This window comes from Cyprinodon tularosa, unplaced genomic scaffold, assembly GCF_016077235.1.
Source record: "Cyprinodon tularosa strain WSP-4 unplaced genomic scaffold, ASM1607723v1 ctg1223, whole genome shotgun sequence".
Taxonomy (NCBI): domain Eukaryota; kingdom Metazoa; phylum Chordata; class Actinopteri; order Cyprinodontiformes; family Cyprinodontidae; genus Cyprinodon; species Cyprinodon tularosa.
In genome coordinates, this window is record NW_024038030.1 from 1 (window position 1) to 102,785 (window position 102,785).

The window sequence follows — 102,785 nt, forward strand, 5'->3', positions numbered from 1 at the left end:
AGAACCATAGCAATGCTAAGCTAGCTCTAGCCTAGGCTAGCTACTTCTTGCTATCAGAAATAAAACCGTGTGAAACTGACAAGTGCTCAGTAGAAAAGTGCAGCAGAAGGTGCTATGTTTTAAAGTAGTCAGTTAGAGTTACTTAGATACAGAGATATCACAGAGAAAATAACTTAACTTCAGATGGAGATCCTCTGAACAGCTGCACACTCAGTTAATCCAAACAGGAAGTGAACAGGTCCAAACAGGAAGCAGCAGGCTATTTTAATTATTGTGATCAATTTGCGCCGTCAATCCCGGGGGAAGCGCGCTTCATTTGCAGTCTGGACGCTGAGGCTCTGACTGCAGCTGAGAGGGACTTCTGCGGGGAAACGCGGTTGGGATGGGGGAGGCGCCCCACGGCAGAGTAGGAACGATACATGCTTTCACGTAAGAGTCTCCAAAAGCCGCCAGTGACACCGAAAAAAGTCGCCAGATTTGTCGGTAGTCGCCTTTTTGAAAAATAGTCGCTGGAGGGGTCTGAAAAGTCGCTGAGTAGGCAACACCGCACCTGCGGCGCTGACTCGCTCTGCCATATTTTTTTTTCTTCCTCTTTCAGTCAAGAGGCAGTGATGAAGGCGCGGCGGATGACGCAATAATCGCGCGACACAACTAATCGATGAGGAAATTCGTTGCCAACGCTTTTAAAAGTCGATTTTTATCGATTTTATCGATTCGTTGTTGCAGCCCTAGTTTCATTTATAAACGATGGCTTCTAATCAAATGTTTCCGTTCATTGCAGAAGTAGTAAAAATAAGAAGCAGTAGTTTTAAATACTGTAGTATCTCCATATTTTCTTACAGTATAAAACCTCAATGTGTCCTCTGTTTTGTGTGTCCAATGCTTTAAACAGAGAAAGTACAAAAGACACATTTAAGTTATTTCTACAGTAGCAGCACTACTGTTAGAAAGAGTAGCAGCTGTAACTAACAGTGTAGAATCAGCTCCATTTATAATAATTATTGTAAGTAATAGTTGTATTAGAAGTATTCGTAGCAGTAGCATTAACAGTTATTATCATATATGTTATATCTGCATCTGCTATTATGATAATAGCAGATGCAGAGGTAGAAAAGCTAATTAGACATAGAAAAGCATTTGCCATGACTTGACTGAAGAGCTTGTAAAATATTCTTTGTTAACAGTTACTGACCTCTGTAGGGAGATATGAGAGGAAAGGGATATCCATCTTCTCACACTGGATTGTAAAATCCTGGTGCAAACTGTGAGCGGAGCGTTTTGGGTGATAGATGGTGGGCTCATAATCCTGCATCACATAAGAAAAACATCAAGTTAGAGAAAGTGTTGCCTAGAGAGAAAATTATTCTGGGTTCAGCAAACGCAGACCAGATTGATTCTGGAAGATGCTTCGCTGCACGTCTGACCAGCAGCTCACTGTTTGTGAAAATACCATTGATCAGAAGCTGTGCTCCCTACAGTTTCTTGTATGAAAATTGCAGGAATAGAAGCTAAGAGGAGTAGAAATCCAGACGGATTCTGTCTGAGAGGTGTGATGCTCAGCAGGAAGCACCTGTGATCCAGGGAGTTTTCTGTCACCAACATAAATCTTAAGCAGACAGCAGTCTGAGTGGGAGTTAAATAGCATGGTTCATGTTTAAATTGATGTTTTTCGAGCCCGATCGGGGTCACTCGCCAACATCTCACTTTCACTTACCAATGAAGAGAAGAAATGCTTTAATTTCTCTGATAAGGACCTAACAGTGTGCATCTACTGAAGCTTTTAAGGTGAATAGTGCAGGCATGTGCCTAGTCTGTCCTCGAGGGCATCTGTCCTGCAGGTTTCCCTGCTTCAGCACAGCTGATTCTTTTGATTGCAGTTCAGCAAAAGCCTGTTAATCAGCTATAAATAAAAATCAGCTGTGCTGGAGCAGGAAAAGCTCTTAAACTTGAAGGACAGCGGCCCTCGAGGACCAACTTTTTGCATGTCTGTTAAAGCAATTCATAAATATCTGTTTTTAAAAGTAGGTCAGATTGTGTCTAATGCTTTTTTTTTTATCGGATCCTATGTTTGATGAGAAAGCATGTCTCAAACCCCTGATACTTAACTCAGCCCAACTCAACTTTATTTATAAAGCTCTTTAAAACAACCCCAGCTGCTACAAATTGCTGTACATAACAAGCAAATAAAAAAAATGTAAATAAAATAAAAAAAAACAAAATAGAAGATTAAATGAACAAAACAAATACAATAAAATGTATAAAACCAAATAAAAAACAATACAAGAGGTTCATGCTGTGTTAAAAGCCGAAGAATAAAAATAGGTTTTAAAATGTGTTTTAGAAATAGACAGTGAAGAGGATTGTCTAATGAGGAGGACGAGTTCCACAATTTTGGAGCAGCAACTGAAAAAGCTCCGTCTCATCTCAGCTTCCCTTTGGATGTTAGTAACTCCAGGGCCAGCAGGTCAGCTGACCTGAGGTACGGAGTGGTAGCATAGGGGTGGAGAAGCTAAGACAGGAAGGGAGGAGCTGAGCCATTTAAAGACTTAAAAATCAAATTCAAGAATCTCAAAATGAACTCTAAAATGCACAGGCAGCCAATGGAGGGAGGCCAGGATGGGAGCTATGTACTCCAGTTAAAAAGAGTACGGCTGCATTTTGCACCAACTGGAGAGTTGCGATGGAGGACTGGCTTACCTCAAAAATACGAAGGAAATATATATACACCCATCCATCCATCCATCCATCCATCCATCTTCCTCCGCTTATCCGGGGTCGGGTCGCGGGGGCAGCAGCTTAAGAAGGGAGGCCCAGACTTCCCTCTCCCCAGCCACTTCTTCTAGCTCTTCAGGTGGAACCCCAAGGTGTTCCCAGGCCAGCCGAGAAACATAGTCTCTCCAGTGTGTCCTGGGTCTTCCCCGGGGCCTCCCCCCGGTGGGACGTGCCCGGAACACCTCACCAGGGAGGCGTCCAGGAGGCATCCTAAACAGATGCCCAAGCCACCTCAACTGGCTCCTCTCGACATGGAGGAGCAGCGGCTCTACTCCGAGTCCCTCCCGGATGACCGAGCTTCTCACCCTATCTCTAAGGGACAGCCCAGCCACCCTACGGAGGAAACCCATTTCGGCCGCTTGTATCCGCGATCTCGTTCTTTCGGTCATGACCCAGAGTTCGTGACCATAGATGAGGGTAGGAACATAGATCGACCGGTAAATCGAGAGCTTCGCTTTTTAACTCAGCTCTCTCTTCACCACGACGGACCGGTACAGCGCCCGCTTCACGGCAGACGCTGCACCAATCCGCCTGTCGATCTCCCGCTCCTTTCTTCCCTCATTCGTGAACAAGATCCCAAGATACTTAAACTCCTCCACTTGGGGCAGGACACCCCCCCTGACCCGGAGAAGGCACTCTACCCTTTTCCTGCTCAAGACCATGGCCTCGGATTTGGAGGCACTGATCACCATCCCGGCCGCTTCACACTCAGCTGCGAACCGATCCAGCGAGAGCTGCAGATCACGACCTGATGAAGCCAATAGGACCACATCATCTGCAAAAAGCAGAGACGCAATCCTAAGGCCTCCAAAACGGATCCCCTCAACACCTTGGCTGCGCCTAGAAATTCTGTCCATGAAGGTAATGAACAGAATCGGTGACAAAGGGCAGCCCTGGCGGAGTCCAACTCTCACCGGAAATGAGCCCGACTTACTGCCGGCAATGCGGACCAGACTCTGACACCGGTCATACAGGGACCTGACAGCCCGTATCAAAGGGCCTGGCACCCCGTATTCCCGGAGAACCTCCCACAGGGCCCCCCGAGGGACACGGTCGAACGCCTTCTCTAAGTCCACAAAGCACATGTAGACTGGTTGGGCGAACTCCCAGGACCCTGCTGAGGGTGTAGAGCTGGTCCAGCGTTCCACGACCAGGACGGAAACCACACTGCTCTTCCTGAATCCGAGGTTCGACTATCCGACGGACCCTCCTCTCCAGCACCCCCGAATAGACCTTGCCGGGGAGGCTTAAGAGTGTGACTCCCCTGTAATTGGAGCACACCCTCCGGTCCCCCTTTTTGGACAGGGGGACCACCACCCCAGTCTGCCAATCCAGGGGGACTGCCCCAGATGTCCATGCAATGTTGAAGAGTCGTGTCAACCAACACAACCCTACAACATCCAGGACCTTGAGGAACTCCGGGCAGATCTCATCCACCCCCGGGGCCCTGCCACCGAGGAGCTTTTTAACCACCTCGGCGACCTCGCCCACAGAGATTGGAGAGCCCAGTCCAGAGTCCCCAGGCCCAGCTTCCTCAATGGAAGACATGTGGGTGGGATTGAGGAGGTCTTCGAAGTATTCCGCCCACCGACCCACAACGTTCCGAGTCGAGGTCAGCAGCACACCATCCCCACTATAAACAGTGTTGGTGCTGCACTGCTTCCCCCTCCTGAGACGCCGGATGGCGGACCAGAATCGCTTCGGAGCCGTACGGAAGTCTTTCTCCATGGCCTCTCCAAACTCCTCCCACACCCGAGTTTTTGCCTCAGCAACCATCCGAGCCGCATGCCGCTTCGCCCACCGGTACCCATCAGCTGATTCCGGAGTCCCACAGGCCAAAAAGGCCCGATAGGCCTCCTTCTTCAACCTGACAGCATCCCTCACCGGAGGTGTCCACCAACGGGTTCGAGGGTTGCCGCCACGACAGGCACCGACAACCTTGCGGCCGCAGCTCAGATAAGCTGCCTCGACAATGAAGGAACGGAACATGGTCCACTCTGACTCAATGTCCCCCACCTCCCCCGGGATGTGTTCGAAGTTCTGCCGGAGATGGGAGTTAAAGCTCCGCCTAACAGGGGACTCCGCCAGACGTTCCCAGCAGACCCTCACAACACGTTTGGGCCTGCCAGGTCTGACCGGCATCCTCCCCCACCACAGGAGCCAACTCACCACCAGGTAGTGGTCAGTGGAAAGCTAAGCACCTCTCTTCACCCGAGTGTCCAAGACATACGGCCGCAAGTCCGATGAAACGATGACAAAGTCGATCATCGAACTGCGGCCTAGGGTGTCCTGGTGCCATGTGTGCACATATGGACACCCTTATGCTTGAACATGGTGTTCGTTATGGACAATCCATGAAGAGCACAGAAGTCCAACAACAGAACACCACTCGAGTTCAGATCAGGGCGGCCATTCCTCCCAACCACGCCCCTCCAGGTCTCACTGTCATTGCCCACGTGAGCGTTGAAGTCTCCCAGCAGAACAAGGGAATCCCCAGGAGGGGCACCCTCCAGTACCCCCTCTAAGGACTCCAAGAAGGGTGGGTAATCTGAACTGTTGTTCGGCCCGTCCCCCCACCCGTAGGCAGAGGGAGGCTACCCTCTCGTTCACCGGGGTAAACCCCAACGTACAGGCACCGAGATGGGGGGCAACAAGTATGCCCACTCCTGCCCGGCGCCTCTCACCGTGGGCAACTCCAGAGTGGAAGTATGTCCAGCCCCTCTCAAGGAGACTGGTTCCAGAACCAGAACCATGCGTTGAGGTGAGACCGACTATTTCTAGCCGGAACCTCTCAGCCTCACACACTAGCTCCGGCTCTTTCCCCACCAGCGAGGTGACATTCCACGTCCCAAGAGCCAGCTTCTGCAGGCCAGGGTCCCCTCCCCCGGCCGCCACCAAACACACATTGCACCCGACCCCTATGGCCCCTCTCACGGGTGGTGGGCCCATGTAAGGGGGGACCCATGTTTCCTCTTCGGGCTGAGCCCGGCCGGGCCCCATGGGTAAAAGCCCGGCCACCAGGCGCTCGCCATCGTGTCCCCCCTCCAGGGGGGGCACGATATATATATATAAATACACACACACATATATATATATATATATATATATATATATATATATATATATATATATATATATAGACGTAAAAAAGATTCCAAAGATTAGATTTTCCTGTCTAAAAAAGCTATATATATATATCTTTTTTAGACATTATGTGACAGAGGAAAATCAAATCTTTGGATTCATATATTTACAGAATATAGAAATTACAGAATATAGAAATTTAATTTGTAGATAAGAGCACTTTATCGAGAACTTTGTCAAATTTGCTCAGTTAAAACTGGTTTACAAATGCTTGCACGATCAGAACCCTGAGGTTTTGAGTGACTGTGTAGTTCCTCTCAGAGCTGTGGGCTCAGTCACAAGAGGAGCTCACAGTAGAAACTGTCAAGTACCCAGATGCAAAACCTCCTTCGGACAATCAGCTTTCACTGTACAAGGCACCAAAGCATGGAATACATTTCCTGCAGAACTGAAGGGAGAGTCAAACTGGGTCCTTTTTAAACATAAAATTAAAGACTTTTTATTGAGAGGTCAGTCATGTGAACATTAATAATCTAGCTGACCTGATCTTGTTTCTGTGATGTTTTAGTGTGTAATTTGTTCTGTTGTTTCTTGTGTACAGTCACTGTGTTTTGTGTAAAAGCCTAACTGGGGACAGGCATTGAGAATTAGCGTTAGCTAAAATGTTGTAGTGTGTGACATGATTCATGAAACATACTTGTCCCTATAAAATAAACGAATAAAATAAAATAAATATATATATACCTATAACCAATACTCATAAACAGGTTAGCATTGTGCAAATGTTGATATTTTTTATTTCATAGCATTATTTTTATCTGCTGGTTTATGTTTATCTGTTTTACTGTTGATCGATAGGTCCGTGGATCTGGCATTTCTACGTCTGGAAATTTGGAGAAAAATGAATAACTCTGACTTTGAAATTAGAAGATAAATGAGCCAATAGCCAGAAAAAAAGGTGCAGAAAAGCAATCTTTCCAGTAAATGTTTATGTCTAAAAGGATCTAAAAGGACTAAGGGACAACCTGACAGGGATGGTAGCATCTTGTAGATTTCAGCTTTACTAAAAGTTTGTACAGCCTAAAAACTAATTTTCCTTGCAGAATCAATTAAAATTTCCACATGTAGAAATGTTTCTTTAGTTTTCAATTTTTTTGTTCGATCTACTACAAATCTAAATCCCAATTTATTAATTGAACAGTGGTTTAATCAATATATTATATGACTAATATAAACTTAGTATGTAGTGCTACAGTGAGCCAAACGCAATAACATCTGCTTCCCTTTTTATACAGTATTAACTTTGATGAAGATGTGTCGGTGCTGTATTTTACTGTATTGTGTTTAGAATACAATAGAATAGAATAGAATAGCATAGAATAGAACTGAAAATCCCTTTATTGGGGAAATTGTTTTTGCTCATATCTGGCAGTTAAGAGGTCAGACGGTGCAGCAGAAAGTCTCGGTGATGGTACACATCTAGCTAGGATGTGAACCACATTTGAAGGTTGACCTTCAGCCAGCTGCTCCTTTCTATGCTCTGTCTAATCACATGTACGGCTCTGAATCATTAGGCTGCATGTGAGTGTGCGCTGTACGCCTTGCTTGATCTGGTACTTGTGCATCATCTTGTTGACGGGGATCTCATCACACCTTAAATATATGTGCTCTTCTACACAGAGAGTGATCTGGACCATTTCTCAAGTCAGACAGCTGTAATTCCTGTTGGGCCGCTGTAGGTTTCATTTTCTTTTAGAAATCACACTAATGAAAATGTATCCACGTAGTAAATGGTAAAATAAAACTGATGAATTATACTGTGAACTGCCAAATAACTCAGGCATTTAAACCGTTTCACAGTTTTTCAGGTATAATCACATTCCTCACTCTGATTTATTGAGGTTTGATGTTATAGACACAAATTAGATCCTGATTGGGAAGTGGAAGAAAATAAGAAACGGTTTATGCAGTGAAAAAAAATCTGAAAGGTGCGTCATGCATTTGTTTTTTCAGCCGCGCTATGTCAGTACTTTAAATGTCTACATTTGGTGCAGACATGAAGGGGCCGTTCTAGCAGATGAAACATTTTGAACCAAACTTCGCTTCCATTTCAATTAATATTCCTCCTAGAAAATCATCACCATGGAGATTTCTGTAGCATTTTAGGTTCCTTCATTGAGTGCCTGTATGTAGGTCCGTCCATTGTCAAATCAACCAAACGCTGAATCTGCATTTGGCTCCCTTCCCACTTGCATAGAAAGCTGGTCTAACCCATCGCTGGCAGCAGCTGCGTGTGTTGTGATGCCATCATGCTGGGTTAGCGTTGATGATGTCACCAGTGCGACAGAAATCAAGGAAGTAAACAATGGACGGCAACATGTAAGGAAGCCAGGGTGTAGTTAGTGTGCTTTATTGTTTCGCTGTATTATTTGTATGAATCCCTCTCATCAGACCTGATCCATGTTTATCGAGTGGTTTTGGCTTGTTAGATTCAGAAGCTACTGGCACGGTGTGCTTGCGTCTGTAAGTTGTGTTCAATGGTGTCACTAAGCGGGTAAACCCAGCTCTGGTGTTCCCACAACATGCCGATCAGAGCCGAGGCGATGTTAACGCGGGCCGCTTGCTGAGTCCTTAGACAAACGTGAGTTGTTCCCACTTCCACTAAAAGCCAATACTTCCCAGGTTTAAACAGGTTTCTCAGGCACTGGGACAGGGGTATTATTGTTGTTTTCTTAGAGGAATTGTTTTCTTCTTGGCAATCTTCCATTCAGTGACAAAGTATAAATCCACGTCCTGCTCTTCAGGGTTTGTTGGAAAAAAAACTTTTATTATTTGTCTTTGCAATCATGTGTAACTTTTGTTTAGGTATAAAACAAAACTATCAATAGAATACATCTAAATATTTGGTGACAAAATGCAAAAAGATTCCGGCTGCAAGATTAAGAGCATCAATTACAAAGAGAAAAAAACATGGAGACGAAGAAGAACGTCCTGGAAGTGGATGATACCACATTTGCTCCCAAACATACATAGACTGTAAAACTGAAATATTTGGCTCTTATTTAGTTTTTTTATGTAGATTTCAAACTAAGCCAAAGACCTTGGAAACCTGAAACCAGTATTTTATGTTTCTCTTCTGATAAAGCCAAGGACTAAAACAGGATAACCACAATGTCAATCGGAAAGATCCCCTAATCATCAGCAATGTTTGGAAGTGATTAATCAGTACTCTTAAAATAAATGTGTCGACATGTCAGTCAGTGTGAGGCTTAAAATACCTCAAACATTCCACTGAGGTGGTGAGGCAGAGTTTTAACAAGAGTAACAATGGCATGATATCATCAGGACTGTCTGAGGGCGCCTCCAGAGAGGCTAATGGGAAAACAGCTCCAAGCCGTTTACAGGAGCTGAAATGAAATTCTGTAAAGCACTCAGGGATTGTATAACCATCCTTGTTAGTCAGGATGCAAGGAAAACATTCAGGTTGTTTTTCATTAGTCTGAATAACTCAGCCGACAATTTTACAGATTGTTTTAACACATGATTTCTCAGACTCAAAAGATTTATTCTGATATTCGTACTTTATATTTTACTTACAAATATTCTGAGGTGTCGGGCACAGACGAGGCCAACGGAGCCGTTTTGATCGGGACCACAGATCACCAGCACTGTAGGCTGCTTTTTGGACAGAGAACTCAGTGGATAGGCCTGAAGAGGAGAAAAAAAATGTAGATCAATAAAAGTGTGTGGGAACCAAAATAAAAAATATACACATTCATCAATATAAAAAAGCAAAACTAAGACGACTGAGTGCTTTTTAAATTATAACCTTTTGGGCATGTATTTGGAAATATGTGGAAAAGCCTGGTGGCAGCATTTTTTACCACCATTCGATGGCGCTTTAACCTTTTCATGTATGACCTGAATGAACTGCTGAACAAGAGACACCCTGGTTACTATTTATGAATGAGTGTAAAAAAAAAAAAAAGGATTTTAAAATATAAGACTGTAAAAATAAAAACAAAATAAAAAGCAGGAGACTGAGCTTTATAGCATATGAGGATGGGTGGTCAGGAATGCAAAAGATAAGCCTCTACAGGCAGCCGGAAGATCAGATATATGAATGTCTGGATGGATCCAAAGAACTGAATAGATTCTTCATTCTCACTAACACAGACATCTTATCCCCCCTTATCAAAAAGCTTCAATACTGAAAAAAATAAGAATGCAGCTGTTTTTGGCATTTACTTAATCATATTTAGTTGCTTTAACACAATTGTTTAATGTTAGCAGGGTAGGACATGAAACAATTGTGTTAAAGTAGCTAAATATGATTAAGTAAATGTCAAAATCGGTCATGGTTGACGAAATTAACACTGCTCCGGTCGAGGCCTAACCAGTTACCTGGTTGACTGACTACTTGACGCAAGGCACAGATTGGAAGACTGAAGCGACCTACTCCTGGATCTACTCCTTTCCATTTTCTTAAAATAATAATCTTGTCTTGAATATAAACAAAACAAAGGAGATGATTCTATATTTCAGTTTGTCAGCAGCCTTGTTAAAAACTCACTAAGATATCTGTACTTTATTGCCATCCTCTTGGGACAGGAACTGTGCTGATGAAGGTTATAAAATCTAAAGCCAGCGTGGAGTGCAGGTTATCTGATCTCTGCTGGGTCATGCTGCAACCAGAGAAGGCTGAAAATGGCACGAGGTACGCCGTGTCTGTGAGAGACAGTCTATTATCATTAGAATAACCGTGGCAACAGTGGAAAAAATACCGCTGCACTCTTCATAGGATGTCTCTGTATATTTAACACTCTTTCCGTCTGGACTGGTGTGGGCTGCTGCCATCTGTCTCGTTTAATGGACTTATTTTCCCTTGTAAATCAGCTAGCAGCTTCTTAAAGTAGACAGGTATTCACCTGTGGGGCTTTCTTCCTGAGTGACTAACCTTCCATCGCTTCAAATAAACCAAGGGTCCGTTTAAGTCGGACTGAGTTTGAATATATATATCTCTATTCCTTTGACTCTTTTCCATGGATTCGTGGTACCACCGGGGAAATATGTGTTGATGATATGAATGAAAATAAGGTCGTCTGTAAAGGGATTAATAGAACAAACTAAATATGCGTTCTTTGAATTTCCTTTCATTTGAAGTAAAATTATGTTATTTTCATTTTTGTTTAATCAAAAACTGTGACAAATGTTTGCATTGAAACCAGTGGTGGAAAGTAACGAAGTACATTTACTTGATTACTGTACTTAAAGGAAAAGTCCTTTTAGCAAGGAATAATTAGTGGATCATTATATATACCGAAAAATAATAAGTTCATGGTGATTTGATGAATTTAGCGTTTATCAGTAAAAAAACATTATATTAATTTTCATTGCGATCAGTGAGTCTGGGAGCGGCCATTTTTACCAAAATATAGTAACAGCTCACTCCTCACATCTTCCGGCAGTGACGTCACGGTGCGGTAAGCCTAGCGCCATTCTCCCCGCTTTACAAGCAAAATCACTGGGAACTACTAGACACATCTGCAACCAACAACAGTTATTGAAGATTTCCAGAGGACTTCACCATTGAAATTCACCAGAGCTATAGTTAATCTGCCCACATGCATGGCAGGTGGATGCTGGAATACATCGGTTAAAAGTGAACAAAAACATTATTATTTCACTATTCTGATTCATGAACCACAACGGGTTCGTCGTTGGATCGCCAACTTGAATAGGGAGGATTTGCCATCGAATTTCTGGCCAGAGAAAAAACATGTAGTATTTTGAACATTTTGAAGTATGTTTTCAACATGACTTGGATAATAGCGCGTTGTGACAAACATCAGATACAGCACTGGGACTTGCTCAACAGCTGATACCGCACCTTGACGTCACAAATCAGTAGGTGGCCGTCGTGTTTTTTGACAAACATGGATGCCTCCAGTAAAGCACATTGAAATGAAATTACTCTTAATTAAAAACATAATTTATTGAACAGTATGTAATAATTTCATATTTAAGGTACTTTCAGAAGTTTGAATATGACTGGACTTTAATTACTTTTTTAGTATCTTTACTTTTGTAGTTTTGGGGGAGGGCACTTATAACTGGAGTTGCAGCGTTTTTTGGTCCCGATACCAGGCTGTGCAGTATCGGCCGATACCGATACCATTCGGTTGAAATTAATGTGTGTGTGTATATGAAGAACTACATACTACTTGGATGTAAAATAATTGCCATCATGGCTTTGTCAATCTGCTGCCTACCTTTGTGTAGCAGGAACAAGACTAATACAAAGTGAATCCAGTAGAACTTTTTATTGCCTAACTGGAACAGGTGACATTAGTTGAATAAACTTATGGCTCTCAAAATTGTATCAGTGCCCTATTTGTCGGTACTCGCCGACACCCATACCACCATTTTAGTGCAGTATCGGGGCCCTGCCCAATACTGCTATCAGTATCGGTGCAACACTACTTATAACTTTCACTCCACAACATTTCTAGGAAGCTGTTAGTTCATTGTTTCTTTTGGCTCAGCTTAGCTTTATAATCAGCTATTGTTCTTCTTCTTTCTTGTAATACAATTTTATCATGGAAGATAGCAGCCCTTAGAACTGAATCTGGACACCATTGTTTTAGAGATTTGATAACATTCCACACATGTAAAGAACTCAGGGCAGATATTATTAGTAGTTTATACATTTTTGTTATTTGCACCCATGTGACCAAATGGTTCAGAAGGATGAGTTCTCAAAGAAGAGTTGTTGTTTGTGGTAATAGATTCAACTTTGAACTCTATTCCATAACAAAAGTGTGAGGAGAATCAAGATTCTCCTGCTTCCTTTTAGTTTGTTTTTTAACAATAGATTAAGATCAGAAGGGGGTTTAGAATCTGTAGCAGGTGGTTCTACGCATCAATACATCAGGTGGTTTCGAAAAGTTACAGGATTCTTTAAAATTTCAACAGCTAGCGGCTGGCTAGCTCAAGTGGAAAGTCACCCATCCTGCAAACAGGAAGCCTGGGTTCTTATCTCAACTGGGGGGGAACCAGCTGCCAGTGTGGGTCCCTTCACTCTAAAGGGCTGCTTATCCTTACCGCAGCAGCGTGTCGCAGTGAGCTTGTTGCAGATATTTTTGATTTATGCCCAATATTGACGTGTGGTCTTTTCTATGTTATTCCATGCCACAACGCAAGAGGGACAATCAGGAACTAGCTGTGGGCAAGGGGCAAGTTTGTGTGACGACGGAGGGACATGAGGGCGAAAAAGAGCGTGGATCCAGGTGGAAAAAGTGTCCCAGCGTTCTCGTGCACCTCACTCTTCTAGCTGGTCCAATTTCACGAGTCATTTTTTCACAATGGTGGTCACTCAAACAAACCAAGCCGGTAAGGTGCCAAACAGTGACTGCGGCACTGTCTGAGGTCACCTGCACTGTCTGCAGAAGAGGTGGAGGCAAATTTGCATTCACTGCGACACACATGCAGACGACCAGGTTTTTGTGTTTAAATCAGCATTAATGCCTGCTTAGGGAGTGGCAGCCTAGTAGTTGAGACATTACGCTTGGAATCCTGAGTTCAAGCCCCACTCCCACGGCCTGGGGTAGAGTGAAGGAGCCAGAAGAGACGGGTAGAGTGACCGAACACAGACAGGCTGTGGTCTCCATACAGAACCCGATCAAAAACGGGACTTTTTTATCTTCACCACCAAAGTTTCACCTCTTTAATGGCGTCCATAGCTGTGTTGCAGCAGACTGGAATTGAGAACAACAAAGCACATTCTGAATCCCTTCACTGTATAAAACTCATTTACCTCCACGTTCGATGTGGTTTTCCCTACGGAAGCCTGTCGGATAATTAGATGGATAACAAGACTCCGAGCGCATTAACTAGAGCGATGAATCCAGAATTAGGGGGAGCAGCTGTTATCTCCATCATAACAGCTCGGCTGAGAAATAATCTCAGAAACTAAACGAGATGACAGGGAGATCATTTTGGCTGCTGTCAGTGATGCAGGATGGATAATAGGGTTTAGATGGGTCTTTGGGGTTATGATACGATTAGAAGACAATAAAACAAAAAGGTCTGCTTCATGTAAGTGCAGAAACAAAGAGCTATGATTGATTTATTTTGTTCTTCAGTAAGATATGAGGTACTGTTTAAATATTGAATCAAACTTGGACAAAAGATCTAGTTTGGGTACTTTTTCTATCATTGTTGTGCAAGTAGGTTGACGGAATAGTGAATAAACATTCTGGCTGTCTTACTCTCAGATAAAATGAGGTAATAGCAAAAATGATCTAAAAATGATTTGAAAATGTCACTGAGGGTTTAAACACTGATATAACATTAGTGTTCATCTGTTCCTCATATGGTCATTCCAAATACCAAGTATGACCAAGAGTCATGGAACGGAATCCTCATGTCTATTCGCTGCTAGCGATTTCAAAGAGGGTAAAGTATCATTTGACTAAATGTTATTGGTTCTTGATTAAGCAAATCATTTAATAAAACATTATTTGGCCAAATAATGTTTTATTCACCTCATGGATTTGAATTGTTAATTGTTCTGAAAGCATTCCTACAGTATTTCTCTAAATTAGTTAAAAGCTAATTTGATCATATCCCAAATTCTTCCAGATAAACTTTGGTTTTCAAACTCAAAATCCATCTTAATATGTAATATGGTTTTTGAACCGTGTTCCCCTTCCTCTATGTACGTAGTAGTTTAGTTTAGTTGAGTTTCACTAGTTTTAGTTGAGAGAATTAAACTGAAATATGTTTGACTTGGAGCTGAAAGATTTTGTTAATAAACTCTTATATTCTGAACAGAAATTTTGGTGAATTTTTTCCATGTATGTGCAGAATTAACTGTTTGACCATGATTAGTGGTCGAATCACTCTTTATTGTTTTGACACATAGCTAGTAGGACGTGTGTTCAAAAACAATGGTGGTTGCCGACCCATGGCCTAGTCCAACGGAAACAAGTAAAAGCTTCACCTTTAAAAGGGGAAAGAAAAAGGAAAGATTCTGGGGAAATATGATAGAAAATGGCTCTGAATGTTGTTTGTTTGCTTTAGTGCTCCATGTTTTAATGTTCTATAACAAAGCAGAAAGTCTAATGATATAAGGCACTAATGAATAATGAACAACATGAGAAATCGACACCAGTTTGTCTGTTTAAAGCGTTTACAGCTAATAACTCAGAATGCATGAAAATTAGGAATGGCAAAATGTTTACCATTATAGACATGTTAGACGTTGGAAAGCTTAGATTCTCCACAATTCAACCACCAAGTTAATTTTATGGACCCAGTGAGCACCAAAGCTAAATTAACACAGATATAGCAGCATGTCAAAATGTAAACATGAAAAAGCAGCCACAACAAGCAATCATGTCTTTATTACTGCTTTTCAAAAAAGGCCTATTATTTTCGAAAATACAACTTCAAAAACAACTTTGAGTCATGTTTGAACTGATGAAGCGTGGTCTGTGTTCTACTCACCCAATTTGCATGTCACATTAAGAAACTGGAATGTGTTTGCTTTCAAATAATGTATCACGCATGCATGGGCTTACAGTTCTTAAGTTATTTGCTTTCCCATTTGGGTATGCAATATAGGCGTGGAATTCCCAAAATGAAGTGGAGGTTCAGAGAATAAATAAGCATTTTTATCTACTTATGTACGCACCCACCGCAGTTTCTGTTATAAAAAGATGGATTAATGGGGGTTTCTGCGAATGTTGAAAGCCATCATGACAATCACCGCTGGAGTCCTTTCTGCTGCCACAGGAGACTTTATGGTGCAGCACAGTCAGAAATCGTTGCTCACTCCAGGCTGCTTTGTAATGCATCATGAAGCATCTGTGTAATTCTGTCTGCCAGTGAAAGCATGATTATTCTGATATGAATCTGCTCAAATTCTAATTCAGGACTTTCAAACTATGAATAAATGAGAGAATTTACCAAAAGGAGAATTAATTGGCATGTTTAATAGTTTCTTGAGGCCAAAGGCTTTGTTGATGTGCCTCTTTTTGTTCCTTTTAATGAGAAAGGAGGGACTTCCAGGGTTCACATAAATATTGAATTTCCCAGCTTTCAGATCTTCAGATGAAATACAGTTGGAAAGTATGACCCAGTTTTTCTGCTCTTCGGTGTATTCTTCATAGATTTATATCAAGGAGTAATGAAAGCTTGCTTCCTGAATTGGATGAAATAACGTCTGCAGACATTTCTATTATATTTCTTTGATGTCTTAGGTTTCTGCATGTTTCGAAGGATGTATCTGTTCATCTTAACTGTATTACCCTGACATTTGAGTTACAGTAGACTCAAACTAAAAGTAGTGCAAAACTGAGCAGTGGAAGAAAACAGATACCTGGTGCTCTAAAATACTTCCCCAATCGGCCTGAAAATGGGGACATGCCTTTCTAATACGCCCCTTCAAATACTTTGTAAAACTACCTTTAATTGAAATGACAGCAGTAACTCCTCTGAGGGAATTCCTCTATGAACTTTGAATAACTGCAGTTTAGGCCAAAGGTTTTTTCCTATTCTTCTTGAGAAAATAGGTCATGCTCATTGTTTGTGGATGGAGTGCGTTTCCGAATCCAAGTTTTCCCACAGATTTTAGGATTTAGGCCTGAGCTTTACCTGGAACAGCCTCTACCAGTTTGATGCTATGAATGCAGCTCTATAAATCCTGCCAGTCTTCCTGTTTCTGGGCGTTCCACTGGAAGCCAAACCTTTACTAAAATGTCAGATGGCAGCTTTTCCACCTGAATTGTTCTATTTTGAACTTAGTTTATCTTTGTATCTTCCTGACCAGGTTTTGCAGCTGTGCTGAAGATAAACATCTTCACAGCGTGGAGCTGCTAGAACGATGAGTCATTGTGTAACTTATGCCTAGGAGGAGTGGCGGCCTTGTGGTTGTGGCATAGAGCTTGGAATCCAGAGGTTCTGAGTTAAAGCCCCACTCCTACAGACTGTCCCTCTGGGTCCCTGACCCCCACACTGCTCCCTAGACAACGCACAATGGCAGCCCACTGCTCCCCAAGGGGATGGGTTAACTGCAGAGATTTCTTTGCTCTGTACTTCTGACAGTGCAATGATAATAAAAGCTGGGGAAAAATTGCATCTGCGTTTCTTCAGAAATGGTAAATCCATTTTGAATATAGATGGATTTAATAAGAACCCCATCTCCTACAGCACATGTTTGCTTTGTCCTTGCAAAGCGATGTGCAAAACATTAAACAGAATTTCTTAAAGTGTTGCTTAAACAAAGGCTTTTAACTTCGTCCAATGGTGGTTTTGTTAATAGGTCCTCCAACCTTAACTGTGGATATCTGTAGCCCAGTGATGGTAGGTTTGCAGTTTCACCCAACCTTCATTTTACCTTTTTTTTGTAATGGGCAGATTTCCATTAAAAAGTTTCATATATTGTTTTTGTTCGTAAAGTACGAATACTTCGTAATCTTACTTAAGTAGAGATTTTGTCTATCTGTACTTTACTGGAGTAATTATTTTTAGACAACTTTTTACTTCTACCCCTTACAATAAAAAAAATGACTAATTAGTTTGTTTCATTTATGTTCATTTTCATTATGGCCTGTTGGTATAAAAAATAAAAAAACATCTAAATATTTTGTTTTATCCAGACAATTAATTTCTTTGTAGTTGGACTCGATGCTGACCCAACTTGGTGTTCGCCACATACACATAGATAGTTTTTCAAGATGATGCAAAGTTAAGTTTGATATTTTTACCATGGTTTATAAAACTAATAAAAATAAGTTCAAGGAAGATATCATCCAGAATTGTAGAAACATTTTCCTTTCATAGGGTAGTGCACAGAAGCTTCTGTCCTTAACCTTTTTTTCTGCATTACTTTTACTTTTATACTTTAAGTAGTTTTTAAAATGTTCCTATTACAATTTTACTTGAGTAAAAAGCATAACTTCCACAAAAGTGTTTTTAAACAGTAGGATTTATACTTCTTCACCAGGAGAGCAGTGTGGGGGGTTAAGGGTCTTGCACAGTGACCCAGACTGGCAGTCTGTTTGACTGGGTGTTGAACTCAGAACTTCTGGATTCCAAGCTCTATGCCCTAACCACTAGGCCACCAGTATATTATACATATTTTTGGTTTTCATAATATGTCCAAGGCAAATGTGGGGAATTGTTTTAATTTGTATATAGCACAGAGAACGTGGTGAAACTAAATCTGTGCAGATCTGCCAACCCTGCCTAGTCTGAGCCTCTCTATACGCAGTGAATGGGACATGGAAAAAATCGGATTGGAGATTTAAAATGTGTATGCAACTGTAGTGTTCAGGGCTTAAGCAAACCAGGGCATAGTCAGTGTGCTTTATTGTTTCACTCTATTATCTTTCCGAATTCCTCTCACCAGCGCTGCACCATGTTCAAAGAATACACAGAGTTGTTTGTTGACGTCCTCACGTTGTGTTCGATGGTATCAAGTAAATTAGCAGGTCTGGTGTTTCCACAACATGCAGACCAGAGCCGAGGAGATCTGGGTAGAAATGTGTTAAATGAGCTGTTCCCACTGTCACTAAAAGCTGATTGTTCCCGGGTTTAAATGGGGTTTTTTGTCCAGTGGGAAAGGGGTATTGGAATTTTACACTTAGGGATAGTCATGGCTGTGATGTCTTAAACCAAACACCTATGAAGGACAAGAAAACTTCTATATCCACCTTCCCACTTACCTGGAAAAATCATGAAACCTAAAAAAGGTTTGATCCCCTAAAGCAGGACCTCTGATGTTTGCACTGACCGACCAACCCGCTGTCTGGTTCTTTGAATTCAAATGGATTCATTGCTGCAAACATCTCCCGTCTGACTTTAGGTGTTGAAAACCATCAGACTAATCCAGAGTCTGCAGCTGATGGTTGTGGCCGCTGCTGTTAGAACACTAAAGGGATTACTTACAGAAAACCTAAAATCTATCTGCCAACCAGTGTGTGTGTGAAACATATGAATGTTGGTGTGGTATCCAGCAGCGGGAGCAGCTAGCAATGAAATCAGTGAAATCAGACCGTCTGCTGCTCCTTCTACTGTAATTTCCTTTAAATAGAAATGATGTCATGTTCAGCAGCGGTGCTCTGCTGGCGGCTGTGGGCAGCCGTGATCTGCCGCATCCAGTCCGTGTTTGTCTAGTAACACGAAGCTGCAGGGTGTCTGGTGGAGGGCCAGACATGAGGCCAACGGCGGCTGATGATAATAGAGGGGAAGTGGATGCGGTTGGTTAAATCACACAGAAAGCCTGAGCTCTGCTCTGACTGATGTCCCACAGGACCCGGGTTCACTCTCATCTGGAAGGTGGCTGAGGTGCTCTCCTGACGGTTTTTGACTTAACTTGTCCTTTTTCTCTCCTCCTAACGAAGCAGGATTTCATGTAACTCGGACCTTCGCTTTGAAAGCCCACAGTGGAAACCATAAAGGCGTTGGACCAAGCCAGCGGTCTGCTCAAAGACACCCACATATGTTCCTACCAGCTCTGCCTGACACACTCACCTCATCCTGAAAAAGTCCAGATCACAGCGCAATGAAAAAGCAACCGCAGCAGAAAAGAGGCCCAGTGTTTCAGCAGCGCTGTGGTTCAGTTTTGCCAAAGAGTTAGCTCAGGTGTTCTGTCCCCAGGTGAACCGCACAAATGTTTGGCAGTAAATGGCAATGAAACTTCAGAGCTCTCTCCCTACATCATATTTAGAAATTTGTGGAAGCAAATGCCAATTAGAGTGTAAGCAGCAGCTGTGTCGTTTTCCCCTCTTATATAATCGAATGTCCTGAGAATAGAGGAGGACATTTAAACTGTGAGGCTGAGGAGGGAATGCCGGACACTGAGGACCTTAAGGAAGATTTTCTTTCTTATTTCAGACATTTTGGGATTTTTATTGTTATTTTTTTTTTGTTTTGCTAAATGAGGTTTTCCTCTATTTAAATAAATATAAATAGTTTCCTATTAGGCCAGGCATACAATGTACAATATTTTCAATCATTGTACTCAGCTAAAGGTCAAACTGTACAGAGAAATCACAGAGTTTAAAACTTTACAGCTAACAATGTTTATTCCTAAACTGTACGGCCCGACGCTCTGATGTGATCCACCTAATCACACTGCACATACAAAAAACACATGTGGGACTCACCGCCAAGACATGGCGCTGGTCGGACTCATCAATCTGGAAGAAGAAGAACTCCCTTGTTTGCACACAGGCAGTGCACGACTTTCTGGTAGATCAACTCGTAGCTCTGCATCAATAGCAGGATTTGCCCACTAACGCCTCACAAGGGCAGACTGAATTTCTAATATGTCTGATTTCTTCCCGACCTTACGATTCCCGATCGTGAGGCGGTCGTGAAAGGCTAATCTCCCCTCTTTACCCCCCTGTATACTCCACGACACAGGACGCACCATGAGGCTGAAACTCGCCCCGATCCGTACAGGACAGAACTCTGACATCTTTTAAAAAGTCTAACTGAAAGTTGTTAAACTTGAGATATAAGATTTTAAGACTTTAATTGCAGAAACATGATCACTTATTGAAAATTAAATTTTAACCCTTTCATGCATGAATTATAATATGAGTCTTTTTGTATTTCCTTAGAGATGTAAAACAAGGTTTTAAAAAAAAAAAAAAAAATCTATCTTTATTCTATAAAGAAATAATTATCTGTCCACTCAAGTGTCTAAAAATCAATATACCATCAAAGTACTTGCATAGATATAGTTGTAATTTAGTTTTACAGCTGTAATATGGTATTCTGTTGGAATGGTGGTTCCTCTGCTCCCCTGTAGAAACCGAAATGTTTTTTTTTCCCTGTGTGTCAACCATCTTGATTTCACAGGGTTTTTTGTTTGGTTTTTTTTCATTGCAATGATCAATATATGGTTTTTTTCTGTATGGGATGATGCAACAGCTTCCACTAGAGTGGATTTAAGTGCCCAATAACATTTTTAAACAGATATACACTGTAGTGATCACTATGCATGAAATCAAATTTCTATAGTTGAAGAACAAAGATCCTGGACTTGAGAATCATTTTTTAAACCAAGTTGTCTTCAACATTTAACAATCCAATCAATGATGGATGGATGGAAAGACAGACCGATGGATGGATGGATGGATGGATGGATGGATGGATGGATGGATTTTCCCTTTTTTGTCCTGCTGTCTTATACATAATTTTAAGCTAGCTTCCTATGACACTAAAAAGAAAGAAAAGAAAAACTGAGTTATGAAATAAAAACTTTGTCCATACCTTTGTGATGGCAAGAGCGCAGGCTTGTCCCCAAAGTTCAATCAGCTGCTGTTGTCCAAACCTGTAGTCCCTCAGTAGTTCTGTCTCGATAGCTACTGCGTCCCCTTTGCTGAAAAAAAAAAAAGACCTGCAGTTTATAACCTTCCTTATATTTATACAAAATATCCACTATAACTGGGATTTCTGTGTGCAAAGCTGATATTTTCTGTTAGTATGCTAATAAAAAATGAATGTTTTTTCTTTTTTTTATTATTTTTTATTTTGCTTTTATTTATTTTTTTAATTGTCTTTTAAGATGATGCAAAGTTAAACTTGACACTGTTGCAATTAGGTATAAAACAAAGAAAAATAATTGTAAGGAAATGATCAGAAGAAAAATGTCCCTTTAATAGAGTAGTGCAATAAAGCTTGTCCCCTCAACACTTTTTCCTGCACTACTTTACTTTTATGCTTTAAGTAGTTTCAAACATGGTACTTTTACACTTTTACTTGAATGAAAATGTTAAGCTGATACTCTAAGTTCTACAAAAGTGTTTTAAAAAAAGTAGGATTTATACTTCTAATTGAGTAATAAACATTACTACTTTTGACACCTCTGATCAGGTCTGTATATTTACATGTTATGTAAAGAAATTACTAAACAAAGTGTTGAGGAAAGTCCTCTGCAGGAGCTTCCAAAGACGTCTGTAACTGCTTTGAAAGCAAAGAGGGTCTTTATGCATGAATGTCAGATTTATTCTACTGTTCATTATCTTTCTGATCATACTTCTCATTTTGTCTTATCGCTGATCTTCTCATGAAAAAAAGCGTTGCAGTTTCTGATGGTAGGTGGGATTTCCTGCTGAGAGAAACAGGTCAAACCACAATGAAGTGGTGCAGCAAACCATCTGATATTCATAGTGTGCAGAAAAGGATTGAGGAGGAACCTTTTAACAAGAGATATCCCCTCTACACTACAGACACCTGGTGGCCATTCTAAGTACTGCACATTCTAAACCAACTAATGAAGAAATCCCTCTTAGGACACAGAAATAAATCTCAATATTTTACCGCTTTGCTTCAGATCACTCCTCAGGGAAATAAAAGAAAAGCTTAGATTGGGAGCAGCTGTACATGTCATTACTGAAACCATTCATTTTGCTCCAAATGAATATGAACAGACAGGATGGGAGTCAATGCACAAAATCAATAATCTACATCTAATCAGCGCCTACTCAGCAGGTTTCAAACCTTTAGCTGTCAGCGGGAGCTAAAAGGAGATCAAGAGCTCTTGGAGTGAGAACTTCTGGATGTAAAGCATGAGTGTCATGTTGCTTGATGTTACATCATTTATGTTGTTTTTGTGACATCATATTTTCATCACAGAAAGAAAAAAAGGAGCTTCCAGAAGCAGTCACAGTCCACCAGACGTTAAAGCTAAGTTAGATACAAGTGGCTCAAATTGTTTGGCATTTAATCCTGAAATCCAGTTAAACGAATAAACCCCAGGAATGCAGACAAATATAATGAAAGAAAATGACAAAATCCAAAAGGTATTTGCTATTTTCAAATAAAATTGCTTCTTTTACAGTAGGAAACATGTATGCTCCATGATGCAGCATTAATACTTTATTATTATCATTTCACAATTTTGATTATCTTATTCTTTGGAGAGAGACAATCTAGATCACATAGAGGAGTTTTTGTTGTACTGAACAAAACATCTGCTTTTGTTAAAATATTCCTTTATTTTCTTGTTAAACAAGAGGATTTCATGATGATTTTTCCCTGGGTCTTTATGGGAAAGGTGTTTTTAGGCTGACTTTCACACCAAACATTTAAAATAAAGAACAACTGTTTAGTTTTTGTTCTCCTTAAATCTTTTTTTAATATTCCCAATATCCTTATCCCTTTAGTTTTTATTTGATTTATTTTTGCCAGTCCCCAATAAAGCCAAATTCAAGGAATTATTACCTTTAGTTTCGATCATCTGTGTGTCTCTTGCTTACCTGTTCTGGTTTACTGTGACGCCATTTCTGAATGATGGATTGAAAAGCTCTGTGAGATTTGGATTCTTTGATATATTTTTTATATATATAATAATAATATATATATATATATATATATACACTATATTGCCAAAAGTATTTGCTCACCCATCCAAATTATTGGAATCAGGTGTTCCAATCACTTCCATGGCCACAGGTGTATAAATTCAAGCACCTAGGCATGCAGACTGTTTTTACAAACATTTGTGAAAGAATGGGTCGCTCTCAGGAGCTCAGTGAATTCCAGCGTGGAACTGTGATAGGATGCCACCTGTGCAACAAATCCAGTCGTGAAATTTCCTCGCTCCTAAATATTCCACAGTCAACTGTCAGCTGTATTATAAGAAAATGGAAGTGTTTGGGAACGACAGCAACTCAGCCACGAAGAGGTAGGCCACGTAAACTGACGGAGCGGGGTCAGCGGATGCTGACGCGCATAGTGCGAAGAGGTCGCCAACTTTCTGCAGAGTCAATCACTACAGACCTCCAAACTTCATGTGGCCTTCAGATTAGCTCAAGAACAGTGCGCAGAGAGCTTCATGGAATGGGTTTCCATGGTCGAGCAGCTGCATCCAAGCCATACATCACCAAGTGCAATGCAAAGCGTCGGATGCGGTGGTGTAAAGCACGCCGCCACTGGACTCTAGAGCAGTGGAGACGCGTTCTCTGGAGTGACGAATCGCGCTTCTCCATCTGGCAATCTGATGGACGGGTCTGGGTTTGGCGGTTGCCAGGAGAACGGTACTTGTCTGACTGCATTGTGCCAAGTGTAAAGTTTGGTGGAGGGGGGATTATGGTGTGGGGTTGTTTTTCAGGAGCTGGGCTTGGCCCCTTAGTTCCAGTGAAAGGAACTCTGAATGCTTCAGCATACCAAGACATTTTGGACAATTCCATGCTCCCAACTTTTTGGGAACAGTTTGGAGCTGGCCCCTTCCTCTTCCAACATGACTGTGCACCAGTGCACAAAGCAAGGTCCATAAAGACATGGATGACAGAGTCTGGTGTGGATGAACTTGACTGGCCTGCACAGAGTCCTGACCTCAACCCGATAGAACACCTTTGGGATGAATTAGAGCGGAGACTGAGAGCCAGGCCTTCTCGTCCAACATCAGTGTGCGACCTCACAAATGCGCTTCTGGAAGAATGGTCAAAAATTCCCATAAACACACTCCTAAACCTTGTGGACAGCCTTCCCAGAAGAGTTGAAGCTGTTCTAGCTGCAAAGGGTGGACCGACGTCATATTGAACCCTATGGATTAGGAACGGGATGTCACTTAAGCTCATATGTGAGTCAAGGCAGGTGAGCAAATACTTTTGGCAATATAGTGTATATATATATATATATATATATATATATATATATATATAACCTGCTGTGTTCCTTCATCTTAACTATGATTTTTTTTCTTTTCTTAGATATTAAATAATAATAATAATTCACTCGGCCTTTGCAGATCGGCGCAAAATCAGACCAAACTACAGAGAGTTAGACTTGGTTTAGAACCTTTTTTGGGCTGCATTGTTTTTATTTAGGACGTAGGTCTTCAACAGGGGGACGGTGACCCCTAGGGGGTCCACAGAGGTACTGCATGGGGGTCGCGAAGTTTTGGTTGATAACATTTTTTTTTTTATATTCCCCCCTGCAATTTTTCCATTAATTGAAAAGTCTTTAAATACACATTAACATGAATAAAACACACTGTAATAAACAGATAAATTGAGGCAGAAGATGTCTTTCAGTCATCAATGCACACATTCAGCGACACACAGGAGCTCTTTCAAGCTGGGCACCGTTTCATTCACAACACCTGTCCCATCAACCAGGAATCAGAATCAGAAATACTTTAATAATCCCAGGGAGGAATTACTTTCATTACATGATTCCATCTGTAATAGAGGGACTATAGGACCAGTTTGATATAAAACAATTTCATTCAACATATATAATTAGGGGGTCCCCGCTCCATCTCGCCATCAATTTGGAGGTCCTTGGCCTAGAAAACGTTGAAGACCCCTGATTTAGGAACATCAGAGTAAAGGAGAATAAATACATGTGCAGGACAGATTTCATTATATGAAAAATAAAAAATATTCAACAATAAGTTAAATACCTTTGTGGGTCTCTACACATGCATGATCTCTATAAGCTGACAGTGGCATAAATCTAACCCTGCTTGGACTCCTTAAAGCAGTATGTCTGTGTTTGGTTCTGTGCACTTTGTGTGTCTGCACGCCATGCATCCAAGTGGGGCTCCTGGCATTTACCTGTGCCAGTGGAGTGGCAGCAGCTGTCACCCACGGCTCACTTCAGGGATGTTTCCTGAACCACTGTGACAAGCTGAACTTTGGAAAGTTCACCGTAGTCCACAGGCTTTGCTCCGTTTTGCTGTACTCAATGCCCCCAGCTTGCCTTGCTGTTTTCGTAAGGTTACACCATTCTTTACTAAATCTGAAAAAGTCTAATAACCCGTTCAGCTTTTCGTGATGAGAGATTCTCAGCTTGTTGTTACTGGATTGTAGAACCCACAGTACCGTCAACCAGTCAATCTGGAAACCTGACTATCCTCATCAATCTATTGATCATCTAGATTATTGACAGAACAAAGTGTGATGTGTTTGCTGCTCAGTGGCTGCCAGTTTCAGTAGGCCCCACCGCAGGGGAGCAGCTTGCGGTGTTCAGGACAGATGGCTGCCTCATGCCATACAGTGCATGTCTTTTCAATTAGCAGCTTAGAGGCTGCTAATCATAACTGGAAATAATAGATTTCCCAGCAGTTATGATAAAAAGTGGACCGTACCTTTAAAAGATCGGGCACCAAACTTGCTTTCAAAGAAACATTGTTGTTGAAACAGAAAGCATAACATCATCCTGTGCAAGTAAGAAAACTGTAGCTGATTCAATCCTCAGGAGTTTCTGCTTCTGTTGCACCTGCAGCCAAACTGCTCCCTCTCCAGAGGGACAGTTAATTTCCCCATGCTGCGCATGAAGTGCTCCTGCTTTGTGTCAGCTCTGGTCATCCCACCCATTTATGATTACCACCTGCCTAATGACTCTGTTTCCCTCACACTTGAGATGTGGTAAAATGAAACTTTAATGATCACATTGGGGAATTTAGGCCTGCAGTGCAGCAAAGAAAATAAAAAACAGAGATGATCATAAAAACATAGAGATAACAAAGCACACGTAATAAAAAGTAACACATTTGAAATGTTTCTACGGTGAAAAACAGCACATGCTGCAGAATCACTGAAACCGTTTTACAACAAAGGAAATACTGTAAATCAAGGTAAGACTAAGAAGCGTCCTTTCCTTCTGCTCACGGTTTCCACCTGTGAAGCGTTCGAATCTGATTAGAAATGTTTCCCCTCTGAATGTCAGAGGGGCCTCTGTGTTTCTAGGCCTTATTACTGGAAGACCGAAATAGCCTTGTTTTACCACCCCCACTCTCACTCTGACTGATTTCCACTTTCCCAGAGAGACGGAAATTTTCAGCCGCCTTTTCTCTCCTGGCAGCGTTCTGTTATTTATCACACGGGCAGATTGTTTGCAGTAGAATTACAAAAACTGACATCAGCTGTTTAAAGACTCAGAAGATTGTGTTTGCTTATGAAAAGCTAATACTGAGGTAATATGCATTTACTAGTTACGCCAGATCATTACGGCTGCTGGATGTGTTGTCTTTTTACTAGACTTTAATGTTTTCAGGTGATGTAAGCTACTAACTTCACATAAGTCTGTAATAAGGCAACAATCAATCAAGCAAACAATACCAGACGGAAATTAAAGTGCAATATTTGACGCGTGGGATTGTTTCAGACTCTTAAGTTGCGAGAAGACAGAAATAATCAGTCAGTCAGAGGAGGAAAATATTTTTTTACTTTTAGAGGGCGTACGAATTCAGAAAATCACAAAAGCATCAGTTTTCAATTCTTCCTGCTGTACTTCATGCATGGAAAGTTATAAAATGAATTATGATTCTCCTTACATCTCCTCAGCAGGCTTTACAGATCTTACAAAAGCCTTGGTCCTCCAATATGTACTGTTTGTAATTAACTGAAGCGTACCCAGACGGGTAAATCCTAGACTGTAAAGGGAATCCTGTGGTGCTTTAAAGGGCAGGCAGTAATTAGTGAAAGAGAAGCGAGGGGATAGAAAGGCACCGTTCATCACTTCCATGGCTTGTTTTCTTAGTTCCTATCTGTTTCCTCAGTAATCATCCTGTCCACCTCCTGCCCTGTTCAATACGCCACCCATAACTTACTTCAGGCCTTAGAAAAAACTGAACGCTACCATAAAAAACATGTTAGTGAGAGAGAAGAACATTGTTTATCTGTAGTGATGTCTACAGCTGAATAAAAATCATGATATTCAGGTAGCACTGTTTATTTGTTCTAAGTATAAACCCAGTGGAGATTAAACAGACTTCTTCCCCCCACACACACCAGACGTCATTTAGAGGTTTGTTTTTAGGCTACATCTCGCCAGTCTTAGCCAAGATTTAGGCCCCGTCCACACGAAGCCGAACCCTGGCCTAAACGCTCAAATTTTTCACCAAACCAGCCTCTCATCCATACGAAGCCAGCGTTTCGGGGTCTGTAAACTATCTTTTTTTTATTCAGCCTTCAGAGTGGGAAGATTTTGAAATGCCGTTTTCGCGTTTCCATCTTTAAGCTCTAACCGCATTTTTTTTTTTTTACACGCATGCGTCATAGCGTCGCCTCTAAACACGCATGCGCGACACAGTATCACAACAACAATGGCGCCGTACTGTATTGAATGGTTGCTGCTCATGCTACTCACCCTGCTGTCGGGCTTACAACAGAATCTTCTTCTTCTGGAATATCTCCAGGAAGAACAGAGCAATATCGACGACATAGTTAAGCACCTGAATTTGACTGAACCACGAAAATGGACCCGCAGGGCAAACATGTATAAATATTAGTGCGCATGCCCAACATTTCGTCGCCTATTTTTGCTTTGGCACGACAGCGCCACTTACAGGCCTGGCATACATTTTGCAGCGCTTTCATGCATTCGTGTGGACGATCACATTTATTTTACGTCTCCGTCTTTACGACAGACGTTCTGGAAAATATTAGCGTTTCGTGTTCGTTTTGACTTCGTGTGGACGGGGCCTGATCAGTCGTTGAAAATTGGGCTGTTTAGGTTGGTCCGATTTTTGTTCCACTTTAGTCCAATAAAAGACGTTGCAAACCCAGTTTTTTAAAGTCTTTTCAAAGATCTGAAAAATCCGGCTTTTCACCTATAAGTTCTCAACCAAGCATAGACGTCGTTTGGATGTAAATCATGTTAACTTAATGTCCTTTTAACAAATATGTGCTCGGTGGGGTTCTTTTAAAAAAACTTTTATCTGTACTGTGCAAAGAGAAAACCGATTTACAAAAAGATTAGGTTTTATCTTAGACCCCATCTCGATGGGGTTTGAACTTCTCTGTACCTCCATTTCACCCACTGAACCATTTTTATTCATCTATGACCATGTAAACTCGGTTTTGCATTGTAGGACCCTTTTAATGATTTTTAGAAGCACTGTGTGCCTTTCCACCTCGTAGTTTTGCTGCTACAGGCTTGGAATGCTGGAGGACATAGGGACCCCTTATTCATCATTCTGCTTCATTTTATCTCTATTCTCTAAGTCCATTAATTAATTACATGCAGGTTGACCAAACTAAAAAAAACATTACTTGTCATAGATGTGATGAAGGCTGCATGTTTACGCTATGAGTAAAATGTTCGATAAATCAGAAACAGCCTAATTTAACTATTGATCATTAAAACTGTACCTGTTCATTTGTTAAAGTTATTTAGATCCTTATTTTCAAACAACTAGAAACCAAATATGAGCAAAACACAACATTCCAATAAAACAAAAGCAGAAACAAAGTATAACTAACTTTATTATGACTTTATCAGTGGTGTAACGCATATAAGGGCCATTTGATGAAGACTGTCTCTACAAGTTGTCAAATAAAGGGTTTACCAGCATAGCAACAGATGTTCAACAATTTATTAAATACACCAGGATGAAGTTAAAGACATCCTACTTTTTTCTAATCTTTCAGCTTTTTTTATTTCTGCTTTTTTCACGCTGAGAACAGAGCTACTGACTTCATTAAAAACAAAAAAAACCCCATAAAGGTGTTTATTAGCGATGATTGTCAGGGGAACCCATTAAACGTGTTTGGATGAATTTTTCAATAAAACATTATCTTTGTTATAAAAAGTATCCATAGCAGTGAATGATCTTAAAGTATTGAATAAATATCAAAAGGTATGATTCTGTATTGGGGAATTTTAAATACATGGATGAATTTAGAAACTGGCAGTATTATTTTTCTTTCTCATTTTGATCATAAAATAGAAATCAATTAAAACAGAGTTTAATCGACATTGAACCAAATAGTTAAGTTATTTACGTAATTTGAATATGTTGGGCAAAATCAAACCATAAAAATCATAAATTCTGATTTTGTAAAAGCCTATTTTGTTAAGCACATTTATAAAATTGGCTGACACATAATTATTTTGTTTCTATCATTTTTTGTTTTATATAAATTACTGAAAATACCATTTGAAATATACCCAAATAAAACTAATAAAAAACTTTGCATCCATATTATGAAGCTTAAAGTTGCTGGTCCTCATCCTGCTGTTATAATGACACTGGTGCTTATCCTGAAGCATGTTGGTAAGTTTGCATCAAATGTGACATCTGTCAGATAAGGACACCTTTCATCTCTTTATGCATCCCCTGGTGTGTGTTTCCAGGAAGTCCTGCAGGATCCAGCTAGGAGATGATGTCAGTTGGTTAAACACAGGAGAGGGAGAGCAGCAAAAGGGAAGCATGTTTCAAATTCAAGTGATCAAAAGAATATGATCATAGATATATAATGCTAATAATATAAATGCAAACTAAACTGAGACTGCTTGTGAAATGAAATATCAGTAGCAATTAATTTATCAGTAAACCAATGTAAACATGCCGCTGTAAAGGTATATTTTGCAAATAATAATATAATCTGTATTTGTATAGGTTTTTGTAGCTGTGTGCCTACAGGCTCAGATCAATACTCTCTGACGACTCGTTACATGTGTAATTTATTTACACTTAAATCCAGCTTCCTTGAAGCGTACAAGCTCATAAAATGTTTCCAATTTGAGGAATGTTCTAGATTGTGGACATGGATGGATCCGGTGCTAAGCTGTGCGGTTGGTTCATAAAAGGCCTGAGCTGAAAGAAAGGGGGCTGAACTCATTCTGACCACCCTGTATGAGAGCCATCTTCTCTGTTTCAGTTATATGAGCTGACAGTAGTTCCTGCGATCATCAGGTTGGCATTCACAGTACAGTGTCTTTGAACCTTGAAGTTTCAGAGGAAGACTTTCAAAAAATTTTATAGGATTTTATGCAATAGATCAACAAAAATGGTAAATAAAAGAATTATAAATGTGTTATGTGTATTAATATTTATCACTGAAACGTTTTATTCTTATTTTTAATACAACCACGTTTTGCAGAGCTTTAAGATTAAGCTTGTTAAACTTTGGACCATCAGCCCAGGGGTGTCGATCATGGAGTAAAGGGGTGTTGTCCTGTCTCCTTGTTCTTTCTTTCTTGCTTTAAATAAAGTTTGCATTACTTCCTTTTAAAACCAGTCCAAAATGTAATACTATCTTCCCACATTCCTGTGTTCTGCTTCCTCTCTTCCTGTACTCATGCAAGAATCCTTTATAGAGCACTGCTCTTCATGTCTTCAGTGCTAAGTGAAACTAGCCACTCTCACCCGTTATCTACTTACCATGCTCTATGTCTCATCTTGTCCAATCTATACGTTTTAACCTACACCTCCCTTTGAAAAGAGGAAAACAGAAAACTGCATTACAAAGCCAGCAAACAAAACACCTTTTGTATGCTCAACTTCTATAGACCCCCTAATTCACCTAAAAGAGTGAACTCCTGTTTTAACTGATTGTCCCTAATGTCCCACAAACCCTATTTTCCTCAGTGTCACATCCAGACTTCAACTGAAACCCGGACAAGTTTAAATGTTTAAGATTATTTTTCAAGAAATTTGTTGAGTTACAACAAGCATAACAGAACTATGGGTTGCTGTTTGTAAAGTTAAGAAGTCAAAAATTAGGAGCAATATTTATGTGTTTTAAGAGAAAAATAATCAGGTTATTTTTTCCAAGTCATATTTTTTTACTATTCAACTAGTCATTTATTCATAAAAAAAAAAATCAAAGTTCCAAAATAAATATTTAGATTGTCAGTAATATTTAGTTCCAAACCAGGTCCAAACTTTAAATCTATTTAACAAACTAGATATTTGATTTCCAAAATAGATATTAAGCTAGCATCAAGGTAGCAACATATTTAGTTTACTAAACCCCAGTCGGCCTCGGCAGATGGCCGCTCACACTGAGCCTGGTTCTGCTGGAGGTTTCTTCCTGTTAAAAGGGAGTTTTTCCTCTCCACTGTCGCTACAAGCATGCTTAGTGTGGGGGATTGTATTTGAGTCAATGAGTCAATGCAATCAACTGGTTTTCCTTAGATAGAAAACTTTGTATCAATTTGACTGTATGATCTGGTTGAACTGTAAAGTGCCTTGAGATGACATGTGTTGTGAATTTGGCGCTATATAAATAAACTGAATTGAATTGAATATTTATTTAACAAATTAAATATTTAATTTGCTAAATAAATATTGAGTTTGGAGCTAAATATTTATTTATGTATATTACAAACTGTCAGAGTATTCTAATCAAAAGAGCATAAAACAATTTTTGTTAAATGTGTGTTCATTGGATTTATTGAGCCACTTTTTTATTAAATCCTTTGATGGTTGTAAAACTTTTTTGATATGTGGTTCATTGTATCTTAGGAGGTCTTTAAAGGTTGCATAAAGCAAGCTTGGAGACACCCTAGAAGCCAAATCATGTTGTTCAAATTAACAAGAGCCATTGTATGTGGAGAGAATCCACCCTTAACCCATTTAGGCCTAAAACGCCTGGAAAAAACACCTTAAAAACCTATGGCCGATTTTAAAAAATACCCCTAAAACCTGAAGTTTTTCTGTAAATTCAAACTGTGTCAACGCCTAGTAAATTATTGATATCTCAGCTTCTGTAGCAGATAGAACTCAAAATATATTTTATCTTTGAAATTCTTCCCAAAAAAAAAAAGTGAAAAGCAGTAATAAAAAAAAAAAAAAAAAAATTCAACCTTTTATTTTTTCCATATGTGATCATGTCTTCATTGAGAATGTGCAATATAAAACGTTTTTAAAATAAAGAACAAACATTACATAAATAACTATCTGATGATTACTTATTAACAGTATTATTATGCATAATAATGCATATGTCTGTGTTATAAATTGCATACAATTTACCTCCAGATGGCCACAAATCTGTCCCGGGACATACTTTGGGGGAACTGCGTCCTGAAGAGAGGTTTACTCTGCCGCCAATAATCTCTTCGTACTGGCAACACAAGAAGTCTCATGCCCATACACAGCCCAATAAATGTCTTCATCTCCGTCACAGTCACGGGTGACCACTTTGCCATCTTTGCTCTTGTTGGAGTTTGGTTTGTTTGGTCACTGTACCTACTCTTCTCGGTAACAAGATGCATCCAAAGTTCTTCATTAAAAAAATGCTCAAATGCCTGCAGCGGTGTGGCGTCTGCAGGCAAATCAACTTTCACTCCAGGTGTGCGGTTGAAAACACTCCGTGCATTGCGGTGGTAGTTCGATTGGTTCAGCGCGTTCAAAGTCATCATTTTCATCTATACCGTCATCAAAGCCGACACACTCCTCAAAAACACTGCCTTCCGACAACTCTTCTCTGTCAAACTCCTCCATGTTTGCTTGAAAAAAACTTCTTTCTCCTTGCTTGACTTATATGCTCTCCCGGCGTCAATGGTAGAATTACGCAACAGCGCCCCCGGCTTCAATGGTAGAAATGCATTAATGCTTTCCCGGCCTAAATGGGTTAACTAGGAGTGGTAACCAATGGTCACAAACTACTTGAGTAACTACTACTGAAAGGATGTGACCCTATGATGCAGGTGGTGAGGTCAGTGAAATTTTATCATCTGGAAAAAAATCGATTCATGGGAACTCTTAGCAGGGTAAAACCTGTTAGGTTTGAAAATCTTGTCTGAAAATCTTGTCTGAGCTATAAACCTCATGCTTATAAGTTACCTTAAATTCTACGTTTTTTGCATGATCATGGCCCTGAGAGCTAAGAGACCTAAGAGGCCTAATTGCCCATTTCATTCTCCTGCCTAACTGCCCGATTTCCAATTACCACTCATCTAACCCACCTGTTTTGTTGTGTTCCTGTTGTCCTGATCATGTTCTACCTCTTATCCACTAATTGTGTCCTGTTCCTGTCTGGGTTCAGTGGAGGGAGCGGTTTTTGCGTTTCATAGTGTTCCCGTTATACTGACCTGTTCGGCCTTTCAACCACTGAGCTTGCCTGTTCCCACCTAAATGTTCTGCCTGAGCTTTCTGTTAAACTCCTGGAACCCTGAACCAGCCTGTTCCTGTTCTGATAGGTATCCCAGATCGGGCTTCGGACTCCTGGACCTCTTAGCTTCCCTGTTCTGATCTGTTTTCCTGACCTGGCTCAGACTCCTCCTTGCCCTCCTGGACTACAGCATGTGGTTCACTCTGGGCGGCGCCCGCTGCATGTAGTTAGCAGCCCTCCGGTTGGAACCTACCTCATTCTTTGGAGGTGAACTGAACAATTCCGGTAAGTGACTCACATGGATAATTATCCTTCGTCAGATTATCATGATCACTTACCGGCTTTTTTCTTCTTCCAGAGTTACCTACCTCCACTGCAGCTGCTGATACAATCTTGTTTTTAAAATAAACGCTTTGAATTATCTCACTGTTTGTCTAGCCTTTAATGCTGGGTCCTTCTGTCCTTAATGCGACAATTTTTTCACCAACACGTACTTCTCGCTGATGATCACCAGGGGGTTGATAGGCACCACAGATTGTTACATAGATTTTGGCAAGGCATGAGGCAATCACAGTGATTGCTGTAAACATACAATTACCATTATGACCATCTGGCATAATGTTCCATTAGTATTGCAGCATTATGCCTGAGTCCTGGGTGGCATTGGTAATTTGAGCAGTCCATAGTTCAGGGATCATTTTACCAACCACAAAACTTTTATTTTTCATGCTACTACTTTGGCTACCAAAGATAATAATTTGTTGACTCCACCTCACTCAAGAACACATCCAATTCTGCCTCAATAAAATTGCATTTCTTTTCTGTACAATTGTTAACCATGAAAAATCACTAATCAGCTGATTCATTTAGATACACTTTTACATTCATTAGGACCCTTGCATTCACCAGTAAAGCCTGAATATGGATTTGTAAAGGGAAAAGCATTATTGGAAACCTTGAGGTGCCACTGTGAGGATTAAAGTGCTTGTGAGTATTTGCATGATTTCAAAATATTTTTTTTAGGAATGTGGGGTTTGGGGCTTTTAGGGATATGTACACTTTTAACCTTATTCTTTGACAATATTTTACAAGTTAGACCCAAGAACACTCGTCAGATTTGTTAGGACTTGCTCTTTCAGTTCCCCTTGGTGTTATGGAATCTCCTCTCTCTGTCCATTAAAATTTAAGATCTGCCATTGGGTTCTCACAAGAACCCAATGGCATAATTGGGTTCTCACAAGGCATAACAATTTTTCAATCGTTGAACTCAGTTACAGCTTAAACTGTATGAAGAAACCACAGGGTATAAAAGTTCACAGCTCACAATGTGTGTCCTCAAACTGTGCGGCCCTGATGCTCTGATACAAAGAAGAAGAACTCCCTTGTTTCCACATGTGCAGTGCTTGAGGTTCTACGAGCGGCTCTGCTTCAACAGCAGGATTTGTCCAAGAACACCTTAAGACGGCCAACTGAATTTCTGATCGGGAGAGTCTAATCACCCCTCGTTACCCCCTGTATACTACACATGGACGCACAAGGAGGCTGAACCTCGGCTTGATCGAAAAATTTTCACAAGACTGGAGAATCGGCCCAAAAGCGCCAAACAATTGTACAGTGTATGCCCGGCTTTAGTCATCTGGTTTGATACTGGTTCCCCATTATATGATGACAGAAGAGATCACTTTCTCAACAACAGACTTATAGGAGATATGCAGCATCATGGTGCAAACATTGAAGTACCTTAGCTTCCTTGAGAAGTACAGTTTGAACTATTGTTCTTGTAGACAGTTTAGCAGCTGTGTCTTCAGGGCAGTGATTTGTTCAAAGGAAGTATTTATTCTCTACCACCAGCCCTGATTACTCCCACATGATACTAATTGCATTCATTTAGGATCAGATGAATGTGTCCAAACCATGCTACAAAGCGGTTCACCAGCTCCCTATACTCAACTTGTTGTTAATCTTTGATACACCCAAAGACTGCAGAGTCATCACAGTATTTCTGCAGATGACAGGACTCTGTCTTGTACTAGAAAGTATATAGAGAGTAAAAAGGAATGGTTAGAGTACTTTCCCCTGAGGTGCTGCTGACTACCTGATTAGAAAGGTGCTTTGTCTTATTTTCCTCTGTATAACTATGGTGAACTCTCTGACTAAATAATATGGACAAGCATTTATTGTGCCAATATTTCAATATGTAGGCTTCAGAAATTAAACCTTAGCTTGAGCGTTTTCAGGAGCTAAAAATTTAAATATGACTGCAAAACACATACCCTGTACCTTCTAACAAACGCACACATTGGGCAGAAGCAGCAAAGCATAATCTGACATTAAGCACGAGGGACATACATAAACTAGCCCCACCACACACCCCCAGGTCACATCATGCTGTATTACTGCAGCAGAAGTTAATCCTCTCCCTTGTTTATGCATTATGTATCCATTTAAAGCTTTTGCCTTAAATTTAAACCCAGCTTATCACAGTTTGAGCCTGGAGGCCAGCAGCAACATAAGCTGCATCTGTTGTCACATTCCATTTGTTTCAGAAAGGGAAACGGGTCGTTTTGTCCTCCAGGAGGAACAAACAAAGCAGAATTACTAAGATGTTATATTAGGCCAATGTTGTGATAGGAGAGATCGATGACCAAGCTCTGTTATTCAGTGACCCAAAGTTTAATGACTACAAAGTATTGGGCTTGTGCTCTTTTGTTTGCTCTCAGCCAGATGATCGTACATGTTCTCATAGCATTTACAAAAGACTATTTCTCATATAATCTTTTCTGCATCATCCAGCAGACATTTTCATTAAGACAGAAAGCACAGAAAAGATTTAATATATTTTCCTTCTGCGTGACAAAGTCCTGGTGCCATAGCAACAGAACCTACCAGAATCATGCGACATATGAACTGCACACTAATAAAAAAGAAGAGGAGGCTGCATACCAGAGGGAATACAGTTGCATATATTTTTAGTTATTAGTCTCAAAAGCTTTACAAATAAAAAAACAACAATATTCATATGATGGTTGCTTTTTGACCAATGAGAAAACCAATCAGGATTTAAACAAACAAAAAATATAATCATCCTGTAATTAGAAACAGAAGTTTATATGAACTACATGATAAAAAATAATATTGTTGGATCTTTTGAAAACATTTTTTAAAAACCATTTAGGTTTAGAAAATGGACTAGAAATTTGTACAAATTGGTGGTTTCAAACAATGTCCAAGTAAACTAACGTATTTGTTAAATTTTAAAGGAACCAGGTACAGGAAGTGTGAAAGAATAAACATGCATGTCCAGTTTTTTTATGCTAATGGGGGATTAAACATTAAAAACCAAAGAGCCAACCCACATTTCACCCACATATCTCTGGAAACTGCTTCAATTTGTGGGACGGCGGGATAGAAGTGTGAAAAACGGGAATATCCCACAAAAATCAGGACATCTGGTCAACCTAATAACGTTTAAATTCCAATAATATTTACCAAGCTGTGTCTTGACTATCTGGTCTTATATTTCAGTTTCTCACAACCGTAAAAATCTTCTAACTGAGCATACAGGAATGAACAGCTTTAGTTTTTTTATATTGTTTTGTAGAAAGCGCTCATTATGGGGATAAAATCCTTCCGTCTGTTGGTTTATAAGGTATTTGAGAGGAACTTTGACTCCAAATGTTGTTTTCCTGTTTTTTCTTTGCCAAACAGGAATGAATATGTGTCTGAGAACAAAACTTTTGCCGATATTAGCAGAATTGTAACAGATGAACGCAGATCTACTGTAGATAACTGTTTAAAGCAGAATGTTTTCACACAAATGCAATATGCACAGCAAGCGCTGTAACGCATCTGATGTGTTTTCTACTTACAGTAATGTCTTTATCAAGTGGGAATGCTTATGCATTCCCACTTATTGTTGTTCACTTCAAATTTTTCTGACTCTAACTAGTCCCGCAGTTTTCAACCGATTTCAACAATTTTGGTATCAAAACGTTCAGCTTGTTCAGGAGAATTGTGCTATGTCTTTTGGTAAAGATATTTTTTGTAGTTTTCGCGATATTATGCTTTTTCTGCGTTTTTTTTTGTCCCATTGAAATGCATGTAGAATTCTTAGAATTCAGCAAAATTCAGATAAAACTTTATCATCTTCGACCTTTAACTACTTCAGCATACTTTCAGCATACTTTCAGCTAGAAACACCATTCAACTTTTAAAATGTTTCCGTATCTTTCCGCTATTACTGTTTAACTCAGCTTTTTGCTAACCTTTACAGTTTTGCTTCAGTGAAGCTTCAAACTTTAAAAGAAAATTTTAAGATTTTCAGATTTATAATGGAAGTCTATGGACGAAATTCTTCAACTGCTAGAATGCGTGCTCTAGCTTTTGAGCTGTTATGGTTTTTCCGAACAAATTGTTCTCAGTCCCTCATTTTTAACTCAATTGAAATAAATTATACATCAAAACGTAGGGATTTTTATCAGGATTCAGGAAATATAACCATAATTTATGTGGCATTTACGGTTTTCCGACTGTTTGGCCTAGTCAATGAAGAAGTCCATACTTCCCCAATAGAAATCCAATGAGAGATTTTCCAAAAATCACAGACAAAATCCAAAACGATACATATTTTCGTATCGCTCCCATTTATTAACTATTTGATGTACTAACATGAAACTTGGTATACAACATCTTCAGAACCTTCTAGCACTCACATTGAAGGAATTTCTTCAATATGATTTATGGTTTAGCTGTTTAGCTGACTTGTTCGGGCATAGGAAAACGCTGATTCTGAGAAAAATCGTCAAACTCAGAAAATGCAAATTTTTACATCCTCACCGTGGCCAAATCATTTTTAGTAGAAACATGAAAGTTGGCACAGTGGAAGCCGAAGGATGGCTGACACCAACGGTGAAATAATTTTTTGAATACCTTTTACGGTTTTGGCTCACAGTTTGTTATCCTTTCTCTGCCTCGTTTGTTCGCAGGGGAAGTTTTGCTTTTGAGAGCTCAGCTCTACCATGGAACTCCATGTTATTTAATGAGACCAGCAGGATTTCTCAAACCTTTATATTTCTCCTTCCCATTAAGGTTGTGAATGAGCTACAGCCATGAACATTATCCCAATTGGAGACAAAGGATAGCTGTCGCTTAGACTGAAATAATTTTTTAGATACCATTTACGGTTTGTCTTCAGCACTCGTTTGTTCTGAGCTGATATTCCCATTCAAAAAAGCCTGAGAGGAAAGGAACGAAAGTGAAGCGCTTTTCTCTCTTTCACTGACAGGCTCGTTAAGCGTTGTCAAGGTAACCGAGCTTCAAAGGAATTTTACCTCCGCCTCTTTAAACAGCACATTTTATTCTAATGGAGGGAGACAACACTGATTTAACATTTGGAAATGGATACAATATGACTACTGGCCATGACCCTTCCCTTCACACGCAACCCTGATAGACTTTCAAAATAAGACTCCGGGGACCCTTCAAAATAAAAGCCCCTACATTAAACTCATATTTTTTCCCAGCATGTGGCTAAACATTATGACCCAAACTCAACCACTTTTTTAAAAATGAGACTCTAGGGGGTTTTCAAAACACACCCCACCGAAAATTTCTAAATAAAAGCCTCCCATTGCCACTTTACCTACTGCCCTAATAACAAGGGAAAAGAGTGATTTAACAATTGGAAAGTCATCAAGTATCACTGCTGGGTCTGACCCTTTTCTCAACACACAACCCTGCCAGACTTTCAAAATAAGACTCCAGTGACCCTACACAATAAAAGCCTCTATATTATACTCGCATATTAATTGATGCAAATGGCTCAGCATTATGACCCAAACTCTACCAGCTTGTTTCTATTAGACTCTAGGGACCTTTTCAAAACATACCCCAGAGCAAATTTCACAATAAAAGTCTCCCATTACGCTCTAATACAGTATCTATTCACCCAATAACATGGAAAACCAGTGATTTCATATTTAGGAATGGATTCTATATCACTGCTGGGCATGACCCTTCCCTTGACACACATCCATGATAGACTTTCAAAATAAGACTAAAGGGACTCTACAAAATAAAAGCCTCTTCCTTACATACACTCATTCATTGTGCCATATGGCTCGTAGCTATGACCCAAACTCAACCAATTTCTTCAAATTACACTACCAAAGCCTGTTGACCACACACCTCAGTGCATATTTCTTAATCAGGTTCTAAGATTTACACTGTAATAAAGCATGTGCTAACCTCGTAACATGCAGCCTAAGCCTGCCAATGGTGCTGTCATCAACACAGCGGCTCGTAACATGCAGGTTAATTTTTTTTGATAAATTCAGCTCCTTAAGTGGTATTAGCTCTCTTTCTATAAGCTTCTCTCTCTGTCCTTCCTCTGCTTCTCATGGTCAGTCTTGCACATAGGTTTGTATATTTTCAATCCTCTAAGGATGACACTGTTTTCTTTATGCTGATCAACCAACACATTTTAAATCATTTCAAATTGTTGTGCCAAGTCTTGACATTTCCACAATTTCAAAATTTTGATACTTATTCAATACCATCTTCCTCAACATTTTACTTCCCATCCTTGAGCTACTCATATTTTCTTCAACCAGATAAGATTAAATTTTTTCTTTGTAATTTCTTTTCTGATTCAGCTAATTTAATATTTTTCAGCCTATGCTGTGAACCTTGGCTTAATTTTGCTCTTTTTCTGGACAGGAATTAAGCTTTTCTGTTTGCTGCTAATTCATAACATGCCTGACATGTTTCTGGGCAGTAGGTGGCCCCACTTCAAAATTTCTTTAGAAATTTTTCTAGAAATTTGATAGACATTATATTAAGACCCTTCTAGTGCACACATTAATGACATTTTTGATATTATGTATGGTTTGGCTGTGCAGCTTTTAAGATGAGTTTCTTTCTGCCATTTTAGTGCCAAATAATTCTACCCTAAAAAAATCTTCAGATGATTCAATTGTTTTCTGCAGTTTGAAGTTTCTGATGACTTCCTATCACATTTTCATATGTTCTGCAGTTAATTTCAGCTTTTTACATTCAGCAAAAAAAGCATTCCCACTTTGCTGTTTCTCCGAAACAGCTTTTTCTAGTTATTCATGTGTGTTGTCAAACAACAACAGTGTCCTCAATCAGAGGCTTCTGCAGAAACATTGGCAGAATAGATTTTACTTTTTTTATTTAAAAAAAATCCAGAGTTACAATAACATTGAATTTCCCTTTACGATTTATATTAAGTCGAAACGAATCGGGGCTGCTCAGTGGAACAGTGGGTAGCCCTGTCGCCTTTAAGCACAAAGGTTCCGGGTTCAATTCCTGGCCTGTCTGCATGTGGTTTTCATGTTCTCCCTGAACATGCAGGGGTTCACCCCAGGTACTCCAGCTTCCAGGTACTCCCACAGTCCAAAAACATTCTGACTGTTAGGTTAAATGACTTCTCTAAATTTTGCTTATGTGTACGTGAAAAGTTGTTTGTCCTTTTTGTCTCTGTGTTGCCCTGTGATTGACTGGCAACCTGTCCAGGGTGTACCCTGTCTCTCGCCGGTAGACAGCTGGAGATAGACACCGGCACCCCTTGCGACCCCACTTGGAATAAAGCATGTCAGAAAATGGATGGATGGATGGGAATAGTAATAAGTGGAATCCTAAAATGTCATCAGACTGCTGAACTGCTGAAAAAAAAACAAAATTAGGTCACAAATCGAGACTGCATCACACTGTTCACAGAAGCTTTCTGAGATTTAACAAAACAGATTTACCATTTTAATGATATATTTTAGGAAACTATTTTAGCATTGCTATTTCTTACCAATTTTCAAGATTTTTCATAAAATTTGACAACATTTTCCAGGCTATTAGTGGAAACAACCCACAGCTGTGAGCTCTCTGAGCAAAATCTCAGCCTGTGCCAGCTATTGGTTGTTTAATCTGTCACTGAAAACAATTGCTTAAGGCATATTTCAAAGTTTTTAATGATTTCTAGCACTTTTTATCTATATTTATGAACATATTCATTAAGTTAATTTTAACTTTAGTTTTTTTTCACTCTTATTTTAGAATAAGACATGAAATATATACCTTTTAAGTAGAACAGGTATAGTAGAAGAAGATATCAAATCAAGCTCTATACTTTTTTTTTTACTTGTGGTTTTAACACTGGATGCTAATGCTCACTGAGCCTGACTGAACAATCCATTCTGTGGGTTCCTCTCTGGTAATTTTCCATAATGAGGTCATAAAATTCAGTTAGAGAAGCCACGCCCACTTTAGAACTGTGATGTCATTGTGAATTCTAAAAGAACCCGCCCCTGTTCCAACATTACTTGAACACCCACAAACCCCACTCAGCTCACAGTTTCTCTGGAAGAGCAGCAAGCAACAAGGTAATTGCCACAGCCAAAAAGAATCATGTCTGAGAAGAATCCAGTTACAGATTCATCTTCCTGCTTTTCGGAGAGCAGTGAATTCATCACGACACAACACAGTTTAGAGTCCAGAACGGACAATGGATCAAAGGAAATATCCAACCATGAGAATTCAAGAACCAGGGTGTCTGAGGAAGTAGGACCCTCAACAAGCTGCCAGAGCCAGAAACGAAGGAGGGAAAGTGAAGATCTAGGAAGAGCAAGTAAAGATCTGGCACTGTCACCCAAGAAAAAGATAAAGACCAAACACCTTGATGAGAACCCAATTACAGATTCATCAGCCTCCTCACTGCAGTACAGCACAGACAGCTACAGCACCACGAGACAACAGATTTCAGAGTCCAGTACAGTCTGTCAACCAAAGGAAAGATCTGAATACGAGAACCAAAGTAAAACAAGCAGGGTTTCTGAGATAGCGGAACCCTCAACAAGCTGCCAGAGCCAGAAACGAAGGAGGGAAAGTGAAGATCTAGGAAGAGCAAGTAAAGATCTGGCACTGCCAGCCAAGAAAAACATGAAGACCAAACACCTTGATGAGGACCCAATTACAGATTCATCAGCCTCCTCACTGCAGTACAGCACAGACAGCTACAGCACCACGAGACAACAGATTTCAGAGTCCAGTACAGTCTGTCAACCAAAGGAAAGTTCTGAATATGAGAACCAAAGGAAAACAAGCAGGGTTTCTGAGATAGCGGAACCCTCAACAAGCTGCCAGAGCCAGAAAAGGAGGAGGGAAAGTGAAGAGCTAGGAATAGCAAGTGAAGATCTGGCACTGCCAGCCAAGAAAAACATGAAGACCAAACAGCTTGATGAGGACCCAATTACAGATTCGTCTTCCTCCTCATTTGATTACAGCACAGACAGCGGCAACAACACCAGTGGAGAACAGAGCTCTGAGTCCAGTACAGACAGTGGACCTGAATATAAGAAACAAAGGAAAAGGATAGCTGAGCCCTCAAAAGCGGACCGCGAAAAATACAAATTTCATGGAAAATATCTTCAGCTGAATAAACTGGTAGACAGAGGCTCTGTATCTCTCTTTGAAGGCTATCGCATAAAGGATAAGTCACCTGTGACCATCAAACGCATCAAAGATGTGGTATTGAAACATAGAGATGAGAATGGTAGAGAGCTCCCACTGGAGGTAGCCATCATGTTTAAACTGATGGATGAAACAGTGGAGCAGTCATTCGTGGTGTCATTGTTTGACTGGTATGACCTGGACAACGAGGTGATTTTGGTGATGGAGAGACCAATGCCTTGTAATGACCTCACAGGTTACCTCAAAGACCTCAGACGTCCCCTCGAGGACAAGGAGGCAAAGGTCATATTAAAACAGCTGGTGAAAGCAGCCATTCATCTAAAAAACAAAAATATCTTCCACAGAGACATTAAACTGGATAATATCCTAATTAAGACGGACTCAGAAGAGCCGCAAATCTACCTCAAAGACTTTGGGTTAAGCAGCTTTGGTGAAGGAAGACCACATTTAGATTATTGTGATGACTTCATTCAAGCCCCAATGGACTGGTTCCTTCTAGTTAACTATACATCTGGACCCATAACAGTGTGGCAGATAGGAGTGGTCCTGTTTGACTTGACACACATGAAGTCTTTTGAAACCAAGGAATTATATTTTAAGCGGCTACAGTTCAGCAAAAAGCTTTCAGAAGAAGCCCAAGATTTTTTGAATAAATGTCTGGAGCTTGACCCTCTGGAGCGACCCACCCTGGAAGAGCTGCTGGTTCACCCTTGGCTTTCATGAACTACACACAAAAACACAATCACACACACAATCACTCATAGATTTTTTTATTTAGTTAGATTAGTATATTTTAGGGTTTACTTAGGGATGGGGTAAAATGCCACAGTGGGTAAGTGGTTTTCTCCAGGTGCCCCAGTTTCCTTTTTTTTTATTTGAAACCACATCTATTGTCGGTTTAACTCGATTTTAGGCTTTTCTCCGGGTGCTCCGGTTTCCTCCTCTCTTAGAAAAAACATTTTAAGGTGATATTGATATGTTTGTGTTTTCTCAACACATCTTGCCCATATATCATGGAGTTCATCATTACTGGGGATCTTTTTTTTTTTAGTGGTGTAGTTCTCTTCTCTAATTCAATGCATTTGCCCGCCGGGCAAGTGCAATGATCGCAAAAAAAATTATTTATCACTCAAAATTACTTTTAAATCCCCGACATTCACTTAAAAAAGGACCCACAAGCGTTGCAGGCGCCATTTTTGTTGTTTTGCACACATTCCATAACTGAGGTTACCAATAGCTTTCCCCTATCAGGAAAGCTATCAAGACCCCTGTAGTTTGTTTATCATTGTAGAGATTGAGTTTAAGATGCTAAAAAATTAACTTAATAACAAACCCTCATTTCTGAGACTGAAGGGTTGAGGGTAATTACAGTCAGCAGGAAAAGAACACACTTCCAGCATTCTTTTTTACTCTGTACACAGCCTTCTAGTAAAAGAAAAGAAACAAGAGAATTAGGAATAAGTTGAATCTTAGTTCCAGGCTTAGTTCCTTCAGTGCTTTCAGAAAGATGCTGCATATGCCCTACACCTTTGTTGCTGACAGTGTGATCTATTATGCCATCATCTATCAGAGTAGATGCATTAGAGAAAAATACTTTATTAGTTTAAAAACTAATAGCTAAGGCCACTTCTGTTCTGGGAATTCCTCTTGAACCTTTTTGCATGATTTTATAGAAAATAATTCTTTACCCTGTTAGATTTATTCTTTATTTGTCATGTATTGTCAATCTTACTGTAAGCTTGACTAGTTTCTCCATCTCTAAAATGAAAAGAAATTCAGCCTCAAGTTGGCAGGATTAAAAAACAATTCACAAAAATCTGATTATTTTGATATTTCCTCACAATGGAAGAGGCACTGCTACAAAAGACAGTCGTACCTTTAACTCATGACTTAGAGGAAATACACACTAACCAAACTCAAACATACAGTTTTGTGTCAAGAGGGGAATTCGTAAAACCCTGAGCCTCATAAATCATTGGTCCTCCCCATGGATAGAGAAGGGATTGCAGTAATTTCCAACCAGAGGGACGGAGGGAGTTAGCAGAAGGCTGTTTTTTTATTTTTTATTTACTTCATTATAGCAGTGGGTGGTCCCAGTTGCATGGAAAGCTGCTGGCCATGGGCTGATAAGCAAAAGGCAGCTGCCTAGCAGCTGGTAGGCTAAGTCAACATCTCTGAGTGGTTCCCTCTGTAAACTCCTAAACTTGAGGAGAGATGGAGCACCAAACCAGGTTTACCATTTACTGTACCAATTGAGAACCATGGTTCTCACTCTGACACTGTGTAGCTCATGGTCTGGAGGGGCTGACTTAACCTCAGTAACCAGTTGTTGACATTCTATGAATGGCTTTTCGGAACATTATAAAGGGCATCATTAAATATTGACTGTTATGGTTACAGAAAATTGCTGTTGCATCATGAGCCTTAACAGCCTGAGTTGCACCTTGTGTAGCTCTGTCTGGCTTGCCAGGCTATTTATAGTCTCAAACTATTTTTCCAGTAATTATTTTGGGCCAACCAAATGTCTCCTTTCATAGCCAATCTGAATTATTCCATCATCGAAATTTCTGATCCTTTAACCACTGAGCTAAGCTAATTTTCATGAAATTTGATCATGACTTTGGATTAGGTTGTGTTGAAAATCTGGCTTAAACAAAAACAAGAAACCATATTTGCAAAAAAAAAAAATAGCTTGCCAAATTCAATTTTCCAATGTCAGCTCTCATTGTTCTCTTTTTATATTTGTGCTAACAGAACTAGGCTTGAAAGAAAAATAAAACATTTATGTCTACTTAAACATATTGATGCTGAAGGACGTGTGCTGTAAACAACTTTGACTCAATTCACACCTTCATCCCTTTTTACCCTAATTTCAAACCCTTATTCAACGTCCTACATCTTATTTCTTATGGCAGTTCATATTACATTTTTGTCAAATGATGGTGATTAAACATCCTTAAACTCTGAAGTCTCTTGTTAAATTGAGTTTAATGTTGAATTTTCTTCATATTCCTCAGATTCAATCATTCTGATCCCTATTTAGGCCTTTTTTGAAGTTTGATCCCTAATCAAACCAAAAGGACAAACTGTGGTTGAACGATTTTAGAAATATACATAAATATCTAAACCAATAATTTTTACTTCCATTTTATGCTTTATTTTAAACAATAACTAATAATAAATCTACACTCACCGGCCACTTTATTAGGTACCCCATGCTAGTAACGGGTTGGACCCCCTTTTGCCTTCAGAACTGCCTCAATTCTTCGTGGCATAGATTCAACAAGGTGCTGGAAGCATTCCTCAGGGAGTTTGGTCCATATTGACATGATGGCATCACACAGTTGCCGCAGATTTGTCGGCTGCACATCTATGATGCGAATCTCCCGTTCCACCACATCCCAAAGATGCTCTATTGGATTGAGATCTGGTGACTATGGAGGCCATTTGAGTACAGTGAACTCATTGTCATGTTCAAGAAACCAGTCTGAGATGATTCCAGCTTTATGACATGGCGCATTATCCTGCTGAAAGTAGCCATCAGAAGTTGGGTACATTGTGGTCATAAAGGGATGGACATGGTCAGCAACAATACTCAGGTAGGCTGTGGCGCTGCAACGATGCTCAATTGGTACCAAGGGGCCCAAAGAGTGCCAAGAAAATATTCCCCACACCATGACACCACCACCACCAGCCTGAACCGTTGATACAAGGCAGGATGGATCCATGCTTTCATGTTGTAGACGCCAAATTCTGACCCTACCATCCGTATGTCGCAGCAGAAATCAAGACTCATCAGACCAGGCAACGTTTTTCCAATCTTCTATTGTCCAATTTCGATGAGCTTGTGCAAATTGTAGCCTCAGTTTCCTGTTCTTAGCTGAAAGGAGTGGAACCCGGTGTGGTCTTCTGCTGCTGTAGCACATCTGCCTCAAAGTTCGACGTACTGTGCGTTCAGAGATGCTCTTCTGCCCACCTTGGTTGTAACGGGTGGTTATTTGAGTCACTGTTGCCCTTCTATCAGCTCGAACCAGTCTGGCCATTCTCCTCTGACCTCTGGCATCAACAAGGCATTTACGCCCACAGAACTGCCTCTCACTGGATGTTTTTTCTTTTTCGGACCATTCTCTGTAAACCCTAGAGATATTTGTGCGTGCAAATCCCAGTAGATCAGCAGTTTCTGAAATACTCAGACCAGCCCTTCTGGCACCAACAATCATGCCATGTTCAAAGTCACTCAAATCACCTTTCTTCCCCATACTGATGCTCGGTTTGAACTGCAGGAGATTGTCTTGACCATGTCTACATGCCTAAATGCACTGAGTTGCCGCCATGTGATTGGCTGCTTAGAAATTAAGTATTAACAAGCAGTTGGACAGGTGTACCTAATAAAGTGGCCGGTGAGTGTATGTTGATGAGGGAACCATTTTTACTGTAGTGATTATGAGCACAATAAAATGAATACATAGGTATGAAAGACTCAAACAAAAATATTTAAAGTTGTAAAAAAGAGAAACAAATAAAAAACTGAAGCACTAAAAAAACTGTGGGAAAAAAATTGCCCCATCATAATTAAAGCAGTTGCTGCAGCAGTTAGACACTGAAACGAGTCAGGCTAATGAGACCCTGCCATGAGGAGGACAATCTAACAACAGCACTTCCTGCTGTATGGGGCTTAATTAACACTTTTCCCCAAAGCTGCAAATTAAGAGTGTGGGAAAGGATGGAGTCAGTAACATCAGCTAAAAAGGGATAATATAATGTTTGCTGTATTCCATGCCATCCTTTGGTTCGATCAGGCCATTGGAATCAGAGGTGTCAAAAGTATTATTATTTATTACTCAAGTACAAATATAAATCCTGCTTTTTAAAAACATTTTTGAAGAAGTTAGAGAATCAAGTTAAGCTTTTTACTCAAGTAAAATTGTAAAAGTACCGCTACCAAGTATAAAAGTAAAAATAATGCTGGAAAAAAAAAAATGTTAAGGACAGCAGCTTTACTGCACTACCCTATTAAAGGAACATTTTCCTATAATTCTGGAACTTCTTTATAATTATTTTTCTTAGTTCTATAACTAATGGTAACTTTGCAACATCTTGAAAAATTATTAATTTTGGTATGTGGTGAACAACAAGTTGCAGCAGCACCAAGTCCAACCACAAAGGAATTAATTGTCTGGATGAAACAAATTATTCTGATGGTTTTTATTTTTCTATACCAACAGTCCATAATGAAAATGAACTTAAACAAAACTAACAAGTATTTTGATTAAATATAAGGAGTAGAGATAATTGCAAAGAAATGTAAGGAGTAGAAGTAAAAAGCTGTTTGAAAAGTATTTCAGTAAAGCATAGATAGACAATATTTCTACTTAAGTAAGTTTAGGAAGTATTTGCCATTTTTTACTTGACACCCCTGGTGAGAATTACATGTAAATAGGAACTAGTTACAATTACTGTTACATCTACTGTACTTCTGTAACTTATTGAAATAAATGTACTTTAAGGGGTAGTTTTGCTGCCGTGTACTTCTTACTTGTACTGTACTGATACTCTAGCATTAGACATTTAAGCAGACAATTAAATGTATTCAATGTTAAATTACTTTTCTTTTTCACCCCCAAGCTTTGACTTTTTACTATTATCTTCAATCTGCTGAGCTTAGCATGGCTAATGGAGGGTATGGGAATATCCCAAAAATAGTAGATATCTTTAAACTGTTCTAACATGTATACATAACCAACTGTAAGTACTTTATAATGATTAAATAGAATAAAATATCTGGAAGTGTTTCTGCTGCATACATTTCACTCTCCTTGTGTCTTTGGGCATGGCAATGGCTACTAATGGCTGCCTGTGTACAGCAGCTGTCAGCGAGACCCAGAGCAGCTGTGGCTACAATGTAGCTAACCACCATTAGTGTGGGCGTGAATGCAGGATTGACTGCATGTGTCATTAAGCGCTTGCCTTATTGAAGTATTTCTTTGGACTCATTCTGCATTTATAAGGCATCCTCAGTCGGTCCAATAGAAGACTGCCATGTTGAGCCTGGTTTTGCAAGAGATTTTTTTCTCTCCACTGTCGCTCGATGCTTGCTCCTCATCGAGGTACATGCAAACCTGTGCCTTGTTTTAACAGGCCTCCATGTTCATTCTATCTCTGTTGCATCACACTAGTTTTCAGGGGGCTTCATGAAGCCCATGCATATAATCAACGTGAATATCACTGTTAATGTTCCCGGCCTAGTTTCAATAAACTCTCCTATTTGGCTAGTTTTTCTCGTTGAAATTCACCTACTGAGTGAATCAGTGTTTATACAAAAAAGAATAAAAATCCATTTGGCAATTTGATATTTCCCAAAAACAATTTCCAAGCAACCTACTGGTGGAAAATAGTAAAAATAAATTAGCTTGTTTTCATAGTCCTGATGTGAGCAATAAATCAAGTCATTTAAAGCAGAAATTCAATATACTGCTGAAAAGGTCTAATTCCTGATCAAAGTTATCATTCTTATCTGTGGAGAAGGAGGCAATCTCAACTCATTAATAATATTAACAATAATAATTTAACTTTATTGATCTCTCACTGGAGAAATTTACCTCTGCATTTAACCTATCCCTGTGTGGACGACTGTGCGGCGCCCGGGGATCAGCATGGGATTAAGGGTCTTGCTCAGGGACCCAGAGTGCAGGCTATGGGGATGGAAGCGGGTACTTGCAACCTTCTCAGAGCACAAGCGCACTGCTCTAACCACTAAGCTAGCACTCCCAAAGGTGTTAGTATTACATACGTGCTTTATTTTGTTTTTTATTCAGTTTTATATCAGAGAGATTCAGTAAATTTACAGTTAGAGAAAAATCTTCCTTGCAGCACAGGGATTAAGAAAGCCTGCATAGCTAGGATGGCTGCATAAAATAATTCATCTTTTCTAAAGATTTATGGTTTTTGTGAAACTGAGTAATTAAACCAGGACATCTAGTAAACCCTGACTTAGCTTGGTTTTGTTTTGTTTTGTTTTGTTGCTCTGTGACCTTGTTTTTTTGGTATAAGTACATCATTTATAAAAACCAGGGCATTAAATATTTCCAGTCTTCTAAATCAGGAAAATAGAAATAATCACAAAGGTTTTATGATAAGCTGAAGTTTGTAAGCATTTGTCCTCTGCCGTTATATTGACACAACTTTTCTGTGGATAAAAAGAGTTTCCCAAAGACAAATATTCATAATTAAGTGAAATGTCACAATATCAAATTGTTTTTATAGAGCTTATATGAGCTTTGAAAAGCCACAAGCAGCTACTTATGATTTTATAGTTACTTCTCTGTTTATTGTGTAAGGGTTTGAAAATACATGACTAAACCTCATGAGATTTGTCTCATGAAGGGCTGAGTTTGACAGGTAGAAATGTTCTTCGAAAAGATTAGTATTAAGTCTTGTTTGTGTTAAAGTCCATGCACTTCATTTAAGTTGACATCTAGGGAAGAATTAGACATTTGGGAGCTGAAATGAGAGCAGCCTAAAGGCAGTAATTACTGTAGGTTCTCCGTCTCATTATTTGAGTGTCATGTTTCCCTGCTAGTTTCTCCCCTCAGCAGGGAAGATCAGCGTATTTGTGTGCAAATGACACAACAATTAAGGCCAGTTTTCTCCATATCAAGCAGTAAATGGAAGGTAATTAAGGGCTTAATACTTTCAGATTTAATTTTTATAAACAAAATATAAGGGGACTTATGGGGTTGGCAAACTTTAGTTATTAGTAAGGGAATCTTCCCTTTCTATAAAAGGTGGTGGTATTTCAGAGAGAGAGAAAAACATGCAAGTAATATATATATATATATATATATATATATATATATATATATATATATATATATATATATATATATATATATATATATATATATATATATATATATATATAGATGTATGTGTATCTGTGTGTATTTATGTATTTTAATCTATTGTGGAAAACAGAGTGAATGTCTTTAGCTTTACCTGTATCTGTGTTTCACGCAATTTAAAGTCACTTCACATAACTAAACTAATTCATTTGTGCTTATCAAGTTAGCACGTACTGATAGAATCTGGTCGGCTGACAGTATTCGTTATAGAAACAATGAAGAAGCCTTCCCTGCTTTTATGTTGTTTGTGAGCCAATAATCTGGATACTCTGTGATACAAGCCTGGGTGCTGTTGATATTTTTATGAATTGGCCATCTTAATGAGTCTGCCTATGGCCACTCATAAAAGCAGTTTTCTACTCTGACCAAACAACAATTTGTGCTAAGCTATCACCTTACGACGTATGAGGGCTTTATTTTAATACAAGAAAAAATCATACCATTATAAGAATAATGTAACATAAAGTCGTAATATCATGTGAATAGGGTCATTATATTACAAGAACAAAGTTGCAACATTATCAGAATAAAGTCAAAAAATTTCAAGAATAAAGTCACAATATTATCAGAATAAAATCATAAAATTACAAGAATAAAGTTACAACATTAGGAGAATAACGTCTTTATATTACAAGAAAGAAATCATATAATTATGAGATTGAAGTCTTAACAATATAAGAATAAAGTCGTAATATTACAAGAATAATGTCATATTTTTAACAGCTACTAGAAGCACTGTGTTTCCTGAAATGAAGAATTGGGATCACACCAGTATCAAATTACTTTCAGTATCAGAACTTTGAAACGATTGTGTAAACGACTTGATTATGACCGTATCGAAGAATTCGAGTATGTACAATAACTTTATTCTCGTTAATTTACAACTTTGCACTTGTAATGTTACAGTTTTATTCTTCTGATATTACAAATTTATTCTTATAATATTATGACTATTCTGGTAATGTTGCAACTTTATTCTCGTATTTTAAAAAAAGATTCTAGCCCCGGCTCTAATCACCTGTTCCCTAGTCTCATTTCAACTAAAAATCCTGTAGCAACAGTTTAGCACTGAAACCAGTTTTCTAAATAGAACTACTTATAAAATGTTAATCTTATGGTGTGTCCTTATATTGCTTCGACCAAAACACCCTAAAACCTGAAGAAGTGCTTAAAATACTTTATTCTTTTTCCTCCTAAACAAGTGTTGTCACATTTACACACTGAAAATCCAGCAGATAATGCGGTTGCCTCAAGCTCAGCTGTTTCAAACATGAATAAATCACTCTACTGTTTGTGCATTTGATGGTCCAGTTTGTAGCTCTGCCAGTAAAAGGCAATAAGGGAGGCCCCCAGGCAAACCATAGTAAGGACATAAAAGAGAAAGAGGCCTGTGCTGTGAAAACTCTCCAGCGCTTTCTTTGAACTCTCCTCACATCAATTCTTCTATTTTCTTCCCACCTGATCTTTAAGATTGAGAGAGCATTGCCACATGCAAATGCATCCTCTTGGTTTGGAGTCCTTCCCCATCATAGTGCCAACTATGGAGAAGAAAGGTTACTGAAGCAGCTGAATGGAACGTGAGCAAGCATAGGATGTGATATAGTGATAGGAGGCAATCCTAATCTGCACTGACACAAATGTTTTGTTTCAAACAAAGAACTGCTTTTTCACGCACACATACACACAATGTGGAGCATGTTCATAATTAATGAGGTCAGCAGCAGGGAGAAGCATAAGAGGGACCATGGAGCCATCGCACCGCAACTGGCATTCGGCCGACCTTTCACAGCTTCACCCGGCAAGTCTCTGTGAGCGCGTATACGTGAGTGTGAGCGTGGGTGTGTGTTTACAACGCTTCAGCGGCAGGTGGTGGATGGAAACGTGCAGAAGGAACAGCAGCCAATGGTAGAGACGATAAACAGAGGATTCTTCTGCAGAGTTTTCACAGATGATGAAGGGAGATTGGTAACACAGGTGAGTTTTATCTAAGAAAAAGCCGCGTTGATCGCCGCAGATAAACTGGCTGACAAAAATTAGGCAGATGGACGTGAGTTGTTCAAGTGTGAAGCACTTCCAAAAGCAAAGTCTGCTTTGAAGGCTTTTTATTAATATAATGTAACTTTGAGTTTTACTGATTCACTGAACTGTTGTTTTTGTTGTCTTTTTAATGACCTAATAATACACCATCCAAATATATCTAATATATTTAAAAATAGCACCAGGGCGCATACATTAGAATTATCTGTACTTTCCCAAAACTAATAAGCTCAGAAATATAGGTGTGGGCAAAAATCTATTCATAGTCCTAACTGATGTTTGGATAAATGTCCAGAAGAGTTTCCCAGAGATGCTCAGTCATCAACATAAACGGATTTTTCTTTTAGTTTTATCAGTAAATCGGCATTGCTTTAATGCATACAAGAAAATGTTTAAGAGGCCCATGAATTTACTTAGGGAATGAAGTTGAGGCCTTAATGTTCAATGTCGTCAGTATAGAGGTAACACACCTTTCAACATTATTATTTTCACTTTGCACATGTAACGCTGTTACCAAAACAGTTTTTTTTTTTTATACGAGAATAAAGCCACATTATCAGAATAGTCATAATAATATGAGAATACATTTTTAATATCAGAAGAATAAAATCGTAACATTACAAATACAAAGTTGTAAGTTCAGTAGATTGAACTTTTGCCGATGGACGCTGAAGCGTCAACCAATCAGAAAAGCTGATCCAGGAGTTTTTTGGGGAGAAACAGACACTACCTACAAGGTGTCATCGTTTCTGCAGACATTCTGCATATGAAAAATAAATTAACATCAAACTCCAAAGGTTAAGAATTAATTGTTAAGTAGACTACAAGAAACGGATTGTGTCACTAACACATGTTTACTAATTATGGCAAAACTGTTCATAAATACCCAAATGAACTAGAAATGTTCAAACCTGCCGACGACAAATATTCAAATATATATTCTGCTACTTGCTATTTTTTTTTACCACAAACCTTAAAAACTCTTTCTATTCACTACCAGCCACTACGAACGGCAGCAGGAAATCCCCCACAGGCTGGCCGTAGCAAAGAGCTTTCAGCTGGGATCTCCAGCGCTGCCTCCCGGCGGTATGCTGGAGGTCTGGCGCTCCAAACAAGAACTGCATATTTTAGTGGGATCATAATCTTGATGACCTGATTAACAGAGGCTGTTTAGAGGTGGACTTTCTTGCTTATGTGTCAAAACTATTTTTTTCCAATCATAAAGTAAACAAAGGCAAGCTGCTGTCTAACTTGAAGCCATAGAACAGAGCATATAAACAACCAGAGCGCCGAGCAGCCAGAGCGTCAAAGCATCCAAGCAACTTAACCACAGTTTGATCCAGCGTCTGACCTAGCATCCATATTTCTGCGTTTAATTGTCTTTTTATGCTCATAACGCCCTTGGTGTGGTCCATCAGTGTTAGTAGTTCCTGGGTTGTTTTTGAACATTTGAAACCCACTGTCACTCAACTCAGAGTGGCAGTTCAGCTAGACGACTAAAACTTTGAGTGAACTAGTTGCTTAAGCAGCACAATGACATCAAACAGATTTTAAATCCAGATTTTTAAATCGCCCCAAAGGAAAGACTGATAATTGCCATTTAAAAAGCCCTGACCTCAACCACATTAAAAATGAATGGACAATTCTTAAATGCAGTAAACCAGTGTTCTTATACAATGTCCAAGGTGTTTTCAAAAATCCAGCCAGGACAGTGCCAGCAATTCATTGGTCCCTTCCAGGTCTAAAGCTTGAGATGCTAAATTCTAATTCATTTCAAAGTATATACACATGTTTGAAGGTTTGTACACTGAAAGACTCAAGGTTGTGCACCTAGAGGAATCACTGTACGTAAACTTCTAACAAGCACACCTCATACATAGATAAAGGTCAAATTGATGATTTATCTCACTAAAAGTGTTGTATGTTAATGAATGTAACTGCAACCTTTGTCTGCTTACAGCCTTTGCATTGATATTCCTGTGCACATGCTGCATTTCTCCATACATTAGGAGCAGAATGTCACACAAGCTGTGCAGCCTAAGGAGCCCAGCGGGGTGGTGGCCCATTTCAAGAAGCAGCCTGAGCTCCCATTACGTTGGACATCTACACATAGAGTTTCTATTCCCCATTGAAAGGAGGTAAAATGGATACTTGAGCTGCAGGCTGGGAAAAAATGTGGAGGTGTGAAGGAGGAGCCATCTCTTTCACCGCTGCCTACACAAACATCATTGTCATCCCAATTTCTATTTCTCTCATTTGTAACAGTGCACCCTTTTAGCATAATTTCATTCATAGGTGCCAATCAAAAGCTTTAACTGATACACATGACTGATTATAAAACAGTTTGAAGATGCATTGCTTTGATTTAATGTCTTAATTAAAAGGAGCAGCGATATGCAGCATCAACAAAGCCTTTATCTGTCTTCCGGTGGCTCCTGCTGGTTGAGACATATATCAGCATCTCCACTTATAAGCAACATTTATTACAGTTGAGTGTGGGGGGGGGCTATTAGAAAAACATTATTCAATATGTTCAAGGTTGAATAATCTCATTACCTTGAAACAGAGTGGTGGGGAAAATTACTTGACAAGATATCAGCAGCCATGAGCTCCACACATTGTCACTATTAGGTATGGTCATACATTCACAAACCTTTAACTTCTTTTAATTGATCATTTCTTGTATTTATGTAAGATTTAGACTGTGATATTTTTTTTTTTTCTATTAGATTTTTTTCTTTAAAGAAAAAGCTAATTCGGAGTCATTCCCAAGCGATTTATTAATGCAATTAATAGATCTTATTCTGAAAAAGACATTTGAAAAAAAATCTAACATAATTACAAATCAGATTTTTTTCACATTTCCATTTACAAAGAAAATAGCTTGACACAATACTTGAGTAGCCATTTTCCAAGTTGTTTTTTTTTTTTATTAAATTTCTTGGAGGAAAAAATGCAAAAGTATTTTTATTCTATTTTTTCTCGACTTGATTTTTGAGTACTTTACCTCTGATTATTAATTTTGAAAGTCAAATACCCAATCAACAAAAACTAATTTCCTTTCTGTTCCCCCCGCTGGTTATATTTCTACCGACATGACAAACAGCCACAGTTCTTTATTTCTTCCACCAAGAAAAGTGTCTAACATTAAGTGTTGCCCTAAATTAGAAAAGTGATCATGCAACTGTTCTGATGAACTAGCTAACATGTTGGCAGGGATTCAAGGATTCAATTATTATAAATCAATCAAAATCATTCACATGATGTTTCCACCTAACAAAGAAACAAACTGAAATTTCTCCGTAAGGTTATTTATTAAGAAAGACATAGAGGCACAGATAAAAAGAGAAGAACAGAGAAGATGTGCAAAACCTGATAAATACTGCAAGACAAAAAAAAGATAAAAAAGAAAACATAATCAGTAAAGAATCATTTACTGAGATATCTGTGAAGATTCTCAGTCATCCAGGTCATAATCAAGCTTGAAACGTTTAGTTTAGGCAACCGGGTGTGATGTTTACTGAGGCACTTAAAGTCAATAAAACCACAGTCACTTTGAAAAAAAAAAAGGATATATTAGGATATATAAGACATTTATATCTTATATAATTCTCTTAAGTATATATATATATATATATATATATATATATATATATATATATATATATATATATATATATATATATATATATATATATATATATATATATATATATACATTTTAGTATAAGTGCAGATTTGGAATAAAATATTCTACTTTAATTTTAATAATGAAAATATCTTTGCGAAACCCACATAAAGGCTTGAACTATTTCTTTAAAAGTAGGGTACGTGTACCAAGTAGGACACAAACCCATTCCTTTTTATAACTCCAGGGTTTTATACACTATATTGCCAAAAGTATTTGCTCACCCATCCAAATTATTGGAATCAGGTGTTCCAATCACTTCCATGGCCACAGGTGTATAAATTCAAGCACCTAGGCATGCAGACTGTTTTTACAAACATTTGTGAAAGAATGGGTCGCTCTCAGGAGCTCAGTGAATTCCAGCGTGGAACTGTGATAGGATGCCACCTGTGCAACAAATCCAGTCGTGAAATTTCCTCGCTCCTAAATATTCCACAGTCAACTGTCAGCTGTATTATAAGAAAATGGAAGTGTTTGGGAACGACAGCAACTCAGCCACGAAGAGGTAGGCCACGTAAACTGACGGAGCGGGGTCAGCGGATGCTGACGCGCATAGTGCGAAGAGGTCGCCAACTTTCTGCAGAGTCAATCACTACAGACCTCCAAACTTCATGTGGCCTTCAGATTAGCTCAAGAACAGTGCGCAGAGAGCTTCATGGAATGGGTTTCCATGGTCGAGCAGCTGCATCCAAGCCATACATCACCAAGTGCAATGCAAAGCGTCGGATGCGGTGGTGTAAAGCACGCCGCCACTGGACTCTAGAGCAGTGGAGACGCGTTCTCTGGAGTGACGAATCGCGCTTCTCCATCTGGCAATCTGATGGACGGGTCTGGGTTTGGCGGTTGCCAGGAGAACGGTACTTGTCTGACTGCATTGTGCCAAGTGTAAAGTTTGGTGGAGGGGGGATTATGGTGTGAGGTTGTTTTTCAGGAGCTGGGCTTGGCCCCTTAGTTCCAGTGAAAGGAACTCTGAATGCTTCAGCATACCAAGACATTTTGGACAATTCCATGCTCCCAACTTTGTGGGAACAGTTTGGAGCTGGCCCCTTCCTCTTCCAACATGACTGTGCACCAGTGCACAAAGCAAGGTCCATAAAGACATGGATGACAGAGTCTGGTGTGGATGAACTTGACTGGCCTGCACAGAGTCCTGACCTCAACCCGATAGAACACCTTTGGGATGAATTAGAGCGGAGACTGAGAGCCAGGCCTTCTCGTCCAACATCAGTGTGCGACCTCACAAATGCGCTTCTGGAAGAATGGTCAAAAATTCCCATAAACACACTCCTAAACCTTGTGGACAGCCTTCCCAGAAGAGTTGAAGCTGTTCTAGCTGCAAAGGGTGGACCGACGTCATATTGAACCCTATGGATTAGGAACGGGATGTCACTTAAGCTCATATGTGAGTCAAGGCAGGTGAGCAAATACTTTTGGCAATATAGTGTATGTGCTGGTTCCATACAGATAGCAGATAAAAAAGATTTATAAAAGATCAAGTCCCTTCCCTTATGTGGGACTCTTGCTCATCCCTGCAATCATTGTAACTCATATAGTGCCATTGCAGAAATCTGATTTCTTTCTGCGTGCAAAAAAACGGGATACAGATCCGTGTAAGCTGATAAAAGCCAACAGACAGAGGAAATGATGAAACAAGCAGCTGCTCAGGTCTGTCTTTTTATGGGTTTTGTTTTTCTCATTTTCTCGTACCTCTCTGGGGTTTCAATCTCCCATTTCTGTGTGAGCATTTACATGATTGCTTATTTGTCGCTCTGTGTGGCTCTGCTTCTTTTCAGCACCACGTTGATATGTTGCTCTGTCCATCAAAATATTCAGGTGGAGTAAATGGCTCTGCACCTCAACTGCTTTCTATATAAAGGTACAAACCTGTTGCTAGGCAAAGAAGAAGGCAGATTCTCAACATGTGGAGGAATGAGGAGAGATCATTTCTGACAGTAGAAAAAATGTGAATTATTAACCTGAGAATAAACAGGATTAATATTGATGTGCCCTAATCAACAAACAAACAGGAGTAATGCTAATTATGTTCCTTCATTGTTATGCACTGTATTATCTGGACTAAGAAAACTCCAGTTTCCATGAACGCACATTTAGTAAACAATAACTGAGGGCAATCCATAAGACAAGTCATTTACATAATCAGAATGGAGTCCCGGCGCTCAGCAGACGAGAAATAAAACAAAGTCACAATCAGGATTTAGTAGAGCGAGTTGAATCTAATTATGGAAAATTGGAAAAGCCTTCAGCTGCAGGCCCCGGTGTTTGCTCTGAAACACTCACAGACATTCGGTTAAAAACACAATATGAACCCAAAGACTAAACAGGACAATAATATTTTACTAAACTCATTAAAGCCAAAAGGAGATGTGTTGAATATTAAGTTTATCCATTTGTTCTCCTTTTTATTGCTGAGTATGTTTTATTAAAATAAAATAACAGCTCATATTGAGGCAAGCAGATTAGTTTCCATCACAACAAGCAAAGCAAAAATAAACCACTGGTGAAAGATTAACAGCTAAATACAAATAGAAATAAAATAGAATAGAAAAAATTATATTTGTTGTAATTGAAATAGAATAGAAATGATTACAATAAAAGTAGAATAGAATAAAAATGATTACATTTGAAATAGAATATAAATGATTAGAATACAAATGTAATTGAAGAGAAATGATTGGAATAGAAATATAATAGAATAGAAATTATTGGAATAGAAATAGAATAGAATCAAAATGATTAGAATAGAAATGATTAGAATAGAAATTATTAGAAAAGACATTGTTAGAATGAAACAGAAATAGTTTGAACATAATAAAAATTATTAGAATAGAATAAAAATGATTAGAATAGAATTTAAATGATTAAATTAGAAATAGAATATAAATTAGAATAGAATTATAATAGAATAGAAATGATTAGAATATAATTATAATGGAATAGAAATGATTAGAATAGAAATAGAATAGAAAAAAATAGAAATAGCCTTTATTGTACCACAGTGAGAAAATGATTGTATCCTAACAGAAAATGAAACATCAGTTGAAGCATACAGATACAAACAAGGGTCAAGATATAGAAAACAAAACAAGAATAGAACACTGTGCACTAAGGGCAAATTTCTAGCATAAGAGGAAATCATAATTTGCTGTTTAAAATAGAATATTTGAGTTGGTGCGAAGACACAACCTCCCCCTGGAGCCTGTTACCAGTTCTCTAACCTACCTTAGTCACTTCTGTCCTACATCCAAATTCAACCCCTCCTTGTTTCCTGAATCTCTGCACCCTGACATTATTTCCCTATAGAGGTGACATATGGTGAGTTACTAGTGGGCATTGCTCCCGTTCTGTCACCATGAGAGCTTTTCTTTTCTTGCAGCATCTCAGTTGGAATATCCAACCTCTGTGTTTGAGGCAATTAAGCTTTGAAAGTAGTGCAGATATAAGGTTTCACTACTAGTAGTTTTATCCCCTATAAAGGTGATAAGTGTGTGTGTCTGATAATGAAGAAATAAAGTAAATTTTGTGCGACATTCTGTGTGTCATTACATAATGTGTGTTTGATGGTACGTATTAAGGTGTCGAATTTACATAGAGCTTCTACATGTAGATAGAGGAGGTTACCAAAAGGTTTCCGCTGGATTTATTTTCACTTTTCAAATGAAATCTTCCTTCTTTCATCCTGTCATAGCCTCTTCCATTATTGCAGCATACCTTAAACAGTGTAGACAGAGAGCCTGCATATCTCAGTATTTAACCAGGTTATTTCTGGATGGAGGACTTTATTTTATCACCTAGGTTAATTCAGCAGTACTTTCGGAAATGCTTTCCAAATACGTTTTTCTTAAGCTGCAACTTTTAATGCCACCAAATCTTTGAGAAAAGTAGTGGATAGATGTACAATGTTTAAAAACTTGAGGTGAAGGACATTTTTTGGGAAATCTTTCCTTTTTAGTGAATAAACATTTTTGGAACTTTTCTTTGGCAGATTGAAAGTGTTTCACAGCTTTTACATGTGGAAAAAGTAGGACTGTGAAAGTTGGAGAGAGGTGCATGTCAGATATTATATAATCATAGAAAAAGGAAGCACACACTTTCAAATCTTGGATATGGTTCCATCTTTGTTAAATAACTAATTAAATTGCAACATTTCAAGCGTGTGTGTTACATTACAAATTCACCCACTTTAGCCGTGGATCCCTACAGTTTAACCAGAGCAGAATAGCTAGAGACAGTTCTTAGAGGAAAAACTGTTTCTGCAGTGGCTGTTTTTATGCAAACACTTCTCTGTAGCACCAGCCTGAAGATAAACAAGGAGGTCAGCAGAGTTGTTAGCAGCTGAATATTTTCTGGATGGAGAGGAGGTCCTCCCTGATGAAACTGCAAACCTTAATTGCTCTTTGTAATCCTGACCTCTCCGGTTTTGGGGATGAGCCAAACAAGTCTACGGTGAACTATGTGCACAAGACAGAATGCATAATGGTGATGTAAAAATGAACAATGAAAGGTTTGCTTGTGTTAATGCAGAAAGTTCAGGCTCTGCATAATGACTGTCCTTTGGTTGGTGAGATTCCAGCCTCTGAGTACTCATTTTGCTTCATTCTTTCTCGGTTCTCTCACTCTGCAGCATCTGTTAGTTCAACCTTGTTCTGCTCTCTCTGCTTTTTCTCATCATAGTAGCTTCATCTGGTCTGTTCCTGTTTGGCTGTGACTCCATCCTGGAGAGAAATATCAGCTGTGCTGCTGCCATCAACACCTTTGTTTATAGATGTTGGAGCTTGGCCTGTTTTTAGTGTAGTCCTGTTTCTCTGATTGTGACTAACTGGATGTGCTCTCTTCATCCTCTGACACAGGAGCTGACTCGGAGCTCGTTTACCTGGCTGTGTGTTTCCTGCATGGGGCCGCCTGTGAAGTTTCTCCTTTGGAAAGGAAGTGTCTTTAGCCTTTCTCCATGAGATATTGCATTAACTGAAGAAGTTAGACCTAAGGCCAGGCATACACTGTACAAGTTTTTGCCCTTTTTTTGGTTGTTTCTCCAGTTGTGCAAGAATTTTTTGGACTACTAAACTTACATATTCTAATGTGAAAATCGAGGAGGAAATATGGCACCGAAACGCATTTCGGATTTGTCCGCTTATGATACACTTTATCTCCAAGACCTCAGAGCGCACCTGAACATTTGGACACCTGTACTGTAACCAGGGCACCCTGCCTGTAGCTCAGAGTAAGACCATGGTGCTGCCGTGCACTTTCATATCTATTTGTGCAGTTTAACGTGACCATAGTATTTTACTGTAGAGTGTAATTTAAATCTTGGGTTCTTTGTGTAATGGGGAACTGTTCGATAACATTTAAATACTATACTAATATAACTATTTCCTTGTGGTTTGCGTAGAAGAATTTTGGAGCTAATAGAGTCACATGTGACATAAACACAATGACTCAGATTCATTCTAGCTGACCAAATCTACATTGTTATAACGTTATTGTGAGGTTTAATTAACAGCTCATATATATTCACCTGAGAACTGATGATGACACCCTGGTTGCATGCACTGAATCTCAATCTATTTACTTTTTTATTTTTTATTGTATTTTAAATAGGCCTGTATGCTCAATAGGCCTTTTGTCCAAAAAAACAAAAAAAAATGTTCACAGCATCCCCTGTTCAAAACTACTTCCAGCCGCCCTGGGCCATACAATATAAGAGCAAACATTGTGAGCTGTAAACCTCTAAACTCAGTGGTTTCGTCGTACAGTTTGAGCTGCAGCTGAGTGAAAGGATTGAAAATATTGTACAGTTTATGCACGGCTTAAAATGTCGAGACAGGCAGTAGAAAAAACCCACTTCTGTTGAATATGACTCTGTTCACATAATGACCTTAAGTTATTATGTGCCCAGAAACCCCTTGTATTAAGTTAATAAAAACTTATCACTTCTATGTGTGTGTGTGTGTGTGTGTGTGTGTGTGTGTGTGTGTGTGTGTGTGTGTGTGTGTGTGTGTGTGTGTGTATACCTATCTCGCCCTCAGAGTGAGGACCATTTTTTCCAATTTCACCATCAGATAACATGATTCTCTGTTACATTTCTGCCTTTTTTTAAACATTGGCCTCCAAGCAATAAGTTGGTGTTATCTGACCAAAGTATTTCTCTTTCCTTCTTTAAATGTTTTCCAAACTTGTGTCTTGACCCATCTGCTGTGTTCTTTTGTCTTCATTATGCAGCTTCCTTACTGATGTTTTCTAACAAACTTATAGGGATTTAAATCTTGCCCGGTATAATGAAAATATGATACAAATATTGATCTTCATTTTTTTTACTCCTGCCCAAAAGATAACATTTTAAGAAAATATATCTAATCTTGTGAGCATATTGTCACAAGGCAGAAACCTTCTATGGGTGTTTATACTTAGAAATTCATTGTAGTTCTTTAAAAACTAAAAAAAGTGCAAAGATAGAGCATAAAATGAAGCTTCTGTAGATTATGACAAAGATCTCTTGTTTCTGTCAGCTCCCTCTGGCTCTGTAGGAGGCAGGAGATGAGGAGAACATCTTTTTTTAACCTCCAGTCAGCAGAGTACTGTTGGTACAAATAATCTGTTACCGTGGTAACTGACCCGGAGTTATCCTCATTTACCCCAGAAAAAATGTCCTTTATGTGATTAAAAACACATTTGTTGTTTGAGCTTGTTTCAGTTGTACTGAAGAAACATGCGCTGATCAAAGTAATTTTATATTGAAGGATAAACAAATCCATAACATGATGGGTAATAAAATACAGCATTAAACTAAACAAATGTGGGATATGAATGAATTTAAAGTTGTAGTTTTATTATTAACCAGAACTAGAGAGATCTTTCCTCTTCAGGTGACAAAAAACAAACACAGACCAGGAAGTGTTGCCAGGGAAACCAGACTGGAAATGACAGCACTCATCAGAATGAAGAAATGAAACTATGAAGGAACAGGAAACAACCAACTGGGGTTATGGTGACGGGCAGGCAGAAAGAATCTGATGCCATCAGGCAGAAGGATACAGCAATAGTTTAAAATAGTAACAAAATGGTTTGGTTGAGAAAGGAAGGTAAAAAGGTAAGCGCTTTTGGGGGGGTGAGGGCTTCTTATTAGCTCAGGACAGGTGAAACTTCAACCACTTGCCTCGTACTAAAATTAAAAGGTTTAGTTTTTATTTTATTTTTTATTTTGTGTGTATATCTTTTTCTCTAGTATGTTGGATCCTATTTAAATAAATAATTTAGTTCTAAGTTCCAAATCATGAAACAATCAAAAATCAATCGCTCACTGATAATTTGCTAGCTTTCAACTAATTTAATTTCTGCAATTAAACTCAATGTATCTGTCTAATACTGTATGATTTAACTATTATGCTAACTTTACAAAACTTCCTTCAAAATAATCCATATTATTTCAAACTATCCTTATAATATAGAATAACTTTTCGTTAATGTTCTCTGCAATTAATCTGTGACACAGTATCTCATATGTAGAGCTGTTATATGAAAGGTCAGTGTTCCTTAGCCACTCAAAATTAAAACACTCAGCGGTAGTTAATTTCACTTACACAACTTAGATCTGCGTTGATTTGATTTTGCTCTTAATTTGCATTCATTAGCAGGAACAAGTTAGCGTGCCAAAGAAGATGACCTGATTAGTCAGCCTTCCCAGTTTTTAGGATGGAAGAGGTGAGAGTTGTTTGTTTGCCTCTTATCATGTCTGGCTCTCTGACTGGAAACAGGTTACAATAATAAGCTTCACCAACAAATTCATAAAATAGTCCGAAGGATTGTAGAAATTGATCTTACACAAAAGCAAACGTTTATTGAAAATAAAAGGTTTACCTGTTTTTTTTAGAAATCTATTAGTAGCCTTTCTTTGAGCTCTTCTATGTGTCTGGTAGGTGCAACTATGAGAAGTATTTAGCAGCGAGATAGCAGCAAGCATCTAGGAGAGAGTTACCAGGCAGACGCTACAGTTGATTGCCGTCTACTGCCAGAGAGACCGAAGATCAGGTTAAATCAACCCTTCAAGCATTAATCTTTATGAATGAACTCACAGGAAGCTTTAACGCTTAGGTGGCACCATCTGTAGAAAAGAGAAGCTTTTCTGTAAGCCTGCTCCAGAGTACAGAGTTTGACATTTTTTAGGAGACAGTGATGGATACTAAAGCCTTAAAATGTCCTTAATTGGCCACACCCGCTCACAGCTCAAATTATCATAATTATCTGAGTCAGTTCCAGAGCAACTGATTCGATAACAGATGGCCAGGACGCCACAAACTAAAGCAGCTGCAGATACAAGTAAAGGCTATGTTTTAGATTTCACTGCCAATTAAATTCCATCTGCTAAGCAGTAGGATTATGGACAGTCAATGATCATGTCACAGCTTTTTGGAGTCAAATTATTAAAAAACATCAAACTTTTTAAGGAACTTGAATGAGAATCGGATTTGATAAAGGTGTCGACTTGATATGAACAAGCTCAGATTTCCAAATACAGCGCCTGAGATTTGATTGAATTTGCCTGATAAAATGACAGATTACAGGCAATCTCACTTTGAGATTGGTCAGCCTATTGAGGTCAATTGAATGATGGTTTGGGTCAAAGTTCAGCACTCAGCACATATCAAAGCTCCTCTCTAAAACTCTCCTATGTAACTTGATAAGGTCGCATCTCTCCCTGAGCGAGTCATGTTAACCCAGAAAGCCACTTTACTCAGTTCCCCTTAAAAATGGGAGCTAACTAAGCTAATAGTTGTTAAGTGACAAAAAAGCAGATACAATTATTTCCTGATCAGATGTATTCCAGTGTTACCAGCAGCTTTTAGGGGGCCAGACCTGGAAATTATATATGTAATTACACAGTGTAGCATTTATTACATTTCTGGGTTTCTGAATGTGCACGGGACATGGTTGTCTGCTATAATTAAACTCATACAGGTCCAGAATGAAAGAGACAGATTTGTAACAATGCCTCTTCCTCCACATGCAGTGACCTGGATGTTTCTCCTCTGCTCTACCTTTCTTATACCTCATCCAAAATACTTAGAGGGTCTTGAGCTATTTTCTGCATTTGTGCTGCTATAGACTTAGACTGCTGGAGGACATAGGGAGCCTTTTTCATCTTTCCATCTCTACCCTCCCATTCTACAGTATTTGTTAGTTCAATCTCTAACGTTATGCTCTCTCCATTTTCTCATGGTAGATTCATCTGGTCTGTTCCTGTTTGGCTGTGACTCCATCCTGGAGATTAATATCAGCTGTGGTGCTGCCATCAACACCTATGTTTATAGATGTTGGAGCTTGGCCTGTTTTTCAGTGTAGTTCTGTGTCACTGCCTGGGATAGCTGGATTTGCTCTCCTTCATCCTCTGACATGGGAGCTGGCTCAGGGCTCCTCTGCCTGGCTCTGTGTTTCCTGGACGGGGCCGCCTGTGGAGCTGATTTACAGATGCTTTTTGTATCTCTGCTTCTGTCTCCCTGAACCCCAGTCTGCCTCGCCAGATGGCTGCTCACACTGAGCCTGGTTCTGCTGGAGGTTTATTCTTGTTAAAAGGGAGTTTTCCTCTCCACTGTCACTACAATCATGCTTGGCGTGAGGGATTGCTTTCGAGTCAACGAGTCAATACAATCAGCTGTTTTTTCTTAAGGACATAAAGGATGCTGCCTCGATTATTAACCCAATATTTCCTTCTAATTTAGTTCAATCTGATCAGAATGGTCAGATTGGCGTCGTTATGTGGACATTTTATTCCAAAAACCTTTAACCATCTAAACATGTCCATCATGTTATTATGCTCATGACAGCCATCTGAAATGTTTCTCCTGCAGAAATTTGACTTGGAACCTTTAGATAGTCCTGGGGGTTTCAAGGGTTTTGGTCTACTTGTAGCTAGCACTTCCATTTCATGGCGATGTGAAGGTTCTCTGTAAACGATGACAGTTGTGTTCCAGCATCTCCTATATTTGAGCCAGATTGCGCCTCCGGGGTAGTTAAAAGCTATTTCATTGCAACTGAAGATACCAGCTTTGGCCAAATTTTAAGACTTGGACACTTTGAGGTTATTCAGTTAGGGGTAATATAGTCCATTGAGCATTTATTAAGTCTTGATCTCAGCTACACTGAAAATATGGTCTGTGACTGGAAACCAATTAACTGGTAAAAATGAAGCCACTTTTAGCTTCAATCTCACTGCAGGCTTCACTCAACATGTGGTTCCTCTGTAACTTTCTAATGGTTTAAATAGATGTAAGTGCATGAAAAATTAATAAAATAGATTACAATAAATTAAAAAATCTACAGCAAGTTCCTTTTTAATGAAATCTGCCGAAGTGGATTGTAAACAACAACATCAATCACAATTCTCAGCAGCTTAGTATAAAAGCAGAAAAGATCAAGTCTTGACAGACCAACCTTATAAGTGGCTATTCCTCCCACATAGAATAGTCATTTGAAGGACAGTGGATTATATTTGGTTTGTCAGGGCAAAGCTAGATTCAATAAAACCAAATTAAACTCACTTCATTTTTTTCACTCTGACCTTTTCTCTGTTCTCTCTCCTTCCAGCAGAAACTGATATACCATGCTAGCTTTTTTTCTGTTTTCCATAAATCTGTCACTGTGAGTGTTTCTTAATATAAATGAGTTTTCATCTGAGAACATATTGGTTTCTGTAAACCACCGAAACCCCTTAAATGATTCACAGTGTGGGCAAAAGGAGGGAGCAGAGTCCCACTCAGCCTCTTTCAGATGGTTCCCCTGTGAGCTTTGCTCACAAAGGCTGCTGCTTGGAGACCTATTCAAACCTGGATTTGGCAGATTAATACAAATTCTATCAAACCTCCACTAAAACAGAGCTCAACCTCAGGAGACGTGTGTTGTGTGAATAATTAACATAAGAACGCTGTTGCTGCCTCTTTGCATTTTCTTTTATTTCCTTACAGAAGTAGCTTGGACTGAAACTTCTGGCAATGAATGCTTTTTAGACAAAAACCTTCCAAGTGCAAAATGTAGAAACATCTTTATGGCATTTCCTGCACTCGAGGAAACTATCCTGGCAGCTTTCACATAGCAACTTTAGGAATATATGTTAGATTTAAAGAGAAAACTAAAAGATGACAGCATCAGAGTATTGAAATGAATGAATCATATGTATAGTTGGCTGCAGAGCCTATTAAGTTAGTGTATCTTAGTGAATCAAGCCATTTAAAATTAGATCCTGATAAATGACACAAAAAACATTTATTAGTATTAAACAGTGCCTAGTTATACATTTATGGAAATGTTTTATATTTCTGACAGGAGTATGCCATGTCAAAGAGACAACATCAACAAAACACTATGCAGTTATCCTGCCAGCAGGTAAAAATGACAATATATTCGATAATCAAAGATTAAAAATGACTGCTTCACATAAAACTGACCTGGTCAGGACTCAAGAAAAGAATCTACTTGTTAGTCGTGAGTTTTAACAGTGAAATAAGAATAAAACTCTTATTGTGTCCAAATTACCAGCTGACATGAGACACACATGAGACATTTGGCAACTCTTTCATTTGTTGATCAAAACTGCTGGAAGCACAAATATCAGCCTCCGGCAGCAGTTTTTAATCAAACCTAAACCACCTTATGTCATCATGGGAAAATATGCTTGCATTGGTGCAATAAAGGTATGTTAGCTGATACTGAGGAAGATTAGTGTGAGGGTGAATACAGAGATCAATTAGCACGAAGCCCAGTTAAGACAACGGCAATCCTTTATTCTATAACCACTATTCTATAACACTACTACCAAATTTTCATCATCAGTAGCCTTTCACATTCAATATTCATATAATTACCAGATAAAATAGAGAATAAAGCATGAAAACAAAATATTTCACACTCACTAGTGATGCTGATTACTTATAAACAAAATCCATTCTTCTGTCTTTGTGCAGGAAGTCTTAGTATCTCTATTTAGTGCATCTAAATACAGATTGATCTAACTGACCAATCAGAGGACAGAAAATTCTGATTAGTGGGGTGGGGCCTCTAGCTGACCCTTTGGGGCAAACCTAAAATCTGACTGGTTGAAGAAAACATTCTTCACTAATATTAAAGGTACTGTATAGAAGATGCTCTTTTATTTCTTGGTGGATCATCTCAATAATTGATCCTCCTACCCGTCAATCATTCTGTGATATGTTAACGTAAGGCCATCCTACAAGAGCCCTGCACTCCCGCGGGACTCAACCCAAAGCAGTTTGGCCCGGGACAAATATTGAAAGCTCATTGCGGGTGCAGGCGGGAGGGAGAGCACACAGTGCGGGTGCGGGGGGGAGCAAACTAAAAACATGTTTTAAAACGTAAAATAACATGTAAAATAAAGTCATAAATTATCAGTCAATCTCTATCACATATATAGATCACAATGTGCTGGATATTGCAGGTCGTGCCACCTAATGCGCGTCATGCACTATGCGGTAAAGAATCGGCCAGTAATGTGCTCAGCTAAGCACAGCGTGTTTAATTCCTCTAACTAATGACACAAATTGCCTTGAGAAGTAGGCGAACGTCGGAATCACGTGGGAATTGCGGGCGGGAGCGGGACTGGAAAATCTGTCCCGCGCAGGCCTCTACTTCCTACGTGTTCGTCCCCCGTTAGCATGCCCACTTTCAGCATATATCTGTGGTGAGCTACGGTTTCAGTCATTGAAGCTCACTTTTCTTCTTTGTTCTTTTAAAATGACCAAAAAAGACCAAAAAGAGAAAAAGTGTCTACGAAGTGTATGAGAAGAAGGCCTCAGAAGAGCGAATACTTTGCGAGGAGAGCTCTCCTCCTGGGATTTGCTGTCTCAGCGGCCCTCTGTCGTTACCGGCCAGCCGCAACTGATAACAAAGATGGCGCAGGCTCCGAGTGATAGAGGAGGAGTTACATGACCAAAGGGGAGCAAAGAGCAGTGATCATCTGTCTGAATGGTCAATTAACTGAGTTCACTATAAATTCCACTATATAGTCCCCTCTCTATATAGTGATTGAAAGATGTACAGGTTAGGGTGGACATTCAGGCACAGTAAGCTTGTATGATCTATGAGAACAGCAACTTTTAAACAGAGCATGGACGTGGAGAAATTTCCTTGTGCATGCCCTCGTACGCGTTCAATAGGCGTTCCCTCTCAGGACCGGGTACAGGATTGAGCACACAAGGGGACAGGGCAGGTCTTTTAAAGAATTTGCTAAAATCCTTCACAATACCTTTAAGATAACATCAGCCGGTACTGCTGATTCAGCAGGCCCTATGCTGATTTGATTGACAGAGCAACAAACTAAGGCTGAAATCTGATTGTACACATACGTATATAGCAACCATATAAATGTAATGGCAGCAGCGCAGTCAAGAGAAGCGCTACAAAATTAAGTGAATGAATTGTTTGGAATCTATTAATACAGTTGGATAGAAGAAAAATTTAAGTTTAGTTTGTGAATGTAGGTTAGTGTTTCTGATTGACCTGACCGCCCACCACTGTTTTATATAAAATGCTAACCCAGGCCAATAAATATTGAAGGTTTATAAACTGAAAAAGAAAAAAGAATATACAATGTAATGTGTTTGCATCATAAGAAAGACTATATGAAATTATGCCAATCTCTAGTTCCTGAGCTTATAACCAGGCATTTACAGCTACTGTTTGTTTTCCCATCCAGATACAAGACGTAGAAATTAATGCACAAGCCTTAAATCAGGACAGTTTAAAGAAAACTCATTAGACCAAAATCATTTGACTTGAACCACTATCAGGTGTTAGCTTTCTGTTTGAATGACTTTAGTTTGGTCTAAAAACACAATATTCGAACGCATAGGTGGGTAAGAAGAAGCTGGATAGATACTAACATGTCCCTGAGGTCGCATTTAAGGGGAAAGCTTCCCATTCCGATCAAAACAGCAATTTTACTGAATTGTTTTAACTGGGATTGAATCAGCAGCCACAACTTAAAGATGAGAGAATAAAAACGTGCTTTACAAGAAGGAAAACCATTTTTTTTTTTTTTTTCCTGGCATCATAAGCAGTCACAGCGGGGGTCCGTACTGATGCTACATGCAGAACCACTATCGTGCTTTAGCTTTGAAATGCATCCATATCTCATAATGGGAACTTTCCAGGCCATGTGCCCCTCTCTAATGTTGACATGAAGTGAAATGTTACCAACAGTTTTTCAAAAGATGGTCTGATTGGATCTAGAAGAGCAGAACATCAACCCTGCAGGACGTCAGCATCAACCTTTTTCTATTTTCTAATGTCGAAAAGGGAGAAACCTTTAACAATAGAGAGTTTGTTGGACCATCAGCTGCATAAAGGTTCAAGCAGAGCAAAAAGAAGTAGCTCAAACTTAAGAGATGAATGAGATAAGATCATAAAATGAACACCTTTATTACTGAGGATATTGCCTGCCTGCACCTATTACCTGTGATCCACTAATAACAATGAAAAAATTCAATGTTGATCATTTAGGTCAGAAAGTTTAAACCATAAAAAATAAATAATTTTTAAATGACTTTTCACATATTTCTTGTGTCGTTTGAATGTAGACGACACCGCCAGATGCAGCACGTGTGAATTGCACTCTAATGCATGCTGTAGGGACACAGATAAGGACACTGACGTAAGGCCCTCAGGAGGAGCCATAAGGCCTCAATACTTTTCATCTTCCCAGTCCATCTGTTATATTGCATAGCAAACATGTGTTTTTTGTTGTTTTTTTCTTACAGAAATGTGATTAAATTATTATTCATTCATTTCCATGCAACAAACTTCATCTTTTTGATGTTATTCTAAACTGAAATAGTTTTTTCTTACAAACTGTATAGCTACATGTTAAAAAAAATGTATGACAGTATTTTCTCAAAGAACCAAAGGAAATAAATCTAAATATAATTTATTTAATATATCTGGGTTTGATTTTTCTATTTGGCCCATGGCCTACTTTTATTTATTGCTACTCTTGTTTTATCATGTAGCCTATTTCTTGGCTCTGTCCTCATTTTGATATGTGCATCAAACAATGTTTTATGATGATAAAAACGTTCAATATTACTGCTTTGGAAAAACAAATATCTTTATGATTTAAAAGGAGCTTCTGGACTGTATAAAAACAATCTACATAATACTAGTGACTAATTTTATGAATGAATGCCAAAGCTGTTATCAGAATTAACCACAGTTTTAAGAGGGGTCGGAAGTAAAGAAATAACACGTTTTGTGAAAGACCAAAAGATGCCATTTATTATGAGTAAAGTCAGCAATAACATCACGGCACAGCTGTTTTTGCTAAAACATCATTTTCTGTCCTCATTGATAATCTAACCATCTTGGGGTGAAACTTTTAGAAAATGGGTCGGATGGCTGATATGCAGTCGTATGATAGGATTTGAATGGAGACCAAAGTGATCTTAACGCAGCGATATAAGTGGGCAATAAGTGGATTTCTGAAAACAAAAGCTTTCCTGCATTTATTGAAACATAAAGTTAGGTGATTAGAAATACCCTGAAGGAAATGCTATAATATCCACAGATATTTATGCAGGTGGGCTGCTCAGTGGAGCACAGGGTAGCACTGCTGCCTTGCAGCAAGAAGGTTCCGGGTTGGATTCCTGCCCCAAGGTCTTTCTGCATGGAGTTTGCATGTTCTCCCTGAGCAAGCATGGGTTCTCCCTTGGTACCCCGGCTTCCTCCAGCAGTCCAAAAACATGACTATTAGGTTAATTGCTGATGAAGGTTCTCAGTCATCCAGGTCATAGTCATTTCGTAAAAATTCAAAAACTATCCACTGGACTTGGTTTCCAAGATTTAAAGAGGTGGTGAAACGTCTTCAAATCTTGGAAACTTGACTTTTTCATCCCGATATCTAACGGCAGTCAGGGTGTCGTTGTCTAGCCTGTATAGGTCTTTGCGTCCCTCTATGCATATACCTCCCCAGACCATCACTGACCCTCCACCAAACTGGTCATAATGTTCTCCACGGCTGCTCCAGACCCTTTCGCATCTGTCACATGTGCTCAGGGTGAACTTGCTCTCATCTGTGAAAACCACAGGGCACCAGTGGCAAACTTGCCAATTCCGGTGTTCTCTGGCAAATGCCAATGGAGCTCCACGGTGCCGGGCACTGAGCACAGGGCCCACTATAGGACGTTGGGCCCCCAGGCCATCCTAATGAAGTCCGTTTCTGATTGTTTGGTCAGAGACATTCACACCAGTGGCCTGCTGGAGGTCATTTTGTAGGGCTCTGGCAGTGCTCCTCCTGCTCCTCCTTGCACAAAGGAGCAGATAGCAGTCCTGCTGATGGGTTGTAGACCTTCTACAGCCCTGTCCTGCTCTCCTGGAGTAACTGCCTGTCTCCTGGAATATCCTCCATGCTCTTGAGATTGTGCTGGGAGACACAGAAAAAACCTTCTGGCAATGGCACGTATTGATGTGCCATCCTAGAGGAGTTGGACTGCCTGTACAACCTCTGTAGGGTCCAGGTAGCGCCTCATGCTAGCAGTAGTGAAAGTGACCCTAGCCAAATGCAAAACTGGTGAAAAAGAGTCAGAAAAGATGAAGAGGGGAAAAACTGTCAGGGGCCTCCACCAGTAAAACCATTCCTGTTTTGATGGTCGTATCGTTGATTCCCCTCTACTGCACCTGTTGTTAATTTCATTAACACCAAAGCAACTGAAACTGATTAACAACCCCCTCTGCTACTTAAATCAATCAAGTTTAATTAACTTGATGCTATACTCTGATTACAAAGTGTTCCTTTAATTTTTTGAGTAGTGTATTTATGTTTTCAAGAAATTTAAGCTTCTAAAATAAATATTTTTCTTAGATGTTTTTGGTAACCCTTAAATATCTAAAGCAGAGGCAGCTTGTGGAGTTTGTCTGTAAATTCAAAATAGACGTATTCCCAAAGCCAGTCAAACATATACTAAGTTATCACACCACTATATTTATATGAATGCCAACAGCAACAAAAGAAAAAAAATGCAAAACACTTCATAAAAACAAAACATAATTTCATGTAGAGGTTTTTTTTTTTTTTTTTTTTTTTATCTTGCCCTTCTGAGGCTTTGTGAAGGCAAATCTGTGTTTTGCAAAATTGTGCCACAAACCTAAACAAATAACGTACCAGTTTAATAATAGAGAAGCCATTAGTCAAATTTATATATTATTTAATATATTAAAAACTATTTGTCTTCTGAGAATGTGTTTATTTAAGCTATGCAAATTAACCTAGAAAAAATAAAATGAATTATATTATTTTTCATGTTAATCCCAGATTGTTCTTGCTTCTTTGCCTTTTCTAAAAAGGAAGGAGGCAGGGAAAGCCGAATAAAGTGTTAGCCTCACTGCATGCAGTTAGCCAATCCTTGTAGCTAAACCAGGGATTGGAAAGAGACCGAGTGTACCGTCTCCATCTTTACCCTCTATTGCCCAGCCGCCACTGATCTAAAGTACAATGAAACTAAAAGTTTACTGGAGATATACTGAGAGTGAAGCTCAGCTGTCTCTCAGTCCAGGCCTGTCTGCCAGCCTGACACCCCCCCCACCCCACCCCCACCATCCTGTTTATCTTTGGAACGACATCAATTCACATAAAAGTTGTTTTTAGAGCTAATCTGACTTTAATGGAAGAGGAGAAGTGATGAGCAAACATCTCACCGGTTGCAGATCACAACTGTCCTCGGTTCTTCATCCCTGAATCTCCACCTCTGTGCCCCAGTCATTACATTTGGACTATAAATAAATACAGAGGCTGTCACAGAAGCAGATGAAGCTGCCAGCTGGAGAAGCGCTGCTAGGAGGCTGGGGGGGGGGGATAAATGGGCAGCAGAAAAAGACAATAGAGCAAAAAATTATTCATACAAGAGATAAAGTTAAAGGAGAAAAGTTGCTAATAAAAATCAGCTGCTATTTCAAAGCCTGCTGATTAGGTTATTTTATCATTCAAGCATTAATTTAAGAATGCACAATAAATAAGCTGTGAATAAAGATTAATGGATTCAAATAATCAAAAAAATGCAAGACGTTGTATCTAATTAAGATTCCTGGAACAACGTTTTTTTTCTTTTATCTTCTATGCCTCTGTTCCTTTTATAAAAACAAACATTCACAGCCATCCCGTTTGCTCTCATTCGAAGCTACCTGCAGGAGGAAGCTGTTGATCAAGATCTAAGGTCGATTCATCATCAGCTGCCAACACTTTCAGGTCTCGCTGCCTGCAGCATCGCATCAGTAGAAGCGCCAGAGCGATGACTCTGCTTCTTCTGGAGTGTTTTATTCCACATTTCAACGAATTATTTGAATCCTCTGATGCATGCAACCCTTCTGTTTCTGGATCTCTGCTCTCCATTTTATTTTTTTTTTATATTGTATTCTGAGAAGTGAGTCTTGCTAAGAGTCAAAATTGATCTTTTTTATATTACAGATGTCATACGGATAAAATGCTGGGATTGTCCCTTTGCTTCTCACTTCATGTTAGCCTCTGGCACATACATTAGGTCATTCATTGAGCTTCATCATAACCAGGTTCTCTCAGCTAGAAGTGGGAAAGAGAGGAGTCATCTAATTACTCTTCTCAAATCCTCACTTACACTTACCACATGAATATATACATTGCATTTTGTTATAACAATAGCAGTTTATAATCTGATCCCAGCATGGGAGGAATTTCGTTTTCACAGAATCAGCTTTTTTAATATTCACATTTTGTAAAAAAAAAAAAAAAAAAAAAAAAACATTCATTAATTAAGGCATGACTGTAAAGATTACAATTACCCCCACTGAACATCCAAGTCTCAACTGTGAGCAGGGCCTGCCTCCCCCCCTTTTATTTTATGCTTCCCGCCTGTGAGGGTTTGAGTACTTTAGCGGGCGCTGTCTCATTCTGGTGCCTGCTGGGCCAGGCCTGGGCCTCTTGGCCGTGTGGGCGCCCCACTAGTGGGTGGTTCGTCCACAAGTGGCTGGCTGACGGTGGAACCCATAGGATCACTTCTAAAGCCCCTTGGGAACCTGGCACTATGGCCACCAGGGTCGGGCCCTTCGGGGACTGGTCACCCCTAGGATTGGGCCACTTGGGGATCAGACTCCAGCTGCTCTTGTCTCCCCTTCTTTGATGGGTGCAGCCATTCCTATGTCTGCTCTCCTTGTGTCCCAAGGGTCTCAGATGCATCTGGATAATAGGGCTGGCGTCACTCTTTTTTCTGTCCGGGGCGAGTCTGAGGCTGCCCACACCTGCTATTAAGCATACTTTCCTTCTGAAGAAGGATCCTTTATACACAAGCATGTTCATGAGTTTGGTTCCAGTTGTTCACGGATAAACACTACTACTAAGCTGCAGCTACAGATATATACCACCCTAATGAATATCGTGGAATCAGGATAAGCGCTGCTCTGAAAGCTTTTTGATGTTTACTTTGGAAGTCTGTTGTCTTTCTTTTTGTTATAACATTCTCAGTAAAAAATAATAAAAACCCAAGATCTTCCTCTTCAATTAAATCAATGACAATTAACTTTATCAATGACTCTGATCCAGCTGTTTGCCAAAATAAATCTGTTAAAGACATGAACTTTGAGCCCATCTGGCAAGAGCAGCCTTTTCTCACTGCTGTACGGCTGGATGCAAATTATCAACAGGCTCTTCTTGGCTTTCTTCCACTCTGACGCTGCTTTCTTCCACCTGATATGTAGATCTCTGGAGCTCCTCTGAAGCTCTTCTGGGCCTCTTGGCTGCTGCTCTGAAAAAGGCTGCCCTTTCTGTGCCCGTCACTTTCAGTGGTGTATCAAGTAAACAGGGAGAAAACTTTACAGATTTTTTATCTTTCTACAGTATTTAAAACCAAACCTCTTTTCTTGTGTCAGCCTAAGACAGTCTGACCCAGAAAATATGCTAAAATGTGGTGTTGACAAAAACACAGTCCGAATATGTAAAAAAAAATTATATTTTCTGGAAATTTTTGGAAGCTTTTTTTTTTTTTCCTAAAATACAGTTAATGAGTGGACTTGAACCATTGCATCACAGTGACATACCTTACAAGATAAAAACCCTTAGGTCAAATTTCCTTTAACCTTTTCTGAAATGAAATAGCTGCCCACAGAAAACTGTAGAAAACCATCATCTCAATCAGTGAAATGAACCATTTAATAAGCCACACTTTTTCCAATCTACAGCTCGTCATTGTTTCCTTTGATATTTCCAAAGAGCTTTTATTTTAGTAACTGGCTCTGGGCAAATAAGCTTGAAAATATTTTTAACTGTTTCTATGTCTGTCTGTTTTGGATAGATGATAAAATCTTAAGCATGAACAAACCAACCCAACTCTCTGTCATTTCTGCATTCTGTACTAGATGCTCTGTTTACACAATCAATTTAAGGCAGTTTTCACATTCAAAAAGATATTTTCAGTCTGAATTGTAAATACAGTTGAAATACAGAAAAAACAACAACCATGAAATAAACCAGCTGCAAATTTAAACCTAAAAATAGCACTGACATCAAATAACATCCAAGCTCTATGTCGTGCACAAAACAGATTCATTTAAAAAAAAATCTTCTGATGTTCTTTGTGATCTCAGGTCCTTTTTGTGCTGTAAAACCTGCTGACTTATCTGAAGCCCAGTTTTCCATTATCCACTAGTTCCTTAAACTCTGATATCAGAGGCAATGATTCAGCTTAAAAGCAAACAACCAAGGATTGTTTCTCCCTGGCTCTATCTTTCTTATACATAGAAAAAAAATAGGTTATCCTGAGCTATTTTCTGGATTTGTGCTGATATAGACTGCTGGAGGACATAGGGATCCCTCATCATTCCAACTCTACTCTCCCATTCTGCAATATTTGTTATTTCAATCTCTAAAGCTAGGCTCCGTTGTGCCATATGCCATGATCATGGCTTTTGGACATCAAGAACCAGTGCCCATATTTCATCTTGACATGATGACCGGAGAAGAAAATACAGTTTTGGTGAATAAACAGCTGTAAGACCCCACACCCCCACCCTTTTATGCCAATGCCTCCACAGGACCTCCCACAGAGGTGTGACCTCCCAGCCCCCTCTGTGTGAGGACAGTGAAAACCACAGAACACACAGGATTTTTGCTATTTTCTCCTTCCCATGAAGCTGACTTTTTGCAACACATTTCTCTTGAGTTTTAGAACTTATAGAGCCAGACTGGATGAAAAGGCCCTCTAAGGATCCCTGGTGCGAGCTTCTGAGACAAAGAAACCCCTGGTTGCTGTTAGCCTGACTGCTAAGCTGCTGCTAGATGAAACTCAACCTTCCAAATGGACATAGACAAAACGTTTGCAGGTCTGGCACAATTAGGAACAGAACAAACAATACATTTCATGTGTTTACTGATGGGTAAAGACAAAGCTAACAGGATTGACTACATACTATGCTATGCTATAGTAATATGTTTTGAGCCGTTGTTGAAGCTTGGATGAGCTTTGTTTCACTAAGGGTTTAAACACGGATATAACATTGGTGTTCATTTGTTCCTCATTTGCTCATTACATTTCGATTATTCATTTTAACTAAAGGTTACTGGTTCCTGATTAAGCTAATTATTTAATAAAACATTATTTGGCCAAATAATGTTTTATTCACCTCATGGATTTGCATTGTGAATTGGTCTGAAAACTTTCCAGTTTCTCTAAATTAGTTAAAAGCTAATTTGACCATATCCCAAATTCTTCCATATAAACTTTGGTGTCCAAACACAAGATCCATCTTAAACTGTAATATGGTTTCCAACTATGTTTTCCCTTCCTCTTTCTACATAGAGGTTCAGTTAAGTTGAGTTTCACTAGTTTTAGTTAAGAGTTTTAAACTGAAATATGTTTGACTTGGAGCTGAATGTTTTTGTTAATAAAATCTTATATTTTGAACAGAAGTTGTGGTGAATTTATTCTATTTATGTGCAGAATTAACTGTTGGACCATGATTAGAGCTCGAATCACTCTTTCATTAATTGGTCAATTACATAGCTAGTAGGGCATGTGTTTGTAAACAATATATAACAGCAAAAATTATATCTCATTAAATAAGATAAGTTGTAAAGTCCTGGAATATGTTTCCCTTAGGTATAAAAATATTGGAACAGTAGAGAAGCTAAGGGAAGACTACACAGTAGTTGACTTAGATAATTGCACTTCTACTGCAGAGATGTACTGACCTTTTTAAAATAAATAAAAGATTACACAAGCTACACAGTATTTGGCAGGTGTTATTGCACAGTAAGAGAGTAAAATATTGCACATGAGTGACAATAGGTAATGTTTGGCATAAGATGTCCAAGGAGGGGGGTGCTTACCCTTTCCCCTCTTCCTACCACCTCCTCCTACCCCTAAGTAGGAGGATTCTCTCCTGCATTTGGAGAGAATCAATCTCCCACTAATCAGGCTCATCTGAATTGTGAAGACAGTATGCAGAGGGTGGCTGGCATTGTTCATAGTGTCCAGCAGTTTGTTAAGTGTCCTTGTCTCTGCTACCATCCCTAGAGAGTCCCGCTTCTTGTATGTGTGTCTGTTTCTGTCTGCTTTAACCCCAGTCGGCCTCGGTAAATGGCACACACACTCAGCCTGGTTCTGATGGAGGTTACTTCCTGTTCAAGGGGAGTTTTCCTTTCCACTGTCGCTACAAGCTTTCTTGATATAAGGGATTCCTGAAGAGTCAGTGAGTCGAAGAAATCACCTGGTTCTCCTTAGATGGTAACCTATGAACCAATCTGACAGTATGATCTGGTTGAATTGTCTCTGTAAGGTGCCTTGAGATGGCATGTGTTGTGAATTGGCCCTATATAAGTAAACTGAATTGAATTTATTTGAAATTCAATGCAAACAAGACATTTCATTATGGACCTTATTATACATCTGATTCCCAAACAACGTAACTCCATCTGCCTGTTCAACATTTATTCAAAAGATATGAACCAACAAAGTTGAAATTATTCCTTTATTGATCAGTTATTGGATGTGTTCCATAAAAGACGACTACCTCTAATAACAACTCTTTGTCCTTCGGGGGAAATCGTCGCATCCATCCAAAGCCTGGAGGAAAACTCTTGATTGGTAAAGGTCTGATCAGTGAAGGTCTGTTTCATTTAATGAACTTTTTATGCAATTATGATAAGGGCATCTTTTTATAACATCCTATGAACGAAATACATATTTTTCAACAGTCGCCAAGTTGATCTGCTTCTACTTCATACAGAATCCTATTAAACACACATGGATTATTAAAATTGAAATGTTTACCACTTTTGGATTTTAGGGTTGTTTTGGTTGCTAGTTTTGATTTTCCCTTACAGAAATTTTCCAAAATTTTCAGTTCCATCCTAAACAGAATAAATTCATGTCAACATGTTTTTGAAATAAAAAACTTAGCACCATAAATTTTCCCTGAAAGCAACAAGCCACCAGAGGAGCAACCACCCCTCCACAAGCCTCCAAAGTCTTCCCATCAAATCCCAGAATAACACTGAATCACAAGATGCTTTGCCTGTAATATGTGAAGTAATGGAGCCAAATAACCAACGTACAGCGTAATCTAATCATGGATCAGACCGGTAATTTAATTTGTTTAAGTGGAAGGACAGAGAGAAAGGGGGAGAAAAAAAGTAAAGATGGAGGCTGGAAGAAGTTTCCTGGAGCCATTATAAGCATCCTTCAATCATTAGAACCCCCCTTTCTTTTCTTTGCAAGACTAACATACATTTAATCTGTTAGGTTGACACAACATCTGTAGGAAGATGTAGAAATCCTTCCCTGCCTCCATCTGCCTGCCACTCTCTGTCTCCACACAGAAGTGAGCAGTCATTGGAAGGGCAACTGTAGCTCAGCATGGAAGGAACTGGAACAGCTCAAGACTGGGAGGAACATCAAAGTGGGAATAGAATAGAATAGAATAGAATAGAATAGAATAGAATAGAATAGAATAGAATAGAATAGAATAGAATAGAATAGAATAGAATAGAATAGGTACCTACCTGAGGTAACGCAGCGGTTCTATGGTTTCAGGCTCTGCCTCAGCTGAGCTGTGGTTCATCTTGTCCATCTGTCTTCACGCTCCACGAGTCGGTAAACAGCAGAAAGGATCAGTTTTGCTCCGCTACAGAAACACTTGCCTTCCTCCTCCCTGACTCTGATTGAATAAAAGCTCTGTGTGCGTCTCTGCCCGGGAATAGACTGGGAAATCTAAATGGGGGTTATCCCTCCGTATCCCTCTCTCTCTCCACAGCTCTTGATTGGTTCAAAAGCTGGAAGGTAATTACTGTCTGCTTCAAACACACACACACACCCACACACATTTGCTTCTTGTCTAGATAACCCTTCCTCTCCTCTCTGTGTATTTCTCACCGCGTCGCCCCCAGCTCACTCTGATGAAAACCACAAGAAAATCCAGCCAATTAAGAAAGAGATGCCCTGGTGCTCTGGCAGCTGATTGGCTCCCAGTTGTGGCTGTTTATTCATCAACATCTTCACTAATCCATCACATCACTAACATTTACACAATCAGACAGGTACATTAAACACATTCTCTCATTGTTAGAACTTTGCAGCAAGATGATTATGGATGTAAAAATGTAAACATGAAGATATATTAAGTTATTGGTTGATAAATCAAGTGAGAAAATAATTGTCGCTTAAATAACATCTTGACTCGACATAAGGCCTGCAATTTGATTCAAGTAAAGGTCATATGAGCAGAGCTGCTCTCAAACAGAGTGAATTTGATGCTTTAAGGTCACTGATCACCAACAGGGACTTTTAGTCTCCACACAAACAGAGACGTAATCATTCAGGCTATGATTCCACAGTATCACCTCTAATATAAGCATTTTGGACAGGATATGATTTTGCAGAATCTAAACTGAGCTGAGACCCTGAAGGATTTCCAGAGTGTAAACATGGAAATGGAATGGAAGACCAATGACAAGCAGTTTTTCAAATAATAATATAGCCAGAAGGAAACCTTAATTCTATGTTCATGCTTTAAGTTAATTCCTATTAGTAACCATTAATCGTAGTTTTGTTCATACCCCCTTTCATTCGATCACACTAAAATCCCCTTATGTCATCCCTTAGCAAAAACATTGGTTAAAAAAAAAAGAAAGAAGAAGAAAATAGAAAATATATTCTCATTGAAGGCCTCTGCTGCCCTCTAGTGAATAAAAATCAAATGTAAACTGCTCAACTCCATATTAGTACCTCACAGCTTCTAGGTGAGTTAATACAGGTGGGGACCGCCAGGTGGCGCTAAATGAGCCTCAGAAAAGAAAAATATGCAATAACAATTTTGTGGGAAAAAACATCAGTGTGTATAAATATATATAGAGAGATGCAGTGCACATCAGTATATATATATACTGATGTGCACTGCATCCCCACGAGGGGTGAGAAAACATTTTTCTATATATATATATATATATATATATATATATATATATATATATATATATATATATATATATATATATATATATATATATATATATATATATACACACCGGGGGATGGAGGGATTTTGGCCCACTCCTCCACACAGATTTTCTCTAGATCAGTCAGGTTTCTGGGCTGTCACTGAGAAACACGAAGTTTGAGCTCCCTCCAAAGATTCTCTATTGGGTTTAGGTCTGGAGACTGGCTAGGCCATGTCAGAACCATAATCTCCTTCTTTCAGAGCCACTCCTTGGTTATCCTGGCTGTGTGCTTCGGGTCATTGTCATATTGGGAGACCCAGCTTTGACCAATCTTCAATGACTGAATGACTAAGGAGGTTGTTCAACAAAATCTGGTCATACTCTCCTTAATACAGTGCAGTCGCCCTGTCCCATGTGCAGAAAAACACCCCAATGCATGATGTTACCACCCCCATGCGTCACAGTATGGATAGTGTTCTTGGGATGTACTGATCATTCTTCTTCCTCCGAAGATGGTTAGTGGAATTATGAATGGTAAATGGCATGTACTTATATAGCGCCTTTATTCAAGTCAGGAGACTTGATCAAAGCGCTTTACATTACATTCATTCACCCATTCACGCACACACTCACACACTGATGGTGGCAAGCTACATTGTAGCCACAGCTGCCCTGGGGCTCACTGACAGATGCGGGGCTGCCGTACACTGGCGCCACCGGGCCCTCTGACCACCATCAGTAGACAATGCAGGTGAAGTGTCTTGCCCAAGGACACAACGACACTGAAAGTCGGAGTAGGGGCTTGAACCGTCAATCCTTCGATTTCAGGGCAAACTCCTACATCCAACGCCACTGTCGCCCCATTATGGGCAAAAAGTTCTATTTGTTCTCATCTGACCACATGACTTTGGACTCTGGATCATACAAATGGTCGTTGGCAAACTTAAGACTGGCCTTGACATGTGCTGGTTTAAGCAGGGAACCTTCTGTGTACCTACATGGTTTTAAACCATGACATCTTAGTTTATTACCAACAGTAACATTGGAAACGTGGTCACAGCTCTTTCCAGGACATTGACCAGCTCCTCCCGTGTTGTTCTGGGATGATTTCTCAGGACCATTGAGACCCACCAGTTGAGATCTTGCAAGGAGTCCCAGTCCGAGGGAGATTGACAGTCATGTTTAGCCTCTTCCATTTTCTAACAATTTCTCCAATAGAGGACCTTTATTCACCAAGCTGCTTGGTAATTTCCCTGTAGCCCTTTCCAGCCTTGTGGAGGTTTACAATTTTTGTCTCTAATGTCTTTGGACTGCTCTTCGGTCTTGGGCATGTTAGTTAGGTTCTTACAGATTGTGTGGGGTGGACAGTTGTCTTTATGCAGCTAATGAGCTCAATTAGGGGTATCTAATTTAGGATAATAAATGGATAATATTTATGATGAGATTATATCGGTGTTACAAAGTCTGTGACCCGTCGTATACTGGGACCAAAGCGTCTGCTGTAATGGATTTTCCTCACAAGTCCCCTATCTATACTAACCATCACTTCACTGGATTCATATCTGAACCTAAAGAAGTATATTGTGAGATACATGTAGCTCTCCTTGGGTCAAAATGTATGACGGGTCAAAGATGATTTTGCTACACCTGAATAACCCCAGTATCTCATCTAAAATTACCAACTTTCCAACAGGTGTGCAAAACAAGAATATTATTTTAACTATTTTCATGTAAATACTAATGTGTTTGGAATTGATTTTTTATTATGGTACGTCTCTGTTTTAGATATATTGTAAGATTGATAGGAGAGGAAGATTAGAAGACTGAAAGAAGATTGAATGATAGCAGAGGAACAAAGCAACACTGATGGAAAGATTGGTTCAATGGAAGGCAGAGATAAACAGAGAGCAGGCAGAAGTCAGAAGAGAGCTAGAGAGAAAAGAAGATGGAGAGGGGAGATGACAGAGAAGACTGAATGACCAAAAGGCACTAATATACACTATTGATTGATTAATTCATTTTATTAATCTTAGGAAATACTTATTGTATGGAGAGGCACATTCCTAGATTTTACGCTTGATTTTTTTTTTAGATGAATAAATATGTAAAACTAGATAAAAGCATCACTGTCCCACTTTTCTTATTCAATTTTGATATCTTTATCTACAAGCTGGAAATGTCCCCATATTGGATTTTAGAAATCTGGTCACCTTATGCTATTAGGACATAGTACAGACCAAATGTTAGGACACACCTTCTCATTCAAAGAGTTTCTTTATCTTCATGACTATGAAAATTGAAGATTCACACTGAAAGCACTCTCTTGGCATTCTATTGATGAGCTTATTAACCTTATACATAGTGTAGTTTAGCATGCATGTTATTTTAGGGAGACATTAGTTTTGGTCTCTATTTTAAAGTAAATTCGAGGGCTACCCGAATGTATATCGGGTTGCGCATGCGCAAATGAGCTGATGGTAGGGATCATGCTACTGGTAGGGATCAGGTAGGCTGTATCTGAACTTACGCCCTAACCGCTAAATCCCTCCATAACTATATAGAGCATGGACTATATAGTGGACTTTACAGTGAACCCAGTTAACTGACTGGTCGGATAGATGATCACAATGTTTTGCCCCCTGTTGGTCACGTGACTCCACCTCTGCTCACGGGGTATGAGCCTTCTTTGTCTTTTGTTGCTGTCACTACCCGACAGTGGGCTGCTGTCACAACAAATCCCATGATGTTTCCCAAAGAGAGCTCTCACAAAGCAAAGCAATCTGGGATGTATCTGCTTTTCCAGTGACCATGGATGATCATTACTTTTAAGGTGCATTGTGGGAAATTTCGAGTCCACTACTTTTTCATCCACTAGATATCGGACACTCATTTAAAATGGTGTAACCCTATAGAGTGCCCTATATAGTAGTTAGGGTGGATGTTCGGACACAGCTGTAGTGACAAGTGGCAGTATTCTCCAGCTGCCTCTGGAAAGTGGAGCTTGGCCCTGCTGCAAAAATCTGTCACTTCCAGTGAGGCTAAAGCTAAATCCCACTCTGCTTCCTAAACATTAACCCTCAACTCTCAAGTGTCATCCGCAATAAAGTCACAGACACGCACACCAGTGGAAGGTGCCTGCATTGTATATGGGGGTAGAACCATTAATGAAAAACCCCCTTCCCTGCCATAGGAGCAAGTCGCACCTATGGCAACACAGTGACGCCTCATGTGCATGGCTGTAGCTCTGTGGCGCAGGTTTACATAACACCAAACATTTCCCATTTTCTTGAAAATAAATCTATTCAGTCAAATAACACTATTTAAAGAGGACCTTCCATTTAAGGATTAATTACGTGTTTTTTTTTTTTCATTTTTCAAACTTGCGATTTTCTGTAGTGTGATGAAGATGCAGCAAACCAGTGGAACTTACTCTTTAATGCACAAGTTCCCTCCTCAACTTGTTAGTCATTACACCCGCTGCCCAATTCCAGTGAGCCTGTACTAATGCAGACTCGCTTTTTAAGGGCTAAAAAGGTCCTCTCGCCCTGCCTTTAATGAGGCGGACCCTCAGCAGGAACATGCAAATGGAGGGTTAGTGCTTAAGGGCTGGTTTGGGATTGGGCCTTTCCCTCCTATGAAGCTGGGTGCTCGATGCTGATTGGGAGAACATTCAAATAAATTCAGAGGCCAGACAGAGGGAAAGTTTACTGCACCACACTCAGTCCAGTTGGGAAAAAACACTTATTTAGTTTAAAATAATACAGCATCTGTATTATACAAGAGAAGACCAATCCTTTTTTGTTGGTTATTAAAAATGTAAATAAATGTAGAAAGAAGGCCAAAAAATTGTTCTGTACAAAAAAGACCAGCATTCTACCCATCCATCCATTTTGTAACACGCTTATCCTGAGTGGGGTCGAGAGGGGTGCTGGTGCCATTGATCTCCAGCAGTCAATGGGCGAGAGGCGGGCTACACCCTGGACATGTCGCCAGTCCATCGCAGGGCAACACAGAGACAAACATCACAAACAACCATTCACACACACACTCACGCCTAAGGGGAATGTAGAGAAACCAAATAACCTAACAGCAGGGCCGGATTTAGGAGGATGGGGCCCCCTGGGCTGGAGTCAGGATGGGGGCCCCTGGGCTAGAGTCAAAAAAAAAAAGGAGGATGAAAGATGATGAAAAGAGTGGCTGAGGGAGGTGAATGTAAGGAGACCAGGTGGTTTTTTTCCACTCATCACTATTGCTGTTATTCTGTGACTCCATGCGTGCCCATCTCACAGCCGATGTGAAAAACATGGTGAAACAAATTAACACTGTGCTTGCTGTTATTCAACTGCTCAACATCGGTGTGAACCGGACGCAGCAGGTGCAGCAGAAGCAGCGAGTTTACATGCAAAGTCAATGGTTGACGCGCGTATAGGCGCAGCAAAAGCTCCCGCAGCGCGTTTTACGCAGCAGGCGCAGCGCGTCGGGAGCGTCTGACACGCCGCCAACGCGCTGCTGCTGCTCGAGATGCAAAAATTGAAGTTTTGCTGCTGGACGCGCCGCATCAACCAATCAGAGAAGCTGATCTGGGAGCTGACAGCGAGACAGACACAGCGCTCTGATGATATATGATATTAAGGCAAATGAAAGGGCTGGATGGATGAGGAGATGATGAAAGAGTGGCTGAGGCAGGTGTATGTGAGGTGACCAGGTGTTTTTTTCCACGCATCACCATTGCTGTTAATCTGTGACTCCATGCGTGCCCATCTCACAGCCGATGTGAAAAACATGGTGAAACAAATAAACGCTGTGCTCGCTGTTATCCGGGAGGTCTGACAAAGGAACTTCAACCGCTCGACATCGGTGTGAACCGGCCGTTCAAAGTAAGGCTGCGAGCGGCGTGGGAGCGATTGATGACAGACGGAGACCACAGTTTCACGAAAAGTGGAAGGCAGCGCCGGGCAAGTTACGCCACAGTTTGCGGATGGATTGTAGATGCTTGGACTAACGTGTCTGCTGGCACTGTTGTTCAAGCTTTCGCAAAAGCCGGCTGAGGAGCCGCCCGGCACGGAAATTGACTCTGACAGCGAAGAAGGGGAAATTGGCATGTCTGACTTAGTGCAGCTGTTTAATTCAGAAACAGAGGATGATGACTTTGATGGGTTTGATTAATACTTCGTAATAAATACATGAATAAAGCACAATCATACTCAGTTTTGCTCCCGCTCTATTTTTCTACCTGAAAACTTAATTCAACAGCAGCATCTGGGCGGGGTTCACCGCGGCGACTGGCAGGTGTTTTTTCATCTAAATAATCTAAATCTTGCAGCTATATTTGCTGTGATCAGTGGGAATAAAGTAGTCTTAATATGTTTTTAAGTGAGAAAGTCCACCTGAAAACTTAATAATTGCAGTCAGTTCATCCAGATTATCATCCTGCCTATACTATTTCTGTTGGAGCCGCTCAGACCCCGACATACCAGCGGTGCACCGACAGTAGGAATCCCTTCATCAGCAGCCTCTAGGCCAGGTAGCCTCCGGGTTAACCGCGGCGGCTGGCAAGTGTTTTTCATCTAAATAATTTAAACTGCAGGCACCAGGATACCGGTAATAAAAGCGGACATATTCCGTCGGCAGGTTTCAGGATTTTAAGTTAATTTAGGAGCGATCAAAGTGCTCTGTCATCAGCGATGTGTCTCTCACGGCCAGCTCCCAGGTTTGATTAATACTTTGTAAAAAATACATGAATAAAGCACAATCATACTCAGTTTTGCTCCCGCTGTATTTTTTAAATACGCAGTAGAGGTATTTAAAGGTAGTAGAGGACATGTACCGGTATATAAAAAACGCGCCCTATAGTCCGGTGCGCCTTATGCACCTTATTAAGCGGGAGTGTCCGCATGCTCAGGGAGAACGTGCAAACTCCATGCAGAAAGAAAGACCCCAGGCTGGGAATTTAACCCAGAACCTTCTTGCTGCAAGGCAGTGCTATTCTGAAAATGCAAATACATAATAAAATGTTGACTTGCTGTCTATTTGGTCTTAAAAGCATAAGTCATTGTTGACATCAAATACCAAAAGAATATTCTTTTTTCTTTATTTTATTATATTATTATATTATATTATTTCTTTATTTTATTATATTCTTTATTTCGTTAGTTTTGACATTAAGCAACAAAAAACCCTGGTCAGGTATATTAAAGGGGAACACCATTTTTTTCTTCTTTTTTTATTACATTGGGCCCTTGATTTTACGTTATTTCATCATGTTCTACATACCCATATAAGTTTAGTGTCATTTGGAGCCGTTCTGAAGATATTCCGTTAGGTTATATCCAAGTAACGTCTTCATTTGGGCAACAAGTTGAAGACAACAAAACTAAACTGTTCATAATTTATTCTTTATGGTACGCCAGCATTCACAACATGTAGGCCAATCACTGTTTTTTATCATCCTAGATTTAAATCCATTAAGCAGGTTTTAGGTTTTATTCATTTTTAAACATAATTGTTTCAAATGTGCCAAAAAATATTATTAATATTATTTCACTCTTTCAGGAAAATATGCCATTTTGAGTCAAATCCTCAGGAATAATTTTTGTATTTTTTTTGCAAATCTTTAATTTTAGTTAATAAACTCATATTATTTTGCATTTCCCAAACTACATCCCATATATTTTAGATGAGAGCTCCTATCTGATTTGGTGTTAAATACTTGCTATTATAGATTTATATTATATTACTTTTTTTTTTCTTTATAGCAGGATCATTATCCAGGGTGTTTACATGAAATGCATTTCACAATCTGTTGTTGAAGCTAAAAAACACCTGTCAGACCTCAATAAACATTCAGTGTTTGCACCATAATTAAAGGTTTATACATTTTGGTGGGGGAAAAAAATACAGCAAATATTTAATCTTTTTTTTACATTAGGGGCATCTTAAATTTAAACAAGTGAGTTAATATTGGACTGATCACATTTGACAATGGATGTATTTACTATGCATTTCAATTAAAATACATTTTAGAAAAAAATAAAATTTTAAATAAAATTTTGCCAAATGTCCACTTACACATGATTAAAAGCCAGGGAGAAGAAATGTGATTTTAAGGAGGATTAAGTCTGGTTTTAGGCATCGCCAGTACAGTAGCAGCTGATTAGAGGATCTCAGTGTTCTGGCCGGGGCATGGATTTGGAGAAGCTCAGTCAAATACTGGGGGGCTAGACCATTAAGAGCTTTAAAAACAAACAATAAAATTTTAAAATCTATCCTAAAAACAACCGGGAGCCGGTTCAATGAGGCTAGAACAGGTGATTCAATTCAGTTTATTTATATAGCGCCAAATTCACAACACGTCATCTCAAGGCACTTTACAGTTCAACCAGAACATACAGTCAAATTGATACAAAGTTTTCTATCAAAGGAAAACCAGTTGATTGCATCGACTCATTGACTCAAATACAATCCCTCACACCAAGCATGCTTGTAGCGACAGTGGAGAGGAAAAACTCCCTTTTAACAGGAAGAAACCTCCAGCAGAAACAGGCTCAGTGTGAGCGGCCATCTGCTGAGGCCGACTGGGGTTCAAGGAGACTGAAGCAGAGACACAAAAAGCAGTTGTAAAAGGCGGCCCCGTCCAGGAAACACACAGCCAGGCAAACGAGCTCTGAGCCAGCTCCCATGTCAGAGGATGAAGAGAGCACATCCAGTTAGTCACGGTCAGAGAAACAGGACCGCACTGGAAAACAGGCCGATCTCCAGCATCTATAAACAAGGGTGTTGATGGCAGCAGCACAGTTAATGTTTCTCTCCAGGATGGAGTCACAGCCAAACAGGAACAGACCAGATGAAGCTACCATGAGGAAAAGCAGAGAGAGCAGAAGGTTAGAGATTGAACTAACAGATTCTGCAGAATAGAAGAATAGAGAGAGAATGAAGCAGAATGATGAAATAGGGGTCCCTATGTCCTCCAAAAGTCTAAGCCTATAGCAGCATAACTATAGAGATAGCTCAGGATAACCTGAGCCACTCTAACTATAAGCTTTATCAAAAAGGAAAGTTTTAAGCCTAGCCTTAAAAGTAGACAGGGTGTCTGCCTCACGGACTAAAACTGGATATAAGTAAACGTGATATGTGGTCACGTTTACGTGTGCCAGTAAGGAGACGGGCAGCTGCATTTTGTACCAACTGCAGACGGTGTAAAAGTGAGTGGTCCAAACCAGCATATAAAGAGTTGCAGTAATCCAATCTTGTATTAATAAAAGCATGGATTACGGTCTCCAGATCTTTTTGTGGCAGGTACCCTTTCACTTTTGATCAAATTCTTAACTGGTAAAAGTTTTTTTTTACGACCGAACTAACCTGGCGATCAAATTTCAACCTGTCATCAAATATTACACCAAGATTTTTTACTGATGATCGAATGTTAGGTGTAAGAGGGCCCAAGAAGCCAGGGGGGAAAACTGCTGGACTACAACCAAACATTACAATTTCTGTCTTACTTTCATTCAGATTCAGAAAGTTTGAGGCCATCCATGATTTAACATCGTTTAAGCAGTTAGAAAAAGACTGGATGGAGTTGTTGGATTTTGAAGTTAAAGGAAAGTAGATCTGGACATCATCTAGATCTATGTGTATGTAGAAAACTATTCTGAATCAACAGTGAACTAGATCTAAATAAAAAATTTATAGCCACAAACTTCCAGATGCTAACTAGGGAGTAGCATCTGGAATAGGGTGACCAGACGTCCCCGATTTCCGGGGACTGTCCCCGTTTTGGACTACCTGTCCCCGGCTAAAGCTGTCCCCGGAAATGTCCCCGATTTTACCGAGGCGAAAAATGTTGCGTGTAGACTGTTATTACGGTAGAGCTGTTGCGCGCAAAAATAGGTATTACGGTAGCTGGTTGCGCTGCTGATAACATAAAGATAAGGAACAGAGCGCACCACTAGAAGGGAGGTAATGATCCTTTTGGATGTCAGCTGCCATTAAAACACAAAAAAGAAGAAGAGCGCATCACTTTTAAAACAGAAGAAGAAGAAGAAGTGGAAGTTCGTTTTTTACAACCTGTGGCAACTGATGTGGAGCTACGCTGAGTGATGGTAAGTGTGTTAATCAATTATTTTTATTCTGATCGGGCTGATCTTGTGATAAATGTTTGGTTTATGTCCAGGTTAAAACAATAATAAAAAGTAAGACAAGACCACGAGTTGAGCATGAGTAAAAGACGCTGGGTTAAAATGTAGCAAAATGATTGAAAACTCCTTGTAAGGCGCTAATCTGGTACGCTGGTTCTCCAGGGATCAACAAGGGTTTGTATAAAGATGTTTTAGAATGGATAGGTGACCTTTAGTTTATATTTCAGATAGTTATTATAAGTAGAGTTATTTCAATTTGTTTTGATGATTTATGGTTGTGATTTATGAGCATAGACTTCCAGTTTTTGGTGTGCTTTTTTACTGCTCAGTTTGGATATATATGTCAATAACAGGAGAACTGAATAAGACAAGATCTACATGATCTGAGAATGATGGAGGAAGAGATAACCACCTGTTTAATGTTCATTTATTATGTGGTTTTTGCTTGTAGCTCCTAATATTGTGGTAATTAGCATTTTTAATATTTAGATGAGATATTAATAATAATAAGTTTTCATGTTGCACATCCTAATTTTTTTTGGAGGTGATTTTGATTATATAATGTCTCTGTTTTAGAATAATGTAAGATTGATGCTGGAGGAGTGAGGAAGAAGATAGAAAGACAGAAAGGAGATTGAATGAGAGAGGAGGAAACTAGGAACTCTGATAGAAAAAACGGTTGACAAGAAGGGAGAAAAATTTACTTTGAGGACTAAAGCAGAGAGCAGGCAGAAGTCAGAAGAGGGCTAGAAACAAAAGCGAAGGTGGAGAGGGAAGAAAACAGACAAGACTGAATGACCAGATGGCTCTTTCAAAGAAGAGGAAGTGTCATTTTACGGAGAAATTACAATCAGAATTTCCATTGGGAAATTATATATGTATATGTTATTGCTGTTTATAAATATGGACTATTCTTGGATTATATACATTGTGTTGATGTTAAGCCTATTCTGCTGTTCAATGGTTAAACTTGTTTAAGACATTTAAAAAGGTTATTTTGCTTTTTACTTGCTATGTCTTCTCTTATATTATTTTACCCAAATTACCAGGGCCACTGCCTCAGACCCTGTTCAGTTAATATTTCTGTTTCAAACATTTAATACATAATATTCATACATAATATGTATTAATAAAGTTCAAGTGATAAAGCGTTGACATGATTTGAGTGATAAACTAACATATTGAGTGATGTAGTGTGCAAAGTATGCTGTGGAACACAGAGTGGCTGTATACTCAGGTTAGTAGGAAAAATGAACCTGCTACTTTGAGACACACAGGCCCCTGATGTGGCTAGGTGACAGTAAGAAACATATATGAACCTTTACCTGCAGGCTTGACTACTACTTGTTTTTTTTATGTTAATGAAGAAAAAAAATATTTCTTATAGGTATGTACAGTAGATGTAAACAGAATAAGTATTTGTTGCACTTTTTTGAAGAGGTGGGGGAACTCTGTCTCAACAGGCAGTCACAGGCATAGAATAAATGTTTGTATTTACTTTTCTAAATTTCTTTTCCTCATGTCACTCTCCCCTTAGGAGGCGGCAGAGCTCTTTGGGCCCGACAAAATTGGAAAGCCCTGCTAATGACCCTTGACCCCTTCGCTCCCACCCCCACCACTTTGCCCCAACCCAGAGACACAGTTCTAGTTTTCTACTAATAACACTATTCATTATTAATTAGTTATTAATCTTAGGATACACTAAACGTTTGGAAAGGCACATTCCTGGCTTTTACACTTGATTTTTGTTGTTTAAATATTAATAAATATGTAAAAATATATGAAACCATTACTGTCCCCGTTTCCTAATTTCATCTCAATAAGATGTATTGATTTTTATCCACGAGCAAGAAATGTCCCCAGATTTGATTTCAGAAATCTGGTCACCTTAATCTGGAAGCTACTCCCTAGTCAGACCGGTCACAATTTAAACAATACATGAGCTACGGCATCGATCATCTATGATTTTCTCATTTTAAGGGGCACTTAAGACTTTTAACATAAAGATAAATATAAATATATCACTTGGACACACATTTGCTGCTTCATTGCATCAGTAGATCACTGTAATTTAAGAAAAAAAAATAGGCACATCACATTGCATAGTCATTATGAAGTCAATGAAGTCTATACATCATATAATATAACATAAAAATCCATCTCAACAAAATTAATGTATTAATGGAGCATAATAATACAGATGTGCCAAAATTGCTGATGTACAAGTAATATACATGTATTAATGACATTGTTATGGTATTTACATACTACATATAATTTTAATGATTACACATAAAGACTGAATTGCAAGTACATGTCTGTTAATGCTATAATATTGTTCTATTTGTACATTGTGCATGCATGATGCCATTTACTTTTATACTCCTTCTATGCATAAGTCTTTAAAACTTTTAGAGTTACTTTATTTTATAGTCAATATAACATGCAATATATTTCTAGCCTAGTAAACTAGCCCCACCGGCCGGTGGCCAAAATCATTTTTGCCTGTGAATTACACATTTAATCTCACATGTAGTCTGGTTTATCAGGCTAGTAGTTTCTAGCTGTAGTATTTGAAGCTGTGAGCTCATTTGTATTTTTGTGGATTTGTATGTATGTAGATAGACTGTACCTTTCTCAATTTCACGTTAATACAGAAACACTTCTATTTAATTTGTTAATTTTCTGTATAATTAAAAATATATATTACCTCCTGTAGATTAAGATGGGGGAAAAAAGTTAACAAGTCAAGAAAAAAAGGTAAAACGCTAATTGAAAAGTTAAAAGGGGAACATTTAAAAAGTTAATAACCTAAACAATTATATTTAGGTTTATAAACAAACAAATGTAGGTGCCAGTATCAGCATTAATGCCTCTAAGGTTATGTTGTTTCACTCTGAGTGTTTTTCATGAATTTCTTATAGAAGCACTTTTGTTATTTTTCTCAATATATTTGGGCTAGTTGGCGTTTCTTGTTATTACATTGACATTCAATTTTACCATCAAACTATTCATATTTTTTAATGTTACAAAGGTAATAAGGTCTAGTCCTGGATTCCAATAACACTATTGGCTGGAAATGTAGATTTTCAAAGTATTTCACTGAGTGCCTTCTAAAGGGATAAGGACACTGGGTTTAGTTTAATTTAAAAGCAATGACGCCATCTACTGGCCACTCAGAATTACTACATAAACTCCAAGACAAAAACCTCAGACTTTTTATGTGACTGACTGAGCATCCCAGGTACTTCACTGCTCCTGGATTCAAAGGAATAACCAAGAGAGCATTTTAGAACTAAGGCTAACACAGCATTTGTTTTACAACAGACAAAAAAGAATCATTAAAATTAATTCCTATTATTAACAAAAAAAATCAAAAAAGTCTAAAAACCTAATTGCAAACTTTAAAATAAACCAACAAGGGAAATTTGGATGGTTTTCAATTTTCACAAACAATTTAGGTGAGAAAACAGGCCAGAAGTTTATTGGCCAGCAAGATCTTTCATCTGTGATGAAAAAAAGCCATTAAGGCTCTGATGTTGCTGCTGGTAAAGCAGAGCGTTTTATTAGGCAGCGTTTCCACACTTTTCCAAATCCAATGCAAGGACTCTTTAAGGACCACAAACAGTATTTAACCTCTGGGAGGGGTTTATATGTGGAAGGATTTTAATGCAATTTAAAGTAAAAAAAAAAATAATAATAAAAATAAAAATAACATAGAAGTTGTTAGAACAGGTCGAGGGACTGTAAAATGTTTTTGACATCTATTAATTTTCATCCTCCCCTCTGTGCAAACCTATAGATTTTTTCTGGAACTGCCACTAATGAACAACGACCACAAACCTGTTTTGTATAGTTTGTTACAGAGTGCAGTTTGATTTTAGCTCCCCTAACTTGAGTTGTTTTATGCTTTCTGTCCTTTTTATAGAGCTAACTGGCCGCCTCTACCAACATTTTCTGGAACCGCCACTGATGAACAACAACCACAAACTTTATAGACCTAATTTGTTCAGAAGCTGCAAGATGACCAGAACAATTGTTCTGTTTACATGAGAAACAATACAGGTGCTGGTCATAAAATTAGAATATCATGAAAAAGTAGATTGATTTCAGTAATTCCATTTAAAAAGTGAAACTTGTATATTATATTCATACATTACATACAAACTCATATATTTCAGATGTTTATTTTGTTTAATTTTGATGATTACAAATGACAACAAATGAAAATTTCAAATTCATCATATCAGAAAATTAGAATATTGTGAAAAGGTTCAAAATTGATGGCCCCTGGTGCCACACTCTAATCAGCTAATTAACTCAAACCACCTGCAAAAGCCTTTAAATGGTCTTTCAGTCTAGTTCTATAGGCTACACAATCATGGGGAAGACTGCTGACTTGACAGTTGTCCAAAAGACGACCATCGACACCTTGCACAAGGAGGGCAAGACACAAAAGGTCATCGCTAAAGAGGCTGGCTGTTCACAGAGCTCAGTGTCCAAGCACATTAATAGAGAGGCGAAGGGAAGGAAAAGATGTGGTCGAAAAAAGTGTACAAGCAAGAGAGATAACCGCACCCTGGAGAGGATTGTGAAACAAAACCCCTTCAAAAATGTGGGGGAGATTCACAAAGAGTGGACTGCAGCTGGAGTGAGTGCTTCAAGAACTACCACACACAGACGTATGAAAGACATGGGTTTCTGCTGTCGCATTCCTTGTGTCAAGCCACTCTTGAACCACAGACAGCGTCAGAAGCGTCTAAAGAGAAACAGGACTGGACTGCTGGTGAGTGGTCCAAAGTCATGTTCTCTGATGAAAGTAAATTTTGCATTTCCTTTGGAAATCAAGGTCCCAGAGTCTGGAGGAAAAGAAGAGAGGCACTTCATCCACGTTGCTTGAAGTCCAGTGTAAAGTTTCCACAGTCAGTGATGGTTTGGGGTGCCATGTCATCTGCTGGTGTTGGTCCATTGTGTTTTCTGAGGTCCAGGGTCAACGCAGCCACATACCAGGAAGTTTTAGAGCACTTCATGCTTCCTGCAGCTGACCAACTTTTTGGAGATGCAGATTTCATTTTCCAACAGGACTTGGCACCTGCACACAGTGCCAAAGCTACCAGTACCTGGTTGAAGGACCATGGTATCTCTGTTCTTAATTGGCCAGCAAACTCTCCTGACCTTAACCCCATAGAAAATCTATGGGGTATTGTGAAGAAGAAGATGCAATACACCAGACCCAACAATTCAGAAGAGCTAAAAGCCACTATTAGAGCAACCTGGGCTATCATAACACCTGAGCAGTGCCACAGACTGATCGACTCCATGCCACGCCGCATTGCTGCACTAATACAGGCCAAAGGAGGCCCAACTAAATACTGAGTGCTGTACATGCTCATACTTTTCATGTTCATACTTTTCAGTTGGCCAACATTTCTATAAATCCTTTGTTTTTATTGGTCTTCAGTAATATTCTAATTTTCTGATATGATGAATTTGAGATTTTCATTTGTTGTCATTTGTAATCATCAAAATTAAACAAAATAAACATCTGAAATATATGAGTTTGTATGTAATGTATGAATATAATATACAAGTTTCACTTTTTAAATGGAATTACTGAAATCAATCTACTTTTTCATGATATTCTAATTTTATGACCAGCACCTGTATGCTGAAGCGCTGTACTATAGTAATATTAGAACTCTTGCTCCAGTTGACTTCAGTTTGTTTATTTATAAAGAACCAATTTACAACCAATTATTTCAAGAGCCTTAACAAAAATCAAACCTTTATTATAGTGATAATAAATAACAGGTGAAGATAGAATGACAGGAAGAACCAGAGAGAACCAGGCTCATTAGGCAAGATTTGATATAATTTAGTCTTTTAAAATAAAAACAAATCACAGCTAATGTCATATCAAGGCAATTTACATGAGAGCTTTAAAACAGAAACATGTAACAGAATTCAACACAAACAGAATTAAATTAATTTATAAACATCCAGTTAGATCCTATTTACAATATGATGAAGATAAATTTAGTGTATTATGATGTTTAAAGAAACATATTCAATCCAGGGAAGCTCAGCCAATCACATCCAGTCATGAATGCAGCAGTCCCTCCTCCTGAGCAATGAAGTGGTGACAGTAGATTAATTCAACTAAGGTGAGTAAGGCTTGGCATAAAGCACATTGCAGGAAAGGAGACGCGCCCACGGAGAGGAACCTCAGAGAAATCAGAGAGCATCTGAGGTTTATTGGTGAAGACGACGCAGAACAGGATGTCGAAACGATGTGAAGGACGGGCATTCAGGGGGACCCATGCCGGAACCCTCATGTTTTTCCTCACAGCGGTGATACAGGGTTTCGGGGTGAGTATGAACCAGGAGAGCATAAGGTATGTTGACATCCTAATCTCTACACCCTGTATCTGGCATGCTGCGTTCTCACACCATCTCTCTCAAGTCCTAATCCATGGTTCCGATCCAGTCCAGTTACTAACCAAGTCAGTCCAGTCAGTCCGAACCTATTCAAATCCTTCTATCAAAAAATTTTTCAACCCTCTGAACCCCTCTCTCTCTCTCTTGCTCTAGTCACTCTCAGCCAAGTTGTCCATTTCACATGTCAGAATTTCTGCAGCTGTTGGGAAAATAAGGATTAATGCACATCTTAAACAAAACACAATGAAGGATGAGACTTTTGTCAGCCTGTCCTGGAAGAAAAATGTTAACATTTAAGGATTGTTACAAACACAGCCTGAAAAAGAAAAAAGAACATGTTTAAGCAAAACGATCTCCTGATCCTCCTTAAATGGGCCTCTGAATAATCATGCCTGCTTACTGACAGCCTTACTGTCACTCACTACAAGCAGGGCAAAAGTAAATGACCCCTCTGGTTTGTTACCAGGAAAAAGCAATCAAAAAGTTCATCAATTAGTCAATAGTTAATCACTTAATTCACAGAAATTTGTAAAGTTCATAGAATCTAACACGTAATGCAAAGAAGGTAAGGCCCAGATGAACAGTAAAAAAGATAAGTGTTAGTAATGATTAGAGATGCAAATTAATCAGTTTGTGCTTAGGCAGTTTCCAAATGGCATTATACACAGATAAAAATAATTACAGATAAAAACTGAAGGCTGAAAAAACCCAGGGTCAGGTCACACCGAAATTGTTTTTAACTCTCCAGCCTTGTTTATAAAGTTGACCCCGCTAATCTGCTGAGCTCCTGCGGGTATCTTGGCCATATGCTGTGTCCAGTTCCAGCTCGAAGTGTGATTTATCCTGTCCCTAATCAATCTCTAATAAAATCCTAATGAGAGAAAAATTAAACTAATCAATCTCTAATGCAATTCTAATGATTGAAAATGAAACTACCTTTAAATTAAAATCATGTAATGCCCCCCCGTCTGAGATTTTAGTTTCCCAAAAAGTAAAAACACCCATTCTGCTTCTGTCTGGATAATTACTTATACATTTAATTATATATATATATATATATATATATATATATATATATATATATTAATCTTTTAATCTACAGTATCTCAGCTGCACTCCACACCCAAAAATTATCTCACACCTTACAACAGCAACCTTCTTTGGTCTTGTCACGGCCTCTCATAGGTGGGGCCCCTGAGCAACATGGTTGATACGATTACCCTTCTGTTATGCCCCCAGAGCTCCTTCTCAATCCTGTAAAAATGCAAATCATGTTAATGTCACATCAAAAAATATTCTTAATCATTCCCAACTTCACCACACACATTCTACCTCACATGCATTCCACATTTAGGACAGACAGACAGACATTGGCCACATAAAGTTTGTTTAATCCATCAGTATCAATTTTGATTTTATCTTCTTAGAGGATTTTTTCCCAATTTAAACAAAAAGTCATAATCTTTTCACCAGTCCGATCCTAAGACCTCTGCACCAGTGCTTCTCAGCCTCATTTTAGGATCCTTGTTAAACTATATGTGCACATTTATGGAAACCTAGGATTTATTTGCTCACATTAGACACCAAAATAAGTTTTCACACCCAATGATTTTTATTTCTAAGCGTCCCCCAAAAATGACATGTTTGAATTTTCAAATAGGAGAACACCTTAAGGGGTTCTGAAAAAGTGGTATGTTTTGTTTTTCTCCTGAAAATCCCATTACCTGTGTAGTTTTTTGGGAGGTGGGCACATAAAGATTCAGGGTGCTGTATCTGGCCCCCGTATCAACCATAATAGGACAGTTACTGCCCTCAATCAAAATATCTATCACTGATGCTGGAAATTTCTCAAAAACTACCTCCATAACTACACAACTAATGGGATCCCGGCCTCCCTAGTACTGCTGCATTTACTTCCTTTCTCTAATTCTTACTGAACCCGCACTTCGATATTCTTTGCCCATTTCTTCCCTTCTCTATTAAACTCACCCTCCGTTTAATCTATCGCTGTCTGCCTCTCTTCTTTTTATCCACTGAACTCAACCGTCCTAATTTATCTATTTGATGTAACCCACTCTATTCTGAACAGTTGACTGAGTAAAGATCCATTTAATCCACCTTAGAGTATCCTCAGTGATCAGTGTTTAATTTATATTCACTTTGCTACAGTTTGACAAACTAAGCTTGTGTGGTCTAACATTTTCAAATATAAGCTCCTGAATCAGTCACTCTAAATGCAGATTACAATACCATTCTAGTGTAGTAACTGGTAGATGTCTTTAAGGTAAAAACTGCTTCTAGACTCCTGGGCCCTGCCTCTGCTGTGATCGGCCCTGTGTGCACTCAGTCTCTCTGTGTCTTCTTTTCCTTTTCTCTCCTGCCTCTAAGTGAAGGGCTGCTCTGTGTGATCCACCTTCTGGAGCTCAATGTTGGGCAGGGGTTGGGGTTTACAGCACTGAAAATGTACTAATTAATCTTCTTACCTTTAAAATGTTAATTTCAAGACATCGTAAATTGTAAATATATCAACCTCTTATATTTTAAGCTTTCCTTTCCAAGGTTCACCTCCAAAAATCACAGAAACATCAACAACATTTTCATAACAATAGGAACGAAAGACAACCAAAACCAAACACTTTCTGATAGAAATGATCTAGAACAGATCATATTTCTTGATAATCTGTTTATACTGACACATAATAGGACAACTATTTTACACCCAAGACAGACATTGAATAAACAGCATACAACAGACAGACAGACACAGAATATAAATCACACCTTTTGCTCACACTGTGTATATAATTTGACCTCGACGTCTAACGTGAGATCCCTTAGTGCTTTAAACTTTTTACCTATAAGCTACAGTGAGCCGTTTTTCTGCTAAGGAATTGCGTCCGTCAAACAAATACGTCCGTCAGTGAAAAGGAAAAAAAGAAAAGAAAAAAAATGAAAAGAAATTTAGAGAAAAGAAAAAAGATTTATATATAGTAAGCCTAGTTCACTCCACCAACTTTTAGGATTAGACAAACAAGTTACCTAATCCGGGCATCAGTCTCTTCTAGTTTTATGGGGAATATCATTTTATCGTCTCTCTCTTTCCTTTTATAAGAGAAGAGAAGGAAAGAGAAAAAGCCCCCAAAGGTCCGTTTCAACCTGACCCCCTCGCTTATTTCCAGTCTCGGTTTTTCGTAAATGTCCTTATGGGAGGTATACTGGCAAACTCTAGCCGGCTATGTGACTGGTATCTGTCGGTGCATCTGTTTTTTTTTTTTTTTTTTTTTTTTTTTTTTTTTTTTTTTTTTTTTTTTTACAGTGTCCTGTCTGGCAAGGTGGCAATAAGAATAATTGTCTTGATGCCAAAAGGAGCCCAACAGATTTTACTTTCACAAGTGTAGCGGTATCGCAATTGCCATACCGCTCCACTTGTTTCATGTATATAAATTGCTTTATTATAATTATGCAGGGAGTTTTACAGTTCATATGGACACTGCAATGTAAGTAGAGCAGAAAAACAGAAGAAGAAGAAGGAAAAAGAAAAAGAAAAAAACAGGACAAAAGATGAAAGAAAGAGGAGATAGGAAGGAGACAATGACAAAACATTTTCAGTCTGCTTCAACACCTGTAATGAGATGGAGAAAAAAAAAAAAAAAAAAAGAAAAAAGAACAGCACAACCAAAAAACATGGTACGAGATATACAATAAAGCAAACACCTTGAAACTATCACTAAAGTAATATTATTAAGTCTGACATGTACTCTGTGTTACCTGAAGATACAGTATGAATGTGGGGTTTCTGTTTGGAAGTGAATCTCTAAGTACCTGAAGCCTAGCACCTGTAGTTGTTTGTGAGTAGTCACATTCTACGGAAGCCGGCAGACCAAACCAGCGCATTCAGCTCGGCAAAGAACTCATGCTCTTCCTCAACACTGAAGTCCTCAGACATTTTTCTTTCGTTGTTTCTTTCTTTGCACAGGTAAACAGCACATTTCTTCTTCTACGCTTGCATTATCGGCAGAGCAGACGCTGAATGCGCACTCTCTTCCGGTTTGGTCTGCCGGCTTCCGTAGAATCGTGAGCGCGCATGGGGGCGCTATTAGGAAATCCTATACACTACTGTTTAGGCTCTAAAACGTTCTAAATGACTTCGTTTCGAGTAAATTCTGGATGCTACCCACTCAGGACACTTGGATTACATTGGACGAGCAGTATGGAGGAATATTGACACGTTTTTGTGGACTTTTGTGGACCTTTCTGTCTCGGGCGCCATGGACCTCCATTATTTGAATGTCAGCAGACAGCAAGAAGCCTCCCAGATCTCCAGATGCATTTGAGATATCAAAAAAGTACTCCAGAGTGTTGTTCAGCATGGGGGTGAGTAGAAAATGAAGGCTAATCATGTTTTGGGTGTACTATTCCTTTAAGTGGAAAAGTTTCAAGAAATGATTCTGAGATGATTCACTTTATAACATGGCGCATTATCCTGTTGGAAGTAGCCATCAGAAGATTGGTACACTGTGGTCATAAGGACATAGGTCAGCATGCTAAATTGGTTTTAAGTGGCCCAAAGTGTGGCAATAAATATCCCCCAAATAGATGGTAGAAATAGATCAGGCTCAGTATAGCCTAATTATAGACTCTTACATTTTAGCTTGAATTGATTTATTTAATTAAAGTACGCTAGATTACTGTGTATGCAAATGTTATGTAAAAAAAAATACACAAAATAATTTACTTCAAAAATTAGTTTTAATCCGAATCAGTTGGCTGTAATGGTTAATTTTTTTTTTTAGATTTCCACTTTTTTTTTTTTTTTTTGTTATTGAATATATAAGAAAACAATAACAATCTCAAATGACAAGTCAATAACAAATATTTCAATACAAGAAGAAATATCACAACTCCTGCTTTTGAAAAATAAAATTAAATGCACAGGCTGGAACAAAGTATAAAATAAAATAA

The 102,785-nt window shown here is 39.1% G+C and overlaps 2 protein-coding genes across 3 annotated transcripts; one reads left to right on the forward strand and one right to left on the reverse strand.

Moving 5' to 3' along the window:
- Positions 1–1,171: 1,171 nt before the first annotated feature.
- LOC119777335 (yjeF N-terminal domain-containing protein 3-like) lies at positions 1,172–81,207 on the reverse strand. 2 transcript variants are annotated; one of them, XM_038276169.1, is made up of 5 exons: positions 80,818–81,207; positions 74,490–74,633; positions 21,145–21,253; positions 9,454–9,564; positions 1,172–1,306 (listed from the first exon to the last, which is right to left on the reverse strand). In XM_038276169.1, the coding sequence occupies exons 1-5, from the start codon at positions 80,883–80,885 to the stop codon at positions 1,178–1,180; spliced, it is 561 nt and encodes a 186-aa protein (XP_038132097.1). In that variant the 5' UTR covers positions 80,886–81,207; the 3' UTR covers positions 1,172–1,177. The 2 variants fall into 2 exon arrangements, with proteins under 2 accessions (XP_038132097.1, XP_038132098.1); XM_038276170.1 differs by lacking the exon at positions 74,490–74,633 and having other exon boundaries at positions 80,818–81,200.
- Positions 42,005–45,892, forward strand: LOC119777334 (aurora kinase A-A-like). Its single transcript, XM_038276168.1, has one exon. It carries the CDS (start codon positions 42,090–42,092, stop codon positions 43,872–43,874), a length of 1,785 nt encoding a protein of 594 aa, XP_038132096.1. The 5' UTR covers positions 42,005–42,089; the 3' UTR covers positions 43,875–45,892.
- Positions 81,208–102,785: the final 21,578 nt, after the last annotated feature.

Bases quoted from the DNA above. Each gene is read 5' to 3' on its own strand.
- LOC119777334 (XM_038276168.1), top strand. From the start codon at position 42,090: ATGTCTGAGAAGAATCCAGTTACAGATTCATCTTCCTGCTTTTCGGAG.
- LOC119777335 (XM_038276169.1), bottom strand. From the start codon at position 80,885: ATGGACAAGATGAACCACAGCTCAGCTGAGGCAGAGCCTGAAACCATA. The intron at 74,634-80,817 runs GTAGGTACCTAT...CCCCCCCCCCAG, and splicing joins GAACCGCTGCGTTACCTCAG to CCTCCTAGCAGCGCTTCTCC. The intron at 9,565-21,144 runs GTATGGACAAAG...TCTCCTCTTCAG, and splicing joins GCGCTCTTGCCATCACAAAG to GCCTATCCACTGAGTTCTCT.